The sequence below is a fragment of the Rissa tridactyla genome, chromosome 1, assembly GCF_028500815.1.
Source record: "Rissa tridactyla isolate bRisTri1 chromosome 1, bRisTri1.patW.cur.20221130, whole genome shotgun sequence".
Lineage (NCBI taxonomy): Eukaryota > Metazoa > Chordata > Aves > Charadriiformes > Laridae > Rissa > Rissa tridactyla.
The window spans coordinates 47,208,807-47,331,112 of NC_071466.1; the positions used below are offsets into that span (position 1 = coordinate 47,208,807).

The 122,306-nt window shown below is 38.7% G+C and overlaps 4 protein-coding genes across 6 annotated transcripts; 2 read left to right on the forward strand and 2 right to left on the reverse strand.

Annotated features, from left to right (window-relative positions):
* Nucleotides 1-38,685: 38,685 nt before the first annotated feature.
* Nucleotides 38,686-46,835, reverse strand: MZT1 (mitotic spindle organizing protein 1). The gene is made up of 3 exons (XM_054198142.1): nt 46,755-46,835; nt 42,390-42,535; nt 38,686-40,777 (listed from the first exon to the last, which is right to left on the reverse strand). Exons 1-3 carry the CDS (start codon nt 46,801-46,803, stop codon nt 40,754-40,756), a joined length of 219 nt encoding a protein of 72 aa, XP_054054117.1. The 5' UTR covers nt 46,804-46,835; the 3' UTR covers nt 38,686-40,753.
* A 281-nt stretch (nt 46,836-47,116) lies between these two features.
* BORA (BORA aurora kinase A activator) lies at nt 47,117-68,580 on the forward strand. Of its 3 annotated transcripts, none has more exons than XM_054198121.1 (12): nt 47,117-47,222; nt 48,153-48,323; nt 49,450-49,556; nt 53,186-53,231; nt 54,821-54,902; nt 56,129-56,194; nt 56,931-56,987; nt 58,296-58,516; nt 59,872-60,025; nt 61,031-61,632; nt 62,019-62,150; nt 65,270-68,580. In XM_054198121.1, the coding sequence occupies exons 2-12, from the start codon at nt 48,168-48,170 to the stop codon at nt 65,453-65,455; spliced, it is 1,809 nt and encodes a 602-aa protein (XP_054054096.1). In that variant the 5' UTR covers nt 47,117-47,222; nt 48,153-48,167; the 3' UTR covers nt 65,456-68,580. The 3 variants fall into 3 exon arrangements, with proteins under 3 accessions (XP_054054096.1, XP_054054086.1, XP_054054105.1); XM_054198130.1 differs by lacking the exon at nt 47,117-47,222 and adding an exon at nt 48,533-48,593 and having other exon boundaries at nt 48,231-48,323; XM_054198111.1 differs by lacking the exon at nt 47,117-47,222 and having other exon boundaries at nt 47,876-48,323.
* A 1,357-nt stretch (nt 68,581-69,937) lies between these two features.
* Nucleotides 69,938-92,610, reverse strand: DIS3 (DIS3 homolog, exosome endoribonuclease and 3'-5' exoribonuclease). Its single transcript, XM_054198096.1, has 21 exons — nt 92,307-92,610; nt 89,959-90,116; nt 89,029-89,222; nt 88,843-88,916; nt 87,536-87,703; nt 86,505-86,669; nt 85,453-85,566; nt 85,222-85,359; nt 83,981-84,127; nt 82,561-82,677; nt 81,618-81,719; nt 80,891-80,955; nt 80,712-80,796; nt 79,923-80,050; nt 79,343-79,429; nt 78,170-78,326; nt 76,353-76,567; nt 75,107-75,275; nt 74,534-74,692; nt 74,001-74,123; nt 69,938-70,280 (listed from the first exon to the last, which is right to left on the reverse strand). Exons 1-21 carry the CDS (start codon nt 92,547-92,549, stop codon nt 70,191-70,193), a joined length of 2,898 nt encoding a protein of 965 aa, XP_054054071.1. The 5' UTR covers nt 92,550-92,610; the 3' UTR covers nt 69,938-70,190.
* Nucleotides 92,611-92,769: 159 nt separating this feature from the next.
* On the forward strand, nt 92,770-116,480 carry LOC128904456 (progesterone-induced-blocking factor 1-like). Its single transcript, XM_054188825.1, has 8 exons — nt 92,770-92,827; nt 93,048-93,196; nt 93,599-93,914; nt 94,766-94,866; nt 98,317-98,515; nt 105,104-105,223; nt 114,194-114,327; nt 116,345-116,480. The coding sequence occupies exons 3-8, from the start codon at nt 93,663-93,665 to the stop codon at nt 116,478-116,480; spliced, it is 942 nt and encodes a 313-aa protein (XP_054044800.1). The 5' UTR covers nt 92,770-92,827; nt 93,048-93,196; nt 93,599-93,662.
* Nucleotides 116,481-122,306: the final 5,826 nt, after the last annotated feature.

Below are 122,306 nucleotides of genomic sequence, written 5' to 3' on the forward strand. Positions count from 1 at the left end.
CACGAGCACATCATTTGGCTTATTCCTTTTGATATTAATTGCAGTACAGTAAATGGCATTTGGGCCTGCTATACTACAAGACACGTTCTGTTTATAGATTTAATACAGTGACATTGTCAAGCTCTTATTTTTCTTATTTGGCAAATGGGTGAGCGATAGTTACCTAGAGAGATATTTAATAATAAAGATTATGGAGGACATAGAATTGAGTAAAAAATCGCTTGGCTTGGAGCTCAGTGCAAGTCTTAACCTTGGGTGCAAGTTAAGGGATGAGAAAGAGGCATTTTCATCCAGAATCAATTATCGCAAATGCTCCCACAGTCATGGCCAAAATCACATTACTCGCAATAAATTAACAATAGTTGGCAATTCTTTTTAAGTGCCTACAGTTTTAGATTTAGAAAAAATGGAAGAGTTAAAGTTCAATACCTTGAAGGAAGATTCCATCTTACTACATCCTCTGCCGTGCCCTACTCTCTTTTGGTCAGAGACTCAGTCTCCTGTGTCCACGCTCCATGTCTCATTGCGTCTTCCATGCCCATTTTGGTGCCTCCGCTCCTTACATGTTTCTTTCCTTCATTCTTCAGCACTATTGTTTTCCCTTGCCATTTCTCTACTTGCTGTCTTTCCCGCTACCCCTCCTCATACTTAAGTCCGAGATTCAATAACAGATTTTTACCCTCTTCCTTCTTTTACCAACATATGTTGATATAGACAAGCTAAGAAACTAGCCTCATAACTTTAAAACTATTCTTGTTTTTTGTGGTTTTTTTTTTTTCTCTGGTATTATGTGTAACACATGGCATATGAAATTCCAGGGAGACTGGCAGGTACTGGTCAAGATGAGGCGTAGGCAGTGAAACTAGTCTCGGACAGGAGGATGATTTCTGATGTAGTTACTCATACTGACTGCAGTTTCATAATACATAGCTGGCTCCAGAAGCCAATGTCCGAAAAATAACTCTGTGACTATTTCCAAAATTATATATAGCATGAATTTACTTCATATAGACACATACTTCTTATATGTTCATGAAAAGTAAACATGAGTTAAGAAGGCTAATGCAGGTTTGCCTGCGTTAATGCTTAAGGCAGACGAGGTTTAAGCTAATATTAAGGATGCACACATCTAAAGCACACAGATTATTCTCTACAGTTATTATGTGTCAGGAGCCATAGACTGGTAAATGCAGAATTAGTAAATGGAATACCCTGATTGCTTTTACATAACATAATACAACTTAAACCAAATGACCAGTGTCCCCATAAATCTTTACTAGTGCTTTTCCACAATGACAATTAAATAATATAACAGCACCCTTCACTGCTACGAGCGTGCATTCACAAGCAATGGCTTTGTGATGAAAGAACATCACATTGTAATTCTTCACACAGACACTAATTTTTAGTGGTCTACTTTCTTGTAAGAATGACACTTTGAGCAAGATAGTAGTGAGACCAAGAATGGAAAGTTTTCTGAAGTTTTTAATCTTGCATACTCGATGACAAGTTCAAAATCCTAGCGTTTTTTTTCAAACCATCTTTTTGTTTCTAGGATACAGCAGCCAACAGAGGGAAATAATGCTATGTGAAATACTTGGCCAGTCCGTGCAATAAAACACAATTTGGTTTTTAGGTTTAAACTCACCAAAATCTTTCCTAATAGACTCAGTAAGACCTTTCAAACCACCAAGAATACTAAGCAAGTTGAAAAAAGCATCTTTGAAGAAACTGCAATGTAAATATTCCGCAAGAAGAAAATGAGGCAATGTCCACAAATAAAATGAGATGCTGAAAATAATTCTCTTAATTCTAATTAAGACTGTTTCTGTTAGTTCATATACAACTGAGTATGTAAGGAATGATATTGATGCAGACAGGATTCCTGCTGTCAGTAAGAAAGTATTCCCGTACCACCTTGCTTAGCCAAAAATAAGAGACTTTCTTTTATTCAGATCTTGTTATTTCTCTATCGCAAGTACACTGGAGTAAGGAAAGTTGCTTTTACCATAGCACTGAGGCAGAAAGAACAGGAAAATGTAAGGCAAATGTTCTCTGATCTTCATGTACATCAATTACATGCAATAAATTCCCTGCTGTTTGAGCACAGACAGAATCTCAAATGCACATATACTTTGGCTATTAGAAAGTATAAACCAAATAGTGATAAACAGTGACTATTTGTTGTTTAGATTTATTTTCTGAGCAATATAACTGGGTGAAAAAAAAAACCCCAACCTAGTATTGAAGGATGTATCATTTTTAATCTCAGCGCTTTGGCTACTGTCAACATCAGATAGAGTGTCATATTGCAATAATTCAAAGATCTCTCTATTAGTTTCTCTAAGCCCTTAAAGTAAATGAAGCTGTTACAACAGGAAATGTTAGGCACATTCCCCAATTCTTCTCGGGTCTGGGACCTAAATTTATTTTAAGGAGAAATTCAAGGTAAACTGTATTTTACTTAAATGCATTAATCTTTTTAACCATTATTGTCTGATACACTGTCCAGGTATTTTTTCTCTTTTCAGTGCCTGCAATAAAAATCGCTGTTGCTCCCTTTTGCAGTTCAGACGTACGAGCAGCAGCATATTAAGGCTGTGATCTACTACCTAACATTCCCAACTTTGGGAAGTGATATTCTCTAATTGCTCACATCCAGCACTTAAATACACGCCGCGCCGTACTCAGAAAGGGTTAACCGCCTGAATCCGCTGGAACAGTGTTTCCTAAAGAACAATAGAAAAATCATTAGTGTGTTAACTGAAACAATGCCATACTTTTCTCTCTATTGTTTAACCTTTTGTCCACATTACAAATATCTCAGTGTAGTTCTTATCTTTGACCTTGAGGGACTGTAGCTTTATCAGTGCTTCCTTTTAGATCACAGATGACCTTCAGCTGATATCATTGAGCCCTGACCTGCCTCAGTGATCTGCTCGCACAGAATACATATGCTGAACAGTGCTGGTGTGTGCAGTAGGGGTAAGTGAATTATTTACAAAAATTTGAGTTGACACCTTTTATCAAATGTGGAAAGATGAAGACAAAACAGCTGCTATTGCTGTCGTAAGCAATCTGCTGGTGATTGAATAAAAGTGTCAAGAAAATGGCTGCTTGATGGCCTTTTGTTCTCTCTCATCCAGCTTGATGTTAGTTTGAGCTGTCAGTTAGGAATCACGGCACAGTGATTTATCAATAGGCTGAGTGACCTTCTCGTTCAGCCGGCGCTAGCGTGAGAAGACAGCACCCTCTGCCGAGGCCAGACCCTCTCCGCCGGCACAGACACGGCTCCCAGCAGCCAGGTACCACTTCCCAGCAGGAGCAGGACTCTAAAATAATATTGGCCTTTTTTTTTTTCCTTTTTTTTTTCTCCCCCCCACCCCCGCCTTCGTTTTATTTTTCTCAAGTCTCGAGCGCTTACTTGGGAACGCTCAGGAAAAAAAAAAAAAAAAAAAAAAAAAAAGAAAAAAACCAAGCTACAAACTGCAGTTGGGATACACAGGCTTTCTAACAAAAGAGAAAATAGTAAGTGAATCAATCACTGGTACTCGGTCAAAACAAACTTGCTGTAATTAGACAATGGGACGTGGAAACACGGCGGCTGCGAGACAAGGTCGACTTGTGACGCGGTTTTGAAACGTGGTGGTTATCTCGCCCCGGATAACAGTTATTTCCATTTATTCTATAGCTCCCATTTTTACAGCTGTTTTCTCTCTCAATTATTCTTACGTATTAAAGTACTGACTCCCACAAAGTCATACTGCTTCATCGAACTTTTGGGACTGAACAAGGGCTCGGGGATGTTTCCCGAAATGCACTTGGCCTCTGCGAGAAGCTGCTCCTCATTCCACCTTCCAGCCAAGAGCATCGCTCTCCTCTCCACACTCACCGACATCCCAGTAGCGGCTGATCCCGGCAGAGATGTTGAACTTTTGGCAGGCCAGGCTATGCTGGGTCGTCTGTCCCCCCCTGTATGTCACCTTTCTGTCCCCGCCTCTCCACAGGGCCACCCTGCACTCAGCCAAGCGGAGGGCAGCCCGCGGGCGGCCGGGCCCAACTCCGTCTTCCACCCCAAGATACCTACAGACGGAATATGCTTTACACCTCATCATTAGCAGTTTTCAGAGACATTCTCATCCAAAATTGCTTTCTGGACCAATTCTCTCTCCTCCAGCTTCCTTTCACAGGTTTCTGTTAAATTTAAATTTTACTCATTTTAAATTTACTAAATTTTTCTTTCCTCTCTAATAGTCTTCTCACAGTTGGTGGAACCAGTATTCCCCTACTGCGTAGGACAGTACAAATCCCTTCTTTTGCTTCTGGAGAAGAGATCTTTACTGCAATTATCTGCTGGCACAGTAATTGTTGATACTTTTGAACTTCTTTTCTTTACTAAGGCTAAAGTAATGAGTGATTTTTCTTTTCTTGAGGACTCCACTTTTCACATGCGCATGTACGCACAAACACCCAAATTGCCTTTGTTTTTTCCTAGCAGTGGAGAGAAAAAGGAACTAGTGACTCAGAAGGGCTACTATTATTTCCTCTGTACAAGCAGAGTTTAAAAGCAATTTTGTGAAAGAAGTTTTCCTTTAAAACTGCTGTGATAAAACAGTGATTAAAAATCCCAGCAGCTGCCACTGCTGAGAAACAACTGCTTAATTTTTCTCTTTTTTGCTAATTTTGCACAGCAGGGCCCTTTTTGTGTATTTATTTCATCGTTTCCTTTTAGGACCCACAAGTTAAACCTGTTCATAGCCAAGGAGCCTGGTTCAGCACTTAGCTGAAGTTTAGTGAAGTTTGGGGAGTTTTGTTCGCATTCATCCAGGCTAGATCCTGTGGTTAGATCCACGCAGCAAGAGACTTTCACTGGCACAGAGACCCAGATTCCGGGGCCAGCTCCAAAGAAAAATCATTCAATCAAGGAGAAAGATCCTCTTGGCAGCAACGCAGGTGAGCAGCAAGTTGATGAGAGCCAGATCAAAGGCTGTCCCTGGAAATCCATGTAATATTCCAAGCTGATGGGGTACTAGATTGACAGAAGACAGATTGAAAGAAGTATTTCACTTACAAAAGGACATGAATTTCTAGGTCTCTGTCCTAGGCAGGTGTAGTCAGTGGCTGAATAAGCGGTTCACACTCACGTCATTTCATCAATCCTTTCCTCAAAAAATAAACTTTTTTTCCCCCCCCATTTATTTTTCATAGCAGTTTCCTCCATTTTCCCTGCCTTGGTTTCACGGGCATGATTTTCCTGTACGTTTCTATCCAGTCAGAGCCAATGCACTGATATAGTACAGTTACACCGGTGCTAATCTGACCGAAGTGAAATCAGAATAATGGCCAACCTTTTCCAGGGAGACAAAGCGTCTTGGCTGAAGCAATCTTTGTGCTCACAACATGGCTACCAGCTCAGTGCCGAGAAACACCTTGGTGGCTGGGATGAAGGTTACCGAATTGCAAGTTGTGCGGAGGTCTTAAAAGCAAAGTTCTTTAGATCATGAGAGTCTGTAATAGGACATAAATGGACATTTCATCTATAAAATGCCTGCTCATACACCGTCCTCACACCACAGCTAATGCATCAAAACCTGAAATGGGTTCTGTGTGACAATTTTTTCCCCTGGTTACAGAAAATAATGTCTTGTATTATCAGTAGATTTTCTACAGTACTTACACGTTCTACTACGTTTCTTCTATACCTTGCAAACTTGTACTGTGAGCTTTATAATCGGTTTATATTATTTCAATAAAAACTGCTATAATATTTTGTATTTTCTTGTGTTTAAATGGTAATTCATTTAATTTCCTTGTTGCTTAGGTGCTCAGTTTATTTCTCTGAAAAGTAAAAAAACTACAATAGCTGAAAAAAAAAAGTGTGCTGAATGCTCCAGTTGCAAAGATCAGCAAACTTATGGAGGGGACATATCTTTGTTGTTTGGGATAATTTTCATAGGGCTAGTGTTCATATTTTTAAACAAATATATTGATCATTTGCATAAAACATACTTAGCATCTTTCGTTGAAGGATATGAAATAATTTTAAAGGTATTGATTACGAGCAAAACTTCCTGAGAAGATGAAGACCTTTGTGCCACCATGGTGGCACTATCTGTTAAGAAGGCTATCCAGAACTTCTCCATTCAAGACACCGTTTTGCTTGTAAGAACAAAATTAATATTTTAGGATGAAATGTTTTGTAAGCAGCACCTGCTTCTGGCCCTCACTGTGCTTTATCCCTCTTCTTTCAGCTCACATCCTCCACATGCAGAAGCACAACCCCAGGGGGCTGTGAGGAAACTCATTGCCTTCAGCATGAGACACGTGTTCTTAAAGAACATCAGAAATCCACACCTGCACCACACAGGAGGACTGTGTGGGGCTTGGATGGCACCAGGACCCTTCTCATTGTCTATCACAGGCTGGGGAAGTTGTTTGGGACTGTAGGACACAGCCTGTAGGGACATGGCATGGCAATATTGCAGTGGAGGGGAGGGAGGACTGTTTCCAGCCCAATCCCAGGCATTTCTGGGAACATTTAAAGAGGTGGGGGCATTTAATTAGAATTAAACTCCAGTTTACTGTTGGAGCAGGGATTTTCACTCCCAGTAAGCCTACCCCAAATTTGAGTAAATCACAAATCTCTGAAACTATGCCAAAAATGCTTATAAGAGAGTACGATTGGACAAGAAGCTAGAAGGTGGGAAAATGGGATTCACTCAGCTTGTTGAAAAGCTTGAGCGGAAGATACCATGGTTTGGTGAGAAAACGGGGAGCTGGATGTGGAGTAGGTATTAAAGTTATGTAGCAAAGTGCAGCTTGGAGGAAGAGGGTAATGTAATTCCAGACTAGGGGTGAAGACATGCACCGGAAGGAACATTCCTCCAAGAGAGTGGAAGGAAACCCAATGCTCCTAGGTCTGCTGAGAGCCAATATCTACGAAAGCCACCACATTGCCCCCACAAGATATCTGCATCTTTATTGGTATGCCCCACATAACTCTGGATGTATTCAGCGAAGAGGATGAACCTGCTGAGCTAACAAGGCAAACACAGTAATCTAGTATTCCTACCCATTAGCTCAAGTGGCTAATGTTTTTGTGATTGATGTCCACCATCCAGAAAGCACTACCGACGGCTGCTCATATGACATAAAATGACATTTCTGGGTGGGATTTTTTTCCAAGTTTATTGTCTTAGAAATAAACGAAAACATGGTGAAAGAACTTTACAAAGGTCACTCACTCAAAGGCTGTGAAACATCAAAATTAGGGTTACCTCCAAGAAATCTAATTCACCCCTGTGCCTGTAATTTAAGAAGTCTTTAAATTGGCATCATCACATTCTATTTTTTTCCCTTGCTTCATTCAATTCATGTTAAGGCTTATGCTCAGTTAAAAAACAGATATTCAATATTGGTGTGTCCTTGGTGTTCAGTATATGGCCCAAGGTCCTACTGCATACCATTCAAATCCTCCTCTGAATACAGAATTCTTAATTTCCCCCAGGGCTTCTTTGTAAAACTTTCCTAAATATTTCACAGACAGTAGTGAATTCACTTTCATAACACCTCTGGGAGATGAGTGTTCTTATTCCCATTTTACAGTTGGGAATAATGGCACAAAGAATGTGGGGCCCAAAGTATTCACTAGTTTGGGATGTTCAGTTTAAGAACAACAGGACCAAGTATTTATGAGCATGTAGCATTCTACAATAAAATTACAATTTACTTCAATTTCTGTTGTGAGTGCTTATTGCTTCTGTAAATCAGACTCCAGACACCCATAACACAAGAAACACACAATTATTGACCACCTGTTCAGTGACTTGCCAAGCATCCCACAGGAATTCCCTGACAGATGCACAGATAGAGTAAAATTCCCTGTGGTTGCATTCAGCTCCCTTAACCATGACACCTTCTTTTCTTTTTTTTTGCAGTCTCTTATCTTGGCCACTATGCATGGGATTATTTTGTCAAACTTGAACCACCTAGAAGTTAGCCCGGAGCTGGTCGTCATGCCTCTCCGTTGACGATAGGGAGACTGGCTGAATTACTAAACCTCTGTGAGGATAAATGGGATGGGAGACTAGGTGCCTGTCTTTTCCCACTGAGTACAGAGAGATCCCAGACTAGTTTAGAAGAAACACCCAGCATTTAGAAGGCTAATTTATGGTAAAATAAATCCTTCCCAGGATAACTTTCTTTTCTGTAAGGAAGTAACTAGAAAGCAGCATCCTTCACAAGAATCTGATAAAGACCCAGGTTCACTCTCTTACCTAAACACAGCAAGAGTTACATATGTAGAGCATATAAATAAAAATAGCCTCATAATGCATGTGTCCAGCAGGGGTAAATTAAACCACAATCCCAGCCTTATATCAGTCCACATGGCTTCTGAAAAGTAGTTTAGTCACATTCTTTCAACACTGGTTTTGCAAGTAAAACCCTGTTTAACTCAGGCAGAGCATGTCCTTGTCTCAGCCGTCCTTGTCATCTCTTATGCACATTACTGCCTGTATTGTCACATTTTGTGATAACAATAAAGGAACCCACGTTACGTATCGTAACAGAGGGTGGAATTTTCAATCCGCAGAGAATCAGTTCAAATTCAAAGCCCAGGTCCAACTCTTTGCTAAAGGCTGTATGATCAGTAACCCTTAGATAAGACAGTCCACGACATGGCCAGATCACCGAGCTTGAATCCCAATTTGGGAGGGGGGGCTGTCTAGTCAATCAGTTCTATCATAAGTGCCTATGTTCTCTGTCTAACTAATGGAGAAAAGCAGGTGGTGTAGGTGGTTTTCAAGAGCTCCAGAAAGCAACTCCGCCTACCTAAATCTAGGCATCTGGATCTTACTCCACATGTGGAGTCTGACCCTTAGAATAACACAAAGTGCTTGACCCAGCCTTCTACAAGAGAAAATCATGTTGAGCGTATAATATAGACACAACACAAGTCTGTCAATAAATTCTGGTGCTTTGGAAAAGGCTGTCTCGAGATGCCACAAACGCCAACAAAGTCACAAAAATCAGTAGAGAAGCCAGCACAGCCTTGAGAAGAGATTACACCTGAATGTTTGGAACAAAAGAGCTATCCAACTTCAAACAAAAGTAAAGGCGTACTGCTTATTTGTCATTACCACTCCTCTACATGGATTTTGCAGCTTGGACAATTTACAGTTGCTGTATCAAGTGTCTTCACCAACTCCGTATGCTGCCTTTGTACTTTTACAGGTATAAAGCGATAGGATGCTCTCCAACAGCAAGATCTTCGAGCACTGGCACAGCTGTAGCGTAAAAGCAAGCTCAGCTACGCTGGTCTGAACACCTGGTGCCCCTCCAGATATCCGCAACTGACTGCACAACAACCAGGCGCACAATAGCAGCAGCTACACACCCGGGGTGGATCAGCTAAAGAAAGTGGTAGACTGCAGCTGCTGCTGTCTCCTGTGGCAAAGAACGCGTGTTCATACCACCAGGATCAGAATAACAGAGCAGAGCACAAAAGGCAGGAGAGCTGGTGGCATAGTGTTCGGAGTGGGTTCCAGCCGAGTATGTGCAAACACCATGCGCAGAAATACTCATCTATTTCTCGCTGATGAAATCCCCCAGGCTGACTCTTCATATATCAGATCAGTGGAAATCTTCATCAAACGCAGGAACGGAGACAGGTAGGTCTTGTCAGGATTTACAAAAGACACTGGAATACAGCTCATATCCAATACAGCATTGCCTCTGTGTGCTCCATTTATTTTTCCTAAGACTTTGTACAAGAAGGTGCAAGGGTGCCTTTCATGGGTTAAAAAAGTGAATCTTTTCCAACCTACAATATTTTTTATTTCACATTGTCTTCAATCTCTGTCTTCAATGTGCAGGGATAGTTGTCTGCCTTAAATCTCATGTACGTATGCATCATGACTTCTTCATAAAAGGACTGCAGAATGCTGAATAATATGTAAATTTTATGTTGTAATGAATTGGGTCCTAAGATCTTTAAAGGTCAGACACCTGATATAATACATCATGTTCTTTAATATCAACTACAAAATAACCGTAATAAATTTTGCCACTACCATATCCTCACACGCTGTTACCCACAAAGAAGCACCAAAGGAAATGTGTCATTTGTCAAAACATGTAGGGAAACTGACGTGTGTACAAGTAATTTTGAAAGTATTGCTAAGGTTAGGCATAGTTATACAAGTTACAAGGTTGACTTTTGAGGGAAGTAACACACTGCCAACAAGCCTATTACTTAAATTCTCTAGAAGATTCATAAAGCCACAAGGCTATTTCTTTTAAAGTCAACTCACATCTAATGAAATGCCCGTGAATTAAAACTAGCTAGCAGAAGCTAGACACATGGCAAATTGAAATTATTGCTATTGACGTGGAGCAAACAAAACAAGAAGCTGTAACTAGCAAAACAGTTCATTTAGGCACAAATTCAGTAAAGCCCAAAAGTTAAACATGTGTTTAAGTACCTCACTGAACAGGAAAGTCATAGACATATGTTTCAATTTAAGCACATGCTTAAATGTTTAATATAAGAGGTACTGAGCGGTTAGGTTCAATAGGTATTTCCTAAGCAGAAATAACTCCTGGCAATATTAATGCAAACAGGTGGAGAGGTGGACAAAAATGTGGAAACATACACCAGAATTCGCATGCTGTTATGACTGGACCCAAGACTCCTTGGGCATGCTGCAGCGTCAAAAAGGATAGGACAAGCACAAAAAAGTATGTGGCTCCCTGGAAAAGTTTGACAAAGATAAAATGTGAGCTAATTTACCACTTCTTTGCAGTCTGCACAGGTAGACAGCAAAGCCAAGGACACGCAGTACGTACACTCACTGCTTTCTTCTCTCCACCAATTTGTGCCTACCATTCCTGTCTTCGAAATGTGAAGGCAGTGAACCAGTTACAAGCTATGTGAGTGGCAAAACCACCAAACTGTACTTTACAGAAATAATAAAAAATAGGAAGAGTCCCTGACCTTCTCGAAGATAGCAAAAGGAAACACAGGAATGGGGCAGATCATGTCAGCACAAGAAAACACGTGTCCAACTGTAAGTGACACCACCGGTAAGGTTTCGACGCTTAACTACAGGGAACTTCTTATTGAGTCAATAAACGGTTTGTTGTTGCACTATGACCACCATCATGCAATACTAATGGTATGGCACACGTTCCTGGTCTTCTGGTATGCTCCTCCTTGTACAGCTGACCTTCCTCCCACTGAGGCAGGGTAGGATTAAGTAGGATTTTGCTTCGCATTCACTCACTTAAATTCAGCCACATCCAATGTAGGTATCTACTTGAGAGCTGGGTGTCCAAGTTCCAATTACAGTCAACAAAAAGATCCGGGGCTCAATTCAATTGCATATGTGGCAGTTTCTGGTGTCAACTGAGTCGCTCTGGAGCATCCCAGCAAACCTCACGCTGCTGCTTCAGAAGGTCTCACCTGAAACGGAGCTGGACATGTATGCACGGGGCAGAATGGGGCAACTGACTATACTGTGATCTTAAACACTTGGTTCACATACGGTTGTCTGCGGTGTAGGCATATACATTTAGGTAACAGAGTCTCAAGGTAAGTCCCACACTTCCTATTTCTTTGGTAAGACCTAGTTAGCCAAGACCAGAGTGTTCATCACTTCTAAATAACAGCCTCCAAACAGACTGTCGCCTGCTGAGAATATCCAGAATTCCACACCTCAGGCCAGAATGGTGAATGAACAGCCTCAATTTCAGCCCTAATGAACAATTGCTTCCTCATTAACCACAAACGAAGCCCTGATGACTAGCCCTTGAACCACTAAAGCCAGGAGGAATGAGTGTGATGCTTAATTTTATGCACTTCTTTGTTGTCACTCATAATATATTGTTATAGTTTACATTACTGGTCTGGTTCTATGGAGTTATAGCCATGGTCAATGGCTGAAAAATAGTCCCAGAAGAGAAAGCCCCTCTGAACAAGAAGCGTCAAAGAGAGGTCTTCTTTGGCCCTCTTGCAGCAGGAACAGAGAGGCCTGAACAAGAACAGCGTGGGAAACATGGAAAATCAATGAGATTTCACAGTCTGTACGTTGGGCAGATTATACTTACCTACCTTGCAAAAATCTTCGGAAAATCACTGTTTAAGTCTGTGCAGCATTTTACAAGGGATGAAATGTGCAAATTGTTATTTTTATACATATTTCCTATGATACCTTCTTCCTTTGACACCAGCATAAAACCATCATGTATTAAAGAAAGAAGAGATTCCCCATTAGTGTAAAACAGATGTATAATATAGGGTTAGCACCTGAAGAATATAATTTTAATTTTGCCATTTCATAAAGAAGCCTTAATTCATAAATGTTAATGACACTGGGGAGTAACAGTCTTTTCCCTGGAGAAAGATTAGACCTTATTTCATGTTGTATATTCTTGGACACAGCTTCCATCTGGTTTTTATTATCATGTACATTTGATGATTTTTTTAGAGTTGATCCCATTCCACTTATGGAAAACGTTTTCATTCACATGAAAATTTGTGATTTTAATATACATGACATAAACATAATTTTTTAACATCTCTGTTATTTTAAGTCATTGCAGTTCACTGTCAAAGAGTGTGTGTATACAACATATTTTTTTAGCTCACTAGTGTTGTTTACCACAACGTGTGATGCACAATCTTCTAAAACAGTTTCCAACATTTTAAATTAATTCTAATATAGGTTTATCAGTTCCTTGTTATGGTGCAGAACTTATATTAAATTCCGTGATCCATAAAACCTTTTTTTGAATGACACATAGTTTAGTTTTTCATTTAGAGGCTATAAAAGTGTTCACAAAAGTTATGTTGGAAAAAAAATGATTGAAAGTGCTAAAACACTGTACAGAATATAAAATCCTTTCATAGACTTTTTATGACACATGAAACATGAGTCTTAAAGGTTTAATGTTACTGACTTTTATACAAGGCTTTTTAATTCTTGATTCCAGTTATGGTTCTGCAAATGAACTGTGACATTAAAAAGAATCAGGCTGGAACTGCCTTAGCTCTCTCTCTAGATGAGTTTCTCCTGGCCATGAAGGGTTCACGTAATCTGCCCCACCCTGCCCACGTCTGGTGAGCACGAACTTGCTTTGGCAGCAGCCAAGTGTAAATCCTGCACTGCGTTAAATCTGCCTAACACATCGCATCCTACTCAAATTCGTCATTAAGGTTAGGTGGGCTTATAAATTATTAAGAAGGGTGAAGTGTTACTTAATTTCCCTTTCTCTTAATATTTAATAGTGTGCTACAACAATTGGGCACGTGATTTAATTGACTGAATACAGAACCGGTGCTGATACGTACTCGAAATAAAGAGAGACGAAACCAGTTATTCCATTATTTACACAGGGGCGAAGAATCTCAGGCTGTTGGGACCAGTGGAGGAACAGGTGCTTAAACCTTACAATAGCTAAAGGAAGCCAAGTATTCACACATGGCCCACTCTCCCAGCTCAGCAGATTTTCCGGACTCTCCAAAGGAGTAGCGTCGCACCTTTTCTTGGCCCTTCTATGGGTGGATCTGCCCCTAGATGACATTTGTACACGGTATTCTCCCAACCAAATGCAGATATGACCAGGTTGGAGGGGGTTCCCCAGCACACCAAGTGACCTGTGGTACATATACCACAGCAGGGGCTACTAACAGGGGAAGGAGCTGCAGTCTTAGCCTCCTTGAATCCATTTCTGCACAGGTACCCTGGATAACCGCATTTTGCCTAAAAAGCAGTTCAGCTCCATTGGCTGAAGGACTTAGGAAGGCATGAGAGTGACTGAACCTAAGTTTCATTTCACCTGGACCTTTGCAGCTGCTGGCTTCAACAGCTGTATCCGAGCAAGTTGTCCATACAATCAACAGAAAGAAAATGGGGACGGCTAATCCCGTCCTGAAATAAGTATTTTCCACCATTAGAAATGCCCGTTTCTCTCCACCGAGTGCAAAGGCAGCTAGGATGACTAGGTCAGGTGTAGATGTATATATTGGTGTGTATATATATATAGATAGATGGATAGATAGATTGAGAGACATAGATGATAGATATAGATGATATAGATAGATATAGATATAGATATAGGTATAGATATAGATATAGATATAGATATAGATGATATAGATATAGATATAGATATAGATATAGATATAGATATAGATATAGATATATAGATATAGATATAGGTAGACACAGATATAAAGGGATCTTGCCCTTTGAGCCGCTTCAACCCAAAGCAGCCAGTTGAAAGATCAGCGCACTGGCAGACGCTGCCCATGCAAGAGCCGCGTCTTGCAATTATTCTCCTTCTGCTATCGGCAGTCAAGAGAAACACCCATGATTGCATCCATAAAAGTAAATAACACAGGATAGGACCAGTTATTTGGCCCTGTAGGCAAGAGGCATGCCGCTGTTTGCATCTATACAACTGAAATCCCTTTTCCTCTCAACAAAATAGCCCTGTCTCTACTTCTTACTGAGAACAGCCCTTGGCTTATGCAGAACTGTGCCCAGCTATCATCTGCAAGAGCTAGTTGGTACGGTTCCTTGTTCACACAAGTGGACAAGATGGGTCATTCTGGACTATGCTTAAGCCCCAAACCTGTTTTATTACTTGTGCAGATACAGTTGCAGGTGAAGAGAGATAAGAATATTATAGGTTCTAACTTCAGTAATGTTTATTTAATTCTCAATACAATTGCACACAACACAGAAGATGATTGAATAAGATTGAATTTTTAAGGACAGGGACACCTTTTCACTGGTGCACTTCATTAAATAATGCTGCATACCTAGAAAACAGGCCATCACTAAATTGTTATGGTTTCTCTTACTACAATACCTAGAAATTCCATTCATGGTCCAGGTTCCTATAGGCTATGTACTAGGCTATTTACAAAAAAAAGAATAAAAAAGGGATCCTTTGATTCAGATAAAGCACTGTTACACCTTTTATAAGATGACATTCAGAATCATGTTGCTTGGTTTCTAAGACTTAGAAAACACAAAAATAATACCAAAACACATTTTTCTTTTTTTTCGTAAGTTTTTTGGAGAAGCCAACCTCAACTGCTGTTACTTAGTAGGAAACCTGGATTAAAATACAGGTACTTCTGACATTTTAACCTAATACTGCAGCCACTACTCTGCAGTGTAGTGTACTGCAGTAGTACACTACTATAGTAATAGTAGTGCTCTGTCTGTAGTGTAGGAAAATGTCACAAATAATTCACCGAAATGTTTCTTTTTTTGTCTCAGATGTCCTTTGTGTGTGCACCTATTTCTGCTATCCATGATTGTGCAGGAAAATCAATGTCCTCTGCAAAAATCAACCAGCAATCAAACTTTTACAATGACATTATTGGTTTCTATGAAAAATATATATATTGCTAGCTATCTCACCATAGAACAAAATGTATACGCATCCAACTGCAGAAATTACCAACATCCTGCTGTTCTTTTGCCACATCGTGTGCCTTTAGGTTGCTAGTTGATGCAACTGTAATGTTAACAGTAGCTGGCATGATTGGCTGGGACTCAGTACCAATTTATTTTGGGGCATGATGGAATCAAAATATCCATTGTAGAGCCTTACGCCTGCTTTATACCTCATTGCAAAATTATTATAGCTGTAGCTATGCACACTTAAACGATTTCAGTGTATGCCATACTATAAGTTAGCGGAAGGGAATCTCACTATTCTCTACAGGGTTCAAAAACCTCAATAAAGGTTTGCCAGTTTTGTTTTTTTTTTTTTAATCCAATTACCAAGTGGCAAAAACACATTTACAGCAAAAGTTAATAGTGCATGATTGTGAAACAGCAATCTAGTTCATGAGCACTGTGTCCAGCAAACGCTATGGGCAATGTGATTCAGCTGCTGATGAAGAAAAATCCACTGCTGTTACCACAGTACATTGATCTATTCCAAACTAATTTCGTAATTCCAAGGATTGCATTGGTTGCTCTTGAAGATTTGGCAAGCTCATTAAGGGCGGACGGAAACAATTTGTACATTGTATATCAACATTAGCAACTAAACTTTATTTTCATTTTACTTTTTAAGGTTTTTAATTTAGCTTTCGTCTAGAGAACGCGCTTGAGCTGTGTTTGTAGGAAGAAATATTATTTTTACAGTGCAGAGGAGAAGAAAAGAAAAATAAAGCTGTAAAATGTCATGAAAAGCTGTCTGCTACAGGGGCAATATTTCTCTCCTGACAGAAAAGCTCCATGTTCTTTTTCCAAAACCCCTCACTAAACTCAGAAACATTGATCCAGACATTTCTATTGCTTCCTTGCTCCACAGGTTGATTACATACTTCACGAAAACTCAGAGCTGCTGTAAATTTTCAAGCAAGAGAAAGCATAACCCTTACCCACACCGCAGCAGAATGGCATTTCTACTTGCCTCACAGCCTTCCCACCCACCATTTCCATTCACGGCCTCGGGACGGATCAAAATATTAAGCAGCGTCAAGCTGTAAGGTAATGTAAATACGAAGTAAAAGTAACGCTTTGCTCTCAAATGTCTGGAAAAGCAACCAGTTATTTTAGTAATTAGAAGAGTCCTTTTTCAAAAAGTGCCACGAAGTGCTAGAAGAACTGAGGTCAAAATCGGGATTTTTGTTGTTGTTGTTGCTTGAATATTAGTTCCCTTTAAAAAGCACCAGACTGGGCTTAGTCCCTGGTGTAAGTCTTGCACCTCATCACTTTCAGGCACTCAGCCGGTGCCCAGTTTCAACCGCAGATTTACTGGGAAGGGGATTACCTTCTTACAGTGGGTCGTCTCACTATCACAGGTCTCCCCTTTCTCCTTGCTCTTTCTCCAGGACTTCCCCACTTCAACACAGCCTTTTGGAGCTTCTTTCCATAAACCATTCATTTAGCCAGAAAAAAATCCTACTGAAAGCTGCCTTTTTCTTTTTCTTTTTTTTTTTTTAATTAAAAATAAAAAGAGAAAAGGGAAAGCGGCAAGGGATTTTTTTATCCAAAAACCAAAAATACCAGAATCAAAATAGTTGTTGACTACAGTAATAGTGTAGAAAGTAATTGTAACCAACAGGACTATATGAGAGAGATCAAAGTGGGGCAAAAGAAGAAGACATTTTCTTAAGCTGTTGAATTATGGTAGTGACAAAGGATAGGAGGAAGAATGAAAAGACGCAGAAATACAAGACAGCAAAGGAATTATTCTGGATTGAAAGAAGAAAGTAAACTCCTTGCCAAAATTCAGTAAAGGTGCCTAACCTGGATGAGTGCTGAAAATAAACACCACAGAAAGAGTGCCACAGAGATGTAAAGCTGTACAGGAGAGAAGCAGCGTTAGAGAAAAGTAGGAATGACAGCACTAGTAAGGAAAACAGAACTAGGAGGAGTGACAGGAGTCATTAAGTCCAGCTTTCTGCTATCCCACATGTAGGTACTTGCTACTAGGAAGATGGCTCCCACGCTTTCCGAATTCACTTTCATGCCGTGCTTCTTGGTTTGAAAATTTCTTTTATCTATCACTTGCAGTTTCTGCTTGTCCCTAAAATTCTTTCCAAGATATTTAATCTCTCCTGTCAGATTGGGATATTTTCCTACATGTCTCCCCATGTTCTTGGTGTACAAAGTCCAGACAATTTCTGTATTTTTAACTAAAGGAAATTCCAAGTTTCCTTTAGGTTTGACTGCCTGAATCTGCACATAGCTGACTTCATTATCTCACTTGAGATTATTAAAGATTGCTTTTTTAAAAAAAAAAATTAAGATGCCCAGCTACAGATATACTTCAGCTTTTCCTTCCATTGAATTCAATTTGAATCATATTATGATTGCTTGATTCAAGACCAGCTCTTCTATGATGTTTTAATTTTTTATTGAAACAAAGTCTAAACTAGCACTATCTCTTAGTTCAGGAATAGTTGGTGAAAAAAAAAACCGTTAGTGTAGCAGTAAGTATCTAAATCCAGTATTACAGATATGGAAGTGTGATCTCATGCTCAGATAAATACATGTTAGACATTACTAATAGCAGCGTTGTGGTCATGATCTGGTTTTGTAATGGTCTAACTAATACAGCTGGAAAAGGGTGGATGGAACGGATAAAGAAATGGATAAGCTTCTGGACTCATGAGATGTAGCATGGAAAGAACAAAACTGAAACATGGCTAAGACACTGGTAGATGCATATCCCAAATAGTACGTGCAGTTCTGGACCCCAGTGTCAAAAAGGATCCAGTAGTACTAAAGAAAGAGAAGAATAACAAAGATAAGAAGGTATACAACAGTTCCCAGGCAAAGAACAGCTAAATAAACTAGGGTCCTTCAGCAGTGAAAAGATATGCAACAGGGTCTATAAATCCTGAGTAGCGTGGAGAAATAAAGCAGTCCCACATCGTTCTTCTTAATAAAAGACAGAAAGAGTCTTACACGAAATTAGCAGATCACACTGTCAAACAAAGGACAATTTTTTCCTCATAATTTGTAGTTAAACTGCAGAACACTTAACCACAGCACGTTTGTGGATGCTTAATGGTTACCTGGGTTCGAAAAGCAAATGGACAAACTAATGAAGAAAAAAATCAAAGTCTCACAAGTATAGAAACATGATCGTTACGTCCAAAAGTCCCTGAGCTGTAAATCACTCAAAGGTGCACTGGGCATGTATCACCGCATGTACTTCTCTAGGCACTTGCTGTTGGCTGTGCTGGAACTGGGCTAATGGGATTTCTGCTTCAGCGCGATACAGTCATTCTTATATTGCTATTAGCACCACTCAATTTTCGTACAACTTGGCTTCGGTGTATATTGGGAAATAAAAGTAACCCATAATGACTGAACTTCTAACAGTTTCCTTCCCTCTTCCTGCAATAGAGGACTGCACACAATTCAAACCGGATGAAACTCCTAGCCCTACGCCAGAACTTCCCTTATCCTTCTTTTTTTTTATGATTCTGGATCAGATTCTCTCTTTTCCCTGGAAGCCCTCTCTCCAGGGATCTGTGAAGACAGATCCTTCATGCAGGAGGCCGAACCAAAAGGGTCACAGCTGTAGGAGCCAGCTAACGGAGGCTAAGAATTTTCTTGCCTTGACACTGCACCATTTACTCTGCCTCCTCAATATTAATCTTTTTCTAGATGGTATTTTAACCTACATGTATCGCTTTAAATGCTGAAAAAAACACCCTATAAAAATATTATTAAATATGGGGCCTGTGAAAAGCTGCCATTGACTAGCAGGATTTGAATCGTGTCCACGGCGTTGATCTATTCTGCCTGCAAAGGGAATTAAATTAATGTCAAAGTCTCCTGGCCAATACATATCTACATCCAGAAAATGGAAAGCATCTTGATTCTTGCAATAGTGGCACTGAGCTGACTATAATAATATCCTTTTCACTGCCATTATACTAACACAATATAATTGGGGAATTGCTAGAGTCCCTATATTTAATTTTAGTGCCTCGGCAAATGATCCTAATAGCCTAATGGCTAGATGCTGCTGCTGCTAATGCTGTTCAATTGACTAGGTTTCAAAGTGTATCAATGAGTCTTTTAAGTATCCACTAGAGCTGTAAGGTTTCAGATTACAGCTCTTAAACTATATGTGATCTCTAATGAAAAAAGGGGGAAAAAAAGGAATTGATAAAGCAAGCTAAGGCAGCAAAGTCAGCAAAAATGGCACAGGCGATCCAACTTCACTCTATAACCGGGTGAGCACATAAATTACATTTGGTCAGTAAATAATACACCTGGGAAAGTAAGCAACAATGCAAATAATAATCCATTTTTTAATAATTAAATCTTAGGTAGGTCCTCATTTGGTCACAATGATATTTTTTTTATAGAACTATAAGTATAATCATGGGATTTGTAAAAAATAAAAAAATTGCCTTGTAGCTTTTTATGAAAATTAACGCATATCCAGTATTGATCCTGATTTGTGCATGTTAAAACAAGTCTCCTTGGGTAAAATATTCTTAAAGTCGATAATATGCTGTAATCTCATGTGACACTAATAAAATAACACAAATGACAATTCATTTTTTGTTTACTTGTCTCTTCTTTAATGGATTGATAAATTTGGTTAAAAAAAAAAGAAAACTAGATCTTGGTGCATAGTAGGCATATTTCTAAAACAGTTCTGATTGATTTTTGGAGTCATTTTTGAAGAAACAATCAATCTCTAGAATTCTTTCCTGAAGCATATTTTAAGGGCTGTTGATGTATGTTGTGCGTATCACAAACACCCAAAACGCAGCGCTGAAGGTCTTAATCCAGCAAACACTTTGCACTTGCTTCCCCCAAGCATTTGCTTCCTCCGAACGTACAGGAAGCTCCGCTGAACTCAGCGCGGCGCAGCTGATTTCACAGATTTTAAATTGAGCATATGTGTTTGCAGATTCCAGCCTACAAGAAGCTGAGATATTACAGAAAACAGTTCTGTCATAATCAGAGTTTAGCTGTGTGCGACGCCAGCTGTATTTATTTCAAATTGCTCCAAATTAAGATCGCAGCTTAATTAATCCCCTTCCTCAAGTAGCTGTATTTTGCAACCTCTTGGAAAGGGAATAGGAAACGGGGAAGGTGCTGTCATGATAGTGCTAAGAACTACATGTATTTACTGAGACAAACAGAACAACCTTGAAACTATTCTTCTGACAAAGTCAATATTGCATCTCCTCAGTTATGGGAGAGAGAAAAATAAGTTAATTTACTCAACCTGTACAAACTGCTAAGAGGAAGGTAGAGTTTCAAGGTGTTGAGATGCTTTTGAATTTTGCTGGTTAGGCCAAGTATTTTCACAAGAGCAACCTCAGTAGTCTCAGTTGATATTTTGGTGGTCACATAACAGAGCTGAGAGCTCAGTAAATGGTAGGAAAAAATAAAGTCTGAATGGGGAAATGGCACCAACCTATCTTTTCAGAGCAGAGGTGGATTTGGAACAGCAAGCACCACATGCGCATGAAAGAATATTTCTGCAGGCAGCAGAAACAAAATTCTGTATTTGGGCTACAAGGTAGAGCTCCCATGGCAACAGTCTCATTTCTAATAGGGAAAAGTCCACGCTGAAATGGAAAAATTCAGCTTCCCGCAGCGGAAACATACTCTTCCTCGTCTGGATTTACATGCTTCTTGGGCAGGGGACAAACAGTCTCCATACGTAAGCATGATGACATAATTCTAATTTTTTTAGAGGAAAAAGGACTAAAAAAGCATTTACTGGACCTGATTGTAACACACTGTGAGTTCAGTAGAAATGTTCACAGACCCCATCTATGGATAAACTTGCTACCTTTTGACACTGACTACTGTTCAGACACCAGTTTCCTACGTTCTTGGATCTGGGTTGTCCCCAAATGTGACCAAGCTGTACTAAACAGAAAACAGGCAAAGCAAAGCAAAGCTCTTTCCTCTTCTAAACAGTCTTCTCTTTTTGTTTTCCTTTTTTTTTTTTCTTTAAACATTTAATTTCTAAGAAAAAATCCTGCCTTCATAGGTTTTCTAAAGCAGGAAGATTGTCAATGCCTGGCAATTTTTTAATAAAATGTACTAATTGCTACAATAAACAAATCAATAACAAATTCACAACACATTCATAGTGCTGCCATTTTTTAGTTTACTGCTTCTGAAATAACCCATGGAATTATTTTGACTTAATAAAAGCACAGGGGAATATGTTATATGTAAGCCATTTCGATTTAACAAATTACACACCCTCAAAATTCCAGTTTAAACCAGTTAAATTCTCTGGCTAAACAAGTTTTCGGTGATCGTCCTCCACTGTGAAAAGATCTGTTCCGGAGACAGATTAACCTACGTGCTTTCTGATATCTGTAGGTATGCAGATATTGGCTGAAATACCTTCCTACCTCTTCCTGATTCAATTTAAAGGAAACAGATTACTTGAATTAACATTACCTATTAAGACCTTCACTTTGTTTTTGCCCGAAACAGCCCCGCTTGGAGTCTTAAGCTTCTAGAAATTCCATCCGGCCCTCCACCGTTCATTAAAACAAACACTGCCCATTTTCTTATTTGCAGTCCTGCCATCTCTCCGCTGAAACAAAAGGGTAGATTGTCTGCTGCAGGAGACACCTGGAAGGTGCACAAAGTACAAAGGCCAGAATTCAAAGGAGTTCCCAGTGTATTCAACAAGCAATTACTTCTGCTTGTGATGGGAGACTGTCAGCTTCAAACACGAGGCATTCTTTGGAAAGATTAGTCCAAATTACATTTTATTACATTGGCCTGCTTGGCCGGCCTAAACTTCATCTCGTTCTTATTCTAATGGAATTCAATCAAGGGTATTAATATATTGTTTATGACATGTTTGGAGTTCTTGTGTTATCAGCTTGCATTCATGAGAGGAGCTTCAAACAGTATCAGATAACAGTGAGCTGGATGTTGGATGTTGTACAGCACAGGGGATTTTATCATCTTGTTGAACCAGTGGCAGTGATTAAATTAAACTGTCTGAACAAAGCTTTTGCATGTCAGGCTGTTGAATGGCAAAATGAAAGAGTGACACACTTCAAAGATCAAGGAGAGAGAGAGCTGGAAAACCATACTTATGTAACTTCTTATTTAATATATTGAATAACTGAACCATTGGCTGCCCGGGCTTTTACTAGCAAATAATCAGAACAAAATATTTTATGCATTCTAGCATGAATTCACTCCACGTGAATGCCAAGGTGCATACGAAGTTCTCATATCGTTGTTACTTCTCTCATCTTAGTGAGCACCACACTAAACCTTACTAGTTTTTTTCCTGCCATACTTTTGAAAAACTCCCAGAAAACTTGATTTATGCCAATTTCCCTTACAGCTTAGTTTTCATATTTGCCAGGTCCAAAGGCACAATTCTTACATCTTCTCCAAAATGAGCGATACCAACATTCATAATTTGGTAGATGCCAACAGACCTGTTTGTGGGAATAAAAAGTGTTTGTAAAAGTAGGGGCTAAAATAACCAGACCCCAAACTCTTGAAATGCAATGTGGTTAATAACTTACATTACATTTTAATACCAAATTAAAGAAAAAAGAAAAAGAAAAAAAAGAAAAACAGGGCTAACATAACATGGAAAGACTGGTTGAAAGAAAATAAAATAAAAAACAAATTAACGACCTACATGCTATCCTCCCAGAGTGACTGGTTTCAGAAAATAACTACTTCAGGCAAATTTCATTTGGATACGTGAGAGCTTTAAATGTGTAGAGCATGATTTACAGTATAGCATACAACTTGCTAATATTTTTGGTATGAACTTAGATATCTTCCTTCTACCAAATCTTATGTAAACAAATACTGCTACCATTTCATCTATTACACTGCAATCTCCATAAAAAATGACTTTCTTCTAAAATCCTAAATAAGAGAGTCCTAGATTTAAAATAAATAGGCTGAACCAAAAGGCAATTTCTGTTACAAGGTTTAGCTGAATCTTCACTGCGGATGGATTATTGGCTAGGTATTCATTTTTTTTTATTCATTACTAGCCTGAGTCAAATTTTAAGAAACACCGGAATGATTTTCTTTCACTCTATCCAGAACCCAGAATAGGTCTTGACCTTGTTCAGGGTGTTAACATAATATGAATTATCATTTCTTATCAATAATGATTTCTTCCCATTACTTTACTGTGCACATTTAAACAAACTTTAGTACGCTTTCTGCATAAATAAATACATTTCCTTTATTTATACAGCAAGAGTAATTTGTTTTCATGTGCAAAAATGAAAGCATCCTTATTTTTGTATCAGAGCTGTGACTTAAAAACCATCTTCTTCAAAACTTGTAGTGTTTTTATTTGATAGTAATAGTCTTCCTTCTTGTAGAGCCATAGTGCAATGACATCCATTAACATTCAAAACTAGAGAACGCTTTCAAATTCAAATCTACTTGAGATGGTACAGTGGCAGAAATGGAGCCTGAGGGAAAGAATTTTGAGAATAAACAGAGGACCAGCCCATCAAAATATTCCACTGTGTATGTCGGTTTTTATAATTGGTGGTACATATGTGTGCATGCATGTTTGTATTTCATTGCAGATCTATGAATAAATCAAGATTTCATATTTATGGCAAACAGGCGACATATTCGGTGTTTCAGTGTACTACAGTCTTTATGCTATAGTACAAAGACATCTAATGATCTGGTGCATACTTAAGCATATATATGTGTGTGTGCTAATTTAAGAAAAAAACACACAATAACTTACTGGAGTTACCTGTTTATGTTAGACATTTCAGGAATTTAAAACGATGATTTAGTAAATGTGTAATTTTTATTTGTTTGATCTTCCTCTGTTTTCATCATTAATTAGCACTGTATATGAGAAAACTTAATAGCTGAGTAACATGAGATGTTGTACTTGCTTAGAAAACGTAACTGTTTGGTTTTCATTGCAAAAAGTAAATATTAAAAGTTCACTACTTATGAAGCATGGGCAATCTAACCAAAATGATGTAACCATTTTACTAAGTAACAGGTCTGTTCTGTTATTTTCCAAGCTATGTTTCAGTTTAGTTTTTCAAATAATTATACCTAAAATAAGTATAAAAATGCTGGCTTTAGTATCCTGCAAGTTTCTAAAGTCTGCTGAGATGAACAGCATTATAGTGGAAGGAATTCAAGAAGCTCTTCTCTTTAATTTTAGTTTTGCTACTACAGAAGGCCAAAAAATGGGTCTCATTATTCATGCGCATATTCATGTAAGACAAGGAGAATGTGACCCACGTTGTATACCAAGTTACCACATCCCTCTGTGTTGCTATAGACTGGGTTTTTTTCAGTCTATAGACTAGAATAAAAAATGCCTAGTACTACCTACACAGGCAACATGTATTTTTATTGTGCATAAGCATACGTATATATGCACTGGGCTTTGGGGCTTTATTCTTTCGCTTGCCTATTATAGGTGTAATTCACTAGTAAGGAGGGTGAAAGCATTGAATAGCCATCAGATTATTCTAATGGTTGGGAATTTCCTCCGGTGTCTTTTAGTTACTCTCTGATTTACTGACACTTTCCAAATCAGACAACTTTCAGACATCTGTAATATAAGGCCCTCAGCCTGTGAACATTTATACATCTGACCAGTCCCACTGCGCTCAGCAAAAATGCTACGTGAATAATGGTAGTTGTGCCTCTGAGAATGGAATTCACCTGATCAATAATAAAAGACTGTGTCTAGTTTAATCTAGATAATTAGCAGATTAATATAATTTGATTTATCCATAACAGTAGTCTGAAACAAGTCAGACTGCGCCCCCAAAATGCATCTCTCCACCAACAAACAAACATGCCTAAGGCTACTAGCTCAGTAGCAGACCTCATTATGGCAAATGTGAAGTTAGACCAGGTGAATCTCCAAACTAAATATCTGCAAAGTCAGGTTCTAGCATGAGGGAAACGGGTCTCCGTCATGAACTATTCGAGTGCATGGGAATTCTTCTGTAACTCATGAGGGAAAAATAAATATATTCAAGAGAGGATTGTAATCCAAAGCAGGAACACAATGAAGGCTCTCATGAGCTACATGGGTATGAAAGAATCCACTAACACTCTTCGAGCCGTTCGTCCCTTATCATCAACCTTTCTTAAATAGGTTCACTTCAAATAATAGTAGTTTGTTAATTATACTCTCAACAGCAAAATTCATATTTACTTTTCTGCAGATATAAAACAGAAAGAGTGTTCTGCTTCAGTGGTACTACTCACCATAGAAATATCTCCATTTCAGGAAAAATGACATTTGGGCTTCATTCCCTCTATTGCTAAGGACTTCCAAACCCTGGATAGGGTCTGGGGAAAGCTGCTTGTGAATTCCTTTCCTTACTGTGCTATTCCATACAAAGTCACGCAGGCACAGGCTTAAATACTCCCGCATTTTCTATGCGCTAATTCATGAAAGTACTTCAAACTACTATCGAAGCAGCAGAGTCCTGTTTGTCTAGTAAAAGCCTCATTTAGAAGAGCACTCAACAGCATGACTTTCTGCAGCTAGAGGCCACATCACTTCAACTGGAATGCCTGAGGAGTCTGTTCCCATTCCTTATATCTAGGAATGTATTAATTATTCTTAAACATGGCTATTAGAAGTGCTAGCACATCAATATAAAGCAAAGAAAGAGGCAATTTAAAGTGTGCAAAAAGGAGCAAGGCAATATTTTACCGTCTGAACCGTATGCTTGTGTTAATACTTGTGGTCGGAATCCATCATCATGCATCAACGCATGCCAGGTCATATCGGAAGGAAGCACTACTCTCACTGGCAGCCATAGCATGGATCAAAAGACCAGAGTGATATGCTAATTTGGTTTAAGATGAATAAGCATGTCAGCCGCAGCATTTTATGTAAAACAGAACTTGTGAAGTTTTACAATCAGGTAGACACCAGAAAGGAATTACAATAATCCACCTTGGAGGTGACAGAAGTACTATATGGATTAGCATTTCGGCTGCGGCCTGAGAAAATATTATCCTCCACCCAGCAACAGCAAGCACATAAATGAGTAAAAAGTGTAGTGAGGATGGCATGTAAACGACCACTAAAGAACACAAAGAGTAAGATGACTATGATTATCTCTGGCAAGGGATACAGGGAAAAATGCGGCTACAGACAAAGAACACGAGGAATCTATTGAAGTACTTATATGTGGCTTTTATCTCCATAGTATCTGAAACACCTTTGTGCCTTTATCTGAAGGCCCTTATTCATCAATACATTTTAAAAGGCAATTTGAGATACATCCAAGAGAGCTGGAAAACTCTAGCCAGTGCCTAGTAAGAGAGAGGGTGACTCCTACTACTCGCAGCGCAGGGCTGCGAGAGATGCTAGCTCCTGAAATGCTCCTGAAATGCTCCTGAATGACTAGGTAGCTGCCACGGCCCCAAAAGGAGCTATTCCCCCTACCTTCACTCCTGACTTGAATAACGAGGGATTTTTTTTCTTTTTCGTATATAGTTCGACGCTGTGTCCTTCCCTCTTTGCATAAACATTACCGTCGACAAAATGGGATGTTGCAAAAATCACTGGTGTATAACGTGGCTGGCTACTTGAAAGTGGGGAGTCACACCGAGAGCGTAGCAGGCCAGTGAACTTGGCTTTGAAGTGGCTACGAATAAGCTTACCGAAGCAATTAAAATATTTGTTTAACATTCCATCTTAAACGTTTGCACTCTAGGAAGCACTTGTACAAGTTCGGCAGCATTGGTTAGGCCTCCATCCTCTAGTGAGAGAAATGGTGCTCTACGCTGCTTACAGGGCAATTATTCTGGACGTGACTTTAAAACCCGAAGCTTATGTTAAATGTACATACTAACATTCCCGTGCTTCATTTTGTATGAACAAGGATTTGCCGAGTGCCAACGTACCTAATATTTCCTCGGGGAATTATGCTGGGCATGGTGCGAGTCTAATTTAAACCATTATAGGAATATAACATATAAAATGCAAAGCTTATGCATTTTGATAAATATGGATATAATTTCTTTTTGCTTTGCTGGGATCGGTTACACCTGGACAGGTGTTTTATGGGGACATTCCCCATGAAACTGATTATCCTTATTCTATTGAATGCCAACACGCATTTTAATTGAGAAAATATTATCGCACATTCAGTGTCAAGTAGTTTAATGGTGTTTAACCAGGTGCTAAATAAGTGTCAAATACTAAGCTCCACACTTCTAATATGTATGTTGCAAAATAAAGATTAAGCAGGTATATTTCACGTGTACATAACCAGGCACAATTCTTGTACTGAGCAGCAAATAGATAAATAAATAAGGCTTAAGCGTACAGGATCTAAATGAGTGGAGCTAGATTCACAGCTTTACTAACACATGAAAATAATTTTATAGGAAATACGTCATGCAAGCCCCACCAAAGTAGCATGTATAGTTGCAATGGTATTCCATGTATTCCTGCAAATTTTATGCTTTATATTAATTTGCAACAATGAGCAGTTTGATAAGTAAATCAGTGTAAGAGCTGTATGAGCTTCGTTACACAGCCACATACTTTTACTGTCACTGTCTTTGTCACTCCTCTATCCTGCTACTCTTCTCTGTGTGTCAGAATAGAAATTGGCTTGTGAACTTCTTCAGAACTTCATCAGAAGCTGCATTATATTAAAATAACTTTATCACTCCCCCTTTTTCTTCTCGATTTAGATCATGAAACATTAGAAATGTCCCTACCTTTCTGTCTGACTCAGAGCAGCAAATAACAATGTTTCCCCTCGTATTTTCGTAGTTCAGGATGCTTTAAGTGTTGCTAGGCTGTGTGGGAGCTGCTTAAACTTCTCACCCTCCAAAGAATGACTCTTACTTTCCAAAAACATTTTGGACAATTGAAGAACGTCATAGTCCTGGCCACCACTTAGGCCGCCTGGTTCTTGCGAGGTTTGTAGTCCGAGCCGTCTGTTTAGCTTGTTCGTAGGCAAAACCTTTGGACTACAATGCCCGTGAGAAAATATTTAGCTTGTGATAGATTTGGGCCATGCCACCGTAAGGGAAAAATAAACAAATAACAACTAAGTACATCTTTCAAGGCCTATTTTTATATAGTCTCCCCTAGACAAAAGAATCAACAAGACACTTGCAACAGTGCCATCTGGTGACCCCCATACAGTCGGCACTAACAACAGGATTTGTTTTCAATAGTTACTAAAGTTTGTAGCACAAAAGATGCCCATTATAATTAGGAATGTCTTAATTCTCACTTTAACCAGTAAAAAACAAATGAGTTTCCATCTTGGCTACTGATTATTGGTCTGGGGTCAGGGAAGTGCTCTGATTACTTCCTACATTTATAAACAGCAGACAAAAAAGACATACAAAATTCTAGAAAATAAAAATATTAAAATATTACATCATATGTTAATATACACATACTTGGAACTACAAAGGAGCTAATTACATACAGTTAAGGAAAATAGTGGGATGAAGGAAAAATTAAGCAAAAGATCTTTAGTCTAGTGTTATATATTTAAAAAGCTGGAGAAATAAAATAAATCTTGAATTAGCACTAATATTGTACCATTCTTTTGAAAGGGCAACTGTGATGACCCAGGTAACTTCAGGCCAGTAAGCATCACAAAAAACCCGTGGAAAATTAATGGAAAAGCTAATAAGCTGATGTGGGATTCAATTAATACAAAATTAAAGGAATGAATGTAATTAACGATGGTCAACACGGTTTTGTAGAAAATAGGTCTTGTTAAATAAAACTTACTTCATTCTTTGATGGGATTATTAATTTGGTTTGTAGTCAAGTCACTGCTCTATCTGTAACTGCATACTTTTGGACTTTTGTAGGGAGTTTTGTCTTCAGAAATGTTTGTTGATTTTTGGTTGTTTTGTTTTAATGGCCTAAACAATCTCAGTAAAAAACTCCTTTCACAGTATTCAGAAATGGCTAAATCTTCCAAAATTCAGTTTCCAAAAGCAAAGACATTATTGAGACTTGATTCAAATAAGGGCAGGACATATACATAATGCAATATATATACATGATATATACATATATAGCATATATATAATGCAAGAGCAGACAGAAGCAAGAGTGCCCATCCTGATTTTAGCAGGGTGCTGCAAGGTTCGGTAGCTGAGCTGACGCTTTTGTCATTGATAACCTGGAACCAAATGAAAAAACTGTTGCTGATGTGGTTGGCAGATTACACACCAGCTGACAGAGTGGTAAACTTAAAGACGAGACAGACAGAAAGAAGGATTTTGATCTGTTCAGTAAGGTGTACCAATTCAAACGTAACCCATTTTCATGCAGCCACATGAAAAGCTAAAGGACTGGGCACAAGTTGGGCCGTACTTAAAAAGCAGAGGACCACGTTCTGCAAAACGGTAACTCCAGAAAGGACTTAAGGGGTCGCTGAGAAAGCGTAATTCAAAGGGAACCGCAAGTGTGATACTGGAGCAAAAGAGTGGGTAGGGCAGAACGATGTTATCTCTGCACACAGCGCAGGTGGGATCGCAATCAGACGGAAGGGAAGGCAAAAAACCCACAGAGAAGACCAGAATGAGCACAAGCGAGAAAAAGAAAAACGCTTTACAGAAAGGAAAACCCTTTCAGCTTATCAAAAAGAAGACAGAGTGGTGACTTGATTATAATAGCTCCCTCAGGAGAAAATCCCACAGACTACAGGGTTCTTTAGTTAAGAAGGAAAAAGCATAACAAGCAGCTGTGTACTGAGCTCAAGCCAGATAAATTAAAACAAGAAATAAGGCACACGAAGTTTAATAGTGGAGATGATTAACTATGGAACAAACCAACAAAGGAACAGTGGATACACTATCTCTATTAATGTCTTCAACTCAAGAATAAATGTCTTTTTGGATATGCTTTATCTAAACACAAGTTATTGAACTCAGTAGAGAGGCTGTTGGGTGAAATTCAAAGGCTTGTGAAATACAGGAAGTCAGAGTAGATGATCTAATGGGAATATTTGCAAAGACTAATCTTAGCCTCAGGATACTAGTCTCCTTGGGTTACCTCTTCAGTCAATAGAGAGTTTCCTTTAGAGAGCAATTCAGAGACAAAGAATAACTTTAGTGCTCCGTTTTGCCCCTCTCCACCGAGAGCTTGCCTCTCTCCACTGACTGCAGAGAAAAACAGGGGTTTAAGGATAGCTGAAATCATGTGGGGTTTTCGCTAAAATACCACCACCCTGAAGTATAAAATTACAATATTATTAAATATTTGGGGAAGGGCTTAGTGGGGTGAACTGTGGGGAAGACAGGTATGGGGATGGGGACAGCTCTCTCTTCACTAATTAACCCTTGATAACCTAATCTGATTATGCTGGGAGCTACAGCTTGTCCCCAGAGAGATTATTGTCTATGGTGAGAGGCTGAGGATTAACATGGCATTTCTTTCCCACCCCCTTAAATATCTTACTTCAGGAAATCTCCATCCTTCCTCCATTCCCCTCTCACTTTGGAGGCCGCAGAAACAGAAACAGATTTGGTAGACAGAAATGAGCTCCTGGCCAGAGGACAGGTGAGAGAATTCGTCCTGTTTCTACTTTCTCTTTTCACTCCTGGAAATGGCAGGAGTTGTCTTAATTCTTACTTAGTCTACTACACTTAATGAATGTGGCTATTTATTCGGTATTTACTTTAAACTGTGATGCTACTATGGTATTGGTACATCCATTGATATATCCTCACCAGGGAGGCAAGTCTTCCTACACTAGAATTAGTCTACCCTTATCTCAATTGTGCCTTCTTGTCTTAAACGGTGTAGGTTGCTGACTAACTGCCAGAAAGTACGTAAACACCGAAAGGGAAAAGCTAAAGCGGTTGTGAACTACAGAGGGTTGCAGAACTTCCGTCAGTGCAGTTTCTAAGACAGTCTGTGTACATTTTATTCCTTTGAATGAAAGGAAGAAGATGCTGCTACAGATTATCTATGCTCAAAACCCTCCCTGCTGTGGCTATTTTACTACTGGTATATCCCATCTGGGTAAAAGTTAAATGCATAAAATACAAAATGTTAAGTGCTTAGACGTCAGTTCTCTCTTCCGTGAGCCAAAGTCATGCAATCAATAGCACACTTTTTTATTCTTCCTCCTAGTTTTAAAATGTTTAAAAAAAATAAATCAAAAGGTTAAATTGCACCAATCCTTCATTAAACTGGAAATTGATCCTAAAATACTATTTATTAGAATCCATGAAAAACTAACAGAGGGATATTTAACAAAGCTGCAGCAGTGGTTGCAAATGTTTGCCTGCCATCTAGTGGAATATGCAACATTTTCAGTAATATTTATATTTATCCTCCTGCTTTATGTTTTACAAATATTGGGAGTTCTTAAAAAAATAATTACAGAAGTAAGCATGAAAAGCATGAAGAGTAAGGGTATCCTTCTCATAAATTTCTTCAATTGCTGCAAAGACAAAGTAGTCATCTCTGTGGACACAAAGGTCTGTAACACAAATCAGGTTGTGTCAGCTGATTATCAGAGAAGCTGGGATAGAAAAAGACAAATATGTTGAAAACAGGGCAAAACTCTGTTTTTCTTTCTGCCTGAGATTTTTTCCTAGGGATTTTTTTGCCAAACTAAACCTATAAACAGACGCCAAATGTGACTTGGGTACCTAGTATTTGACACAGCACAGGACAGTGATAATAAAAAGCAAATAAAAGTTGTATTTTAGAAGAATGAAGGATATCCCTGATATTTATGTGATATCTCTACACACAAGATTAGCACGTACATGCCGATGCATTGGATACCTACACTGCACACTTTAACACTCTAAAGGTATTTTAGGGAGACATAAATACAAAAGTTTGTGCACCGGGACATGGAGCAGATTTGACCATGCAGAATATTGTGCGACTCCAGTCTCTCTGATAGTTGTGCACATATCAGGACCACTTGAAATAATTCTATCAATCAAAACTGTTTCCAGGAGAAAAATGAGTCACCAAGAAAGCTCTTTATTGAATAGTGCCTGATTATCTTGGGAAAATATTGTAGAAATGACTGCTGAAAAATTGGGAAACATTGAAGCCTGACCCCCTCTAATGAGAGAATTAAAACTGAGGGGAGAGAGGAAAATGGTGAATTGCGGCAGATGTAGTTGGCAGAAAACCCAGCTCACAGAAGAGAAATGCGAGAACAAAAGGTAGAATGACAAATTACGATAACACTATACTGAATGAAAACTTTTGGAGCTTACTTTAGTAAAATTATTTTCATTTTTTCATTTTGATTTTTGCTGGTCTTTAATATTTTGATGAAGGAAAACAACCTATTTTAACTAGAGTTAAAGGATCTGCCCAAACAAAATCATGTTTTTATGTCCTCCATTGGGTCACAGCTAAGATGAACAATGCCCACATCCACTGTTGGTTCATGTCCTCTATTGCTATTTCAGTAACTTCAATAAAACTTCACAAGGTGCAAGTCAATGCTGAATTTGGCCCAACACACCTAAAAATGGAACGGCTGCTACAAAGTCATCTAACCAGAGGAGCCAGCCAGCCACTGATTGACAAAGACTGTCAGCTTTATTACTGATGTCGTTCTTAACAGTGAAATGCGCAGCCTGAGATACCATGCTAAAATTATAAATCAGATTATCAGCCTGCGTATGTGCCATAGACATTTTTCTGCCTTCGGTGTGAGTGCAGTCGTCACAGCATGTAGGAACAAGCAGCTGTGCATGTACCTCGCTGTGTTGTTCCTATGCCTGAGACTGGTTTCACCTGAACAGTGAAGCCAAACAAAACACTCATTTTTGAATTAGAAAAGCGCTTGATCTGAAGAGAGACTGAGTTTGACTTCAGCCTGTGTCCATGTATATACAATATCCTGCACAATTCAGACCGTATCCTGAATTCTCCCTAAGAGAATAGCAAGGCTTCTTTTTATGTGTCCTAGGAAATGTTTGTCCAGATATTTTTGTTTGTATCTTTACTTCAAAATGTGTAAGAACAGTGTATGATTCTCCTTTAAATCCCTCATTAAATCTTAGCATGCCAGAGTACTATATTTGCAAGTGATTAATATTTTTCCTTAAATTGTTCTTGCAACATGTATATCTCATAAAGTCTTGACCTTTACGTGTAAGGTGCATATTATTGTAACATCCTGGGTTTTTTCACAGCTGTAAATCACCAATAGTAAATAATCACCCACTGCTCACCATATTCTTTGAGTTCACCACAAGTTCGCTGGTCACAGGAGTGAGACTATTTCCCTGTCCTTGATTAGCTGTCCCCTCCCAAAATTGTAATTCATCCTCGTCACAATCACCTGCCCCTATAAACCTGCTTGGGAACAAAATCAGAGGGTGAGGGCAAAAAGAAATGTCATAAGGAGCTTCCCTGGGAGCCTGGGGAAGCGGGATGGAGTGATAGAGCTGACAAGATGGGATGGAGTGATATTGCTGACGACTTGGCTCCTTCAAGTAGTGTCCTCACAAGCTGCGCCATCGGGCAGTGATGGCAGAGGGGGACGGCAGCCTCCATTGTCTTACCACTGCCAGCTTCAAGGCCAAAAAAACCACTGGAATAGTTCAAAATGTTTTAGTATGGCCAGGCCAGGCCTGCGTCTGACCTCTGCTCCCCTCACTGGCCATGGCTCCCTGGCTGGGGTGGTGGGACAGGGTGGGCTGCCAGGTCCTGCCTTGAAGGACCTTGGGGGGGCCCCTGCAGCCCTCAAGGAGCCCCCAATGTGTGCAATACCCTGGCACAGCTTCAGCATTGCTGAGAGTGGTTAATAAACAATCCCACCTGATTAAAAAAAAAAGTCTGTTGTTAAAGGGACTGAACCTGTGGGTGGGGAGTAGGGTAATATGACCACCTATTGACCCTCGTCTCTCTTTCCTGCATCTCTTGTCTGTTAAAGAGGAAGACTTGTCACTATCTTCAAACATACCAATTTTGGATCTGGTGTACAGATAAAATAATCAAATAAAACCAAGCTGGGATGTCCCCCAGCCTCGTCACCCTCCCATGGCCTCCTTCCCCGCTTCTCCAGGTCCTCCCAGCTGCTCCCTCAGGGAACCGCAGCAGGACCACGTGCCACCTCCTCTGCTCCAGCATTTTCCATCTCCTTCACTGAAAGTTACGCTCCAGCGTTAAACTCCCCCTGGCCCACATAATGACACCTTTGAGCTCTTTCAGAGATCCATTTTCATGAACTGGTCTCTCCTTACATGTAAGAATCTGAGGTGAGAAAATAGGAATATTTATAAAGTGATAATAAAAGTGCTCAGGCTCAATATATTCCAGATTGCCAGTTCAGATAATTAATAGTTGTGTTGTTTGGGTTTTTTTTATCAGGTAACATTTAAATGTCTTGGAAACCAGGCTTCCATTTATCTTACTGACAGAAACATCACTGATACTCATCCTAAATATTCCTAAATTTTCTTCACGCTACTTTTACTTAGAGCTGTTTTACACTGCCCTTCATGGGCTCTGCAGTCAGAAGGAACTGCTACAGCCAGCATGCCTGGCGACCTGCAGAGAGGTACTGTAGACTTGTCCCCAGAAACTGGAATAAACCGTTTCTTTTAGAAGTATCCTTAATTCTGTTTTAACATCAAGCAGTAGCCAGTTTGCCATTTCCTTAGTACACCGCGTCAAAGTTTACTTACCTTCACTCCTGGGAAGTTGCGCCCAATTTTTAAGGTATGATTTGTCTAATACCAGCTAGTGGATCTTGTATTCTCATTTTCTCTGTCAGGTTAAAAAGATGTAGCCACAAGACCTCCTGCCACGTTCAAGGGCATACCTATGGTCACAGTGCCTCTTCTCAACTTCTTTTTGAGAACCCGCACGCTCCTGAGTTCTTTCCCACCTCATCAGGCTTGTTCTCCAGTCCCGAAACAGTTTTATGGCTTTCATTTAAATTATCCTTGTGTCTCTACAACATTCTCGAAGTATCTCTTTGCAGTGGGCCTGGAAGCAATAATCAGACAGCACTATGGCTTTACTTCACTATTGCTAGTTCATAAACTTATTTTCTTTATCTAACAGGAACTCTTCCTACAACTTCACACACCCCTCACACTTAAGTAGCTGTTTATGTAGCTGATGCTTGAAAAAAACCAACTTTCTCAATTCACCATTTTTCAAGGACTGAGATTTTGTTTTTTACATTTTTAAAAGTTTTGGGTTGGTTTGTTTGGTTTTTTTTCCCCTCAAATCTCAGTCCCAAGGTAACAAGACAGCAAAACAGGTAACACCACAGTACATTTGTGTTTTTACTGAACAATACCAATGGTGTGTTTTAAGTGAAAATTGTCCTGCATAAATCAAATTATACTACATCTCGCATGTAAACCCATAAACAATAAAAAACTAGCCCACTAACACTTCCACAAAACAATGTTCAAATGGAATTCAGTACATTTTTCTGTCTTTCATTCTTTGCTGATAAAATCTCAGGTTCCCCTGGTTCACTGTTTGCTAGCGCTGATGCTAGGTGACTGGTCCTCAATTCTGCTATCACTCTTGCTCTTTTATAGGTTGAAATTACTTTGCCACGCCCTTCGTCCATTGGAATTCTGTTTTCCAAACTTTAATTAAAAGTGTTATTTGTGGTTCAAAGATTTGAGTCTCCACTACTAAAGGCATGCCTAAGTCCCTAGCTCAGGTCACGCACAGTACTGTAAGGCCCCACTGTTCGGTGCTGGCTCTCTTCAAAGTAGGCTGTCTACAGCCACACTACAGAGCATTTTGTCACGGGTCACTGCTGATTCTTAGGTTGTTGTCAATTTTTGTGCTTTTAATTCAAAGTATATTCAAATAATGAGGGCTGCAGGGTTTCATAGCATGAAACTGTAAGCATGCAAAAGTAGTTGGGAGCGTTTGAAGGTGAAAAGTGTTGGGGAAGAATGGAAGGACCCAACCTGGTGCGGCCTGCCAGGGTAAAGTGTGCTCACAACAGCATTCAAGTTCATCTCAGAGGGAACTAGCTGAGTGACTCAAAAAGCGAGCCTAGGAATGAGTATTTGCTCAGCTGGAGACCAGGAGGTGGGAAAGAATATTAGCTGACAAATATATATATTTACGCACATGTCATGGACACAGATCTATTAGGTCAAGTGTCTTGGACTGATCATCATCCAACATTTTTATTTTTTTTTTAACAGATTTTTTTTTTGTTTAACATAATTGCCTAAGAAACAAAAACTCCCTCATGTTATGATAAAGACTTCAGGATCATATGACTTGTCTTTTTGTTCTCCTGTAGAGTTATTTTCTTGCTGAAGTTTATATTTCTAAAATGTAATTATACGATTACAAATGTACGGAGCCTGAAAGTTACCTAGAATGCCATGCTCTCTGCAAGATTGTATTCATGATTCATTGAGCTCTCATGGTTATGCTATGCGTGACACTAACGATGCTCAGTGTAAGAATGAGAAACTTATGCAGGACTGCATTTTATCCACAATCACTGAGAAGGAATGGGAATAAACAGTCAGTTCCTGCTATAGGTTACCAGTGGCACTCTGCGGTCTTTGCTAGGCCACGTGCCGCTCAACCTATTCATAGTTAACCTCAAAAAGGGAACAGAGAGACAAAATTTGCCAATGATAAAGTTAGCGAGGGTATTAAGACTACTGGCAAACTGTGAAGAACTGCAGAAAGACATGTAAGACTGATTAGGAAATAAAATGGCAGTCACAACTCAGCATAGATAAATAAAAGGGGATACACATGGAAACAAACAACTGTAGTTTCACATATGAAACAAGAGCCTTTGAGCTTATCATTACCACTCAAGAGTGAGATCTTTCAGTTATGACAGATAGTGCCATGAGAACAGCTCAGTAATCAGTTCAAACTAAAAAAACCAAAGTCAAGTATTATGAGTTACTAGGAAATGAATTAAGAACGAGAAAGTAAACAAATAGGCCAGTACTTAACTACACAGCTAATGCTACATGCAGTTTTGTTTCCAGCAAATAACGAGACCCAGAAGAGTTTCAAAAGACAATAGAGATGCTATTCTATGTCTTTAGTCAGACACGGAATATGCTAGCTAACACATTTCAGTTTAGAAAAGAGGAAATTTAAAGGTGAATGTTATACACGTGCAGAATCATGACTGCCACAAGCATGATTGGTAAAAGTTTACTGCACAGGGAACATTAAATTAAGCTAGTAAAAATCACGTTCAACACAAATAAGAAGTGGCAATTCTTTATGCAATAAGCATTGATTGATAAAGGTTGCTCTTATTCAGGAAGCGTACATAGTCCAAGGGAAACTGGGTAAGTACTGGAAAAAGCAGCATTGGGGATTACTAAATAGACAAACCATATGATGTTCAGGAAAGCCTGGAATAGAAGACGCTTAGAAGCTGGGAGAACACAGAAGGAAGAGAGCCAAATGTGTTTGCATTGTTCTTATCCTTCCTTAGGCATCTGCTTTTGACTACAAGAGGCTATTGTGTTAGAAAAAACTTTGGTCAGGACCTGTATAGCTATTCCTATGTTTATCTTTTCAAGAGCACGTAAGTAAGGAGCACAGAGGAAAAGCACGTGCTGCTTGCTTGGCTTCTTACAGTTTTATGTAGCAGAAGATAGCATGCTACAAATGCAACCAAGGCTTTTCAGCCATCAATGCACTCAGGTTCACAAAGTGGGGATGCTAATAAAGTGATAGATTTTTATTTTACAGCACAGAAACATTTCCAGTATGAAACTTGTATTAGAGGGATTTTTAAATATTTTTTCTTTTTCCTTACCAGGAGGAGGAAAAAAAAATATTTCTTGTATTTGTTCTCGATCGTACCCTAAATCAAAAGCAATCAGTAGTTCTGTTACACCAATTCCTAATCACATTTGTTCCACCAAGTATTTTGAAAGAAACTCTGCCAAATATACTGAGGCAAGGTATATAGACTTTCTAGGTGACCATGGATCTGCCAAGTTTAAGAAACATCTCTTCCCTGCTTTCAGACCAAACATGCTAAATATTCAACCTTATAAGGTTTGCATTTCATTTTGTAAATATGAATTATTAAGCATAACCAATGTTACCATTTAGTTCCATGTAATAATGAAAATGATGCATTTTTAGTTTTATATCTGTCAAATTAGGTTTCTGAATGTCAAAACCATGCCCCGCTTCTATAATTCTGCATGACAAATCGTCTACCATCAAATGTCTGACTGCATAAAACCAGTAAGTTTATTGGTGGTAAAATGGTAGGTGTTAACTTACCAGACAGATCAAGAATTATATACAAATTGTTTTCATATTGCATTTGCAAGCTGGTTTTAAGCATTTCAAGGACATAGAACCAAAACTGAAACCAAGCGAATGAGTTAGAAAAAAACCCCTGGAAATACATAACTGTAAAGTAATCAAGAGAGTGACATTCAAGGGAAGTCATCACAATTCCTGTATTGCCCAAAGATCTGGCAATGGAAGAAAGGAAAAGCACCAGCAGCAACATGCACTCTGATAGGATTTCATAATTATTTTGGACACATTTGCAATAGATTACAGAAAACTTTCAGAGTTCAGGTTTCACAAGTGAGAACTCGTAGACTTAGATGTGACTCCTGAAAACAGCAAGAATGCTCCCCAGTCTTTTCTCATTTTTGAAATGTAGCACTGAGTCTAGATAAAATTAAGTAAAAGAGCTAATTGCGACTTTGGATTGATCTGACCTGGTGTTTTCATGGCCTTTTACTGACTTTTCAGATTCCCTAGGATAAATTTCATGGTTGATATCTTTTCATACTAGGGATACCTTAATGTTTAAAAAAAATTACACCCAGTATTCAAAAGTTATAAATCTGAAGTTACAACATCAGTTTACAAGGTTTTTAAGGGTTTGTGAGTGAGCAAAATGATACTACTTAAAAGACCCCCAGCTTACTGGTTATTTATTCTGGTTATCCAGAAGTTTTCACAGCATCCTCCTGGAATGATTTTTTGGCATGGCTAACTGGAAATACTGGTAAGTGATTCAGCATAATATAAATATTTTTCTATTCTCTCTACCAGCAATATGAAATACTTAGCCTCCTTGATCACATTTTGGAGAGCTATGACCTAAAGTACATGCAATGTAAACTCTTAAAGTAGAAAGAACTTTTTTCCTCTGCACAAATATAACATTTGGCTTAACTAAGATTCCAGGTTCATTTCCACATGTGCTCCACCCTATTAACCTTGGAGGTCACTTTAGGTCCCATTAGCACCACACCTTGAAACTATGCTAACGAAAAAAAAAAAAAAAATCAAAAAAGTTGAAACAGCAGATGAAGAATACACAAGAAACCATTTTCTTATGAAGTAGAATTGCTGGATGCAAGGATATTTACTGGAAAGTAACATGATAAACAGTTTACTGTATACACTGTAAACACTTATTTTGGCATCAGTAAAGACTCCTAGTGCTGAATGAGAAGATATTCCCATACCAAATGATTGTTTTCAGACTCATTGATTCCCATTAACCAAATCTGATGCTTCTCATATATGCTTCGACTAGGCAGTAACAATATAGCCTTAATATTTTTAGGTCTAGTAGTCAGAACAAATGTAAAAAACATAGCATCTGAACTAGGTAAAACATTCCACGTAATCTAGAATTTAAATCTACATACATTTCTGCATGGATAACTGAAGTTCCTTTGTTATACAAGTTAAAAACCACTTTTTCCAGCAATTTGAATCAAAAAGACAATTCATTAGCTACATTATCAAAAGTGCTTTATTTCTTACTTTCAGATTGAGACTTAAGTCACTACCCTTACTCTAATTAAAATAAAGTCAGGATGGGCTTTGTTCATGTCTGGTCCATAAAGCAAAACTAAAATTGTACATGCAGTTTTTCATCAACACAAAAGATAAAAACCAGGACATATTAGCACTTCTAAAGGATGCATTAACAAGCTATACTCGTCGTGACAATATTTGTTGCTACGCACTAGTAAGTTCAGCAAGTGTGCAGTATCTCACATGGTTTAAAAAATACAGGATGCCAAAGAAGAGTAATTGCACTACATTCACACATAGTTCACAAAAATAACAAGTAATGAGCTTATTCGTGAACTTATTTAAAAACTTTTCAAACCTATTCTAGACATGATCCTTTTCCAGATTACAGACATATTCTGAAACCTTCGCACACACGCTTATTTTGCTGAATAGTGGCAATCTTAAAAGCCTCTGTTAACTTTAACCTGGCATTCTTCTCACACAGAAGTCTTCTCCCATGTCAGCCTGTCATATTTTCAGCAGCCTGTAAACAGAAAAAAAAAAAAATGTATTGCAAGTCACCAGAAGTAGACGCCACTTAGATTAAACGAAATCCTTTCGTATAACTATTTTAATTTACCTAGAGAAATTTAAAGTCTAAAAATAAGCTATTTATGAAAATAAGATGTGTAGCTTTGTTCTTTAATGAATACTTCAATTTAAAAAAAAATAACACTGTCAGCTGCCATTAGCCATTATTAACATAGCCATTACTGTTTGCTTGTATTAAATTGTATATCCTTTATCTGAGCCGCTTGCATGCTGTACATTTTACCCTAATGCTTTCAAGAAGTGCTCAAATGCATAATTTTTTTTTTCCTTTGGAGTTTACTACTTCATACAGTTTATAGTAATTACTACTCCCACTCATACAGATAAATTATTGACACAAAACTTAGAAGAATGACACTAATCATAACTGCATAAATCATACTGCCAATTATTTGATCATGGTCATCAGTAAGTATTTTTATTACTCAATAATTGAACCCAGCCAACAAGGTACACTTGTTGAAGACTGACATTGATAAATTTTAAGCCAGTTATGGGACAAACAGGCAAAGGGTAGCAATAGGAACGATAAACCAGTAAAAGCAAAGGAAGTAGTAAACCAGCCCTCAGTTACTTATATACACACAGTTAAATATATACGTATGCACACATTTAAGCATGTACACAAATATAAAATATGCATGAGTACAAAGAAATGTTAAGTTAAAAATGAAGTAAAAAACTTGAAAACCAGTGAAAAATAGCCCTGACTAGCATCCCTCTAGTCAAAAATCTGTAAGTCGAATCTTCTAAGAATCATAATGCAATATTCCAGAACAAAGACAGGCAGGCTAGATATCAGTTTCCCTTCCATCTCCCCAGAAATAAACAGATATAAAATACAGCGGAAAAGAAATCTTGATGCTTAAGTAGACAGTAAAGAATGAAAATCCTTTAAAAGGCAAGTGAGGATTTTGTTTAAACCATAATTGCCTTCTCTACTAAACAGGTAAATGCTAAATTATGAAGAGCCCTATATATATATATATTTGTTCATGTCTGGTATATATATATACCTGTGTGTGTATATATATATATATATATATATATATATATATACACACACACACCATGAAATCCCCTCTTGTTTGCCTTTGGAGAGAGCGCTAAAAGAAATATGTGAAGATCACATTACCAAGCTACATGTACCTGATCACAACTACTACTGTATACTATTACACCTGAGGTTGTAGAAATGAGGTGATATGGGTTAAAGGAGAAAACAGCAATCTATTTGTGATATGATGCAGATAAGGGGGCAGATGGTGGCTACAAATGCCCACAATAAAAATCTGTAGATTTTGGTTGGTTTTTTTCCTTCAAAAGAGTTAATCTAATTATTTCTGAAAACATTTTATTTGTACCATTTCTTACTTCATGTCACGTTTAGTGGTATTCACTGCCTTTCCTATGGAACAGTTGATTTCCTTGATTTAAAAGTGAGTCATATCTTAAAGTACAATTTACAAATTGAAGTATAGCAAGTTGGACATAGATCCAACTCTTAAAAACAAATGTACATGCTTTTTAAGAATAAGCATTACCTTTAGAGCTTCTGTAGCCTTACGCAGTTCTTTAATAACAGATGATAATGCTTCTGGATTTATCCCCTGTTCACAAAGCCGCACACAAATAGACAACGTCTCCATATCCAAGCCAGTGTTTAATATTCTTGAAATCTCAAACAGAACTGCAACAAAAAAAATGAAAGCACTTTAGTCCCTGTAGACTATGAAATTTCAATGATTGAAAGTGTTATTCATCAACATTTAATTTCTACAGTAGAGTCTGTGAACACTGCAGTTGTGGAAAGCTCTTGCAGTCTGAACCTCAACAGCAGCATTCATGTTCAGCCTTCCAGCATAATCTAGAAGCCACAGCTTCTAACATAAATACAATGCTTTTCTGGTTCAGCAAACTTAGTACTGGAAAATGGGTTTTGAAAAATAAAAAAATAAGTGAAGAATTAAATAATTAACATGCTTGCCAACTATGTAAGAAGTAGGCTATAAGAATAATGTGTGCTTCTGAACTCCAGATACTGACAAAGTCCTAATAAAATGGACTGGAAGCACGTTCTTAAAGCTTTTATGGAGAATGTCAGGAGATTTATAGTCGCATCCTTCCATAGCTAAACCTGGCTTTAGGTCTAACATTAACACTGATTTAAGCATAAGCAATACTATTTGATTTTTACATGATCTGAATCAAAAGCAGCACCACACGTCAGTATGAAACCTTTTGGAGGAGATTCCAGTCAGCTTTGTGCAAAAACAAAGATATCTCTCTCTCTCCTTCCAAATCTTCCCTGGAAGCACGCACATCCACCCTTTTTTTTTTTATTCTCATAAACAGTTTACTATATATCTAACAGAACAGCTTACTGAGATTTTTTTCCTGGTTGCTGCTGTAATCTCCATCCTGAGGCTAAGCCTTTAGCAACACAGGTTGATTTTGTACAGATGTTATTCACACTGTTTCTGTAATCAAACCTCCCCCAAGCTATAAGAAAGTGAAGTAGAATGTCTTTCTCACCATGTAAAAGCATCATGGCAAGTGACTACTGTCTGCTTGACAGCTATGAAAATATTCTACTTTGGTATACCAAAGACATACTGCAGCACATCCTCAGAGTCACACTTACCTGGGCCAACACACTAAAGGCCTAACGTATCCAGTCAATTCCACTGAAGTCACAGGGTAATGTCAGATGCTATGAAAAGAACCTCTAGGTGTGATAAATACCCTTGAAGCCCACACACATAGTTTGGATTAAGAATAAGCACAAGTTTAAGACTTGAAAGCAGTTTGTCAGACCAAAGCGCTGGCCACAAGCCACAAGGGGACTTTCCTTCTCTACGAGGCTTTCTGTTCCCACTGGCTTGAAAGCAAACTGTTCCAAACACATTACATGGGTGCACACCCTGTCCACACAAAAGCATTTCCAACAGCCAGATAAAGCAACAACAAATTGATGCGTTTGCAATAAAATGCCATTGAACATTAAGAGCTATAAAACTAAGACTGATAACTTCCCAGAAATTAACAATTCTTACTTTAACCATTTAAAGTTTATCATAACATTTACTAAGCATGTTATGTATTTGAAGGTAGAGCAGGAAATCTAATTAAAGGTAAGTTCCAATTTCCTACGTCAGCAAGAGTTGTGGTCACTAGTTTCTAATAGAAAACGGCTTTAGGTGTTGAGGAAGCATCTTTGGCAGGGAGATGTAGCAGTTGCCCCACAAAAAAAAAAATCTGAGCTCTTAACAATTTTGCAGAAAACAGCTGCTAAATATTTATATCTAACATTCTAGATTAAGCATATTAAGTGTCTAAACTACTAAAGACATAAAAGAATACCTTTTTTAATACCAACCATTTACTTCCATTAGGTCCTTATTTTTTACGCAGTAAGTTAAGATGCAACACCCATTTCAAGTTCTATTTTAAAAGGTCTAAAAAAACAATCCTAAAAATACTTTTCCTACTCATTATGATGGGCCCTTGTCAAGAAAAATCTAATTACATGGACACAGCTATCATAGTGCTTGACATTTTCAGTTACTTCACCAAAGCACTTTAAATAAATATTCTTATAATGGAAATTTCAAAAGACTAATGTTATTTGAACAGTAAAAAAAACTGAAACAATTTATTTATTGAGTGCAGTACAAGTTCAACATGAGGGTACTTCTAAGATTCTCCTCAAGTAAATCTTAGAAGATCAACTGTATTTTTAAATTAATGAAAGATTTGTTTTCTTCTAAAAAACGTGACCTCGGGAAGAGATTAAATTACCAATGTCCATCCTAAATAAAATATACACATTGTTACACAGGAAGCTTCGGCTACTAAATCTGAAGGCTAGTATACCTTCCATAGCAGTTCTCAAAAGCCTTACTTTGTCTTTAATTCTGTACATCATCCCTCCCATCTAAAGCACTCCTGCAGAAGTGGAGAGAGGGTAGGTATCAAGTACAGTTACAAGAACTTAGTATCACTGTCCATCCCAAACAAATCTCTCTGCAGGTGCACAGAATGCTCTTATCCTCTTGAAGCATCAGAGCAGCCATAATAGTCCTGATAATCCTGCCTTGCCTCCAGCAACAGGTCAGAGCGGGTAGACCAGCAGCTGAAACACCAATTTTTACACCAGTTCAACTCATGGAGGTCTTCACTGAAGAACCCTTATGTTAACAGTAGCCATAACTATAATAGAAGGGAAGATCGTGAGCAAATAAGAAATGCAAAGCAATATCCCCCTGAACACTTTCCCTAGCTTCTAGTCTTTCATTAGGGGATTTCCAGAGAAAGTCTTCGTATTTAAGAACCCTCAGGGGATTTCCTGGCAGCTTTCCACTCTGCCTGAAATCCATGCAAGTTTTTGACATAGCAATTCCATGGAATTCCAGAGTTTCATGTTCCACATTGCTCAGAAACACCTCCTGAACCTACCAGCTTCGATTCCTCATATTCAGGCTGGGAGAGAAAGTGAACACCTGATCTTTACTCACCCTGCTCATATTTTTCATGGCTTATAAATTTCTGAAATATTTCCCCCTACTCCCAGTGTCACTTCTCTCACATTGCCTACCCCAAAAGAGCACCATTTTTTTGTATCAGAAACTATTCTAATTCTGTAATGTTGTCTGCCCTTCTCAAAACTTTTTCGCTGTGTTTTTTGTGGTTTAGTAATTTATTTTGGTTTTCTGACATGAACCATCCACAGGAACAAGACATTGGGGTTACGATGCTGTTCAGGTGCTGCCAGTTACAGCACCATAGGGTTTGTCCTCCCTCTCCCTCCCACATACCTCCTTCCCCCACAGTTTAAATCCAAGATGCAGAGCCAGGTAACATTAACTTGCATTAACCACTTCAAACATCAAGAAAGAACAGCAAGTGTATATATATACAGATGGTAAAAAATGTTATTCTAAATTAATCATAGAATCATCTACATTGCAAGAGACCTTTCAAATCATTGAGTCCAACCATCAACCTAACACTGACAAAACCACCGCTAAACCATATCCCTCAGCACCGTGTCTACCCGTCTTTTAAATACCTCCAGGGATGGTGACTCAACCACGTCCCTGGGCAGCCTATTCCAATGCTTGATAACCTTTTTGGTGAAGAAATTTTTCCTAATATCTAACCTAAACCTCCCCTGGTACAACTCAAGGCCATTTCCCCTTGTCCTATGGCTTGTTACTTGGGAGAAGAGACTGACACCCCCCCCGCTACAACCTCCTTTCATGTAGCTGTAGAGAGCGATAAGGTCTCCCCTCAGCCTCCTTTTCTCCAGGCTAAACAACCCCATCTCCCTCAGCTGCTCCTCATAAGACTTGTTTTCTAGTCCCCTCACCAGCTTTGTTGCCATTCTCTGGACATGCTCCAGAATCTCAGTGTTTTTCTTGTAGTGAGGGGCCCAAAACTGGACACAGTATTTGAGGCAGGGCCTCACCAGTGCTAAGGACAGAGGGACTGATCACTTCTCCAGACCTGCTCGCCACACTATTCCTGGTACAGGCCAGGATGCTGTTGGCCTTCTTGGCCACCCGGACACAGGCTGGCTCGTATTCAGCCAGCATACTTAAGAGTTAATTAAAAAAAAAAACAAGAAGAGTCACACGAGTCTAAAGATACTAGCATTACCCGGATATTTTGGGCATTATGTATAACATGAAGTAAAAAGAAATTGCTATGCGCTAAATCCTTAAGCAACTGCAAGGCGTAATCATCTCCGCAGGATGCGTTAATTAAGAGCCGGCTCAGGGCCCCGCAGGCCGCGGAAAGGGGCGAGGGCAAGACCCGCTCTGAGCGGCCGGAGACCGGCGCGGGGACCCGTTCGCCACCCCCTACAGAGACGCCACCCCCACACACACACCCTGTCCACCACCCACCGTCCATCGTCTCCCGCACCGCGTTGAGGCTGGCGGCATTGCTCGCCATGGCGACCCCGCGCCGCCCTCACCTCCCACCCGGAAGCGGAATAAACAGCCCCCCCAATCCCTCATTACCGCCGTTCAAACACTCCCGCCCCACGAGACGCCCCAAACGGAAGCCGCTCGCGTAACGGCCGGAAGTAAAGGGGCGGACTTTCTTTCGAATTTGTGTGGCGGCTCCCCTAGCGATTGGCCCGTTGGAGAGCTGGGGGGCGGGGGTTGGTGTGTGGGCACCTGCCATTGGCCTGTCACCGGAGACTGAGCGGGGTGATTGGGCAGAGCCCGGGAATGGGGCGGGGCTAGTTAAAGAGCCGCCCGGAGCGGCGGAGGCGGGAGCTGTGATCTGAGGGGAGCATGAGCGGGCGCTGTGATCTGAGGGGAGCATGAGCGGGCGCCCCGGCAGCGGCGGCCCGGTAACGGCGGCAGGTAGCTGCTGCGCCGGCCTCGGCCTCTTCGCGTCGGGAGAGCGGCTGGGTGATACCGCCCTGGGGGAAGAGGGAGAAGGGGCTGCCCCTGTGGGAGGGGGACGGACACTGAGCCGGGGGCATCTCCCCGGGATTCGGGTCTCTTTCGCCGCCTTAAGTGAGGGAGCCTCCGGGACGCGGCCTGAGCGGGAGACAGCAGGCCCACCGGCCCTTCTCCCCTCTTTCCGTTGTGTGAGGGAGTGGTGGCGCCTCTCGGAGCCCCTCGGGGGCTGTGGCTGGCCTCGGCCCGTTGGGGGAGGGGCGCAGCACCGTGGTTTCCTCAGCGGCCGGCACGGCTGCTTCCCGCCGCCCGGGGAAGGTAGGGGGCTGCGGGCAACCAGAAGCTTCTGGGGTTGTCCGGTGTGTACGACGGCAGGCTTGCCGGCAGCCCCCTCGCCGTCGTGGCCCCTCGTTTCCCGCTCTGTCCGCGGCACCCGGGGAGATAGTACCTGTGGTACTCACACTCCGGTAACGTCTCTTGATTTCTGAAGCCCCTGAGGGAGTTTCAAGCGTTTGGTATTTGAGCTGTCCTTCAGGAATATATTTGGCTTCATCGCCATTTTGTTGGTTTTTTTCTGTTTTTTTCCCCCCTGTTTTTGTTTGTTTTATTTTTTTTCTTTTAAAATCTCCTGTCTGATGTCCTTTCTTGTTTTGTTTTCATAGGTTCTAATTCTTTCTAGTTTTCATCCATATCAGCTTCGTTTATCAGCTCTTTGCATGTCAGTAAGCCAAACAACAAAGCCAAAACTACGGTTCTTTTACTCTGCTTCTCATTTCTTGAAAATGATTGATCATCTCTTCCCAAAACCTTCAGGATGACCCTTAAAAAGTCAAAATTCTAACTTGATTTTTTTTTCCCTTCATTTTTCCCCCCTCCCTCTTTCTTTTACAGGTATAGCTTAGTGTTATGGATGATACCAAAGAAGCTAAAATGCAGATAACACCAGAAACTCCAGGACGAGTCACAATCCTGAATCCTTTTGAAAGTCCCAGTGATTATTATACTCTTCAGGAGCAGATTGTCTCCAGTCCTTCAGTCTTTAAATCAACAAAATCCTCATCTGTAAGATCTGGTCTTCAGTTGTGTAACTATACAGATGTAGTGCTAATATGTTGAAATGCATTAAAAAGTGTATTCCATTTAGCGTACTTTGATGTATATACTAAGCCAAAGGATTTTGGTGGCATTTGGTGGTTCTGATTACAGGAGTATGCTGCCTTTAGTACTAACATTGTCACTTCCTACTTTCCTGATTATTTTTTTTTCTTTAGCTATTAGGTGTATCAATAGATTAGCACCTACTTCGTAAGTGCCAAAACCAGTTGAAAAAAGGTAAAGGACAGTTGTTGGATGTGGTGCTCTTGTCCCACTTTAAGTGGAAAAAAACCAGTTCCTACTTACATGCTAAGCAGGCTGGATGCAAGTAAAACTTAACTGCACATCTGTTATGAGCTGTTTGCATATTCACAGAATCGAAGTAATGATTTATGTATATATAACTTTTTTTAGTTGCAAATTCCCTTCTGGTTTGCAGTTGGAATTATTATCTGATAAGCAGAGATGATGCTTTGCTAATGAAAGTAAAGAGACTCATTTGGTAGGTAATTTTTTAAACGGATACTTGATCAGTATTTTGTAATTAATTGTTAAATAAAGGGGTGAAGCTGCTTTACATCTGAATTGGATTTTCTTGTGAACTATGCGTGGCGTTATGAGGGAGACTGCGGGATGTGTGTGGAGTTGCAACTCCTAAGTCTTCTTGGAAGTGTGAGGTGCAAGAAAGCCTGCTCTGTTATTTGGATAACTTGTATTAGATACAGACACTGGGGTTTCATGGAACTGCGATTTTGATTATGGCAATCAAAAAGCAACTACATTTTATCTAAGTTCTATGTCTTCTGTAGATCTGTACTCAGAAATTGAGAATAAATTGACACCTCGGTTTGTAAATATTAGCTATAACCTTCCACTTTATCTTGTAATTGTTGTAATACCACTACCACGATAAAGAAGTCTGATTGACTTACTCATTTTTTTAATTAGATCACTTAAATAGAAACTCTTTTGATTGTCTCTGACAGAAACTATATGGAAGTTATGATTGCATTGTTCCACTGAGATTTGTCCTGTGGTTTTATTTGTATCTTTTTAGACTAGCAAGCATTAAGATGTCCATTTCTTTTTTTAGACACCAGGAAAATTTAGATGGTCTATTGATCAGCTTGCTCTAATAAATCCTGTGGAAATTGACTCGGAAGATGTTCGACGCCAAGCCATGTATTTGAGTCATGCTAGGTAACTTACCATCTGTTTTTATGCAGTTAACTTAGCTTGAATACTAGAACACTGTTCTTCTGCTATATTGGCATTTCAATACGGCATTAAAGGCTTTTTATTCAAATCTTTTACCATAGAGTTTTATGTGTCCCTGATGTAGATGTAACATTTAGATGAGGCTGCCTCTGTGTCGCTCTTTTTTAATGTTAAGAGCTGCTGATTCACTCTGACTGCGGTTTGGAAGACAGCCAGATAAAAGCAGTCAACGGAAGCAAGTAAATGTCTTGCCAGTGATTGTTACCAAGCTGCTTCCCCTGCTCCTTGTCACAACACAGTTTATCTTCTCAGAGTGTTCCATACTGAGACCTATGAAGTGTAGGCTTGTTTGGTCTTTGGGACTCCTGCAGAAGGGCAGAGCTGGAAAAGCTAGCTAGGTAAGCCAGTACCCTTTTTGAAAGGTACAGATTTGACTTAATGTGAAGGATGGATGACCAATAAGCTTGCCATCTTTGAGGAGAGAGAGATGGCTAGGTACTTCAAATAATTTGGGGATCTTGATCTCAACTTTTTCCTTTCTCTGAAAATGACTTCTATAGAGAAAACAAATGAGTAAGTAAAACAGGCTTGGTATTCACAGCTCATCTTGAGGGACAGTCTTACACACTGATAGTACAGAACAACACCAAGTGAAGGTGGTCAAGAGAATGCCACGATGGTCAATCCTGTAGTAGACACTCCCATATGTTTCTCAGATACGAACTTGCACGAAGAATTGCACCTCATGGCATAGAGCACCACAGTAACAAAATAATAAAACAGTCCTCCATCCTGGTTATGCCTATAGGATGTCCAAGTCCTGTTACTGAAATGGAACAGATAGAGGGCTGTTTAGGGCAAGAGTCCTCTGACTATTCACAGAATGGTTTGGGTTGGAAGGGACCTTTAAGGGTCATCTAGTCCAACCACCCTGCAATGAGCAGGGACATCTTCAACTAGATAGGTTGCTCAGGGCCCCATCCAGCCTGACCTTGAATGTTTCCTGGGATGGGACATCTACAACCTCTCTGGGCAGCCTGTGCCAGTGTTAAACCATCCTCATCATAGAAACTACTATGAGTTAGACCTATTGTTCTTAGTGTCTGGATGAACCTACTTTTTTTTTTTTTTTTGAAAGGAAGATGTATAAGCAGGAATATGAATTTCTTGCTATAGCAGAGGTGTAGAAAAAAATGTAACTGTCCTCAGCTGTATCTGTGAATCGCCATGCCTTAATGTCAATACTATTTTTCTTAACCTCTGTTTGTTTCCTGGCCCTCCTCTAGCAGCCAGTAGGTTTCAGATTCTAATGATTTTTGTAACCTTATAAAGCCTTAAGACTTATGTTTTTAGGGAGTTGATTACATTGTTTCTGGAAGCCTGTTAGGACACACATGCACTTTAATTTAGATGGCTTGGCTGACAATTCCAATGATGATTAGCGGTATAGCCTATAGATACAAACGTGTTATCTCGGTGGGTCCTTCCAGTCTGTTCCACTGTTTCATACCCCCTGTGACTTTTTTTTTTAAATCATCTGATACGACTAGAAAGAGGCTAGTCTGTCTGTATGTAGATTTGTTGTGTCCAGGCTTACATGTTTCAGTGTTGTACAGACTGAGGTGGCTATTTCTGGTGGCTGCAAACTGTATGTGATTAAGATTTTGTATGACAATTGATTTTAATTTACATTTCATAAACACTGCTTTGTAGAAACTAAAGTGCCATAAATACAGCTCTTGACATTAAACGTTCCTGATAGAATTATTGAGTTTTTGAAGGCCACGCATAATGTTACACAAACTATATACTCCATTTTAATAGTGCTTTTTTTAACAAGTCATTTTCTGAATTACTTGCAAAGAACCACAAGCATAATAAATGTGGTGTATAAATATTTCAAGCTGTTAATTCTCCATTATGTAGTGAAAACAGTTTGGGTAGCAGCACAGCGTAAAAGCTTGTGAGCACTTTGTGAAGTCTAAGTGTGTATCACATGTAGACTTGATTTTGTGCAGTATTACTGTTTCCATAAACTGGGCATCATCTTATGTGCTGTGTGTTTATTGCTCTGTTTATAAAACGATAAGGAGAACTTTTTTCCGTCAGACTGTCAATGAAAAATAGCCTGTCAGTAATTCAGCAGACATGGTGATACTGTCTTGTCCATAAACTTTTTTCCTTTTTTATTTCTACTGGTAGAAATTCAATGTTTCTAAATTGGATGCTATGCTATTATATGTTAAGTATTATAAAAGTCTGTACTGCATCTTGCATACTGTGTGTCACAGTTGCAAGTGCTCTATTGCTTGAAGTTGCATACAAGACTGGCTTGTTTTTATTCTTGTTAAATACATATGATGTTTTTACTTTGCTATTTTCCGGGAGTTATGCACTAAAGAAAAAACATCCCTTCTTCACTAATTTGCACTTTTAGTGGGAGCTGTTTTCCCAGTTCCTGTTTCTCCTTTGCAATCTGGCTTGTAAACATGCTTATTACTCGTGATCCACTATGTAAAATATACAGTGATTGTATGCTTATTTTTTTTTGGTACAATAACTGAATTTTGTGCAAGTGTCTTCATAGAACTGTCATTTTAGCATCATCTAGGCAGACATCGTTGAAGATGGCATGTCCAAGTATTGCAGGTCTATTAAAAGTCTGATTAGCATCAAAGAAAGAGGGCTGGGAGGGAAAGTTTATGTATGTGTTAGGTACATCTACAAGTGTTTGTGTAGCTAATTATATGTTACCCGATTTCTAAAATTATTCAAAGGTAATTCAGGTATACTAACCGTGTATGAAAGCTAAGACAATGATGAATATTCATTGTAAATTTTTTGAAGCTTATAGATGACATAGTAGTAACTGAAAGTGAGACTTGAAGTATAAACGTAGAACCTCATACATCATTTGAAAATGGCTGAAGTAGCGATTTTTTTTTTTTTTTTTAACTAGGTTAAAAGCTGCGTAAGGGAATGTGTTAACTGATTCAATATATGATATATGATATATATCAAACTGATACGATATTGCATCCTGTACTGAAGAAAATATGTCAGACTAGCTATTTGAAAGGGGGAACTCTGTGCTGGGAAAGTAGGCTGTGTCAGGAATTTGAGAATACACTTTATAAGTAACTTTTGTTGCCCTTTTGTTCCTTACAGCTCTGTTTTTTATTTTGCTTGATTTTGTAGTGAGATTCTTTGTAAGCTTAATCTCATGGCAACTTTAATAGTAAAATCTATTCATGTGACAAGTTCGACATAACTAAATGGATTATTTTGGAAGATCAGTTATGATTGAGTTTTCATCCAGATAAAAATACTTGCTGATACAAGGAGTAAATAGAAGATTTGCAAATATGTACTTATAATTGGTACAGATCTTTTTCAAATGAACTGAAAAAACTGAGTACATTTATATTTCTAAATCTGTAGTACGAGAGTATTGCACATAATAATAAAAACATAATAAGAGGTAGGGTTAGTGCAATTTCATTTATAATGTTTCTCTTAAGCATCTGTAAAAGATTACATGGCTGGACTTCACTTTTTTTTTTCCAATTATGTGATGGTTTTGATAATTGAGTTTTTCATTTGTTACTTAGGATTGATAAGGAGACAGAAGACAGAAGGCAACAAGCCATTGAGGAGGTAATAAAACTTTCTATGCCATCAAGTATTGATTTGTTTTAGCTACATACCTACAAAAAAGATCCACATGTATTATAGGATTTCAAAACCCAAAAGCCAACTATATTTTACTGGTCAGTAAGAAAGTAATTTTGTGTCCTCATACCTTCCGGTTGCAGTTGGAATTCACATGGCCTTTTTCTTCCCATCTTTTTTCACACACTTGTAAGTCAAAACAGCAGATTTTGTTTCTTTCATATTGGTTGGCTAGTGGAACTGTAGCTGTAAGATAACTCTTATAAATAGTTAATTTAAGGTTAAAAATAATGATTGGGTATTTTGGGTTTTACACTAACTGTTTCTGTTGGGTAGCTTAGTTTCTTTTATTGTATTTTTTTAAAAGATAGCAGAACCTTGGTGATTTTTTTGTTTTGGTCTGCTTAGTTGAAGGCAGGACTTTATTCTCGTAGCTTGTAATTCTTCCATTTTTTATTTTATTTTTTACTATCCATTTGTCTGGCAGAGAAGGAAAAGTAAAGTGTTTCAAATCTTCACTATAGAAATCTGCAATGTTATTTCAATTTCAATTTAAAAACATAAAATAAAATAAGGCTCTGATGGGCAAGTCTTTCCTTAGTGGTGTTGACCTTTTTGTATTGTATCATGCTGTTATCAGTTTCTGTCTCTATAAACAAAAAATACGTGTTATGATTCCATAAAGGTGCTATGTAGCTGACCCGCAGCTAAGATACTCTGGTGTGCTAAATCTGCATTAAAAAGGATGTTTCTTCTTTGTGAGGCATAAACTAATGGATTATGATGCTGAACAGCTTGAAACCACATCTCTGATAAAAATTATGCCTTTAATATTTCGGTGTTTCAAGCTGAGTTGTTTTCATTTGCTTTGAGTCTTGCTTTTATTGCGAGAATAGGGTTTGCTACTTACTTCTTGAAGCTGTGTAATAGTGTTCATCTCCTTATCATCAGGGTGTTCTAGAGTGCAGCTCTGACAGTAGATATAGTTTTTGGTTCAAAGAAAAAGACTGAAATACCAGTACTCAAAATGTTTCACTGCTCACCAGTTTATCCAAATACACTAATAATATTGTCAAAAAATCTTGGTTGTTCACTTCTTTTACTGCTACTGCAGTGTCTCTTCAGCACTTATGCAAAATAGCTCAATCGTCAAAATAGAACAGTTTAACAAGCTAAAAATTTGAAAAGAATTATGTTAAAATACTATGCAATAAGTATGGTAGAAACAATTCAAATTTTTAAATGAGTAATTAGTGTTAAATGAAACTTTTCTACAATTTTCACTCTGGAGACTTGGAAGATCTGAGGTGGCATGTGTCATAAAGAACACGGGGTCTTCTTCAAATAAAATTGTTTTTTCTTTAACCTCTCTGGGCCTGAAATAATGAAATATATTTTGGGTATAAGGGATAACTATCTTTATATGGTTTGGGGAAGGAAGAGTTAAAATATAGATCTGTGAGTAGCAAAAGGTATGACTTAAATTTTGCTTGTTCAGGGTACTAATCTAAATGTAAGTCGACAGTCTCCAATTTTTAAAAGTGCTAAAATGGTTTGTTTATATTCTGCTCTAGTTTTTCACAAAAAGACTCATAGTTCCTTCTCCTTGGACTGAACATGAAGGCAAGCAAGTTTCTCAATTCAATTCAACTAAATGTAAGTTGCTTTTGTGTCTTCACCATAAATTATCTAGCTTTTGGAGAAATTATCAAGCACAATCTTTTTCAACCTCAATTTAAATGTTTAGAGCCAATGATAAAAGATGGCACAACTGATAGATTTTTCGCTGTTCTCTCCAAGTGCTTTCTTTGCTTAAAAATCATACATTAATCCAGGATCTTCCATTGTATTTTCTTTTTTGTTATTTTTGGTTTCTGTTCTTAAATCTTTTTCCTTTCGTAACCTGTCTTCAACCAGTTTAATTTACACACACAACTTTGCTGTGTTAATACTAGTAATAGCCAAGTCTTCTACTTTGCTCTCTTCTTCTCCTATCTGCACGTCTGACTACTTTCCCGCCAACAGAAGTATATGGGAAACTGAGTTCCATGTTTTTCTACCCTTACTTGCTACATAAATTCCTGTTGTTCTCTTAGTGTCCTGCTAGCTTGCTGTCCTTGTACCTAGGGTTGTGGGTTTTCTAAGTTTATTTCGTTTGCGCCATTACTAGATCTTATTATTAATGCTGCTGTTACTACAGTTTACATATAACCAACAGAATACACGGTAAATCGATTACAAGCTGGACGAATGTCAGCTATAAAGTATAGCTTGCATTCAGTATTGTTTGGTAGGAAATTCTTAAATAAGTGTTTGGGGATTTTTGCAAGATTTGGAACATTTTTTATCAAGGAGATGTAGCTTGTGGATAGTGTATTTTTAATTGTCAGTTGTAAAGTTGCTACTTCTTGGGCAGAGAACTTAAGCCATGATCCTAGACCTGGGAAAGTGAGTGGTGGAAGAAAATGGTCCGATGTGTTCCTTGGCTGTATAAAATGGGTGGAGTGGTAGATTCTTCATCTTTGTCTTCAAGTCCAGACTCCATGATTTTCTGGAGATGTGTTTTATTTAAACACGGCCTGTTTGGCTAAGCATAAACTGAGTTTGTTTTAAATCCCTGTAATATAGAGGAGGCTGCGGGAGACAAAGATTTGGGTGAAGAGTTGATCCTACTTCACTGAGGTTTTTTGAATAGAAAGGTGCTGAAATTCTCTTAACCAGCTATAATAGTAACCTTTCTTCAGTACTCCTTTCTAATCTTTTCCCAATTTTGATGCAAAAATTTTGTTTACTTGTAATAAATATTCTAACTTACTGTTGCTAGGTTTCAAAACTCTAAATGCAATGCATGCTTTAAATTTAAGTTCTTATCTGTTTTACAGCCATAGATCTAAATAACATTTCTCCAATTGGAAGACAGCTTGCTTTGCAGCCTGGGAAAAGCAATGGTGGGTAAAAGGCACTGTCTAAAACTACAGGCTTTCTCTGAAGCAAAATAACCCATTTTTAAATGGCTATTTAATTTCAAAAGGGAATGATTGTTTTGTTAATATTCCTGTAGAAAATATTTTTCTTTAACTGTATGGTACTATTAATTTTAATGTTCATTTCTCATTTAATTCTATTATACGCTTTTCTGAGGTAGAAATTGAAGTAGAGTGCATTTTTTCCAACTCAATGTATGCACTTTTTCTGAATTAAAAAGTGCATATAAGCCTCAGGTTTATGGGTAAATTACAGTTTCAAGAAACCTTTAATGTGTTGGATTGTTTTGGGGTAGAGAATCTTGATTATTTCCTCTGCGAAATAAATAGCAGAAATCTTAAGAAATCTTTTAAACTATTTCACTTTAGATAAATAGGTAGTGTTTTCCCCCAGGGCGTTTTGATAATCCTTCTCCCATTTCCTTTTGAATCTTTCCTTTTTCAGAGACCTTTCTTCTCAGTTAAGAATGCCTCTCTAGAGGCTTTTATGTTACAAGCCTTGTTTTTTTTTTATCTGTAGGCCTGAGCGTGCTGCTTATAGTGTCGTCAAATCAGAATCCTAGCTTTAATTAACACTTTTCCTTATTGCAGCTGTAACTTAAATAGCTCAGTTACAGTGCAATTTGAAAGTGAATTTTTGTTTCTATAGTTTTAGTAAAAGGTCACCGTAAGCTAATTTTGTTGGTTTTATTCATTGCAGCTGCTTGTCAGACAGTACTGTCTTTGCCAGTGGATTTTAATTTAGAGAAAATACTAGGTATGTCATGTAATATCTAAATTTAATTATAAATGTCTCAATAGAAAACTTGTTTTTGTATTGTTTGCTGGGTTTTTTTGTCCTATGAAATGTTGAAAACCTAATGTAGGAATGAAAGTTTTAAGTATGTGTTCTAAAATAGACAGTTATTGCATGTTGCATAGGTCATCTGACTTAAAATTATATGATTTGAGCGCAGAGATAAAGATAAAAAAGGAGGGATATGGAGGACGATTGGAAATTGTTCTGAATGCATAAAAAGTAGTAAGCAGAAGACACCCCCTGCCCCCCCCCCCCCCCAATAGAGCAGTTATTTAATTTAGCAGAGCTGTTTTTGACTTACAGATTGCTGGCCATGTGGCTCATAGTTCAACCTTGCCTTGAGCAAAGCTATGCTGTAATTCTGTGCCTTTAATTTAACTGGAGCCATGGTGGTGACTAGAAATTGTGTGGTGGCAGAAAAGCCATGATGACAGCAAGAGTCCAAATTAACTGATTGTAACTGCTATATCAAGCAACTGCTGCGAACTTCTCAGGCAGGGGGGCTGGAAAGGCCTGTTCTTACAGCTCATACGTGGGAATAGTGGGTATAAGCCAGCTCAGAGGTGTTTGGTTCCGTGTGCCTATCCTGATATTGAAGTTCACAACCCTGACTGTGGGCCATCAAAATTAAAACAGAAAAACAGAACCATATTTATTGCTTTTGTGTTTCATTTTAACAAATGCTTCCATCAATGTGTAATTTGTAAATTCATGACAAATTCTTCTACAAGGAATATCCAATTAGGATAGAGCGAGAAACAAAAAACTAAAATAATCTCAGCGTATTTTAATGGGTCTCTGTTAACATCTGTATGCCTTGCTACTGTAAAGTGCTAACTGTTTTGACTTAAGAGTTGAATCTGGTTTGCCTTTGGATGTATCACAATGAGCATCAAAGCATATGGGAGACCTGAAAAAAGGTCTGGGTTTTGCTTTGGTAGTATAATAAACCCTATTTCACAACTCGGATCTGAAGAATAATATGATTTTGGGCCAGTAAGTAGATGCTAGCCAATGTTTATATTTTTTTTTGAAAATGCAGACTTTAGTATTAAAGGCTATCATTATCATAACGTATTAAATATTATCATTTTTGTAATGATAACAAGTGATCCTTTGGGATAGGTGCCTAAATTAGATTAATTGCTTGCTGTATTGGTAAATTGGATTAAATGTTTTAAATTAGATATATATGTCTCTGTAGTGGAAGATACTATTTTTTTTCTTGCATTCTTATTGGAAATGACCTCTCCCCCACGTGTCTAGGTGAATATTTTAGACCTGATGAATTTGCAGATCAGTCTCAGGAAAATCTCAGTTCTTCATCACTCAGAAGAAAGCTGTTTTTAGAAGAAAATGGAAGCGTATCTGAGTGTTTGTCCCCTTCTCTGCATAGCCCATGCAGTAGCGGGAGTGCACTTGGAGTGCTTTGTTCAATAGACATATCTCCAGTCCGGTGCAGAAGCCCTCTGGAGACATCTAGTTCAGTAAGTAGCCAGTTTTCGGGGCTGGATGGGATGTGACTTAACCTGGCAGAAGTGTAGCTCTTAGAGCAGGCTGTACCGATTATGTGTTTTGACTTTCACAAGATGAACAACCATGTTTTTTAATAAGCTATAACTGCTTTGTGAGGCAGTAGGTATTAGACCAAAGGGCTGGTTTGTTTTTTTTTTTTTTTAAATTCCAAATTCAGAAAAAAAAATTAACAAAAAAAAGTCTTGAAAGAACACATTACTGACTTTTTATTATATCAAATTATTATGTTGTACTATTATTTTGTATGGAAGGAATTATGCTTTACTTTTATGTTATGGAAAGGAAGTAGGAATTGATACCTTTGCAAGACTTGGTGAAAACATGTCAAAACCATTTTTTTTTCCATAAAAAACGTATACAAAAATCCATCCTCTTTAAATCCATGAACTGCTGTCTAAAGTACTAGTTGATATGAACAGGTGATACAATTATTTCCCTTATAGCTGCTAAACTCATTTATGGTGTAAAAAATGACTTGTGGATCTTCGAATGCAGTGCTAAACATGCTTCTTTCTTTTCCATTGAATAGAGATTTCAGATGAACAGACATATATGAGAACATAGAACATAATGTCTGTTTTTTGTATTAAGCAAGGTGAATCTTATTCCCAGGTGGACATAGCACAGCTAAACTGGGTTAGGTGGTATGGTTATGTCTGTTTGATGGCTGAAGTGCATGGAAAAACGCTACCCCAGCAGGAGTGTGTCGTAAAAAAAAAAAAAAAGTCTTTGCTATGGTAACCTAGTAAAGAATTTCTACGACATATTTATACTGCTGGAAGTGACTTTTCTTTTTGCACCATACTCTTAAACAAGATCACAACCGCTATTCTCTTTTCTTAAGGAAAAGTATTTTGTCTGCTGCCAAGTTAAATAATTCAGATAATATGGATTCTATGAAAATATAAATAGTGGCTGGCTTTCATCTGCCTTGGTATGAGTATGAAATTGAGATGAAATACTTGACTATATACACAGATAGCATTAACTCTGTTTAGGCTTCTCGTAGTTCTTAAATATAGCAGATATTATAGTCTTAGTTGGTATTATATGACAGTTTGAGTCCATTGCTCTTTTCCTACCTGGAGGTGTAAAGTCCAAGTGAAGAGCTGCAATTGGAATATTTAAACTAAACTAATGATAGAAATTGTCATTGTACAGGATTGGTTTTCCTCAGTGCTGCCATCGTAAGCTTTTTAGTTAGAACGCTTTTTATATATACGTATTCATCAAAGTTCACATTATGAAAATATGCTAGCTTTTAAATTTTCTTTCTAATTTTTTTTTTATTCTATTTTAACTGAAGGGTCAGTTTTCATCAAGTCCTATTCAGGGAGGAGCAAGGGCTTATAGTCTGGGAAGTATAACCAGTCCCACGCTTCCAGAGGGGTCTCCTGCACATAATGGTTCTCCTACTTTTTCACCAATTGCTTTTCACATAAGAAAGACACCGCTCTCAGGTATGGGTTAATTGTATTTGTATTAAATTTTTCTTTATTTATATGGGTTTTTTTCTAAAAACTGCTGCATTCTTCCTGGAACTTGTTTCTGTTTGGAGACAAGTTACTGTGCTTGGCAGACCAGCAGTCTCCTCTTGTATGACACATTTATTGTTCAGCAGTGAAATATCTTAATGATATGAAACACTGAAGTATCTGCTTGCAAACAATCAACTAGGGAAAATATTCTACAAGGAGGAACTGAGACCTAATAGGAATGAAAAAAAAAAAAAAATTAAAGGATTAACGTAGTATGAGGAGGGGGATTAAAGCCATATGCCTGAACTAAACCAAGTCACAATTCCAGTTGGCTTGAGTTTTCAAATCACGTGATGGTGAAGTTTATTTTAATTGAAACTGACTAGTGAAGATATCGGCAACATTTTGTGTCCTTGTTGCTCTAGAAAATGTCAGTATTTCATGTTTCATCCACTACCTGGTAAGACTTAACGCCGTGTTTATATGTAATTTTGCTCTCGTGAACTTTGTGGTGTTTCAGCACCATTGTATGTGGAGATTGCGTAGGTGTTTTTTCACTTATTTGATTTTCTTGAAAACTTTATTGCTGCCCCAAATGTTTTAAACGCCTATAGAATATGTGTATTGATATTTGTTTGGAAAACAGCCACAGAACCAGCTTTCGCCTACTTTCCTTTGAACACTGTGTAGTATTGACATTGAAAATGTACATCAAACCATGTCTTAGGAAACAAGTTTGGTGGTAAAAATGTGATAAAATCTTGCCTGTACCATGATAGTTTACAAGTGTGGTTGGTTTGGGTTTTGGTGGGTTTTTTTTCGTTGGTTGGTTTTTTGTTTTGTGTTTTTAAGAAGGCTTTGGAGCTGCGGACCGTGGTCAGTAAAATACGATGTAGTTGGCTGTAATTATTCAAAGGAGTGTAGGGCTTTGGGAATGATGACTGTAACTCCACCTGATATCTGATAGAATAACTTTGTTTTTCACAGACCAAAGAAAATTTACATTTCGCTCTCCAGATATTCCTTCTGCCTCAAATAGAATGACACCTCCAAGTACAAGAAGCCCTTACATAGATGGTTGTTCTCCAATTAAAAATTGTTCTCCTATGAGGCTTGGAGCTTGTAGAGGAACTGCCCAGTATCAGACTTCTGTCATTAGAATACCAATTGCAGTTGAGAATCGTGGTGAGGATGAGGAAGACAAGGAAAATGCTTCTCCAGCAGAAGCTCGCTTCTCAGAAATGGATAGTAGAATAAACTTACGTCAGCCAGACGGTGACACTTTTGCACATGGTACACATCTCGTGGTAGCGACTGTGTCTATTGCACCAGATCACTCAGAAGCTTGTCATCAAAGGCTGTCATCCTTTCAGGATATAGAAGGCTCAAAGGAAAATAATACTGTAGATATGGCTGATGCAGCTGAAGTGTCAGAGGAAAACACTTGGATAAAAGAAACAATTGGCAATAGCAATGCACCAATGACCAGCTTTATGACGGGGATTACTTTCAGTATTGAAAGCTCTCGCATGTGCATGTCACCTCTTGCAGAAAGCAGTGCAATTCCTTGTGACAACAGTAGTATTCAGGTAAAATCTTTTTTTGCTTCTCTGTAGAATGGAGCTCGACATACTTAACTTTTAATATGTGTACCGTTCTGGAAGTAATTGTCTATTTTCTCTTATTGGATGTGGCATGCAGGTGGTATTGTGACTTTTATTCCTCCCCCCATCCCCTTTTTCCTCTCTCAGTGGAGTTAGCATAGCAATTATCAATTATTTTTATGTTACTACGTAACTTTTAGCTTAATGCGAACTGACAGACCCATTTACCATTTGCTTTTGTTATTCACTGGTGGTAGTTGGTTTGTTGGATGAAGTTCTGCTAAATACAAATCGTATCAGGTATGAGAATCTGAGGGGTTTATTGGCGATAAATTGCAGCACATTTTTAAAGCCCTGCTTCTTGATTTCAGGTGGACAGTGGTTATAATACACAGACTTGTGGAAGCAGCATTATGGATACTGCAGGGGCTGAAACCAATTGCAGAGAAAATGATGTGAATACTAACGTGTTTCAGAATAAATCTCAACTTCTTAGAACAAAGGTAGGAGTTAAATTGTGATACCAAAGCGATAGGCTTCCCATCCAAAGCATCCATTCCCTATTTTATTCACTTTCAGGGAGCCTGAGGGGAGAGACCGTCAGGTGATATTAGAAAGCATGTTAATGTAGCATCATTTCAAGTAGTATGTTGAAAACAAGGACTAAATGCAGGACAATTATTGTAAGATGAGAATAAAATTAATGTGTTCTATGACAAAGCCAAAGGTAGTTTCAGAGGAAACAAGTATGTGTGTAAAAGGTAATTGTGAGGCCGCTCATGCCTTCTGGTGTGTTGTAGTCTGTCTCTTATTTTTGTTTCTGTTGTTCTTGCTCCTTTTTTTATCGCTAAGTTTTTCAGTGTGTGCCTGTGGAGAAGCACTTTTTTTTGGAAAAATTGTCTGCCACTTCTTTTCATAAACTAACCTCAAGTTTTCTGGACCATACCTGGCATGCTGACTTCATAGAATCATAGAGCCTTCATAGTTGGAAAGGACCTTTGAGATCGAGTCCAATCATACACACACACAAACCCCCTACAACCTGTGCCATTAGAGCATGCCCTGAAGTGCCACATCTAGATGTTTCTTAAATACCTCTAGGGATGGTGACTCAACCACCTCCCTGGGCAGGCTGTTCCAGTGCCTGACCACTCTTTCAGTAAAGTAATTCTTCCTAATATCTAACCTAAACCTCCCCTGCCACAACTTCAGACCATTTCCTCTGGTCCTGTCATTATTCACCTGGGAGAAGAGGCCAACACCCACCTCTCTCCAACCTCCTTTCAGGTAGGTGTAGAGGGCAATGAGGTCTCCCCTCAGCCTCCTCTTCTCCAAGTTAAACATGCCCAGCTCCCTCAGCCTCTCCTCATATGACCTGGTCTCCAGACCCCTCACCAGCCTGGTAGCTCTCCTCTGGACACGCTCCAGCACTTCAATGTCCCTCTTGTACAGAGGGGCCCAAAACTGAACACAGCACTCGAGATGAGGCCTCACCAGTGCCGAGTACAGAGGCACCATCACTTCCCTGCTCCTGCTGGCCACGCTATTCCTCATACAGGCCAGAATGCTGTTGGCCTTCTTGGCCACCTGGGCACACTGCTGGCTCCTGTTAAGCTGGCCGTCCACCAGCACCCCCAGGTCCTTTTCTGCTGGGCAGCTTTCCAGCCACTCTTCCCCAAGCCTGTAGCGTTGCTTGGGGTTGTTGTGACCGAAATGCAGGACCTGGCACTTGGCCTTATTAAACCTCATACAGTTGGCCTTGGCCCATTGATCCAGCCTGTCCAGGTCCCTCTGTAGAGCCTTCCTACCCTCAAGCAGATCAACACTCCCACCTAGTTTGGTGTCGTCTGCAAACTTACTGAGGGTGCACTCAATCCCCTCATCCAGATCATTGATAAAGATATTAAACAAAACTGGCCACAAAACTGAGCCCTGAGGGACACCACTGGTGACCGGCCACCAAGAGGATTTCACCCCATTAATCACAACTCTCTGGGCACGGCCATCCAGACAGTTTTTAACCCAGCGAAGAGTACACTTGTCTATGCCATGATTCTCCAGCTTCTCCAGGAGAATGCTGTGGGGGACGGTGTCGAAGGCCTTACCAAAGTCCAGATAGACAACATCCACAGCCTTCCCCGCATCCAGAAGGTGGGTCACACGGTCATAGAAAGAGATCAGGTTGGTTAAGCAGGACCTCTCTTTCCTAAACCCGCGCTGGCTGGCCCTGATCCCTTGGCTGCCCTGCACTTGCCGTGAGAGCTCACTCAAGATGATCCTCTCCATGATCTTTCCTGGTACCGAGGTCAGGCTGACAGGCCTGTAGTTTTCCGGATCCTCCTTCTCACCCTTCTTGTAGATGGGCATCACATTAGCCACCCTCCAGTCATCTGGTACCTCCCCTGTTGACCAAGACTGTTGATAGATGATGGGGAGAGGCTTGGTGAGCTCTCCCACCAGCTCCCTGAGTACTCTTGGGTGAATCCCATCCAGCCCCATAGACTTATGTACGTCTAGGTGCAGAAGCAGATCATTGACTGCTTCCTCCTGGATTATGGGTGGGTTGTTCTGCTCTCCATCTTGGTGGGGAGCTTTCTTGGGTACAAGTCTTTTGATTACCAGCCCTTTTATGACCTATCTTAAAACCAAAAGAAACTACAAAAGGCAATACCTGTCTAGCAAAACTCTCAATCTCGTGACTAATGGGAGAGTTCTGCTTCTTCCAGAGAATGGGAAGCAAGGGTAGTTTATTTGGAAGAGAGAGCAAAGATCAGCTCTTGTCACTTAGTAATTATGGACTTAACGGTCTTACAAACTTTGTGGTCTACTAAGTGTCATCTACGGTCTGAAGGGGAGACAGTACTGACCAGTAGTACCAGATTATAAAAAGACTCAAGTAAGCCCATTCGGCTCTGACTTTATTTCTGTATCGGACGTGCTAATAGCCACTTCTCTACCAAGGTAATGAGTGGATTGTTGGTGTCTTAACAGATGGTTGACATCAATTTTGGAACTCTACTCATGTAAGATTAGGATAACTATGCCCTTGATGGAAGAATAGGTGGATATTTTATCTTAACTTCTAAAAATACCCATCTTCGCTGAGGTCTTGCCCCCAGTCACTCTGTTGGACATGGATTATACATGTGAATGTATTCATCAGAATTAATTGTCTAATATGAAACCTGTCCTAGATACTCACCAGTGTCCTGCAGCTGCCTTCTCCCACTGCTAGTCGTTCTATTGCTAGATCCCAGCTAAGACCAATTTTGCATTTTGGATTAGGATTTAAGTGTGGAGGCATTAAGTACTTCATTCAACCCTCACAACAGAGAACCCGCAGAGAATGAAAAGAAAAAAGCCTGGACGTTGCGGGCTGAAAGAGTCCGGTCTGGCTCATTGAGAGCATGCGTGCTCTGGAAGAAGGTTCTTCCTGACAGCACGTCTCAAAGATTTGTGCAGAGAAGACACTCTCTTTCATTTCTTTTTCATTTCAGAAGGGGAGAGATGGGGGGCTAAGGTACAAATTGCAACTTGAAATTTTCAGATAGTTTGGATCTTGTTTCTTTTGGGGAATTTTTGTGAAAATGGTTTTAAAATTAACTTTTCTGTATTAACCTAGGAGTGTTCAGTGTTAAACCACAAGGACAATCAGTTGCTGAGAGCAAAATCTCCAGAGAAGCAATCCTGTTTCCAAAAAGCAGAAGCACATAGTACAGTATTTGGTCAAAACGCAACTTGCAACATTGCTGCCTGGAAACATAAAAACGAAAATCAAGTTCAGGGATTTCACAAAAATGGTATGTAGTGTTCTGTTGGAGAACTTAAATTGTCTTGTCCAATAAATCTTTGTATAGGTGACCTCAATTACCTGGATTATACATACTGTCTTTCTTTTTTTAATGCAAATGTAATAAATTGTCTCGTATATATTAAGGAAGTTTATAAATAATGTGGGGGTTTTCAGGACTTATTAACAGATTTATCAGTATCATTAAGTGATCTTTTGAGAATGAAGGCGGCTAGACTTGGTACAGAAAAAACGTAGTGTTTTTTCAGAATTGTGTGCCGTCTGTGATCAGGGTAGATTCCATGAGGAGGCTTGTTTTGAAAGTTTGGCTCTAACTTCAGCTTCAAGAGGAATATTTTACACAGAGGAAGCAAACCTAGGCAACTTGCATAGGAGCTAACGTAACTGCAAAAACACCTACATTTTAAGACACAACTCCTAAAAGCACGAGGGAAAGAGAAAGGAAAGGAATGTTAGTTTCGATTTGGATTGCTTCCCCCCCCGCCCCCATCAGTTTTGTTGTGTACCTTCAGGAGTATTAGCACTGGTCCCAAGAAGACTAGGCAGAAATGAACTGCCGGGGGTGCGGGGAAGCCGGAGCGGGGTGAGTGTCTGTCAGTATCAGTGATGAAACTCTCTGACTTTCACAAGGGAAGAATAAAACTATAGTATTCCAGAAATGGGTCCCTGGAATACGCGTGTGATTTATAGTAAACTGCAAACTGTTAAAAATGGGTGCTTAATACCAGGCTAGTCCTTTTAGTTAAGTTTTCCTGGTGAACAGCTGCCATGAAAACTCCATTCCAGTTATGAAAATTATCTACTTTTCCACAATTAAAAAAAAAAAAAAAGTAAAAAAAGTTTAATTCTCTTAGTAATAAAGTAAGCTATAGGTCAGAAGAAGCCTTTTAGCAATTCTTTGATCAGTTTTTTCCTTGGTTTGACAGAAATCAAGGAAAAGGAGAAGTGATGGAAACGTCTTAATAGGAAAATAGAATCTCTTCCCCCTGAACAACTCCTAAAACTTTATATACTGAAGCAAGATGTACTATTGGTTACTTTAAAATTAAATGATAGTGTTGTGACTTTAGTAATTGTATTAGTACTAATGTTGATCACCCGACTCCACCAGTGTTTCCTAAGAGCACTTGTGTCCAAATTGATGCTCCGGTCCTCTTTTGAAGGAATGTAAGAAGGTGCAATAAGGTTAATTGGTCTCAGTACATCATTAAGAGAATGGTGCAGCCTTCCTTCTATTAAACCATTACAATTTTACTTCCCTCTTATGTTTAATTCCAAATACTATTATGTCTGCTTACAGGAATTGCCCGAGTACTTAGATAAACATTTAGAAATATAATTTTTTGCATGCCACTTACTGAGAAAAGTATTAATATAAACAAACTCTTGATACTTTCAAGAAAACCATCAATGAGCAAAAGCAATGGAATGAGGAGAGTCTGGAAACCCAGAACTCCCTGTGCCTGATCAAAACCAGATTTGGTTAAATTTGATGGGATTTGTTTAAAAGAACCCATGCGGTAATAACGGTCGCTAAAGGGGAAAGAAGAGATAAGGGAAAGACTGAGATTTCAGAGCTCTGGGTTTGTAGAACTCCGAAGTAAACTTTGTTGGATTAATGGAAAATAAAAGTCTGTTCCAGTACGTGCTCCAGTGGAAGCAGGCTTTCGCCCTTTTCATAGCACAGATATCCAGCCCCAGGATACGGCATGGAAGTTCTGCTGCCTGTTCTGTTTCCCCCACGCACAGAAAGGCTCGTACCAAAGCGATAGCCTGTGGCTGACGAGTAGCTGTTGGCACTAAGCCTGAAAGAGTTGGTCCGACCTAGATTTGAAGGCAACCGATGATATTTTAAAAAAAAAAAAAAAAAAAAAAAAAAATCTCGAAAGGGGAGGTATGGAATGAATTGCGTAGCATTAAAAAGCAATGCCTTAGACCCCAGACTTGCGCACACGTGGTGTGTGAATAGCACAGTTCTGGAAATATTTTCAGCAATTCAACAGTGAAGGATTTCTGAAAAATACAGTTAAAGGGAAACTTCTATCCGGTCAATAAAGCAATAAAGTTTTAGTTCTCACATTGCAAACACAATAGAAAAAACTTACTTGAGATTTCTAACCAGCAAGCATGACATGCATTATTTTTACTTCCGTAGCAATTTAATCAAGATTTTTGTAACCGGCTAGACGGTAATTGAACCTAACATCCTGAATCAGCTGTTTCATGCTCTTGAAACAGTGCCCTACTAAAAGCCGGAAACAAACTGAATTGCTAACTTTTAGGGGATGAATTTTGTTAGAATGACCTTAGACTTCTGGAAAATGAACTTCTTGAATAGGGCCTTCAAAATGTTCTTGGCTTCAGCTTGTAAGGTTTGTAGCTCAAAAACAAGACACAACTTGTCTGAGATTTAAAAGTTATTTATGATCTTGCCTCTTTTCTGTTTCTCATGATAATTCTCTTTAACAATCATCAATTGAAAGGGTGAATTTCAGATTTCCGGACTGTACAAAGGATTTATTTTTGCAAGTGTGATTACTAAAAACAGTAGTAATGTTAATGTAAAGAGGAAGATGAGAAGCAGGGTGGTCCAAATTATGATCTCTTTCTGAACTGTTCGGCATGATATGTATAATTAAGATTTGATTTTATTTGATTAATTTTTTAAAATTCTTTATAGTAATACATCCAAAGTATTCACAGATAAAAAAAGCAATCACTAAAATATTTACTTGCACCCTGCGTAAGCATTTTCTTAAAGGGTAAGGGAAGAGTAACAGCAGAAATGGGTGAATGCGAGAAGTAATTAAGGATCCCTCCAAATAAACTGCTTGTATTTTCTACCCTAGTTTATAGCCTTCAATTAGATGGGAATTATTTATTTTATGAAAACATGCATATTTTTTATTACGTTTTTATAATGATTTTTGTAGAAGAAACCTACCGTGCAAATTATTGTGGAAATCATTTGACCATTCTGTTTCTCTAGTTGTACTTAATACGTTGGTCGGCACGCGTTGCACAAAACGGTCGTTGTTTACATTAAATTAATTTCAGTAGTTTTACCGAGAGACCTTTAACATGTATAATAATTGTAAATGGAGTAATGAAACAGAATAAAGACATCTCTTTCGTACCTAGATGGTTTGCATTAAATTTTTTTGCGACAATCTGCAGCATCTTTTGTGTCAGTGCTGCCTGGAACACGTGTACGTGTGTAGGGTCGGGGGGGGGGCGGCGCTGGGGGAGGGAGGAAGGCGTTAAGGTAAGGAGCTTGGCAAGCTTTTGCTCTCGTACATACAGTTTAAAAAACGGCTTCAGTTACTACAATGTATGGTGTTGAATTAAAGTGTCGTACCAGTTGTAGATCCAGTGCCCTGCACATCTTTCTTGAAACTTAAGTTTTAAAGTTTCCGAATAAGCCTTTTAGAAGAGCGGTGACAGGATTCAAACGTATCGTTCACGGGGTTCTACTGCGATCGGTTAAACACGTTAATTGTCTCCTTTTAATGCCTTTTATACGTATGTACTTCATAAATCTGCTCCAAGCCTTTACAAGGACAGCATACAGGGAGCTGAGTAAACGTGGCCAAGAGACAACCATGTATTGATCACCTGTGACCTGCCGATTACCCAAGGAGACCACTGAGGAATAAGTGACGAGTATAGAAGCTTGTGAGCTGTAACTCCTCAAGATCTCCGAGGAACACCTGTAGCATGTGGGATTGCAGTTTCTTGGCTTCCAGAGCTAGGAACTGGCATCAGCAGACCCGATCTATACACACTACTGTAATCCAAGGCACGCTCGGGGGGGATTTTTACTGAAACGAACTTGCAGAATTCAATAGCAGCCACCTCGAACAAAATCCCTGTGGTGGGAGTTCAGCACTGAAGCTAGAAGGCCACTTAAAATGACTTCAGTCCTCACAGCACGTAAAACATGTTTTAGGACAATGTAGCCAGGTGATGTAGCTGGACTGTAACAACGCAGTTCAAGGCACAACACGCGTGTGGGTTTTTTTGAGAATTCTAACTCGCCAGCATCTTGGCAACGCAAGCTAGAAAGATCACTGCAAAACTTGTTACTTGTGGATTTTTGTGTAACACAAATATAACTGATGGTTTCCATCCTTTTTTTATTTTTTAAGGCAGTTCATCAGAGGCTAAGCAATGATTTTAAATTGCCTTAAGGGCTAGGACAAAGACTAACGCACTTTTATGGTATACTTTCTCTCTCCATCTGCATACCGTGTGGCATGTATACACCCAGCTAACGTGGCGTGAAAGAGACCTTTCCCAGAAGGAAGTGTAAGTCTGTGGAATTTATCTTTCAAGAGTAAATTCTGTTAGCATTTAGGAGCAGGAACTAGCACAATTACTTCTTTCAGTTCTGAGGTGCTCAAGGGAATGCGCTGAAGGCTGACGAGACTGACTTCTGATGGACTCTTGAATGGTGAAAGGCTGTTAATAAAATACTACTTTTCCTTCGCTTTGCAGAAGCATTTATTTTCACCCACAAGACAAAACCGTAGACGTACTTGGTTTTAAAACTATTGTTCTCCTGCATATATATATTCATAAAAAGTTTTTTTTAAAAAAAGCCAGTTTTACAAATATTAAAAAAATGTGTAATTAAAAGTAAACAAAACCTGTTCCTAGCATTTTGCCCATAGGGAAAAATACGTAAATACAAATGATTCATGTGTGACTTCCTATTAACTTTTACATCCAGCTATTTTTGTAGCTTCTTTTTCTTTTTCTCGGGTTCATTCTTGCTGTTTATCTCTGTAGGTAGATTTGCAGGCGCATCATTTCCTGGTATCTGCAGTGAGAGAAGAATTAGAAGTCGGAACACTTTTACCTCAAATTTACTTGTACAGACCTTTTACAAACACTGTATGAACAGCAGAAAATCCTGTTAGCATTCATCTAAGAGAGGGTCTCCCATCCTGTGACAATCCCAGCTAGGACACTCGACTGAAGTACAAGCTGGAAAAAGCTCAGGGGAGGAGAAGCAGCAGCACCCCTCCTGACTAAATGGCCAGCAGTTTGCACCAGATTATAAGCGCCGCCTCCTCGGCCTTAACAAAGGCTTAGAAGGCAGGGGGTGTGAATGAGAGGGGTGAAAAGGGGTCCTGACCTAACAATTTTCATTTTGCTTTTACAATAATCACCACCGTGGTGTTTTCTGAAGTGCTGCTCCTGTCAAGCAGAGGCCCTGTGAGGCTCGGGACACAACAGAGCAAAAAGGCATTTAGCTTTGGCAGAAAAACTGGCAAAACTTTTGAAATAAGCGGAAAATAGACTTTTTCTAAAGCAAGGAACAAGAAGAATAAAAAAGCCTGCATGCTTACAGAGAACGGCTTGTCCTCGAGGGAAGAGGTCACCAAGAAGCAGGCTGTGCTTTCCGTGAGAATACGGAAATGAGTGGCATTCAAGCAGAGAAGGGTGAAGCAGGCCATAATGAAACAGTTCATTTAAGTAGGGTCCATAAAACAATTGGACCAAGCCCAGACGTGCAGGCTCCTCTTGCGGTTCGCCTGTAGACTCAAATGCAATGTCTGATTCGAGAAGGCAACGGGCACTTGAGAAGCTTGATGCAAGGAAGCTCACCGCTAGGACTTGACTTTACCAGGTTATAAATCATGTGAAAGCGACAACGTGTACCAGTAGAAGAGCCACTTAATTGTATTAGAGTAACGCAGGCACCTGCGCTGGAACACAAGCCATCGCCATAAGCTGAAGGCTATGTTTTTGGGTCAGCTAGTTAGGATGGCAAGGATTATGACGTGCTAAGCAGTACTGGAGAGGCTGTGAGAACAGGTAACACAGCAACAGTAAGTTATCTTCAACGACTAAGCGTCATGAGAAGGCTCAAGACAGACACTTGGTTTCTAAGTCCCATAAACGCCTGTTTCTTTGAGCAACTAGACGGAGAACCCAGAAAAAGGGAGAAGCAGCTCTTGTCTGAGGACCTGCTCAAGAGGTTACCAACAGACCCAGCCCTCTGATTTCACTGTAATTACTCAAAATGCATCACCCCGATAGAAGGAAAGAAAACCCAAACCTTATTACTGCAATTTTGAAGGAATTTAGTGAAAATTTTATTAAAGGGGGTAGCAAAAAGGTAAGATGCTTTCAGGGATGAGATGGAATTTTAAGAGACTTGGGAGTAAGAATATGCCATTTATTAATAGCATTTCAAGACAACGCTTGAAAAAAAAATGTCAGTGATCTGTATTACAAGTCAACAGTCATCCTTTAAGAAGTAAAAATCCTGTCCACATGAAGAAGAAATAAGTTAAAATAAACAGGCAAGCCCAAAAGACTGAGGAATAGTAATAAAAATTCTCCAAGTAAGTGAGAGGCAGGGAATTCTTCCTTGCTTCTCCATCACTGGATAGCTTGGTGATAATAAAAACCTAAAACAGGCACGAACAACAGGTAATCAAAATGTATTTCAAGCACTCAAGAAAATTAAGATCAACAGCAAGAAAACTTACAAATGACCATCATAAAAAAAAAAAAAAGAAGGTTTAGGACAAACTGGGTAAGAGGAATACTAGCAGGACGAGACACTGTCCATCACACAGTTCTAAAAGCAGGTGTAAAACTGTCAACTAGCAACTCTCGGTGTGTATAAACTCACTGCTTGAAACTGGTCTTGGTACTAGAAGGAATGAAAGATGATGCAAAGTGTTCCCACATAACACCGTACAACACGGAAAATCCTGTACGTATGTCGCTATGTACAATGTGATCCTGTATGGACCTGTGGCGTGCTCGCTTTCAGAATCATGCATGTGCTTCTCTTCCAGCTCAAAAAAAAAAAAAATCATAAAATGGAACTACAAAAACAAAGGTGACAAGGAAGATCAAAGATACAAAATAGTTTCCTGAAGAGCAGGAGCTAATATAGTGGATAACAGAAGCATATAGAATTGAGTGGCAGAGGAATGGTAAATAGAAATAAAATATTCTTTTTCATAGTGTAGTAAATGCAGTCTGTCATCAAGTAACAGTATTAGGCTTGAAACAAATGAAAGGCTAAGTACTTTTTCCATACACAGTGAGTTGAGGAATGTACTGTTAACAAGATGCTGTGGGAGTCAGAAGTGTAAGCTGGGCAAAAAAGTGATTAAAGAAATTTGCAGGACAAGACTATCTACTGAACACAAAGATGTGTATCTGGGTGAGACAGTATGGAAGCTGTAAATTGCAGGAAGCTTTGAATGGACACAAAGGGAATGATCACTGTATGTGCATCTTACTCCTACACTCATTCCTTACCAGGAAGGAGGACTAGTAACTGATGCTTAGGGTGACAAAGTATTTTGGATTAACTAGTACAGCTGTTCCTGTACCAAGGGATAAGCTAAGAGTGTAGTATTGGCTTTGCTGTAGAGGAAGGACGTTCACAGAAATTAGTACAAGAAGTAGAAGGGAAGGGGAGAGGAAGAGAATAAATAAAGATCAGCTTGCGTTAGCCTTACTTTGTGCCTATTTTCAAAGAAGAAAGTGCATCCCTTGGGGACTGGAGTCTTTGCAACGAGTGTTTGTTCCGGAGTTAAGCCCACAAGAGCAGCTCTGACAAACACTGCCGGGTGAGCGCAAGCAGTGGGCAGCTCTGCAGGTTAATGCGCAGCAGGATGCAAGGTTTCTGTCTACTATGAATTCCGTTATCTGCTCCCACTTTTTGAAATCATGAGGATTGCCTTCGACACGAGATAATACCACAGCTCAAAGATCAGAATATTTACATGTGTTTGGAAAGAGATGATTTCTCAGACAAAAGGAATAATGTTTGACTATGTAAACAAGGATCTCTTGCTTATTTTGGGTTTTCTTTTTCCTCCATGATTACGGATACACAATGAGTGCAACCATCTGTTTACCAAAAAAGTCACACATAACTTAATGAAAGTACACAATCTTGTAATGGCACGCAAAAATACTCAGCAGGCCTGAGGTGTGAGAGCAGGTGAAAACCCCAGTGTCCCTGATGCATTAAGAAGCTAGAATTGACAAGTCTTAAGACCGGAGACACAGTTATTGGGACATTACAGGTATTATAACATTATCAAGAGAGAATTTTTGTAAGGTGGAAGTTGTAAGGAAGGACTGCCATTTACAGCCAGCAACTACACTGAGTTTCCTTCTGAGCCACCCATCACAGTTACACCACAATTTACTGGAGCAAAAAGATGATCCTACTGAGTTTTGGCAGATTTTCAAAAGGGAGATTTGATTACAGAACCATGAAATTCAAAAGATATTACTCCAGCAAATCATCACCTTTCCCATCAGTGGAAATAGCCCTGATGGGTCCAGAAGGGAAATTTAATTTAGAGCCCTTTATTCTTTTCAACAGCAAACAAAAGCAGACCTGTGTTTTATTGGGAGTAGATACGAAGCAATCGCTACAATCTGCTGCTAAATGATTTTTTTTCTTCTGGCTTAAGTTTCAATTTTACCATATGCTGATTTTTTAAGATTACTGAAGGGTAATACAATTACACGAATCACAAATCTTGTGCCTTACCTTTGGTTCTACTAACACCATCCGAATTTTCTGATGTTGGATGTTGGAAGCGTCTAACATAATGTTCACTTTAACTTTATCAAATACATGTAACGTTGTGTCTTCCACAGTAAGTGACGGCACCTGAAAGTTCAAATTTTGTATAAGCACTCACTGCTTACAACGTCCGATGTTTTTATACAAACAAATATTTTTGTAGGAAATCATTAACGTTATGTGTCAATAAAAATGAACACAAAAATTACTGTCCTGATTGGTCAGAGTATCGTAATACATGGTTTATACATTTTTGCAGTATTTACATGGATAAGCAGGTATTAGCACTATCTATTACAGAAACCAATTCCTATCATAACCTGCTTATTTGGACTTATAAAGGCCATAGTGGCACTATTACTACAGATTAATAAATGTGCATTTAGAATAGCCTCTCTTACCCTTCTAAATCCAACTAGAATAGATTTTAGTCATTCTGGTCACTTACCAAATCAAAAAACCAAAGGTATTTAAGAACAAACCTTATAAAAACATACCTCATTGTTGTAATCCAGTCTCGGTGTTGGTTTACCTTTTTCTTCAAAGAAGACAGTTCCTTCTAACCCATACTTGGGAATCAGAACCACAACTGCATTTTTTCTTACAAATAATATATATGCATCTTCATTCACTACTCCTTTGTTTTTGAAGAACAGCTGTAACAAAAGTAAAATACATGAATGAGAAAAAAAAGCACTAGAACATTCTTTTGGATTACAAATATACTGGCTGAAAAAAACAAAGCAATTACAAATCTATACTTAGTGATAATTACACACCATATATTGAAAGCAAATTAAAAAAATCCCATAAACTTTATAACATTACTATAGTATTAAACATTCATCGTATCTATAAAAAACATGAAGTAAAAAGAATCCTCAAGAGGCCATTATTCTAAATTTTTCAGAACCAGCAATGCAATGTTGAAGCTTCTCCTCAAGGAAGCAGCCCTCATTCTTCATCATTCCTACAGACCTGCTTGGTTTTGCACAACTCGATGTTCCCTCCCTTCCTTTAAAATCAACGTGAATCACCCACAGTTAATCCTCACACCTCTGAATGCTTACCTGTGTATGGAATGCAACAGATGCTCTTTGTGCGTATTGAGCCATTTTATGTCGGTAATTGAGATTTTTACACATATCTGCTAGTTTATGTTTATCTAAAAGATCGGGGTAAGTACTGTCTGCTCCTATGGCCACTGCCAAAAGTCGATGTACTATGATGTCAGCATACCTGTACAGGTGAGATTAAATGATCAATGACATATCAAAACATACTTAAGAAAAAGTTTCTGAGTATTATTTTGTTTTTATGAGTCTTATAGATGAGAAAGTTTTTGTAATGACGGTCTGCTGGTAACTCCCTGTATTATCTCTTCACTGACCAGATACACTCTGCAGAGCCAGAACAAACTATTTTCCAAGATAAATTCTTTACTATATTCTACTAATAGAGCCTGTATTGTTGAATGTTTACAAAGAAGAAACAAAGTTTTATTTTTGGTCTAAAGAATAATGTTTCACCATGGCAGCATAAGCCACTCCCTCTCCCCTTTCCCATGAACTAGACAAATTTAGTGTAGAATTGTATTTCAATGCCATTGATCTGCAAAGCATAATCACGCTTGACTTTCTCGGTACCGTAACTTTTATTAGAACTTCAGCCAGGAATTTTGTATCACTTCTGTTAGCAACTAAAATTTCCTATTAGGACTCCTAGAAGCTCTGCAAATTATCCACAGAAATGCACAGGGATTTTAATCCACCTGTAAGACATCTCACTAGAAATGTTTCTAAGGAGCAAAATATGACAACAATTATTTTCCTCAAAACTTAGATACTTTTTAGTTAAAAGAAAAAACGCCCTTCATTTTCCAAGATGTAGGATTTCATTACAATGCAACTGCTACAGCTAGCGAGTTTTAAATTAGCAATGTTTTTATATGTATAATACAGTCTCCTCAAAATTTAAACACTGCTTCCACATGAAAAACTACTGGTTGACTTACATAATGCTAACTGATCCTGAAGTGCATTTCTGTGACAGAGATATGCGTTAGGGATGTATTTCTCTTATTTTTATGAGTCATTTAACAAAGTTTTATTAGACATTAGGAGTAATAGACAGCAAACACGGGAGTTTACATGAAGACAGATCACCATGTAAAGCCACTGCTGTTTCAACTGAAATCTAAAGCTGAACAGAAACAGCGTTTTGTTTTAAATGGACATGATCATAATTTAAAATAGAGTTTTTTCACAAATAAATCCCTTTTTTTTGGTTCTCTGAGACTTTGGTAAAATAAAGTACCTTCTAATAGGTGAGGTAAAGTGGGTATAAATAGGTGAGGCTAAACCGTAGTGATGAAAATCATTATCCATTCCAGAGCAGAAATAAACAGCTTGCATCATGCAGCGAGTGGTCAAAATTCGCAGCAGTGTATTTAGATAGGGGAACGTAGGAGATTCAGCTTTGTCTAATGATTCAGCCAAAGCCTTAGCTGAATCTGTCTTAATTTCCAAATCCTGGAAGGAGGGAAGAAAAAATAAAAAAAAGGTCAGGTATTGCTAGCAAGCATTAACAGAGCCTAAGCAGAAATGTAACAGCTACATCCATCTTAGCAACTGGCACAGGTACCACACCTAATAACCTAATGGAATGCCGCTATTGCCAAAAAAAAATTCCACCCATGCACACGCACAAGGTCCTTCCTTCATTATTACTAGTGCTCTATGGAAAAAGTGAAAAGCGAAGTCAATAGCCTAGGAATTCAGAAAAGACATCCATTCAGAACTAAGAAACACTTCAGGCTAATATTAACAAGTATTTTTTTTATTTCCTTTGGTTTGATTTTTCCATTCCTTTGATTTTTCCTATCCCAGAAGGGATATTAAAAAAAAAAAAAAAAAAAAAGTATTTATGCCACGCACAGATTCTCATCCAAGCACAACGTAAGCAGTACTCGACCTTGTTGTACTTCCTCCACAAAATAATTAAAACTTACACTTTGAAAAGTGATTTGTAACACTAGTACCGTATGACATCTTGTTCCCTGTTTGCCAGTGTTCCCTGGTAAAAATTCAGGTAGCATGAAAATACATAATGCATTTTTAATTTCCAATCACACAAATTAAGTTTTATCACAAGATCAGTAGAATGTTCTTTCCTTCCTGTACACCACTGACAACAAAGTATGATCTAGAGATCAAATTATGCCTGTATTATGGTAAAATAACAGCATATTTGTAAAAAAAGTAACAAAAATATAGCATATTTTTACCTAATTATGATGGTTGTGTCAGAGTAGTGAAAAGCAACTTTGACTTATTAAAAGAGTATTTGTCTATGCACAGGAATTTTGCTTTCCAAATAAAACGGTACTTAAAAAATAATTTTCAGAGTACAAATGAAATCATTATCAATATTCCAGTTTTATAGCAGTGGAAAATTAAATGGGGTCATCTATTAATCTTACACTGATAGAATTTGGGAGCTTCTCTCTCGCATCTAGAAAAAAAAAAGGGGGGGGTGGGGAGGAAGAGCTGAAGGGAAAGGAAATATGTATGCACATCCCATTGTCTAGAAAATTAAGTTCAGCTCAAATAAAAGATCCTGAAACTGGGAAAGTAATTTTTCAGTTCAGACTTGTTAATTAAATCAGACTTGTTTCAGGCTAAATTAATCTCTAGCTCATCTAAGGAGAGGATGGAAACTAAACACATACGAATGCATTTTCTTACTTCCTGACTTTGAGAGACATGTTATTTGATGTGATTGACCAGTTTTTAAGTGCATCAATAATGTATGCGATCCAAAGCCAAAAACTGGCTCAAAAATCACATGTGGCTTGGAAAGGAGAAAACATTCACAGCACACAAGAGTTACAATACAAAAGACTTAAGAGAGTGATTTCTTTGCTTTACCTAAGAAAGGGTTTAAAAAGCCCAAGATTCTTCCTTTCATCTAGAGGTAGAATTACCTTGCTACAAGTACCAGCAATTTCAAAGTGTAGCTGACACGCTTTCAAAATACTGCTCTCCAACCCCTATTCTTGGCTAAGTGGCCAACCAGAAAGAAAACATAGCTTTTTATAATTAATTAACTTAATTAGCATGGTAAAAACTTGCCTTGGACTTTGCGGCCTTCACAAGGATGTCATAATTCGATGGGGGAGGAGCAGGGTGTTTCCGGAGCAAGGCAAACTCTGGGAACTCATCGTAAATTTTTTGTGCCACAGAGACATTGGCAAGCAACATGAACTCTTCAACCATGGAATTTGTTTCTCTATCAACATAAAATATTTTATATTGTTAGAAAAGCATTAAATTATATATTTACTTTGAGTGCCTAATGAAGAAACATTCCACCATCCTAACAATATTATATATTAACTAGTTGTTTTGAACATTTATATAGACAAATGCCATTAAGACTAAAACCATAACATTTATTAAGTTTCAAACGCTGAGTCAGAAGAAAAAAACCTAAAGTATTCTAAAATAACAAATTACATTAAAGAAAAATGCGATTTAAAATTCCCCAAAAGACTAACAGATATGCCTCTTGATTCTTCCTAAGATGAAGAATGCATATCAAGTTTGAAAGCACCATGTTGTACACCATGAAGTCATGACAGTATACATAACTAAGTTTAGATTTTAGCACAGAAACTAAGTAGTACCATGAGAGAAATTAAGTATCTTCAGAAATTGAATCAGCAGCTCTGTTACTAGAACTCCTCACTTAGACTATATCACTGTGCACATGTGCAATAACTTCTCTGTTGTTCTTAAAAGTTTCAGTAATCCGCAACTCCAACTTCTACCTTCTTTCCTTCATTAATATTAGTTAGAAAAGCATCACAGAGAAGCCAGTGGGATGTAGAAAGTTTGGACCTTAGTGCTCTGTTAAATCAGTAGTAAAGACATAAGTTCATATATGAAGCATACAGTTCAAAACCTGCTTCATAAATAGTGCAGTAAAATACAGAGGAACTCTCTTTGCTAGGATCAGCTTACCCAGAGAAGTTCTGGATGCCCCATCACTGGAAATGTTCAAGGTGAGGCTGGACTGGCCTTTGAGCAACCTGATCTAGGGAAAGATATCCCTCGCCACGGCAGGAGACTTTGGACCAGGTGATCTTTAACGGTCCCCTCCAACCCAAATCATTCTATAATTCTATGATTGTCCCGCACTATTACAGGAACTCTGTACACTATTAACTAAGTGCTGCTACTTAAACGTGTCTGTAATTCCATTCCTGCCACAAATTAACCAATTGAGGAAAATAAAACTCATACTTGAGTTCCTTAGTCTGCAGATCAATGGGATCGTGAGTTTCACTGTCCATGTGGAAACGAACTTCTGGTGAGGAAAGTGTCAAGGCTCTGGAAGACAGTAAGTGGTATTAACAAACTACAGTAAAGCAGACACAGCAGCTGAGTCGCGAGCCTGTACACAACATCTGGGTTTATCATGAAACTGTAATTTAAAATTAGCAGAAATTAAAAATAAAATTGTGGAATTAATGTTCAAATTAGCAGAAATCATGATGCTGACACACACATCAATAGTAGCTCCTAAAATTTCAAATCCTACTCCTCTGGTTGTGTTTGTATAATGACTATAATGACTGTAAGAGATCCATATTCATTGATCTTATGAAGGAAAAGTTAACAACCCACGCTTATATTTTTGGGGAAGTGAACACAGGCATTTTTATGCAAATCGAAATGGCAAACTACTTCTCTTTCAAAAGATTTCCACTGGAAAAATGGATGCAGAGGAGCATTATAAAGTTTGACAGCAACAAATACCCAGAAAAAAAAATGGGGGGTGGGGGGAAGGAAAAAAAGGTATCAGGGACACTGCACCGTTTACCCATTATCAATTCTTCTCTTCTTCAGAATTTTTGCTAATTTGTTTAGTCCCCGTAGGCTGGTAGTGATTTCATCATTCATAGTTGCTGAATCAATTCTCATCTGTGCTTCGGCATACGTAAGAGAAGCCTTGAAGAGGTTAAAACAAAAGAGATATCATGATACGTAATTGATTACTGAAAAGAAAAACATAGGAGTGTCTTGCAGAAACTGCAATTTGCTGTCAAAGTTGGTTCACAATAATACAAAGGTTACATTCAACACCTAATGCATGTAATTCTCAAAGAATAATGGACAAAACAGGACAGACCTATGCAAGATAATAAGAATACCAGGCATTTACAGTAGTTTTTTTACACTGATCACAGATGTATTTTATGCCTCAGAGGTCTAATTTTCAAAGATGTATTAAACACCTACAGGGTCTACTAAATTTAACTGAAAAATATGACTAGCTGGTATATACTAACCACGTCCAGTAGATATAGCAATATTTATACTTCTGAATTGTCATAACTTATATACTGAAATATCGTAACTTTATATACTGAAATAGCATAACAAAGTAACTGTACAAAAAACACTGCAGTCTTAAGAGGTTTAAAAGACCAGGGCAGATTCTAAGATTTTCTTTATTTTTAGTACTTAAGCATCATTTTCTAATTCTAAGAAAATATAAATCAGTAAACAGAAAGAAAAAAAACTTCATTATCAAGTCTGTTGATCACTGTTTTTATAAAAAGGTCTCCAGCTTTTTTTTCAGAAGTATAATAATATTTATGTGACTAACCTTGGAATTAATAATACTCTTCGTAAATCTGGTTTTTAGAATTTCAGCCTTATGGTTCATCTCCCATATACATGAAAATGCAAGCCTAAGAGAGAGAGGGTGGAAAAACCTATTAAAAATCTACATATAAACATCTGGAGTTTCATATCAGGATCAAAGTATGGCTCATATACATATACCTGTCCACATTAGATCTCAGGGAGCACAAATTGGAACTGAGTAACTCTGGAACCATATCAATCCTCTGCAAAGTAAGAATAAAAATCATGACTATGTATTTTAATTACCTGATTTTTAATATACTGAAAGCTTGGAAATAATAGTTATTTTATTGCTAAGAAAGCTCAGATTTCTGGAAGAATCGTAAGCTACTTCGAGGAAATTAATTCCAAGATCCATTTTAATTATTGGGTTTTTAGTAGCAGTTATTTCTGAAAAGAAACTGTGGTCTGTGAGAAATAAGTTAAAATAAACAGGATTAAGTGTACAGTTGTAATGAATACAAATCATAGGAAACAGTAAGAGATTTATCGATCACAAGAAAAAACAATGGAAAACACAAAACCAGGCTACTTTGGCAATTTCAGATCGATATTAAAACAGTAGTCTAGTTTCAGAATTACAGGTTATTAATGCTTCAAACGGGAGCTGAAAGGGATATTCTACAGATAATGGATTTAAAAAGAAAAAAATATTTCTCCTTCTTGTTGTGCAGGCTGAATGACCGAAAACACCTTCATTTTGATAGTCTGAGGAAATTAAGTGCAGCCCAAAGGAGCCTAGCTGTTTTTTTTTTCCCCACTTAATTTAGAGATAACGTCTCTACTCTCAAGAATTAAGAGAGGAAAGCATGATAAATCTAACTGCTTAATTGTACAAAAAGCTTTTTATATAGAAAACAATTACTTTTTCACACAGATACACTGTTGTTCCTCTTTTCGCTGACTCCTCATCCAAAGCATTTCCTGGGCGAATAAAATGACTGACATCTGCAATATGTACACCAACCTAAAAAACAAGCATCATATTATGCATCTTACAAAAGAGAAATAGTTCTCAACGTGAAAGAAACTTTCTCAAGTTTTTATTTACAACCCAATTTACCCATTCCCAGTTCCTATCAGCAGCTCCTATATTTAGTATTAGAAATACTTAAAACCTACAATACTGATATTAAAAAAATGAATAGTTGCAGCAATTACGCAAAATAAGGGCATGCGTACACTTAGTGGAAAGTTCTATTCATTACCAATGCAACTCTTCTTGCCTGGGGGCTCAAATAACCTCTTTCACTTTCTTCAGGGCTCACTGGAAATTTGGGTTTCTTTTTCTGTTTGCTAGACCTTCCATTTTGGCACATTCTGCTATTACGAATTAATTTACAACAAAGAAAACCTGACTAAATCAGATATAAGGGGACAGAGAACTGGTATTAAATCTGTAGCTTTTTAATGCTTTTTTTAAAAAGAAAATAATCAATCCTTAGGCATTACAGCAGTAGCTTTGCTTTTTCTACCAATAATTCCTTACCCTAGCTGTAGATATCTATGTTTATACTTAGCTAAAGCAGTAAATAAATTCTATGTTAATTTCCCATGCCAAATGAGTAGAAAGCAGGGTGAATTTAGAAGACATTAAATTCCCACTTCTGACACTGATGTAATGCAAATCAACTCCCTTTCTTTATTACTTTCTCACAGTTGTGCGAACACCATTAATTTATTTTACAACAGATCTGGAGCTTTGCTTATGTCATTTACTATTACTACTACTGCACTGTTTGTAAAATAAAGGAAGAAGTAAATAAAAAAAACTGACTGGCACCATTAAAAAAAAAAAGAAACAATACCTCTATATTTCCATTTTCTACTTCTCTACAATGCAATGCATCATCAATATCTGTACAGCCGGGAGGATCAACACTACAAACATATAGATGCCTTAAGTCTTCCCTGTATTTCATATCCTGAAATAAAAAAAAAAACAAAACCAAAAAGTTGTTTTCAAGAACATCTTCCATATCAAAGTAAAAATGATCATTTGAGAAACACTCTTTGCATAAGATTTTCTAAAGCAATGAACTACTTTCAGAGTGCTTTTTTTTTGTTTAAGGAAAAGATTCACAGTAATATTTCTTTATAAGATCAAAACAGATCTGCAGAAACCACAGCAACAGAAAAACTAAGACAGAAGATGATGGAAAGTACTGAAAAATTTTCTGGTTTACAGCAAACAGGAAGAGAAACAGAATAAAATTGCAATCTTTTCATGATCTCAGAATTAGCAGGACCAGGAATCAAGATTTTTCTAAGTGAAATTTTGACTGATGTCCAGCTGGACAAATTGTTTAGGATATGACTGCTCTCAACTAACTTCAGTTTTCTAAGGTTTAGATGTCTAGACAGTTGAAAGGAACTGCACACTTTGGAAGTGTCTACCTTTGTACGATGGCTACAAAAAGATCGCAGATTGGTATCTTAGACCAGACAACTGACTTTCAGACAGCTAATTTACACAAAGATCCCTCCTTCAGTTTCCACGTTCAAAAGAAACAGGAGTAGGTAATAAATTATAATAAAAGTAGCCCACCTCAAAGAAAATAAAATACACAAAACGCACAAACAAAAACATTCAGTCCAGCCCAAAACCAAACAAAAAAACCCCAGCCCAGCCCAAAAGAAAAACATATCATGCTCAAATTGTTCCCTGATGACATTTTTCCATACATTGTAAAGCAACCATTTCACGTATTTATGTTACTGGGGAGAACCTGAAATTCACTAAACAGCATTTATAATGAGCAATTCTGCAAACACCAATTTATTTTTCTCCAATTACTTTTCTGGATTATAGCAGGATATATTAAAGTCTCCTCACCTCACATTATTTTAGCAATGACACAGGCTGCCACATTTGGTTACAATGCTATTTAGTGTGATGAAAAACTCTTAGGGATGGTTTTACAATTATTTGAATTGTAGTCTCTCTCCTTTGCAAAAAGACTTTTTTATATTTTTATTTTTTAATGAAACCTGTAATACATTTTTTATCTTAAAACGTCTATCCCTAACAAGCACAGTTTTAGCAACCCCAAAAAGTTGCAAAGGCCTTGTTTCCGTAAGAAATCCACCTGAAAATCCACCCAAAGACAAAATGGTTTCGGACAACATTTTTCCTTGGTTTTTGGTGCACTGGGATATCCAAGAACGTCACAGTTTGATTTGAAGGAGAAGGCACAGTAATATCTACAATTATTTAAAACTTATTACCTGTTCTGTAATGCTCCATGGCATTTTTGGTAGGAATTTAAGGACACCCTGGGAAAAAGGCTGATGAGGGACATCATGCTCAAGCAGAAGAACTTCAGTCTCGGTCTCTTTATCTCCAGCACTTCCCAAGTTCTTTACAAAATGACCCTGAGAAACAATATTCATACATATGAATATATACACACACATACAAACATGCAATATTGTTTGCTCAAAAGTAAGTATTTGAGACCATTATCTCATAGGTTATTAGTATACTAAACTACATAGAAGGAGTAATCTTTCCTTCTTCAGTTAACTTTCTCACCTTTAAGAGAGAAATTTAATTTCAAACATTTAATGAATTAAATAAATCTGAACTTTGTATTTCCCCCTGTTTTCCTGGAATGGCACTAAATTCTCCACATATAAGACTGCAAAAATTGTAAATATGGCAATTCAATTTTGCAGGAAAGAAAAAACATTGCTGTATAAGCAGCAAAATGAATAAGGTCTAATTTCTCTATGGGTTTGTGTTGTGTTACGCATCCCACTCCATAATACGTTAACTCTACTTGCTTTCTCACCTGTCTCACCTTCTACAGTAATGTTGTCTTTGTCTTAACACTCCTTCCATATATTCCTCCATTTCCTCTGTATGTTTCCTTCATTTCTCTAAACATGCATGAGACACCTGTGCTCTCATTCATTACAAGCTATGCATTCCTACACAAGCCAATGGAAGCCTCCTCAAAACCTCATGTTCAACACAAATTGAAGCTAGTGTCCTCAACTTCTTTTATATCCTCCTGTATATTTACAAAGAACTTTTAAGAACTCAATTACCTGTATCTCTGCCTCACTAGCAATTTGACTGAATTTGGCCAATGTGTTTAGAACTACTTGCCAGGATGGTGATCAGTCTGTGGATGAACAAAGCCACAGAGAAAGGTTCACATTTCTAGAAGCGCAGACTAAAAGAAGGCAGTCCCTAGTTAATCTAAATAAAGCAACTTAGCATATGTATGTTCTCTGCAGAACCTAAGGACCAAGCTTTTTAAGTATGATAACCCATACCTGTTTTTTGGGGTATGAGTAAACTAAATCATTTAGGGACCATCAAAGAACGGCACTCAAAGAACTTAAAATTCACGTCAACACTTTTTGAAATTACTCAGCATTGCAGAAAATAACAAGCATCTTATCTAAGAAACACATAAAAAACAGATAGATGAGAGTTCAGAAGAAAACACTTAACTTACATTAGGATACCTGGAATTCCTGGGCCAACCATCAATAGCAACAATTATTCTTTGTCCTTCCAGTGTATCTGCTTGTCTTGTTTCTATTCGAATGCGAGGAATTCTGCGATCAGCTGGTGTAAACAAATGCCGCCTTGCCTATTAACAGCCAGAAAAAGGAACAAATAATTTCTAATTACAGAAAAAAAAAAAAAAATCTCTGCACTTTCAATAACTTGATTATATCCTTACCTCTTTGATCTGTGATTTGGAAAGCATGCCACAGAATGGTCGCCAGTTTCGTTTTATAATGCCCACTACTCTTCCTGTAGGTCTCAGCATGTCCTTGTTAACAGAAGTTTTCAGCTGATAGAAAACACAGGAGTTAAAACCACAGAGCTGTCTGAACTCACGGTAACGTGTTTGACTACAGCATGTATCTCAAACCTTGGTGGTAACACCTTAGGTGTCACTAAATACTATAAATTCTATCATGACTTCAAAAGCAGAACTATGCCGCCCTGTGCTTTGCATGACTTTTAGTATTTTTAATATGCGACATGACTAATTTGTTGTGGTCTTTTTTTTTTTTAAATGGACATCATTTCATAAAAACAAAGAAGAGTAGAAAAAGACTCTGAAGAAACACTATCTTGTTCCACTGTCTCTGCTTACCACACAACTATCTCCATTTTCTTTTCCAACCTATTATTATAATTTTTAGGAGACCTTTTATGTTGCTTGAAAGTTCTCCAGTAATTCTAAACACAATTAAAAAACACTCCCATGGAATTCAGTGGGAAGATCATGTTTTTAAAAAAATGCAAATACTTCTTGGACAGGGTATACATGTGTGTGCAGTACATGCACATTAAGCGGAATTACTGCAAGAAGTTAAAGAATATTTTACAACTGGTTCCACATGTATGCATTGCCTATAAAAGCTGACTGTCATCATGATACAATGCTTGTTCCTATTCTAGCAAATCCTAATCGTCACATCAGTATATAGCTTTGCATTATAAGCTAACTACCACTCAGTTACTTTTGGATTTAGTAAGTTTAACAAAGTAATATGGGAAATTCTGATTTGTATTAATTAAAAAGTATCCATTTTGTACATAATCATGTATTTAATGCAACTGTAGGACTACAATTAAGTTTTATAGTTTCGAAATTCACAATAGCTTTTAGGAGTCAGTATAAAAAGGATGTATAAATCTAAAGCCTAACACTGCCAGGGTATTGCAGATTTCATCTCTCTCTTAACATAAGAGTTAAGTAAAAAATTATTTATTTCATACAATGCTTTCTTTCTCCTCTTCCTTTTCAATGTCATCTTCATTCTGGCCATCATCTTGCAAGACCACTGAGGACGGTGCCACCCATTCATCTTTTGCCAATAGTTCCACAGCTACAATATCTTCATGAACTGCTCGATTTAAATGTTTCAGTCCCTGTATAATTATCTGGATTTTTTCGAAAACAAAAAGAAAATGCAAATATTCATGACAATAGCAACAGAAGACCCAAATCACAGCAGTATAACAGAAGAGTATACACATATAACGGGCTCTGCACTCTAAACATTTAAAGGCATGTTTTCGGTTTCATTCAGTACTGATGATATTATTTCAGGACTCCAATTACCTCTATAAAAATAATTTGTTTTCCCCAGACTTTTTTTCTTTTTATTTAAATCAGACGAGCCTTCTATTTTTGCAGGCTAGGGGACTCCACATACCACTGGGAAAGAGGAATAAAAGAAACAGAAAGCCAGAGAAGCACTTTCAGCTGCCACCACAAATAGGGAGGGAAGAGGCAACTGCCAGCAGCGTCTGTACAACTGTACCAACAAAGAATCCTGTCGGTCGACAGCTGGGTTAACTGCTCGGAGGCGAATAGCCCATCTATTCGACACCAGGCATGAAAACAGCAGGGGAAATAAAGCAAGAGAGACCCACAAGAGGTCACCACAGTTTTTTGGAAAATCCTCCTGCAAACTTGTTTCTGTCTTTCACCATGTATTTCAAACTAATTAAAAAAAAAGTGTTATATTAGAGTCGACTGAAAAACTATTAACAACTAAGATTCAGCTTTATTTTATCAAATACTTTATCACAGCATAAAGCATAATTTTAAACACATTCAGAGCACAATCAACATTTCATAGTCTATATCCATATAAATAAACAAAAAACACCAGAAAAACACAGAAGAGGAAAAATTACTATAATGCTCCATCTTAACATACGTCACCACGGAAGACTTGCATTTTAAGTCATTACTGAGGCTAGCTGAAGTTCACAGTATGAAGACAAAATGAAAAACTCACCTCTTTGTTTTCTTCAGTATCTCCATGAACCCAAACAGTAGCTTCAAGATAATTATCTCTGCTTGCCCTATAAGTTCCTTGGAGGTAAATACCAGATTTTATCCCTTGCTGCAACTTGCTAAGAGGAACATGTTCTGGGAAAATTATTTTTCCGCTTTCTATTTCTTTCTTAAAAAAAAAAAAAAGAGAGAGAGAAAATTTTCAGACTTCTGTATTCACAATTATTCCAAAACCAATCTCAGAAACATGATATTCAAGCTAACAAACTCCAAAATTTTAACTATGTGTAGATGTCAATATGGACAATGATGAAAAACTACTACTAAGCAGTAATTTTCCTAATGAAGCATAAAAAAAACATAGAAACACGGCTATTTTAGAAACGCCTCCTCTTCTCTTTCTGTTTGCCTGTAGTTACTTAAAAGGATACTGCACAAGTGACATACACTTTTATGTTGATTTGGATATACTGACTAAACATAAACTCAGTGAAGAAAATAGTACTGCATAGTAAAGAGTATGACACAGTTTAAGCATATATTGTAAGCTCTATGAACCATTATGAAAACACAGTACTGCAACTAAACTTTTGAACAGTCAGAGAATAAATTAAAGCTGAATGAACTACAGCTAACTGGTGAAAAGATGAGCCGAACCCTCCGCCTTCTTCCCACTCTTGCGTGTCCTACTCCATTCTCTCAGAACTAACTCTGTTGAAATTAATCTTCCCATCTTTTGGTGGTGTTAGTTTTCAACTATATCAGTCTTATGTGAAAATATAACTCTTGATTCTGATAAACCCAAAGCGCAAGGAGATAGAAGCGGATGTAACTCATCTTTGAGCTGTAGCCTGCACTTACTTAACTCACCATAAAAATCAGAGCTTTTGATAGAAGATGCTTTTGATCAATAATAAGTTAACATAAACTTTCAAATAATAGACGCAAAACAAAGATCTACATGGTTTGCAATACATACTTTTGTAGTTTTCATTTTGCTTCCATTATTTCCAATATTTATACGCTTTCTTTAACCAACGTTATAATTCTCATCTTCACATCAGTTATCTAAAGAAACTGGCTTTTTACAAATAACTAGATACCTACTAATAGGCATATAAGCAGCCCCAAATCCAGACGGAATATTTCTTTTCTTTTCAGCTGTCAAAAAGTTATATTGCCAAAATGGTAATAAAGTCCAGAATCCTCATATTCTAAACTGACGCTAATAGCCTGAAATACGGTATCTAATAATATACTGCAAACCATTTGTGATGAATTTATTTTATAAAAAGAAAATAAACATACCCCTTCATCAGATACACAAGCAAGACGATCTAGAAGATCAGGATTAGCTGTCAAGCTTTTTATATACTCCTCACCTACAAAAGCACACACGTATTTATGCAAGAGACGTATGGGATTTAAGTATGAACAGACTGCTGAGATTGTTTATCTGAGCAATAAATTAAACATACATGCCATTTCACTTACACGTATAAGCAGTTATCCCTTCCTCTAGAGCTTTCTCTTTATTAGTTTTGTCATTCGTTAAAAAGATAACTTGAATATTCTTCTCATCCTCTATTTTCTTCAAGTGGTCATTGTACCATTTTACTGCTACCCGAATGGCTCTGTCATTGCGGTCATTAGAAGTTTCTCCTTGCTTTTGTTCTATGTATGTCTCTCTAAATAAAAAATAAAAAAGGGGGGGAGGAAACAAAACGAAAAAAATTCCAACATCTATCCATACGTACAAAAATTTTTCAGACAAGCAAGATCAAGACTGTGAGACCAAAAGAACCACTGCTGTACTAATTTTTATAATATGTGTAACAGCCTATAGGCCACGTAAGTGTCAGGAGACAGAAGGGTAAAGAAAAGTAGGAATGAAGTGTTAATTTCTAATACAACCTTCTCACTGACGATCGAAGAGGACCTGCATTCAAGATGCTAGAACTAGGGATTCAAGATTCCTAGAAATATGATACTGCAGTATTGGAAACTACTTGTGAGCACAAATGAAAGCAAATTAATTGCATCTTCATTTCTTAGAGCTTTCTGTCATTAACAAACAGATTTCTGAATTCTGCTACAAACTGAGCTGGCAATATTAATAAAGCATTGGAACATGTTTAAAAGGGACACTAAAATGGAAAAACATTATTCCATTGCTCAAGTTAACAGTCTTGCCTGTACACTTTATTCAATATTCTGATCACCTTTTCATAATATATGCTTATAATAATTATAAACCAGAAAAGCTCTGGAACATGCAACTATTTCTCAACAGGATTCCTTAGAAGCATACGGTTCTATGCACCCCGGTCTAATTTTTTTACCTAGTTCAAGTTCCATTTCTGTTTCCCAGTTTCTTTTACTGGACATCAGTACAACCTTGTTATACCCTATTGCACACCTTACCTATGATGTTCATTGGTGAACGAATAGAAATGCTTTTCAGGGTTTTGAATCACGTCCCTAATTCGCTTGTATACTGGTGCACTCCGATTCCTGACTTCTTGCAAGACTGTCTGTAGCACAATGACATTCTTAATCACAGGATCTTCAAGTATATCAATCTGAGGAACAAAATGGAATAACAATTATCCAACGGATAGCTATAACAATTATCCAGTAACAATGGAATAACTATCCAAAAACAGGACTTGAAATATTTGTTTGGTTAATATGTAAAAAGCTAACATGAATAATGAATGAGTTGCACTACTTCTGCCTTTTCCTCTCACCATTGGGAAACTGAACAGTATATTCAGCTGCTTCCTCCTGCTTGTGGGCAAAAAGTTCAAATAGGATTTTCTAGCCTCTTTGTGACCTGAATTTTGCTGGAGTGAAGATACGGGCTCTTCTGACTCCCACCAAATTCAGCCCCAACATATGCAGGACTCCAATCAAATTTAAGGCCATGTGTACACTAGACATTTTGTTTACATAAAATGCATTCTTTTAAATTATAATCTTTGTAAACCAAGGAGATCCATCCACAGTCTGACACTAATCCAATATAATTTAAAGGATATCTGGATTCTGTCTTTGCGAGCAATGCAAACCATAAAATAGTACCTGACCACTGTTACACAGCTAACATGGTCATGCCTGAGCGCATGTAGGCTTAAGTTCTCCAAAAACAATCCCACTGTTGCACTGCAATTTTAATTTCCACAGATTCAAATCAACTGGAATTCTGTTAGCTGCTCTTCATCTTTTCAAAGACCGAATTTTTTTGAGTAAATTTGATAAAAAATTTTCATCACTTTTGTTTGCCAACTCCCGACAACCATGGTGTGCAAGAGAGAAATGTACACCAAAAATCCATGCTCCCAGTCAGGAGAAAAAGATGCAAGAGCTTAATTTCCTAAGCTTGTGGCAAGGAACTGTGCAAATCAATCTCCCAAATGAGACAGCAGTAAGACTCTAAAGGGCATGGCTATAAGAATTAAAAGCAATGCCAGACCAAGCTTCTCTGTACCTGATGTTTAGGTGACCTTAAAGATTCAGAGCCATGTTGACAGGGCAAGAAATCCAGTATCATTTTATGTACAAGCTGGCTTAACAGGCCAAGTTTTACTGTTGCAATCCTGTTCCAGCTGCTAGGTAAAACCTTGTCCTACTGTTACCAAGAGTTCTTAATCCCCACTGCTCCAGTTCATGGCAGAGTACCATAGCACATTCTCAGTGCTGTATGTATATACAAACTTTGACAACAGACACCAATAAATCCACGGGTAACAAGTTAAAAAAGTCCCTTGACTTGCTGTTTTGGGAAGAAAATCCTTACTCACAAGTTTTGGGATGGGTAACTGCTAAAACATGCAAGTGGTGTGCCCCCCTCCAGAGTAATACATGTTAGGATTCGTTAATTATGTCCAGTCTCCAATGTCTGCACGGCACTATTCTACTTTCTACAGATGTATTCAAAAGCAATAAAAAAAAAAATAAAGGCCAAACATTGAGTCTAGGAATCCACTACCTCCCAGCCTGGACTTCTACTGTCTGCACTGCCTAGACTAAGCCTTCGCACAATTAGCAATAAGCTGCAGACTAAAGTCCATCCTGTGCTTTCAGAGTGTACAGGGGATGATGGTGTAGCCTCTATTCATTACCTGAAATCAACATCACAGCATAAAAAAGTTAAGCTTACAACAGCCTCTGAAAAACAGAATAGGTACTTAGGAAAATTCAGGTCGGCGGGAAAGTTCAGTGACCACCTGAAGATCCTGATCACTGCTTCAGAGTCTACTCAGTCTCCTCACATGACCTTCCATCCCCGTATCAAAATACAATAAACAAAAAAAAATGCTGTTCTTTATTCCTACTGTTCAGGCAGCAAAACATGAAACCGGAATATAGTTTAAAAGCACACTGGAATCGGGGATGCTGAAGGCCCCCTCAATAGCTGGCAGGGAAAGAAAAGGCTACCCATCCAGGGATCGAGCAGGCGTAAGTAACAACGGGAAGACGCACGGCAGGGGGGCTGGAAGATGATCTTTAAGGTCCCTTCCAACTCAAACCACTCCATGATTCTACGACCCCTACAGCGCACTGCTAAACGCACCCCTCCAGCAGCGAAGCCTGAACCCCACGCCTAAGGGGAGCGGGGCACCTCACGCCCACACGCGTTTCGTCAAGGCTGGACCAGGCCTTAAGGCCCCAGAGAGAGGCGGCGGGCCCAACCCGCCACCCGGGCCTGTGGCTCCGCTGAGGCGGCGGCCGCCACCCGCCCCCTCCCTCCGCCGCCGGGATCCGCTCACCTGGTGCAGGAGGAGGTTGGTGTCGGGCAGGAGGTAGTGCGGGCCGGGGCAGAGGCTGCTGGCGGCGCCGCTGGGCCGTGCCTGCAGGCCGGTGGCGGCGGGGGGGCCGTCGGCGGCGCGGGGGGGACAGAGGCGGCAGTGGGCGGCGCCGCAGGGGATGTCCTCGCGCAGGTAGTGCTCGCGCACCACCTTCACCACCGCCCCCGCCCGCGTGCGCTTCAGGAAGGTCCGCGAGGTCAGCATGGCGCGCGCCGCCCGGCCTCCCTGGCACGCGCGGCGGAGGGAAGGAGGACCGGGGTAGGCGGAGCCTCCCAGCCTGCCGCGCGGGAAGCGCCGCGCGCCCGCCCGCCCGCGTCGCCGTGGTGATGGCGTCGCGCGGCCCCGCCTCGGCCGCCCGGAGGGAGGGGCGGGAGGGAGCGCGTGCGCGCCGCCAGACCCGCCGCCGCTGCCGCCGGCTGAGGTGAGTGAGGGCGGGCTCGGCGGGGCGCCCGGCCGCCTTTCACGGTGCGGCTGGGTGATCGGTAAGAAGGGGTCGGCACCCCCCGTCGCTCCCCGTTACTGGTCGGGCGGTTGCCCGTTGGCTTCCGCAGGGTTGGGCGTCCGGTGGGCGGAGCAGCGTCTCCTCCGGCGTGGGGAAGGGGGCAGAGGCTCCCTATGGCGGCTCCGGAGAGCTAGCCCCCGGCTGGCCTTGGCCCTGGCTCTGGCCCTGGGCTCCGGGTACAGCATGTCCTTTCTCTGTAGGCCTCTGAGCAGCACGCGTTGGTCTGTGCATCTCTTCAGTACAAGCTGTGGTCTGTACCAGGTAGTTGTAAAAGTAGCTCGCTTTTGGACAAGTACTAGCAAATTAGCCTGGTAAGAGCAATGGAGTTACATCTTCAGAGAAGATTCAGGTGGGTATCAAAGTATTCCTTTACCGTTTTCTCCAGCTGGGCTTGTTAGGCCCCGTACTGGATGTTCTCTGACACCGTATGTCTCATGAGTCTCGTGAGCTTTCAGTGCATGCACATCTGACAGTGTGAATGGCAGGTGCATGTTTTGTGTTAGCTATAACATCTTACTGGTAAGCCTGATTCACACTGGCGTTTAGCTTATTGCAGTCAAAACCCTTGTTAGTAATTATTTAGGAAGAGAGTCCTCAGGCAGCTGCCCTCTTTAGTGCTTGTTAAAATGTTTTTCTTGTGTGAACAAAAAAATGTAATCGTGATGCTGAGAAGTATTGCTTAGTGGACCTAACTGGTTATTTTTTTGTAATGACACAATGCCTTTCACTTAATTGTTTTGATTTTTTGCAGATGATCCTTGAGAGGGCTCATCTCAAAGTACAACTTTTAAAAGGTTTGCAAATAGTGAAAGAAAATGTCGCATAAAAGCTCTAAGGGAATCAGGAAAGTAAACATTTCTAGCTCCTTGGAGTCTGAAGATATTAGCTTAGAAACTACAATACCAACTGATGATGTTTCTTCCTCTGAAGAGAGAGAAGGCACTGTTAAAATCACTAAGCAGCTGATTGAACGGAAAGAGTTGCTCCATAATCTTCAGCTCCTTAAAATAGAATTATCTCAGAAAAACTTGATGATCGACAACTTGAAAGTAGAATACTTAACCAAGGTAAGAAATGTTGCTTCTTTTGTCATATAATCTTTTCTGGTTTCTGATGCTTCTAGAGCACCAGAAGTGTTTTCTCCATTCTGAAAAGAATTTCTCTGAATTGCATACTGAAAACCTGCTTAGCTTTTGGGTGGTTTGTTTGGTTTTTTTTTTTAAATAAGAAAAGGAGGAAACCAAGATATGTAAAACTTAGCTGACTTGTCCAACACATTATAAATGGATGAGGGGGATCAAATTAGTTTTTCCTTTTTGAAAAAGAACAGGAAAAGACCTGTATTCTTTGAGAAACGATGAATAATTTTGTCACTGGTGTAAGCGACTTGACAGCACTTCTAGTATTTCACAAGTTCAGGTTAGAATGTCACCTGAATGCTATTCAATGATCTACTAATGAAGATGTGGCTAGAATATACCAACATGCCTATAGTTGGAGATTTTGTGGTGTACAGTTTCCGCTAAGATACATGAAATTAAGAAAGGTGTAAAACCTTTGCCACATTTGTATGCAGTCTACATTTACAACTTAATATATAGTAATTGTGTCTTTCACTGACTTGTTCAGCTGATTTCAAATTAGGCTTCAACGCAGAGAAGTGAGTAGCAATTTGGTGAAAAAAGATGAATTGTAGAACGAAGTCTTTTTTATTTCTAGTTCATTAGGGCAAAATCCATATTGTATTTTATGAAGCCTTAGCATATTTAGAGATATTTTTAGATAATCGTTATTGTGCTTTCCAGTGCGTTGGTCTCTCTGCGTTTTTCTGTGAAGTTGTTCTTTTTGTCAAACACGTTTTAAAAATTACCAAAGTAACTTCTTTTATTGATTTTATATTTATATTCTTTATATTTAGATTGAAGAGCTAGAAGAGAAGCTTAATGATGCAATCCATCAAAAGCAGCTGCTGTCTTTACGACTGGATACTCAGCTGGCATTACAGCAAGAAGATGCTAGGTATGATGGAAGTAAAACAAAAAAACTTCATCTTTAACTTATTAATATGAATTCAAATTAATTCATGGACAGTTGTCATGGTTTAACTCCAGCCAGCAAGTGGGACCACACACTCGCTTCACTCCCCCACCCCCAATCGGGGAGGGAGAAGAGGGAGAAAAGGCGAGGGGGGGAAAAATTCCTCATGGGTTTAATAGAACATTAACAGAAAATAATAATAATAATGATGGTAAAAGAATATGCAAAATCAAGTGATGACATAAAATTGCTTACCACCTGATGATTGATTGCCTGTCCCGTCCCGAGCAGCGATTGCAGATTCCTGCCCCCCTGGCCAACCCCCATTTATATACTGAGCATAATGTCTGTGGTATGGAATATTCCTTTGGCCAACTTGTCCTGTCTATGCTCCCTCTCAGCTCTATGGGAAGCTGAAAAGTCCTTGACTAATACAAACATTACTTAGCAACAACTAAAACAGTATGTGTTATCAATGTTCTTCTCAATCCAAAACAAGCAGCTACTAAAAGAAAATTAACTCCATCCTAGCTGAAACCAGGACAACAGTTAATGGAAAATGATGATTATGAATTACAGGAGTAGGATTTCTTTTGCAGATTATATTAGTATTAACATTCTAAAAATGGATTTTACATACTCAATTTACATATCAGTAAATTTGAAACAAGCTCTCACTTGCTGAAGTTTATGATTTTGGTGTTATTGTTACCTGGATTCAAATTTAATAGGAACTTGGAGTAAGAATGTTCTTAAAAGCAGCAAAGAGCAAAAGGAGTAGGTAGAGGGGGCAGACTTTCGATCAATTTAAAGTGAATTTTTAATAACTCTGCAGCCTGAATGACTTGGGAAAGGTAAGGGGATAATGTTTAGCACTTCAGTTAGGATTGCTTATAGTCCGAACTGTTTTCAGTTGATGATGTAGAAACTTGCTTTTCTCCTTGCTTTTCTAAAACCTTTTGAGTTGACCTGTAGTTGAAAATAGACTGTCTAGCAATCTTCTTCAAGTTACTTTGTCAATTAAATGTTTTAACACCTGTAACAGGATTGTGAAGGAAAAGCATTACTTAATTTTCTCCTGGTAGAGTAGAGGATGCATCAGTTTATAGGATGTGACTAATTCTAAGTCATATTCTGTAGTAAGCCTGGAACAGATTAAGTGATGTGAAGCCAGACCTGAGATTAGTTACAACAAAGTCTTTCAACTAAGAGCAGCTGACTGTCAGAAAAATGTCTGTCATTCTGTATGCTTGTTTGCACCAGAATGGAATATTTTATGTTGGCCATACTTGAGTTATCTGAGGAGTGCTCAGTGAAAATGTACTGATGTGCAAATTATTATTAATAGACATAAAAAAAGTTGAACTACTTTTCTTTCCTTAGTCTTTTCATTAGTTTTTCTGACAGTCTTTTCCTCACTTTTCATCCCTGTTTAACAGAATCGCACACTGTGCAGAACATGTCTTGCGTGACTGCTTTGCTGACTCGGGATTTTCTGTTGTCTTTTTGAAACAAGTGAGGCAGACATTGCCTTGTAGTACTAGCTGGTATTTCTAATGTTACTTTGTGGTGGGTTGACCCTGGCTGGATGCCACCAAAGCTTCACTCACCTCCTCAGCTGGACAGTGGAGAGAAAATGTAACAAAAGTCTTGTGGTTTGAGATAAGGACAGGGAGAGATCACTCAGCAATTACACTCGTGGGCAAAACAGACTCAACTTAGGTAAAATTAGCATAACTTATTGACGATCAGAGTAGAGTAATGAGAAAGCAAAGATCTTAAAACACGTTCCCCCCACCCCTCCCTTCTTCCTGGGCTCAACTTCACTCCCAATGTGCTCTATCTCCTCCCTGCCCAGCAGTGTGGAGGGATGGGGAATGGGGGTTGTGGTCAGTTCATCACATGTTATCTCTGCTGCTCCTTCCTCCTCAGGTGAAGGACTGCTCACACTCTTTCCCTGGTCCAATGTGTGGATCCCTTCTGTGGGAGACAGTCCTCCACAAATTTCTCCAACATGAGTCCTTCCCATGGGCTGCAGTTCTTCACAAGCTGCTCCAGCATGGGTCCCCTATGGGATCACAAGTCCTGCCAGAAAACCTGTTCCAGTGAGGGCTTCTCTCTCCATGGGTCCACAGGTCCTGCCAGGAGCCTGCTCCAGTGCGAGCTGGAGCCACAGCCTCTTTTGGGCATCCACCTGCTCTGGTGTGGGATCCTCTATGCGCTGCAGGTGGATGTCTGCTCCACCATTAGCCTCCATGGGCTGCAGGGGGACAGCCTGCCTCACTGTGATCTTTACCATGGGCTGCAGGGGAATCTCTGTTCTGGCATCTGGAGCACGTCCTCTCTCTCATTCTTCACTGGCCTTGGCGTCTGCAGGGCTGTTTCTCTAACATATTCTCATTACTTTTTGCTGTTGTTCATCTGCATCTTTTTTTTCCTTCTCTTCTTAAATATATTATCCCAGAGGCACTGCTGCTATTGCTGATTGGCTTGGCCTTGGCCGGGGGGCGTCCGTCTTGGAGCCAGCTGGTATTGGCTCTATTGGACATAAGGGAAGCTTCTGGCAGCTTCTCACAGAAGCCAACCCTGTAGCGCCCCCCTCTTCCACCACCAAAACCTTGCCATGCAAACCCAAAGCACTTTTTCAATAATGTAGGAGTTACTGCATTTTGAAGGATGATTTGAGTTGAATATGTTCTCAAGAGTTACAGCTAAAACCTCCCAAAAAAGAGGTCAGTTGCTTTGATTTAAATAAAATAAACACTTTGAAACATCTCTAAGTGATGTACAGTTTCTCTTGCTGCATAATAACTTGTCACTGGTGGTAATGACAGTGTTTTAAGGCTGGAAGTACTGCTGCTTGTTTAAGGGTAATGGTGTTTGTGTTTTGTTTGGGTTTGTGGGTGGGTTTGCTTGTGTTTTGTTTTGCTTTTTTTTTTTTAATTTATTTGAAAGAACCCCAGCTTTGTATGCTACACTGGGTAGAAAATGAAGGGTTCTATGTGAAATAGACCATAAGGATGTATATGCTGAAACTTGGCAAGACACATATTGAAGTTGCTATTGCTTTATTTGGTAATTTACTAGTTCCTTGGGTTTTGTGTGGAAATATATTCTGCTTTTTCATGTTTTTAACCTTTTAATTGGTAAATTAAGACTGATTTATAAATTCAAGTCAGCATATGTGGAGGCTGTCACTTCTCAGATTCAGTTTCGTATTGTCAATGACCAGGAAGTTCCTGACTTCTTATGTATAATCTGATATGATTGTGTAACCATGGTGGTATACAGTCTTGTGCTGATTACCTGATATCTGTAAATTTTCCCCTCTACGAAATGAGCATAACTCACTCCCTTGCCAGAGTTTTGTGAAGGTTTGTCACTTGTGTTACTCACTGCTTAATGTCTTCTGTTTTCAAATCAATCTTGAAGAAAACATCAGGCTCTAATGAAACAAGAAATGGAAACTATTTTATTGAGACAGAAGCAACTGGAGGAAACGAATCATCAATTAAGGGAGAGGGCTGGAGATATCCGTCGTAGCTTGCGAGATTTGGAATTAACAGATGATTGCTATGAGAAGCTAAAGTCTCTTCCTGAAGATCAGCTTTCTATCCCTGAATATGTTTCTGTGAGTATTGGTTTTTTGTATTGGTTTAAAATGTAACTGTGTCCTGAGTCTGGCTGGGATGGGGTTTATTTTCTTCATAGCAGCCTGAATCTTGCTGTGTTTTGGATTTGTGGCTAAAACAGCATTGGTAACACACCGGTGTTTTGGCTGTTTGTGGACAGTGCTTGCATAGCATCAAGGCTTTCTCTTTTCCACACTCTGCCTTCCCCTGTACCCTGTGAGCAGGCTAGGGATGCTCATGAGATTGAGAGGGAACACAGCTGACCCAAACTGGCCAAAGGAATATTCCATATCATCTAATGTCATGCTCAGTAATATGAACTGGAGGTAGAGAAAGAAAGAGGGGGAGGGGTGACTTCCAAGGTGGTTCTTGATCAGAGACTGGCTGGGCATCAGTCTGCTTGTGGGAGGTGGTGAGCGACTGTCTTCACTTGGATGCTTTTTTTTTTTTAATTCATATCTCTCTTTCCTTTACTAATTAAGCTGTTGAGAACAACACATGAGTCGTCTTGCTTTTGTTCTTCCTACTTTCTCCTCTGTCCTGCTCCCACTGGAGGCAGCAAGTGACTGGCTGCATGGGTGCTTGGCTGCTGGCCAGGGTCAACTCACCACAAGCTGTATATTGCTTTTTTTTAGAATAAAAGGGGTGTGCATACAGTAGAAGCTAGTCCATACTCCTAGAATTCTTATTCTTCTTCAACTAGAAATGAAAGACCTTCAGAGGCAGATGTACTTCTGTATCAGTCCATTTTAACTGGATTCCAGTGAAAAGAAACTTTTAATCCCAGATTCTGATGCCTTAAAGAGAGCAGAACTGATGATGTATTTTAAGAGGGTGAGGCAAATGGGGTATTAAGATTAAATGGTGGGTACACCTTGATGAAATACAGCAGGCTGAAAATAGGAATTTGAAACTCGGCTTGCCAGAACCACAAGTTGAGATCTGTTGCCTTTCCCGTCTGCTTTCCATGTGGCTCTTTCCTATCTGACTCAACACAGGAGATAAAGCATACCTGAAAGTATACTTTAAGAGTCATTTTCTTGATTTAAGAAGTTTGTTAGTTATGGCTTATGAGTAGGTAGAGAGTGTACTCTGCTTGCAATAAAAGGACAGCGCCTTCACAGACTGTGGTACATGTCCAGAGCATCCTGGCTCACTTCTGAGAATGAAGAGGATTTAGACATGTAAACTTTAATTCACCAAATTATTAGCATTGTACCTATCTATAGAGCTAGTTAAGGAAGCTGTAAATAATGTTAAGAAGCTTAGTGCATTTTTTGAGGTATAAATGCTGCATGAGTGAGTTCTCTTGCTGGATGAAAGTGATGGTATTCCGTGCTCTAGATATGTACAGAGAAATAAAACTTGTAATTCTTATCTGAAGGATATTCTTGGGAACATCTTTTCAAAAGTTCCAAAATTTGGACTTATTGAAAGTACTAGAAAAATCTTACGGCTCTGAATGATAAACAAGAACACTTAGCTTGGGGCCTCTTAGGTTATTACACCCTAGCTGTCTACTGTACCCACTGCCCTCTATAGAATTATTGAGGATTTTTTTGTTGATTCCCGTGCCACCATGGTTAACAAAGCAAATTTTTAACACAAACTGAATTGCATGTCAGCTTGCTTGAAATTGGTGTTCAGGAAGCTCCAGGACTTCAGGAGTTGATTGACAGTCAGTACAAAAGACTGCATAGTGGGACAGGACAGATACCAGGAGTTAGTAACTTTGCCAGCTGCTTTAAGTGAAGCTGTCAGAGCACAAAAGGAGTGCTTAGATTGTATTTGTGGGTAGAACGGGGCTGTAAAAAAGATGTGAAGTGGGAGACATGAGTAACAGACAGCTTCTACCCCTAATCTGCCTTTCTTTTCCTCTTCCATCCAGCAGTAAATGCTACTTTTGGCTGTGACTCAAACTCCACTGCTTATGTGTTCAGTGAAGCCCCTTTCCTCTTTACACATATGTCACTTTTTACTTCTGAAGTTGCCCTTTTTTTGGACAAAATTATTTTTTTTTCCCCAGAGAAGACATTCTAAAGATATACTGCAGTAAGATGCTGTTTTCTGCTTCTCATCTCAACTTCTTTTGGCAACAGGATCAGTGTGAACCTGAGAGCATCAGCGAAGATCAGTGATTGTTTATCATTACTTTGAGTTACTCAGCTGGTACAAATGCTGGGAGGCTACAGAATCAGAGAATCATAGAATTGTTAGGGTTGGAAGGGACCTTAAAGATCATCTAGTTCCAACTCCCCTGCCATGGACAGGGACACCTCCCACTAGATCAGGTTGCTCAGAGCCCCGTCCAGCCTGGCCTTAAAAACTTCCAGGGATGGGGCTTCCACCACCTCTGTGGGCAGCCTGTTCCAGTGTCTCACCACCCTCATGGTGAAGAACTTCTTCCTGACGTCCAGTCTGAATGGTCCTATCTCTGGTTTTAATCCATTCCCTCTAGTCCTACCGTTACCCGACATCCTAAGAAGTCCCTCAGCAGCTTTCTTGTAGGCCCCCTTAAGATACTGGTAGGCCACCCTAAGGTCTTCTCGGAGCCGCCTTTTCTCCAGACTGAACAACCCCAGCTCTCTCAGTCTGTTCTCATAGGAGAGGTGCTCCAGCCCTCTGATCATCCTCGTGGCCCTTCTCTGGACACGTTCCAGCACGTCCATATCTTTCTTGTGGTAGGGGCTCCAGAACTGGACGCAGTACTCCAGGTGGGGTCTCACGAGAGTGGAGTAGAGGGGGAGAATCACCTCCCTCGACCTGCTGGCCACACTTCTGTTTTGCATATCCTGTGTATGCATCCCTTTAGCTTCTGAAGGGTAGGAAAAGCATCTTGAAGGGAAAAAGTAATTTTTCTGATGCTGTTTTCTGCTTTGGTTACGTAAGGAAGAATGATGCATTTCTTGGGCAGATAAAATCTCTGGCTCCAAATCAGCGTGCAGACTAATTGTATGACCTACTGATATTAGGGTAAAATTCTCATTGGCAAGAAAGAGTTCTGCTTAGAGAAAATGTTAGCAAGAAATTACCAGACTCTTTTTTTTTTTTTTCTATTTATCGATTATAAAAGCACTGCCTTGCAATTCTTTAGGATAGAAGTAAATGCGTGTATATAATGCTTATACACTTTTTTGAAACCCGGTATACCGGACAAACAGCAGAAGTGCTCAAATACAGATTTCATATATAGAGATATTGCAAGTTTAAAATACTAGAATTAGAACAAATGTGAGGTGTTTTTCACTGTTCTTCCACAAAGGGGTGCAATAGTGACATGTTAGAGCAAAGAGTAGGTGATGTTTAATGTTAATGATGATAACAAATGAAAAATGATGCTTTAAGCATCTTTTAATCATGCTTTTTTGTTTTTAATTTACATGTAAAAATTTTGTTTATTTTTTTTAACCTTAAGAATGATTTTTTTTAGACACAGCATATGCAAAATTTTAAAGTACTTCAGGTCTTTGAACTGATGCCTGGTAGCTGAATTTGGTAAAGCGAAACTCTTGTGTACTCTCCTTTAAAAATTTTTTTAACAAGTTTTTTAAAAATGGTATCTGTGAATTCTGTTTGATCCAATTTTAATCACCATGTCTTCCAGTTGCATTGTTTTGCTAACTAAAGATTAGTTGCCGTTTAAGAAGGCAGTTAACTGACACAACTACTTTCACATAACTTAATTTAACAGAAGCCAACTTTCTTTTGCTCTCCATCCACCCATTTTTAGCTTAACTCTAGTTTTCCATAAAAAGTGGTGGGCACATGCCAAGAGGTTTGTTTTTTTTTTTTTTTAAATTGCCTAGAAAGTGGTGACTTTTTCCTTAGAGCACATGTATATAAATTTGTAATTTTTAGGATATGCAGTGGTTTCTGAAATCCCATTGCAGTAATTTTTGTTTCTGCTTTATTGATTTGGCAAGAGGCAATGTGTACTTTGACTGATGAGTTGCACGAATGTTTATTGGCCGTCAAGCAAGCTAAGGTAGCAGTAACAGTTGAACTGCTGCTGCAACCTTCCCCTCATCTGCTGCTCTCATTTGCACTTTCTTATTACAATGGATTGGTCTTTTCTTGGGAAGGTTGTGCAGATATGCTTATGCTTGATACCTGTATCCCATGTCATCTTGGTTTGATACTGGGTAATCTGCCTTAGGGTTGTCGTGGTTTGGGAAGTAAATGTGGCATGATGGCCAAGTTAGTTGTCCTAGGGAAATTGCAGTAAAAATGCAAGAACTTTAGGGAGAAGCTTTAAGTTTGAAAAGTTTAAGTTTAAAAAAAAAAAAAAAGCCACAATGCTTTAAATAGTTGCCAATTAGTGACACTCGAGGTTTTTATTTTTTTTAAGGAAAAAAATAAAAATTCCATAATTCCTTTTTTTTTTTTTTTTGGGGGGGGAGAGGATTTGATTGCAATTCAGTTGCTCAGTTTCAGATGTAATCAGACAAGTTCTTAAAGAGTACAGATAGACAAAAACTGTAGTCAGCAGAAGGTGTAGTTAAGAGACTAAAATTTTACTTGCAGCTTTGCATGCATGCTTCTAAAGTTGTTTTTTTTTTTTTCCTAAAGAAAGAGATGAAGCTGGTTGTAGTTTGGAAGTTAGAAAGAACCCACAAAACTATCTTCACTGTTTGATTTCATGCAAACCCATTAGAAGCAGTGTGATTTCAGAGATGGACATGAAAAACCTCCTTGAATACTGAAGGAACAGGATACTGCAAGAAAAATATAGTAGCAAAGCAGTAAAACAAGGCAATAATACCTAGTTAGTTCTGTTCCCAGAAGAGACAGACAATTTACAGTTTTAACTGTAGCATCTGATGGTTTGATTTATTATTTGGAATTTTCAGAACATAAACAAAAAAATTATCATATTTTAGTTTGCATTTAATTGAATTGTAGTTTTAAAAACCATCCTTAATTTTGTTCATTTTGTGTGTAAACTTAGACATAACAAATTGAATCCCTTGTTACCATCTTAAAAAACAAAAAAAAATAGTAACTATATTTGGGAAAGTTTGCATCTTTTTCAATAAAAAGTGACTTTAAATTTATAGCATATATCCTGTTTTAGCTTATGTTTGTTTTGCATCTAAAGGTAAGGATAAAAAGAGGAGCTGTTGCTGAGTACAACAAATTGAAACAACTGCAACTTCTAACAAGCACAGTATTTGGAAAAACTTAAAAAACACTCAGAAAATTTCACTTTTCTGCCTTAATACTAATCTTCAACTCATGTTGCACACTTGCTTTATTATATAAAGCAAACTACACCTATGTTTACATTGCAAATTTCCATGACTTCTGTGTTTTTTAGAATTGTATGCTGTCAATTATATGGAATATACCTGGAACTTTTCTTTGTCTTCTGCTATTCACAGGTAGCAAAACAGAGACCTGTCTTCCTTCTGCATGGAAGTGTAGTACAGCTTGCTGTTGAATGCATAATTTCTTTATCTGTGCTTTCTTGCTTGTATTTCTTCTTTAATCGTATATCAAACGTAGCATTAATGATGGGGGGTATGGAGTGGCTTTTGCATGAAAATAGTTCTCTATTCTTTTCTTTTCATCCCCCAAAACAAACATTTTAAGGTATCAAGTTAATCTGAGAGTAATAACCTCTGTGTACGTGTGTGTGGGTGTATATCAAAAAAGCTCTTTCTTCTTTGTTTTGTCTGTTTTCTACTACTGACTTTGTGGTTTTACTACTGTGTTTTCCAGTATTTCTTCTTGTTCAATAGAAATGTTCTGGAAGCGTTTTATAGATTTGAGACTTATTTGTCTGAGACTATGCCTATGACTGGAATGGGAGAAGAGAGACATGTATGTGGTAGAGATTTTTTTTTTTTTTTTAATCCTTTTACAAGGTTTTTTTTTTCAGTGTTAATTTAGCAGAGTCGAGTCTTTCAGAAGCTTAGTTGCATGATGCAGCTGAACCCATATAGCAACATGTTACTCCTGAAAAGTGTGTGTGTGTCGGTTGTCACAGTTTTTCCTGGTTATGTGCTGTTCCCGCTTCCCATGCTTGCTCTTGCATTTTTCTTGGTGCAGATTCAGCACACTGAACTGGCAGAAAACAAAACTAATCTCTCTCCATTTCTACACACCCCATAAAAATTTATATTGGCTTGGGGGAAGTTAGCAAGCAAAGTTGGTTTATTGCTAAATAGGTGCTTTTTTTTCTTTTTATACTGTTAATCAAATAGGCTCTAGAGTTGGCACAAGTAAGGGGTGGGACCACGTGGTCCATTAGCAGCTGTATTTTTTAATCAGGCAGCCTAACTGGGAGCTGCCTTAGTTGAACAGAAATGTATAGCTTTACCTGTATTCTTATTTTTTTGTTCAGTGACAAACACGAACAGATTCTTTCTTAGCTGCTGCTGTCAAACGTTAAAGAAAGACACTGTCTTTGCTTTAACGTTTCCCCTCCACCACCCTCCCAAGCCTCAACCAGGTTCCTGGTATGCGCTAGAAATAATTTGGTGAATTATTGCCATAAAATGTTGAGCTGATCTGCTTTTGGGATTGTAGTTTTGCAATTGCAATTTTGCTAGTCTGAATTTTGAATATATATCTTGTTCTTCTAGATCCGATTCTATGAAGTAGTCCATTCCTTAAGAAAAGAGCTAAGTGATCTACAGATGAAAAAGGAGAGCCTAACGGAAGAACTAACTGCGTGTAAATCCCAACTGAAGTGTCTATCAGAGGTCTGTGCAGCTTAGTTATCTCAATTAAGAAACTATGTAAATGTATATGTATTGTGAAAAACTCATTTTCCAAGTCATTATTCATGTATAAGATAAAAAAGTTTTTTTTCTCTATAAAAATTACTTTGAGGAGGAGGTGGGGAGGGAGGGAAAGGGGAAACATGCTATATGTATCCTTGCATAACAACTAATTTTATGTTATGGCTACCCTGCGAGATTTGCTCATGAGACTGTTCAGGATAGACTCTTACCAGCTCTGTTGTGCTTTCTGAGGGTAAGGTTCAAGACTGGGAAGCTAAGAGAGGAGATACATCCAGCAGTAGTTGAAGATACAATGATGGCTCAGTGTATAGTTTTCGAGACGATCATGTCTTGGTGGTAATTTGTTTTATCTTTTGTTTTAATGATATAAAAATGCATTTTTTAAGTTTTCTTTGGAGTTGTATCTTCTCTGTTATGCTTTGCAACTTTTTTATTTTAATTTTCCTATATATTTCCATACTGAAAGGTAATTTGCTTTCAGGTAAGGTATAAACGTCAGTAGTAGTAAAGCAAATTATCTAAATATGTTTAATTTTTTCTTTCAAAGAGTAAAGCAGATGCAACAGTATAAGGAGAATGTTACTTCTAAGGTATTTATGAATATTCATAGTATTCTTAGTATGTGTACAGTTAGGATAGTTTGTATTTTAGCTTAGCTCTGCATAAATCTGGAGTTGTGATAAGACAGTTTCAGCTACCCGCAGCATATTTATCCAAGTCACGGCTGGCAGGGACTTAAATGCCACTGTCATTTTACTACTTCTGAAATTATTCTTTAGTTACCACATCTTTTTTTTTCCTTAAAATTTACTTATGGAATAATCAGGCGTAAAGAGATATTAATTATACAGGGTTATCTTGTGAAATTCATGTTCTTTTTATTTCTATTTTTGAATTAATTAGAAAAAGTAGTCAATAAAATTTGTGCATTTATGTGCTTGAGCATTGTTTTGTGTCATCATCTCTGGTCATAGTTGAGATTAAATTAATCCTGTTAACTTTAATTTACATGAGTATTTTCCTTCATTGTACACTTCATGTGCTCTGATTTAATAAAATTCTACAGGAGGATGTCAGCATTCTGCGATTTGACTAACATCTGTGTTAATTTTTGCTGCAGCAATTTAATGAGATAGTAGATAACAATAATTAAAGTTGTGCTAGAAACAATTTTCTTGGTACGTTGACCTTTCTTTAATATTGAAACTTCTCTCTTTTTTTTTTTTTTTTATACCACATGGTGGCAGTATCCACCTTTCCCACTGATTTGATTTTTCAAAGTTTGAAGTTTGCTGTGCTTTTCTTTTGATGCTGATGAGAAAGCACTAGAATGTTGTCTGTGTTGAACTGAAGTGGTTCTTTGAATGCTTATACCCTTTTGCATAATCATGCTTAAAAGGAGAGACAACTAATGAGAATGAGTACCTCCTTTAAAAAAATAAATGAATTGGAGAAGAGATATAGATGTTGAAATGTCACAAGAAAAAAAAAGCTTGTAGTTGTTAATAAAAATTATTCCATAGAATTCTCGAGTTTCAGATAAGATCACTTACTGCAGTTCTTCCATATGCACAAAAAAAACCCCGAACCCAAGTCTTTACCCTATCTGCTATTCGTAGGGATGAAGTTTTTTTGGATATTTAATGAAATGTGACCTGATAGGAGGTATTTTATGTATAGATACTTAAGAGTCTCTGTGTTTTGCTGCTGGCTAGTTCAGATTTGTCCTAGTGACTTGATGAGCGTCACTATAACAGGGTACCTCAAGCTGTTTCAGATAGTAAGGTAAGAGGAGCATCATCAGTACGTGAGTGTGCTTCAGAGTCGCTAATATACGTAGTACACTAAAGCTAACACACCTAAGTATCTTTTGCAGTTTACAAAGAAATGGTTTCAAGGTGTACTGTTGGAGTAACTTATTTATTTGAGCTCCTTTGATAAGGTCAAGCTTTTTTTCAAGGAAATTTATCAGTAGGAAATCAAGCACAGTTTCATTCAGAGGCTTACTTAAGCTCTTACACTCTTTTGCTGTTTGTGTGGTATTCCAATAATTTTTTTATTTCCAGCTACATGAAATGTAGTTGCTGAAGTTCCTTGCCTGTTATTTAGTAAGTTACACTCTTGAAATCCTTCTAGTTTCCCATTGAATATTCCTTAAATTTTAAATTTTCTCCAGCAGTTGCAATATTCCTGTTTTCTACAGTTCATCAACAAAGTGTCTGTTCTGGGTTTAAAATTTCCTTAGGAAACTACTAATACAGACTTTTGAAATACAGTCATCACTGAAGTTAGGACAATCTCCCCCCGCCCCACCCCCCCATGAGAATAACCCACTTCCTACAATAAGCATTCATTTTTTCTACTATTGCAAATAATTTTGGCCCTTCCTAATGAGTTTCAACATGTTTTGCTTTTTCCTCTTTGTGGTACATGGAAAGGAACTAAAATACACACTTATCCAAAATCTTTCTATTAACTACTAATGGATTGTGGGAGGAGGATTTTGCTGGCTTTTCTGGTTGTTCATGGCTGACAGACTAGGTTTGAGTAAGTTTTATACATGTAGCTATTCACCCAGAAATAAAGTAGTGAGAAATATGAATTAGGTATAGACTTGAAAGAAAGTCTATCTAGCCAACAAAGAACTGAGAAAGTTTAAAGGAAAATCCAAAGTTGTTCAATGTGTTTACTCCATGTCTAGGAAAACTTAAATGTGAAACGAATTCTTCAAATAAGACAACCATTGCCTAACATCAGGTATCTTATTTTGTGAGGGGATGGCTGTAATCCTTTAATTTGATCAAAGGAAATGAACTCTAATTTTACTGTTTTTGTTTTGGAGTGTGAATTTAAGACGCTTATGAATGTAAGATGCTTAGATTATTTAATTTTTTTCTCTTCTCATGAGCCTTTAGATACTGTTTTGTGGGAAAGCAAAGCAGCACAGTTCTATTCTCTGAACACTATTACAATGAACGGGTACGGCTGACTATTGGTTCTGATAAACCAGATCTGGTTTATCAGATCCAAAACCAAATTGGATCTGATAAAATCAGATCTTTAAATCTTCTAAATCTTTTTTGCTATGTGCGGCACAACACATCTAGCCTGGCACAAAAGTGCATGCAGTGTCCTGGTACTGTGGCCTCTCAGACAACTGAGTTTACAAGCATCCAGCTGTAACAGCTAGGAAGTTTGGTTCTGTTAAAATTGGATTGTCATTGTAGCCTTGTAGAAACTAATTTTCTAAGACTTAACAAATCCACGTTTAATTTATCTCTAGGCAATTCCTCAATTCATTTGTATTAGAATTTTATTTCTGGCTTCAGGGTATAAGACACATCTTTCAAATTTTTGTCACCTGTATTTGTACTCCAGGTATACGAAAATGTATTTTGTCGTTGTTGTTCAGAAGAGGCAGAAGGTCCTAAGTGTTTATCAGCCTCTGTTAGCACTCATTTAATTCTTAGTATGCTGAGGAGCAAGACCACTAGACCACTAAAACTCTACAACTTTGTGACAAAGTTCTCTTGTTGACAGTCTGGTGCTGCTCTGAGTTAGCACTTAATCAAAGCCTGATGAATCTATAACACAGACCCAGAAGGGTGGGGAGCTGCTTCTGACAACTGGTAGCAGAGAACAGTGTGTGAAGACTGATTTGTAGCACTGGAACATAATCTGATAAACACAGCTAGTGTCAAAACATCTTTGTCATCACTTTGTGTTTTTTGAAGTGGTCAGTATAAGTGGTTCCGCAGTACTACCACTGAATTAGTGGCTTTCTGTACGCAGTTGTTGCATCTGTGATTTAGACCAGTGCAGTTCCTCTGATTCTAGGTATAGCAGCAGGAGAGTGAAGGGAGGTGGTGGAACTGGTAAAAGTGATGTTCTTGCACTGCAGTGCTGAGTGATCTGTTACCAAATGTATAGTACAGACTCGTTTCAGTCCTTCTTTTACAGTTCTCAGTACTTCAGATAATGTTGGCACCACCACCTTTGCAGGAACAGATAGAGAAGAAAGTCCAGCTATAGCATTGTATTACCAGGAGCTTCCCAGAAACAAAACCAGCTTCTGATGCGTGTGTGTTCCCATGCTGAACATCGGTGTACTATTTTCAGACTTGTTTGCTTACAAAATGGTTAGAACCTTCCCTTAAACAGTTGTAATTTACTACTTGTGTGTTTCTATCAAGGCTGGAAGAGAGTCTGAGAAGGAAATTCTGCTTTTCTTTGTAGCTCTAGAAGATTAAGTATTGCTGCTTCTGGCTATGAGTTTCTTGGCAATGTTTTCCTGGAAATTCGGTCTTGATACAGTTTTATCAGGGTATCCTTTCTTTAGCATTTTTTTTCTGTAAAGTTGCCTTCAGGACTTGCAATCAAATTTATAGTATGACAGTTATCTAAAAGCTATGGTTAGCCTAAAGACAAAACTGGATGTATGTAGGACAAAGATCTCTTCTAAGACCTCGTCTCTGAATTGGGATTAGTAGCTGTCAGGTTTTGCTAGACATACCTAACAATTTTCTCTGTGATAATGTTTCCCAGCTGTAGGAAAAATGCTTCTATAGTCTTCAAAGAATGAACTAAGCTATTGCACTGAAAGGATCAGTTGGCACTAGATGTATCTGAATGTTGTAAAATTGAGGCTACTGTCGCTACTCCAGGAGGACTGCGTTCCCTGAGATTTCTTCTGAAGTTTGCACCTCTATAATTAAAGACTCCACTCTAGAACCCTTCCCCAGCCCCCTGGGGAAGCAGTGCTTTGATTACTTGGTTTTCATGTCTCTCTAGAAAAAACAGATGAGGCCTCAGTCTTAGGTGAGGTACATGCCTTATTTCCTTCATTATTGTTTGTATTTATCTTGTTCAGGAAAAAATCTGCAAAGAAAAATATTCTACCAATAACTATTAGCTTGGGGCAGCAGTTCCAACATTTTCAAGACTCAAGAAAACATATATATCTATAAAAGTTCCCTCTTCTATCCAGTGTCTTTCTACCTCTGTTGATATATAGCTGTGGCTTGTATAGACTGCTAGTAGTTGTTCAGAAGGACCAAATGGCTTAATTGTAGTCTCTAATGCAATTTATCTCAAGGATCCTTTTCACCTGAGAATATTTCATTGAAGATTCTCATCAGCTCGGATGCAGAGAGAAAGGGCTTTTTATTCCCCCCCTATTTCTCTTGCGATAGAGGCACTTCATGCCAAAGCTTTTCTTTCTTGCCTTTCTTGCAGGGCTTCCCTGTTTTGGAAGTAGCTCAACATTTTTGTTTATGATTTCAGTTCTGGGCCCCTCTGTACAAGAGGGACATTGAGGTGCTGGAGCGTGTCCAGAGGAGAGCTACCAGGCTGGTGAGGGGTCTGGAGACCAGGTCATATGAGGAGAGGTTGAGGGAGCTGGGCATGTTTAGCTTGGAGAAGAGAAGGCTGAGGGCAGACCTTATTGCCCCCTACAACTACCTGAAGGGAGGTTGGAGAGAGGTGGGTGTTGGCCTCTTCTCCCAGGTGAATAATGACAGGAGCAGAGGAAATGGTCTGAAGCTGTGGCAGGGGAGGTTTAGGTTAGATATTAGGAAGAATTACTTTACTGAAAGAGTGGTGAGGCCTGCCCAGGGCCAGTGAACAGCCTGCCCAGGGACGTGGTTGAGTCACCGTCCCTAGAGGTATTTAAGAAACGTGTAGATGTGGCACTTCAGGGCATGCTCTAGTGGCAGAGATTGTAGGTTGTTTGGTTGGACTCGATGATCTCAAAGGTCATTTCCAACCATGAAGATTCTGTGATTCTAGTGGCAGATAGTGCCCCATCTACAGTCCTTGGCAGATTACCAATTTTATATCAACATGCTAGAAGAGGTGTCTTGTTCATTCAGTTATGTATAACTTCTTCCTGACATTTGGGCAGTTGTATTCAAATAAATAATGTATCGACCAATAATTTTTGAATGCATTCTATGTAAACAGTTTTAAGCAAAATGTAGTCTTTACTAAGTAGCAGCTCTTCATCCAAATAACTTGAGGGAGTTGATTTTCACATCACAATAGTATAGTAGCTTTACATTTGCCTAGGGCCTTAGGTACCTTGGGATTTGAACAGAAAGTGCTGGTTTGTGGAAGTGATCCTTCAAAGGTGAAGTTCTTCTTAAATAAGCTTTTTAAAAGCAGGGTCACTATCTTCCACAGGCTTACCTGTTGACAGCATAAAGAAGGCGTGCTACTTCTGCTTGATTGGCTGATGAATCTTTTTCCCGCATTTCTGTTGTTTATCTTCTTATCCCCAACGGCTTTTTGAAAGATCAACTAATCCCTGCCATGTATTATGTGTCACCCAGTTTTTGTACTTGAAATTTAGGTAGGTATTCATTTCAGTGTCTGCTATAAGCTACTTTTCATTCCAAACGGACAATAACAGTAAAGTTTAGTATCATAAAACTGGGGTCTGTCATTAGATCTTTAGTTTCTCTACCAGTTTAGGTCTTAAATGGTGCAGATCAGGCAAGTTCAGAATCTTCTTGCTTGAAGCATCCATCTGTCAACAGTGTTTGTAAACCAAATGGAAGCACTTCGTAGCAGGGACTGCTTCACATGCTCTGTAGAAAACACCTGTACTGGTTAATATTGGGTCTCTTGGACAGCTCTGTTAACAATTTCTTAAAGCAATGTTTGCTTGCTCATCTCACGTAGGACAGCTTGGTTTGTGTTTACCACCTCATCTGTCTGAGTTACTACTCTTCAGTAGCAAAAACTAGTAAGAAGCTGAAGAAAAGCCATGCATTGCTGGCAAGATCATCACAATCATGTTCCGAGTGAGGAAGTACTGTTTGTCCTTTAATTTTTTAAGGTTTGTGGACTGACTTAAGTTATTTTTATTTATTGGTGTTATTTCCAGGACCTCATTCATGTCCTTGAAAGTGGTCTGTATCTTGATCCTTTTAAAACCTCCTTTTTGCAGGACAAAGCTGTTCATCAGATTTCCAAGCTATCTCTTGAAGATAAACTGAAAGTTAAAGCTGTTCCACTGCAGAGATCTTAAAATCAGTTCAGGGTATATGGACATTGTTGTAAACTAAATTAACTTCGTCACATGCAAAGCAAGAGTTATTTTTCCTAATCACAGGCAGCTTGATAGTATGTCTTTAAGATGCATTGCTGTAGAAGTTCAGAAGCTTGTGTATCCGCTACCTGGAGCTAAGCGTACCATATAGGATTTTTTTATGTGTTAGCCTATGTACTGTTTATTAGCTTGCCTTGTCATGCTTTTTCCTGTGGTTAAAAATGTGATTAGTATTAAAAATATTAAATTAAAAATATGATTACAACATTGACACCTAGAAGTAGGGTAGTTCAAAAACAGTGATCTATGCAGTAGAATTGGTATTTCTTCAAGAATTATAGTAAATCTTTAAAAAACAAACAACCCCCCTTTAATTATGTGTTTAACAGTTTGATACTTTAAGTATGTCTTCGTACCACTTTTGAAAAGAAGAATTTAACTTCCTTCCCCCTTCCCTGGAGTTGTTACTGTTATGTGACATTAACGTGATGTTAGCAACTAATTTGTTTAAATAAAATTCAAAACCTAGTTTAGGTCTCAGGTATTAGAAGGAACTAATTTTGTAGATATTCACTTGTTCTGTTAATTGGTGCTTTAGAGCTGTTTATGACAAATTTGTCCAATGGTTAACCAATTTAATTTTATATTCTTGATAGTTTGGTAGTCTTCTAGCTGCTGAATGTGTAATACTGTAGCAACTTCAGTGGCCTACTCTGTGAAGGGCGTATGAGTTCCAGCATGGTATTAGCAGCAGAATGGCGCAGAATATCCACACAGGAATTGTATCCAAAATTAATCTTTCAATTTGCACTTAAAAGTTAAGTGCTCTTACAGCCATTTCCTATTGCAAGATGAGTCATGTTTGCACTGTATAGCAGGGTACTTGCACCTGTATGTTACATACTTGAAGCTGTACCTAACTTGTAGACTAAACTTTTAAAAACAGCTGACAGAGGCTTTACTATTATGATAATGTCATCTTTATAAATGATGGCATGTTAATTGCTTTAAGAAGAAAGTGTTCTACAGTGTTAATTTGCTTAATCCATTAATTAGGGTAAACATAAAAATAAGCCATATATACCAGTATGTTAGGATGAATAACAATCATGCCTTTAGATGACATGTTCTTAATGATATTCCATCCAAAATCCTCAGGAAAACTTTCTTAGTGTTACAATTTTATGATTGTGATCTAATGTGATTTTAGTGCAAGTGAAAATTACTAGATTTGTGGAATAAAAAATGAAAATTAACACAGTAGTCTCCCAAAGTGTATGTGGAGGAAGAATGGAAATTAATGCCAATAGACCAGTAAATAAGCACCTTTTATCTTTTTTTCTTTTTTTTTTTTTTCTCCTCTTCTTCCACCGAAGTTTTGGATGATATGCTTCAGCAAACCTAACTTACCAGATACTCCCAAATTGTAACTGGCTGAAATTTTTCATATAATGACAGAAGTTCCCAAACTTCCTGAATGACTCATCCTGTTTCTTTTTCTCAAATGCACCAGCAAGCATCTTCACAGGGAAACTTGTTTGACAATGTTATAAAGGTGGTGTGACTTTGGTGCTCCTACTGTAGGTTTGTAGACCACCAGCTGTATATATGAGGGTTACTGGTCTTTGAAATTGTACTAATGGACACATGTTAGAAAAAAATAGGTACATCAATCAACAATTTAGAATAAGATAAAAGTAAGTTGAGTATCAGCATAGCTGGCTACTTTGTGATGTGTGCTATATTTCCAAATACTGAGACAGATGAAAATACTACCGCTTGAATATTCATAAGAGGTCATCACAAAGCTTCATTGGTGATTGTTTTGAATAAACATCAGTGTATCTGTGATAATTTAAAAATGTCTTGCCTTCTAGAGCTATGAAGACGAGAGGAGAAATCGGTCAGAGCTTGAGGTTCGATGCCAGCGTTTAACATTGGAACTGGCTGATACCAAACAGATGATTCAGCAAGGTGATTACAGACAAGAGAACTATGATAAAGTAAAATGGTAGGTATCTCTATAGTTCAAGTGTTCTACTAACACACAAATGTTAATAGATAAACTTCAACCTTGATTGACTAGAGTTTTTAATTTGATTTTTGGCTTATGCATACCACAGATATGTTTCATTACCTCAATCCAATAACGGTTCAATTATCTCCTGTAGCATATTGCAGTCATAAGATGAACAACATTTCAAAATCTAATGCATCAAACTATCTTCCTAAAAGTTTATATTTAGCAATTTACTGTGTTTTCAGAAGAGCCTACTAGTCTCATTGCAACTAAAGAAGGGGGAGCTGTTGATGCCAAGCATCTTAGAAGAAGTACCCTTTTTTTTTCCTAGCTTAAAAGCAGTGATCTAAGAAAAGGCCCTGTGCTCTACTGTGTGGCACCTACACAGTAAATCAAGAGGGTAGGACCTTGGGAATTAATATTTAACAACTTAAGATATCCTTGTAACCATAAATTTGAATGGGCTGTTATAAGCACTCTTTGTCAGAGAATCTTAGGATTACCTTAGTGAATTGGTTTAACTGCAGGAAGTTCCAGGGTCTCTTTGCATTTTTAAAATACAGATTTTAGAGTTCTAGCCTATGCTTTGAATGCACAAATCATAAACAACAATTGCAAAATAGTGAAAATGGACTTCTTATACACTCATATGCCTATACTTCACAGTCCAGCTCCCAAACTGCTTTTTCAGTGTGCTTGCAAGTACAAGAAATCTGGCCTCCAGCACACTTGTTGCGGAATGGATTAAAAAAAAATGGGGATTATGAATAGAAGAACACAGTCAGCTCCTTAGTTGTTCATACTGAATGAACTCAGGCACAGTTACTCACACAAGTGACTTTCCCACTAAGTCATTTGACTTCTTTATAACTGTTCACAGCTATATGTACTAAAACAACCTTGGAATCTACCTGGAAGCTTGTTGCAAATAGGATGGATCGATGCCATGATTTGCTTCCCATGCGCAACTGCATCTTAATAAGTGGATTGTAATAACTTTCATGTGAATGGCCCCAGTGTTTAACAGTGTACATTTAAAATACTCTTGAGTTGAAAAAGGCATGAATGAACATGCCAAAACTATATTTGAGAGAGTAGGTTGTATTCATCTGGGTAGGCACAGACGAAGGGGAGGGGGAGAGCACTGTTGGCATGACTGCATGAGGGTATTTGGGAGCATTGCAGGAGTTAATCACTTCCAGGCCCATTTCTGCCTTTTAAAATGCTATGTCAAATCCTCTAGTTCTGGTGTACTACAAGTTATCTCAGTTTTAAAGCTATGCTATGCTTAATATAAAACTGGTTAGCTTTTTGCCAAGCTACAAGCTCATACTGGCTCATTCATTTCTCTGCTCTGACAGGGTCAGGTAGAATAGAGACATAGAGCTGCTTCTCTGTGCAGATGGAAAGCACTCTTATTCAGGACACCAACATAATTTTTGCAGCTGTGTTATGTATATTTTAAACATGAGAAGAGTAGTACAATCCTCTCTGGTATCAAGGGAGAGTAGCAACTAAGAATGCTTATACAGTGCTTTCGGTTTGATTAGGAAGATGGGAATGAAGTTGCTTTAGTTTTTCAACCAACTTCAGTTTCTGCAGAAGATTTCAAGAGAATGTAATGGGAAATAGCATAAAAAGCTTGATAAAGCTAGAAGGGTAGACAAAGGTACTTGCAGTACGAAAAGGAGAAATGTATAGCCCAAAGTTACACTAATGAAGAATAATCAGAGGAGGATGAAATAATTTAGGATACGAATTCAGGATTATTGTATTATAATTTAGGATTATTATTTTAAATACTTAGAAATATTTTTTTTTTTTTCATAAAATAAGATACTATTGCAGGTGTCAACTAAAAAAGGTAAGATTATCGCTAATTGCCCTATGAGTGACTGGTTGGAAGAAGTCAGTGTTATGAAGTGAAAGAAGCCTAAGAAATTACAAATGCACTGGAAAACTGTTCACTACACTTCATGCATCTAATAGTTTCACTTTATTTTAACAGTGAACGTGATGTATTTGAACATGAATTGTCAGAACTCAGAAGAAAATATGAAATATTAGAGGTGTCACACAAAGCACAAGCTAAAGAAAGAAATGACTTATCAAAAGAGGTAAACATAAAGTTCTTATTTCAGTAATTGTCTATTTCTTCACCTCAGGAATTTGATTCTTTGTCTAATAAGTCTGTCAGGATCACAGAATAATTTAGATTAGAATGGCCCTCAGGAAACCAGCTGGTCCAACCCTTCCATGCAGCGCAGAGCCAACTTTGGTGCTTAGGTAGATTGATTAGGGCTTTGTCAAGTTTTTAATATCTCCAAGGATGGAGATTCCACAGCTTTTCTGGACAGTCTGTTCCACCCTCTTTGTGAAAAAGTTTTTGTAAAATCTAATTAGTTTTTGCAGCTTTTTGCTTTTACCTCTTGTCCTGTCACTGTGGACTTCTGAGAGTCTGGCTCTTTCTATGTGTTCCAGTTGGTTAGATGAAGATAACAATAAGACTTTCCACATCCAGATTTCTCTTCTTAAAAAAATCTCCTGTTTCTCTCAACCCTTTGTAGGTCATGCACCACATACAGTCCATGATCATCTTGGTAGACCTCTTCTGGTCTTGCTCCAGTATGTTAATACATGTTTTTATGGGGAAAACAGAATGGGATATGGCACACCAAATACAGTCTCACAACTACTGAATACAGGATAATAATAATAGAATCATAGAATTGTTAGGGTTGGAAGGAACCTTAAAGATCATCTAGTTCCAACCCCCCCGCCATGGGCAGGGACACCTCCTGCGTGGTCAAGTTGCTCAGAGCCCCGTCCAGCCTGGCCTTAAAAGCTTCCAGGGATGGGGCTTCCACCACCCCTCTGGGCAGCCTGTTCCAGTGTCTCACGACCCTGGTGGTGAAGAACTTCTTCCTGACGTCCACTGCTTATGTGTTCAGTGAAGCCCCTTTCCTCTTTACACATATGTCACTTTTTACTTCTGAAGTTGCACTTTTTTTGGACAAAATTATTTTTTTTTTTCCCCAGAGAAGACATTCTAAAGATATACTGCAGTAAGATGCTGTTTTCTGCTTCTCATCTCAACTTCTTTTGGCAACAGGATCAGTGTGAACCTGAGAGCATCAGCGAAGATCAGTGATTGTTTATCATTACTTTGAGTTACTCAGCTGGTACAAATGCTGGGAGGCTACAGAATCAGAGAATCATAGAATTGTTAGGGTTGGAAGGGACCTTAAAGATCATCTAGTTCCAACCCCCCTGCCATGGACAGGGACACCTCCCACTAGATCAGGTTGCTCAGAGCCCCGTCCAGCCTGGCCTTAAAAACTTCCAGGGATGGGGCTTCCACCACCTCTGTGGGCAGCCTGTTCCAGTGTCTCACCACCCTCATGGTGAAGAACTTCTTCCTGACGTCCAGTCTGAATGGTCCTATCTCTGGTTTTAATCCATTCCCTCTAGTCCTACCGTTACCCGACATCCTAAGAAGTCCCTCAGCAGCTTTCTTGTAGGCCCCCTTAAGATACTGGTAGGCCACCCTAAGGTCTCCTCGGAGCCGCCTTTTCTCCAGACTGAACAACCCCAGCTCTCTCAGTCTGTCCTCATAGGAGAGGTGCTCCAGCCCTCTGATCATCCTCGTGGCCCTTCTCTGGACATGTTCCAGCACGTCCATATCTTTCTTGTGGTAGGGGCTCCAGAACTGGACGCAGTACTCCAGGTGGGGTCTCACGAGAGTGGAGTAGAGGGGGAGAATCACCTCCCTCGACCTGCTGGCCACGCTTCTCCTGATGCAGCCCAGCATACGATTGGCTTTCTGGGCTGCTAGTGCACACTGACGGCTCATGTTGAGCCTCTCGTCCACCAGCACCCCCAAGTCCTTTTCTTCAGGGCTGCTCTCAAGCCAGTCACTGCCCAGCCTATATCAGTGCTTGGGATTGCCCCGACCCAGATGGAGGACCTTGTACTTGGCCTTGTTGAAGTTCATGAGGCTGGCGTGGGCCCACCTCTCCAGCCTGTCAAGGTCCCTCTGGATGGCATCCCTTACCTCCAGCGTGTCAGCCGCCCCACACAGCTTGGTATCGTCGGCAAACTTGCTGAGGGTACACTCTGTGCCACTGTCCATGTTGCTGACAACCGGTCCCAGTACTGATCCTTGAGGGGCTCCACTTGTCACTGGCCTCCACTTGGACATGGACCCATTGACAGCCACTCTTTGGGTGCGGCCATCAAGCCAGTTCTTTATCCACTGAATTGTCAGTCCATCAAACCCATATTTTATCAGCTTGGAGACCAGGATGTCATGCGGGACAGTGTCAAAGGCTTTGCTCAGGTCCAGGTAAATGACGTCAGTTGCTCTCCCCTTGTCTATTGATGTGACCTTCTCATAGAAGGCCACCAGGTTTGTCGGGCATGATTTACCCTTGGTGAAGCCGTGTTGATTGTACCCAATCACCTCTTCGTTATTCTTCTGCCTCAGCAGTGCCTCCAGGAGGATCTGCTCCATAATCTTACCAGGCACAGAGGTGAGACTGACTGGCCTATAGTTCCCTGGTTCCTCCTTCTTTCCCTTTTTGAAAATGGGGATTATGTTTCCCCTTTTCCAGTCAGTGGGGACCTCACCAGACTGCGATGACTTTTGGAATATAATAGAGAGTGGTTTGCAACTTCATCCGCCATCTTCGTCACCCAGTTGGCTGCATTGTTGCTAACAGCCTAGATAGGCACTTGGCCTTCTTTGCTGTCAGGTCACGCTTCTGGCTCACATTTAGTTTGTTCAACTGATATTTGCCTATCTAATGCATAGTTTGCCAATTTTCCCATAGAGATGTTATGGGAGGTGGCTGAAAGCCATTCAAAAGTCCAAGTAAATGAAATGGGCAGCTGTTCCCCCATCCATAGAGCCAACTTTCTTGTCAGGTTTGCTAGACACAGTTTGGCCTTCGTAAATCCATGCTAGTTGTTTCCAGTCACCGTTTCCTTCCATATGCATGAATATGGCTTCCAGGAGAATTTGCTTCATAATCTTTACAGGGACAGAGATTAGATTTTCCCACCCAAAGTTCTCTCGGTCCTCCTCCTTGAAGGTGGATTCTGATCATCAGAAGCCTTGCTCACTTGCTATTATATTTCAAACAGCTGGCCAATCTCCCAGTAACGTTGGCTATCTCCCTAAACATTGGTCAAGTGTTTTCCATTTTTCCCTGGGCATTATGTACATACTGTTTTACTAAGCCTCTAACTTAGCCTTCCTTTGCCTCACTCTTCCAGACTCTCCCAATAAGCTCAGGAACCTGGGAAGCCCAAGGGCAAAGTTTACCAGTGAAGGCTGAATGCGGTGTGTTCTTTCCCTCAAAAGGTGCAGAACTAGTTATAACTTCCTTTAGGTCGTTCTGACCCATAGTGACAGTAGGGCAGAGCCACTGTGTGGCTTGTGTTTTGTTGCATATGTTTTTTCTAGATGTCAATAGAACACGTAGTTTTTCTTCTTAGTGACTCTAGTAAAATAATGGTTCCGTTGCCCAAAGTTTCCTTCACTTTTCCTTTACAGAGGGTGGTTCTGTGACAGGAATAGAGAGACTGCTATTCTGGACATCTCCTTTCTATGATACTGCAAATTGACAAGAGGAATTCCAGTGCTGCTTCCCTTTTGGGCAGGACTATCTACTAGGGTTGATGAACTGTTTTTTCTCTAATGTGTCTCCATTAGTCTTTTAAAGTCTTTCTGCTGGGAAAATGAATAAATGCCACTTCAGGCACAGAGGGATTCTCATCTCCGTTAGGGTTCCAGTGAGTTCTGATCCAGTTAGGTCAGTCACTTCACTCAGGTCTCAGTCATTGCTGTTCTGGTAGCACTAGTATTTCACAGGGAGATGTTTCTGCTGCTCCGAAGACATTCCAAGAGACAGAAGCCTGTCAGGTTGAGAGAAATGTCCCTTGCTGCTTCTCGGTTCATTAATCCATTCATCCAAGAGTCACAAATTCTGTTCAGTGATGGCTTCTTTACTGAGCATGTATGGTGACTTTTGGGTTAAGCGCCTCAAAGAGAAACACATGTAGAGAATGTTTCCAAGTCCATTGCCTTGATCTGTAGGACTTTTGCTGGTTTATATCGGTACAAGCTTCCATTACTCAGTATCCATTTTCACTATTTCTGCATCTAAATTGTTCATAGGGAGGATTGCTTCACTGAACCTCCAGGATCAATTGTTCTTCTTAAGTAAGCAAGTTAGGATAACGTCCTCCAAAACTATTGGAATCACTAAGGGATTTTTCCCTTTGTTGGATGTAGGTGTAACTTTACAACAACTTTTGGGATGGAGAAGAGGCTTTTACTGAATCTCAAGAAAGAAACTTTTTGAGTTTTATTGTCATTCACTAATTATCAGATGGTTTGTAGCTCAGTGCAACTTTGATACAAAAATAAGACTATTTTTAAGCTGTGTTTCTGAATAGAAATCTTTCTAGGAAACACCAAAATGAATGGAGAAATAATTGATTCGTTGTCTTGAATTAATTTGTAAATTTATTTTTTTAAAGTGATGTGACAGGGGCACTGCATGAAGAAGGTTGTTCATGAGTTCTGTACTGATCCAGGCAATAATCAAATGGAGGATCTTTGTGTGTTAACACTTTTTCTGCTGGGTAAATGAGACTGACACCTGAGAAAATTCAGGGGAGATTGTGTTCCTTAGTGTCTCTGTATAACAGTGTTAAAAATAAAATAGTGGCTTTTACTACTACTTTAAAGATAGTTCTTCTCTGGCTAATTTTACAGGTAGCCATAGAGATACTCTGAAACACTAGGGAAGAAACGGAGTTTCTATTAGAAAATATACTCTGTATTCTCCTCTTTTCTATCAATCTGGAGGCTTTGTTAGGCTGTTTATTCATCAGTGTTCTAGCATTGTAAGAGGACATCAAAATGCAGGTTTGTTCTCAGCGTATAACAGTGGCCAAAAAAGTATTGTCATGTACGTCATGTTTGTATGTATGCATCAAGTACTGCAGTGTAGCAGCAACAATGTCCTTTTTCCGTGAACTTTATACTACATTAATCTGAGAGGGAATAAAAGTAGCACTACTTTAAACTAGAATACCACTTCAAACTGTGTGATTACTTGAATCTCCTGGAAGGTCCGTGGTGGTTTTTGTGTATGCTGATACGATATCAGAAGTTCTGGATTAGAAGAGCATACAATTGTGTTTACGCAGTATTTGTTCCAGGAGAGGAGGAGTTGGAGGGGTAGTAACACCTAGATTTCTTTCTTCATATAGTAATCCATGATGTCTGTGTTCACTGTGGAGATATGTATAACCTGTATGTATAACCTATAACTTGGAGAGAGGGGCCACATGTGTGTTTTTCTTAAATAGAACAAAGAATAGAACAGGCATTTATACTGCAGTCTCCGTGATGCTCAGCAAGTGGGCAGAGGGAGAAGCATGCCTGTAAGGGATGTTTGGTTTTTCGGGGGTTTTTTTTGGTACAAATTTTCAGCTGTTTAACTAGTTGTTCCATGTCTTTGATTTGAGTATCTCCCTTAAATAACCTTTAGTCCTTTTATGACTCAGGAAGAGTGTATTCTGTCTAAAACATGTACATGATATCTTCAAAGCTTTGGGGGACATATTTCTGGTGAGTTATTTATCATTCTTTGAACTTGGCATGTGACATCCTCAGGAGCTTAAATGGCAAAATTATTTAAGGTGATAAAACTGCATTTTGCTATGGTGAGTAAGGAGTTGGGCCACTCTGCACCAGTGCCATCACTCTCTGTAGCTGTTCTCTGACAACGTTCACCTCGAAGAGATGGAAACTGCTCTCTCACACACCACTTTCTTCTTGGAGTAGTAAAGATGACTGATCTGGTGATTGGGAAGGCTGGTACAGAGAATCGCAAGATGCTCGTGTTTCTATTTTAGCATCAGTTCAGCCTTCTGTAGCAACATCATGCTAAATG

Excerpts from the sequence above, each read along its gene's own strand:
- DIS3 (XM_054198096.1), bottom strand. The coding sequence starts at position 92,549 with ATGCTGACCTCGCGGACCTTCCTGAAGCGCACGCGGGCGGGGGCGGTG. Across the intron at positions 81,720-82,560 it reads TAGAAAATGGAAATATAGAG|GTTGGTGTACATATTGCAGA; the intron begins GTATTGTTTCTT and ends CTTGTTTTTTAG. Across the intron at positions 75,276-76,352 it reads TTTACCTCACCTATTAGAAG|GTATGCTGACATCATAGTAC; the intron begins GTACTTTATTTT and ends TCACCTGTACAG.
- BORA (XM_054198121.1), top strand. The coding sequence starts at position 48,168 with ATGGATGATACCAAAGAAGCTAAAATGCAGATAACACCAGAAACTCCA. Across the intron at positions 56,988-58,295 it reads TAATTTAGAGAAAATACTAG|GTGAATATTTTAGACCTGAT; the intron begins GTATGTCATGTA and ends CCACGTGTCTAG. Across the intron at positions 62,151-65,269 it reads CTCAACTTCTTAGAACAAAG|GAGTGTTCAGTGTTAAACCA; the intron begins GTAGGAGTTAAA and ends GTATTAACCTAG.
- MZT1 (XM_054198142.1), bottom strand. The coding sequence starts at position 46,803 with ATGGCGAGCAATGCCGCCAGCCTCAACGCGGTGCGGGAGACGATGGAC. Across the intron at positions 42,536-46,754 it reads GGTGCGGGAGACGATGGACG|TTCTGTTTGAGATTTCAAGA; the intron begins GTGGGTGGTGGA and ends TTTTTGTTGCAG. Across the intron at positions 40,778-42,389 it reads AGGCTACAGAAGCTCTAAAG|GCTGCTGAAAATATGACAGG; the intron begins GTAATGCTTATT and ends TTCTGTTTACAG.
- LOC128904456 (XM_054188825.1), top strand. The coding sequence starts at position 93,663 with ATGTCGCATAAAAGCTCTAAGGGAATCAGGAAAGTAAACATTTCTAGC. Across the intron at positions 105,224-114,193 it reads AACTGAAGTGTCTATCAGAG|AGCTATGAAGACGAGAGGAG; the intron begins GTCTGTGCAGCT and ends CTTGCCTTCTAG. Across the intron at positions 114,328-116,344 it reads AACTATGATAAAGTAAAATG|TGAACGTGATGTATTTGAAC; the intron begins GTAGGTATCTCT and ends TTATTTTAACAG.